The sequence below is a fragment of the Balaenoptera borealis genome (genome assembly GCF_965194805.1).
Source record: "Balaenoptera borealis genome assembly, chromosome: X".
Classification (NCBI taxonomy): domain Eukaryota; kingdom Metazoa; phylum Chordata; class Mammalia; order Artiodactyla; family Balaenopteridae; genus Balaenoptera; species Balaenoptera borealis.
Window position 1 is genome coordinate 60,137,333 of NC_138881.1, and position 143,091 is coordinate 60,280,423.

General features: G+C 43.2%; 3 protein-coding genes across 9 annotated transcripts in view; 2 read left to right on the forward strand and 1 right to left on the reverse strand.

The window, feature by feature from the left end:
- The window catches only part of NHSL2 (NHS like 2), a 283,564-nt gene extending 268,678 nt beyond the window's left edge, over positions 1 to 14,886 (forward strand). For all 6 annotated transcript variants that reach the window (XM_082377038.1, XM_082377039.1, XM_082377040.1 and 3 more), the window contains 4 exons: positions 294 to 2,621; positions 4,458 to 4,590; positions 5,432 to 6,701; positions 14,352 to 14,886. In XM_082377038.1, coding sequence (XP_082233164.1) covers positions 294 to 2,621; positions 4,458 to 4,590; positions 5,432 to 5,756 — 2,786 coding nt within the window. In that variant the 3' untranslated portion in view covers positions 5,757 to 6,701; positions 14,352 to 14,886. The remainder of the gene's footprint in view (positions 1 to 293; positions 2,622 to 4,457; positions 4,591 to 5,431; positions 6,702 to 14,351) is intronic.
- A 43,964-nt stretch (positions 14,887 to 58,850) lies between these two features.
- Positions 58,851 to 117,270, forward strand: PIN4 (peptidylprolyl cis/trans isomerase, NIMA-interacting 4). 2 transcript variants are annotated; one of them, XM_082377621.1, is made up of 4 exons: positions 58,851 to 58,998; positions 61,581 to 61,654; positions 112,676 to 112,760; positions 116,295 to 117,270. In XM_082377621.1, exons 1-4 carry the CDS (start codon positions 58,956 to 58,958, stop codon positions 116,465 to 116,467), a joined length of 375 nt encoding a protein of 124 aa, XP_082233747.1. In that variant the 5' UTR covers positions 58,851 to 58,955; the 3' UTR covers positions 116,468 to 117,270. The 2 variants fall into 2 exon arrangements, with proteins under 2 accessions (XP_082233747.1, XP_082233746.1); XM_082377620.1 differs by lacking the exons at positions 112,676 to 112,760; positions 116,295 to 117,270 and adding exons at positions 67,606 to 67,725; positions 68,117 to 68,292 and having other exon boundaries at positions 58,852 to 58,998.
- On the reverse strand, positions 68,388 to 121,685 carry ERCC6L (ERCC excision repair 6 like, spindle assembly checkpoint helicase). Its single transcript, XM_082377037.1, has 2 exons — positions 121,515 to 121,685; positions 68,388 to 75,163 (listed from the first exon to the last, which is right to left on the reverse strand). Exons 1-2 carry the CDS (start codon positions 121,580 to 121,582, stop codon positions 71,482 to 71,484), a joined length of 3,750 nt encoding a protein of 1,249 aa, XP_082233163.1. The 5' UTR covers positions 121,583 to 121,685; the 3' UTR covers positions 68,388 to 71,481.
- Between the last annotated feature and the right edge of the window lie 21,406 nt (positions 121,686 to 143,091).

Below are 143,091 nucleotides of genomic sequence, written 5' to 3' on the forward strand. Positions count from 1 at the left end.
AACCCATGGTAGTCCCACGTGCCACTTCAGCTCTGAAAGGCATATTCAAAGCTGGAAAGTCTTTGGCAGCCATCTGGACAATTCAAGGGCACCCTGTGACTCACTGTGTGGTGATGGGCAAGGACCCAACGCCCCCAGTATCCTCATCTATGGAAAGGAAGAACCAAGGAATTCTGACCAAGCTGTTGGCAAATGCTTCTTGGCAAAAATTTGGTGCTCCCGTCTCTTTAGTGACAGCTGCTGCTGGGGAATCCCTGGCTGCACCACTAACATTCTGTGTTTACCTCCCCCAGGTCACAGCAACAGCCCCACAGGCAGTGTGGCCCGCTCTACCACCTCAGACATCAAGCCCAGCCATTCAGTTCCAGGAGGTGTTCATGGAAGAGTTGCCATTGGTCAGGAAGCTCAGTTATCAAATCTCACCTCGCCAGTACTGAGAAATCCTTCTAGTGATCCGGAAGAACCTCTCCAGGCACGTGGTGGCACAAAAGTCCCTGGCATGGAGAGCATGGGGATGGTGTACAGCGTCCCCAGTTCTTGCAATGGACCAACAGAATCAACGTTCTCCCCTTCCTGGAAGGGAGATGCTTTTACCTATGTGACTCCAAGTGCCACTGCTCAGAGCAGTCAAGACAATGAAAATGGAAAAAGTCCTTCCTCTGGGAATTCTTGGATCTCTCTGCACACATTGCCACCTCTGGTTCCTAAGGAGGCTGCCACCTTCTTTGTCACTCGTGATACCCCAGCAGGATGCAGTGGGTCCGCTGGCTACTCTGAGCATTCTACTCAACGAAGGCACGTATCAGAACGACCCTCCAAGATTGGCCTCCTGACTGGTGATACCTCAAGGCTGGAGACAGGCCCAGGTGGGGCCAGCAGGTTCCGGGAGCGGTCACTGTCTGTACCCACAGACACAGGCACCACGGATGTGGACTACGACGAGGAGCAGAAGGCCAGTGAAGCCTGTGCCCTGCCTTATGCCAGTACAAGTTCTGAGGGCAGTAATAGTGCCGACAACATTGCCTCCCTTAGCGCCCAACAGGAGGCCCAGCAAAGAAGGCAGAGGTCCAAGAGCATCTCACTCAAGAAGGCCAAGAAGAAGCCTTCCCCTCCGACTCGCAGTGTCTCGCTGGTCAAAGATGAACCAGTCCTCTTGCCAGAAGGTGGGTCAGCGCTACCCAAGGACCAGAGGCCCAGGAGCCTTTGCCTCTCCTTGGAACACCAAGGACATCACTCATCCCACCCAGATACTCAGGGTCACCCAGCTGTGCCAACCTTCAAAGACCCAGAAGGTACACAATTCGCCCACCACTGGTATCTTACTGACTGGAAGTCTGGTGACACCTACCAGTCCTTGTCCAGCTCCAGCACTGCCACTGGCACCACAGTCATCGAGTGCACCCAAGTTCAGGGCAGCTCAGAGTCTCTCGCCTCCCCTTCCACCTCCAGAGCCACAACGCCTTCCCAGCTTTCCATCGAGGTGGAGGCCAGGGAGGTATCCTCCCCAGGAAGGCCCACTGGGCTGATGTCACCCTCCAGTGGATACTCCAGCCAGTCAGAGACACCAACACCCACTGTCTCCATGTCCTTGACCCTGGGCCACTTGCCCCCTCCAAGCAGCAGTGTCCGGGTGCGTCCAGTGGTACCTGAGAGGAAGTCATCACTACCCCCAACATCACCAGTGGAGAAAATGTCCAAGTCACGGCTATCGTTTGACCTACCGTTGACCTCTTCAACCAACCTGGATCTGTCTGGGATGAGTATCTCCATCCGAAGCAAAACCAAGGTGAGCCGGCATCACTCGGATACAAATTTTGGGGCCAAGCTGGCCCAGAAAACTAGCCCCAACCAGCCAATCATGCCCATGGTTACTCAGTCTGACTTACGTTCTGTTCGCCTGAGGTCAGTCAGCAAGTCTGAACCGGAAGATGACATTGAGAGCCCTGACTATGCTGAGGAGTCAGGAGCCGAAGTCTTCACCTTGCCAGAGAGAAAGGCAAAACCTCCCATAGCCGAGAAGCCCCCACTGGCCCGAAGGCCTCCAAGCTTGGTCCACAAGCCACCGTCTGTCCCCGAGGAGTACCCACTAACTTCGCCTACCTTGGCTATGACCCCCAAGACCTCAATTCAACATATGAGGCCACTCCCTCAAGATATATACACGGTGGTGCGGAAACCAAAGTCCTCCAGCTTCCCTGAGGGCAGAACCCTGGGGGAGTCAACAGCACCCTCATCTCTTGTTTTCACGCCTTTTTCCAGTTCCTCTGGTGCTTTCTTCTCAGGAACACAGCAACCTCCCCAGGGAAGTACGGAGGATGAGGGCCCCAAGGGGAGAGCCCTACCTGAAAGAATTAGCCTCCAGAGCCAAGAAGAAGCTGAGAAAAAGAAAGGCAAGATTCCACCTCCTGTACCAAAAAAGCCCAGCGTGCTGTACCTGCCTCTCACCTCACCTACAACTCAAATGGAGGCCTACACGGCTGAACCAAGGCTGCCTCTCAGCCCCATCATCACCCTGGAGGAAGATGCCAAGTGTCTCCCAACCAGCGACCACCTGCCATTGACTGGTACAAGGACAACCTCCACGCCACAGGCTGACAGTGAAAGGGAGGCAAGCCCTCTGGGTTAGTAAAGTGTCTGCTGGCTTTTCCTTTCAATCCCAGGAGAGGTGAGGGTGAGGACAGAGTGACAGAGGCAGAAGCAAATGCCCCCAGATAATGATCCTGATCCCAGGGCGACCAAATCAGTAGGGTACACCTCTTGAGGGTTTGAGTTACTCTAAATCCGTCTCACTGCCCTTGGGATCGGGACCGACCCGGGGCGGATCTCCAAGGCCCAGTTTGGGTCAGACTACTCTGAAACCGCCAGTGCTGAGCTAATGAAATCAAACTAGGTCTTAGCACCCTAGGACCTTAGGAGCTTATCTTCCTCCTCAGGCAGGCATCTCCTGCCCTAGGCACTGTCTCTCCACATCACCGTATAGCACTTTTCACCAGCCACACTGAATTTAGTTTCATGCGCGGGACTCAGTACCCTCCCAGCCTGAGTTCAAGCGCCATGGCAGGCTGGAAGGCTTCAAGCAGTGGAATATGTTACCAGCAGCAGCTTCTCTTAGTGTTTTCTAGAGGAAAGGGGGCTAATTTTCTTGGATGGTTTGAGCCTTGCTCTTCCTGGAACCGTAAGACCAGGCTAGAAAATGTTTCTCATCCTTTTGGGGGTTTTTCTTGTCTCTCTTTGTTTTAATTGTGGTAAAATACATATAACGTAAAATTTACCATCTTAACCATTTTTTTAAAAAATCTATTTATTTATTTATTTATTTTGGCTGTGTTGGGTCTTTGTTGCTGCTCGTGGGCTTTCTCTAGTTGTGGTGAGCGGGGGCTACTCTTCTTTGCGGTGCACGGGCTTATTGTGGTGGCTTCTCTTGTTGCGGAGCATGGGCTCTAGGCGCGCGGGCTCAGTATTTGTAGCACACGGGCTTCAGTAGTTGTGGCTCGCAGGCTCTACAGCGCAGGCTCAGTAGTTGTGGCACACGGGCTTAGTTGCTCCGCGGCATGTGGGATCTTCCCGGCCCAGGGCTTGAACCCGTGTCCCCTGCACTGGCAGGCGGATTCTTAACCACTGCGCCACCAGGCAAGCCCTTAACCATTTTTAAGTGTACAGTTCAGTAGGTGTTAAGCACATTCACAATGTTGTGCAACTATCACCACCATCCATCTCCAGAACTCTCTTCATCTTGCAAAACTGAAGTCTGTACCCAGTCAACAATAACTCCCCGTCACCCTCTCCCCCCAGCCCCTGGCAACCACTCTTCTACTTTCTGTCTCTATGAATTTGACTCCTCTAGGGACCTCATATAAGTGGAATCATACAGTATTTGTCTTTTGGTGACTGGCTTATTTCACTTAGCATAATGTCCTCTAGGTTCATCCATGTTTCTCATCCTTTTTGAAACCCTTAACACCAAACATCAAAATCTTATGGCCTTCCTTAAGCTGATTTGGACTTTCAACGCAAGTTAAATCATTGTGACTAAAACAAGCAAACAAATCAAAGCCACAGGTAATTTTAGAATCTGCTTCCTCAAACTCCACAGGCTGCCTCTGAGATTCAGATAGGTCCCACTCCCACCCACTGGTTGAGTCATTGCTTTAGATTGCTCTCAGCTCCTTGAGCTTTAAAAATGATGCATTTAAAACGAGAGAATGCTCAGGCAACCTGTTGTAATGGAAAAGGCACGAGAGAACAGGGACCCAGGCTGATCTTCATCACTCTCTCCACGTTTTGTTGGCCAAATCACTAACCTTAGGAACATTTTGTTCCTCTGCAAAATGGAGACAGCAAGTCTCTGCCCTGCTGCCCTCCCAGAGTTGCTTTGAACATCACATGAAATACATATGAGAATGTGCTTTGTCCTAACAATTGTGGTCAAAGTCATTCCTTCTGGTTCTTATGCCCAGGGAGCTCGATGGAACCAAGCACCGAAGAAAAAAGTGTAATCAGTGATAAAACAGCCGAATGGATTGCGGAAGATGATGATGATGTGTTTGTGGCTTCACGAACAACTGAAGATTTATTTACTGTGATCCACAGGTCTGGACCAATTTCCTAAATTCCTATTATAATTGCCTTTCCTTCTTATACCAGAAGAAAAACTGCTACCTCTAAGCAGAATGCTTAGAATGGAAACTGGAGACTAAGTTCAGATACCCACGTAGTGAACCCAGTCCAGGGCCTTACCACCTCCAATTCACTGACATCTTTGGGTGAAGTGGAAGAGAGGCGGGCGGGGAAGGGAGGACCAGGTGCAGAGTGAGAGGCCCCTCGTCTCCTAGCAACCCCACGGCCTATTGTGGCTCCATCTGCTTTCTCACAGCTCTGCCTAGAGTCAGAGACATTTAACCCTTCACAGAATTCCTTGTACCAAAAAATCTCATCAAGAAGTGAAGTGGGGCACCAGGCCGAGCATCACAGCAGGAGCTTAGGCAAAGGGGGACCAGACGGGGACTCAGTTATTGGACAGAAGCACAAAGCACGGGCTCCATGATGAGGAAACGGGAAAGAGTCCAGTTATCGGAGTTGGAGCACCAGTTCAGAACAGGATCAGCTCGTGGGCTGTCTTGATTCAGAGTCATTGAGCTACTAGCTTTGACTCCTTAAATTCTTCCTTGGTACCAGAACCTGGGCAGGACTGAGCCTGCAGGCACAGGCCAAGTGACTCTAGCTGTGGGCATTGAAAGGAATGTAGGGACAGGGGGCCAGACAAGGGACTCTGAGGACTTAGTGGAGAGAGAGAAAGCTGGTAAGTACGACTGCTCACAAGGCTGTTGCATAGAAGTTCCCAGATTGTATCACTGGCATTCGTGAAGTTATATGAAGCATTAGGAAATGTCTGCCGCACGAATTCACTCAAAGCAAACTTTCTCTCATTTAGGTCCAAAAGAAAGCTGCTTGGCTGGAAGGAGCCTGGTGAGGCCTTTGCTGGTGGCAGCAGACCAACCTCCCACTCACCAATAAGGAACACGGCTGAGTCTCCCATCAGTGAGTTGGCTGCCTCTGCAGGGTCAAGTGGCAGTGCCAGCCTAGATGCTGGCAGAAATGATGATTTCAAGGCCTTGCTACAGAAGAAGGGAAGCAAGGCAACTCCAAGGTCCCGCCCCTCAGCAGCAGAACTGCTGAAGACCACTAACCCACTGGCTCGGCGAATTATTGCACAATTTTCAAAAGACTACGAAACCCCTGATAACCCCAGTACCTAAGCCCTGGGTTCAGCAAGCAAGGTTGAGTTACTAAGCTTGAGTAGAAAAGGGGGAAGAGAAAAAGGGTTTTAAAAAGGAACCATGGAAATAACAAAAGAGCCTGCATTTCTTTTACATTAACTCACACTCTGGACAGCAGGAGAGAGGCCACATCCAGAACTAAAATCATCAGGCACTTTAATCATCTTCAGACATTTTATGTTCTCATACTTACAATCTTGCCATTACTAACTACCGATTTTCTCCTTATTTCCCCCAAGTGGTATGCACTCAGAAGAAATTCTCAGATGCAAGGGCACATATGCCATCTTCTAAATCAATGACCAGGCTGCTCCATCCCTGGCTCCTATCACTGAGGGGCACAGTGAGAGAGCAGATTGGGGGCTGCCAAACCCAGGGGACATAGAGTGCCATTGCTGATTATTCACTTTCCCAGCAAGGCCCTGATGGCCCTGCATGGAGAAGCAGAAGGACCCTGATGCCTCTTCAGCCACAGTATAATTCTCCGCCGCGAGAGGTTTGCAGGTGTGCACTTGTTTCAGCATGAGGTTGATTGGAAGGCTTTTGTCATGCAAAATATGAATGTGACTCTGTCCTGAACTTCACACCTTTTTCAGTTTGATTGTCTACACGGAGATCAGGGTGATGAGTTTCAGTAAACATATAGACCCACCCCCCTTTGCTAGAAAACGTCAGGACTGGGTTGCTTTGGATGAACCAAGCTCGGCCAACAAACAAGGCAGCCGTTTGTTCACTCAAATCTATCCAAGGTAACTCACATGTGCACCTTGAGATCCTTCAAATGTCTGCCAACAACGGTAGCTAGTGTATGTGCCCAGCTCATGCTGCATTCGAAGAACTCTCGCTTCATTTGCATATAGTATTCATTACAGGAAGTCTTTAGCTGAAGGAACAGCATCCTCAAAGTCTCAAGGAGGAGAGAAAGTAAGTGTAACTTGCCCACCACCATTCACTTCAGATTGTGGTTTGTGGTTGGTTTGATTTTGTTTAAAGGAAATCTTCCTCTGTTTCCAAACCAAGAACGTATAGACTAAAAGGATAGATCCAAAATCTAAAAGGCAGCCTTGCAACTTGCTATGGCCCATAACCCAAAAAAAGGGCTACTTTTTGCCATTTACTTTCTGCTGTTTGACCAATATTCAATTAACCTGCTGGGGGAGAATGTAAGGACTGGGGTAAATGGGATACTGGATGCTGACAGAGTCCCAGGACAGTCATTGTGACCCCTTCTCCCCACCCCCTGCCAAAGCTTATAGACATTAACTTTTCTTGTCAGTTCAATTTTCTAAGCAAAGCAAGAGCCGTGATTCATTTGATTTTCATATGTCTGGTTTCTGGGAGGTTGGAGGGAGAAATAGACAGCACTGAACAAAGAAAACTGGCTGACCGATAATGGAGGATTAATTGTCCACCATTCCCAAGAGGGAAAAAGGAAAGTCAAATGAAATTGTAGCCTGCTTCACAAAGAGAGTCCCCTGACCTCTTCCTCCTTCACCACCCACCCAACAGATTCATTGGTCAACCTCTTGGAGGATGTGGAAACTGCTCCCAGAGACAATCAGATCTTGATTTTGACAGGTCTCAATAAGAAGCAAGCTCTTTAGCCCAACTGCCCACACAGCGGAAGAGCAGCTGGAAAACCACACTGAGTGCTGAGGGGACTTGGGCCTCTCACATAGAAGCCCTAGGCCTGGGCCCTTGGTTGGTACAGTTCTGAATTCTAGACTTCTGAGTACAGGCCAGGCCCAGCACCTCCCCCTGATTTAGACAGAAGCCACCTCAAATAATAGACAGTTCTTGAAAGCCCAGTTGCTTTTGAAAGCGTTCCAACTATTTAGTTCAAGGGTCCTGACCAAATTTCAGAGGTTTTGCCTGAAATAAAATAAGATTCATTCCTGGCCTTAATTTATATACGAATGCCACACACTTGTCTGCCCCGGACTCAGAATCCCAAAGGATGGAAACATTTTCCTCTGTGGGGAAATGAGGGAGTGTTTGTGCTTTTGCCTAACAAAAGTGAAAGGCTGCCGGGGCCCTCTACTCCAGAACCATTATGAGCTCTAAAGCAGAGTATGAGACTCACACAGTATAGGACTTGTTACTTCCGCTAACTTTTCTGGAAGCTTCTTGTTTGGTACTTCTAGTGGGTTTTGCCTCTCCCCTCACCTTGCCACCTCTGGTGGTTTTCCCGAAAGATTCTAAAGCTGACTATCCAGACACCTTGACGTTTTTCAATTACCTTGAGTCTTGCTTTCCCCTGCAATACTCCGTATGCCTGGAATTTTTTAGAAGGTCTTCTACATCTTCACTATGGCCCTCCAATGCCCAGTGGTGTTGCCATTAGCATAAGAGGATTCGGGGCAGAGATGGTGTGGTCAGAGGTAACATTGAGGACTGGTAATATTCATTTAATATTTTGCAACAGGTGGACCTAGTCCCAAACAAATAACCAAATTGTAGAATTTCTACCAATCTCTGATGAACATAATACCGGACAGCTCTCCTAGTCCTCACACTCAACGTCTCACCTCCCCTTGGGTATCATAGCACCAACTCTGTCTTCCACCCAGGCACAAGCCACAGTGTCTGCTGCCTCATGCACCTACTCTGCCAAGGCTGGAGAAGAGAGGCTGAAAGCCCCCTTCCAGGAAGCCTTTCAGAGAAGCGACTGTTGCCACTATTACTAGTGTGAAGAGTGATAACAATTTTTGAAGGTGGAATACAGAAGGGATACAGGTGAAATGAAGTTGGCCCCAGGAAGTCAGGTTCCAATTCAAGTTGTTTCTGTCCCTTTGTTTCCTCTGATTCCAACCAATAGCAGCAGGTGGCTCTACTGGACTGACTTCTGCCTAGGCAGGAGTAGATGCAGTCGTCCCCAGGGGAGGAGGTTAATCGGTAGCTAAGAGCACTTTGCCCTTGGTGGGTATTCATTATGTATTTGTGGTTCAAACATTGAGGGTAGGGAGCAAGTCGTTCTCAGCACAACAGGAAGCTTCGCTGCTGTCTCCTGTCCTTTGTCTGTCTCAGTCTCTCACCTGGGCCTCCCACATGGCCCCAACTTGCCCCTCAGTCCCTATTTCTGTGAACTGCATCCCTAGCCGACAGCTCACCCTTTAAGGACGCAAGACCGCAGGCAGCAAAATAGCTTGCGTTAGCTTACTGACCACAGATCGACCAGTTGATCTGGAATCATTACCTTGAATGTGCAAAGACAGAGGAGAGTCTGAAAGGCTCTCACAACAAGCACGTCACCGGACACCCATTTTAACTCTCCGACGACGTGGGTCGGATTGTGATCCCGCTGGACCCATCAGTCTGAGCAGATATGTCCACGCCACCCGCTCTCTTCCTCATCAACAAACTACTTATTAAAAAAACAAGTTCACAGTCAGTGCTCTGTTCCTCCAGAGAACCTTCCATTATCATCAAGTCTGTAACACAATGGCCAGGCTTCACTTTAATATGATTTGCCAGGGCCAGGACTAGAGTGGGGTGAGTGAGGTGCCTGGGGTGCAAAATTTAAGGAGGCACCCACTCTCAGGGCCATGTTAGTGCCTTACCCTCGTCCCGGCCTTGCGATTTGCACTCTATAAAGTAATATTGGTTTATCTTCTTTCTATGGACATGTATGGTTCTTCCGATTTGGGGGGGTAACTCCCTATCTGTTGTCACACCAAATGTTTTATTGCCATCTATTTTTCCATTGCTCTAAACCTTTGTATGCCTACACATCAAAGACTCTTCAATATTATCAGAAAACATGGCCGATTTCTAAGTAACCTGCTCCAAGTGGCAAGTTAGCACCCATTTCAATAGGGATGCGGACAGGGACAGCCCTTCAGCAAAATAGTGAATGAGTTGGAGGTCTGTCATTGGGATCCTCCGTCTCGTCTCTCTGCTCCATTCCCCCCAGACCTTGCTTCTTGGCACCAACTCTCCTGAGTGCGTCCTCGTTTGTCCTCCTCCTTGCTAAGGAAAGCATGCTCTCAGGAAAGGGATAAATTCCTTTACTTTGAGATTATAAGGCTTAATGATACCTCTTTGGAGGGTCACTTGCATTTTAACAGGGAAAAAGCCTTAAGCCAAAGGAATGACGTTCTACTTGTAGAATTTTAGGCCTCAGTCAGTTGCAGAAGTGTATTTTTCACCATGGAAAGGTCATATTCCCTGTTGACTAACTCCCGAATATAGAAAAAACCTTAATCTCCTGGAACTAAGTAAATTGCTGATGGTCGATTAAATTCTCCTGATTCCCAGTGCTGTTCAGTATGGTTACTACCAAGGGATTCTCAGAAGTGGCTACTAAAGCCACTGAGAAGGCCCAGATAATTCTTATTGTACCTTAACATTTTTACACAAATGGAATTAATACTACTTATTATTTGAGTAAAGAACACAAGGATTTAAAGAGTTTGTGAAAATGTGTCCTGTTTATGAAAGGTGAAACTGTCCAATCAGTGTCAGATCAATGTCAGCCGTCTGGTATCTCTGGTACCAGATTATTAAACTTCCTCGAGGCGCAAATTTACTGCACGCAGCCTCGGCTGCCCCCCAACGCTTATCTGTGTTTTGTGCTACTACTTCCCCTTGGTGTGAGAATGAGACCAGATCTATTCCAGAGCACCCAGTCCCTCCAAAGCCTTTGCGTGTATTTCAGCTGTACTTGACTAAACTATTTGGGATTTAAAAGGATGAGTGGGAAAGAGGTACAAAGAGCTACATTTGTCAAAGGGCAGCAAAAATGATAAGGATTTTAACAAGGATATGAAATAAACAAATTTTTGAATACTCTGAAATATTTGTAGAGGAATACAGTAGGAAATGGTTATAGGCACACATTTAAGGCACTTTTAATAAGTTTAACAAAACAAGAAATTTGCATAAGTAATGGGTTATGTGAAATAGGTATCTACTTTTGCTCAGTAATGCCCAAAATCTAGGCCAGTGGTTCTCAAAACGTGGTCCCAGGACCAGCAGCAGCATCCCTATAGTGTGTGTATGTGTGTGTGTGTGTGTGTGTGTGTGTGTGTGTGTGTGTGTGTGTGTGTGTGTGTGTGTGTGTTCCAGTGACGTTACTTCTTCAAGCCCCTGAGTCACTGTAGCCATGACTCTCCAAACGATTCCAGCCTTTCCCATCTTTTCTGCTGTCGTTACATTATGTGATCAGTCTCTGGCCATGTGATTTATATTGTCATGTTGCTCGGATACATTTTTATTTGCTGTTAAGAAATTATCAGATTGAATCAACTACTTGCTCAACCTGCAAAACCTTTGGTTTGACTTAGCCAGCACATCTGGCCAGTTTTTGGTTTAAAATCAATTTTGTAATTCACAAATAGGAAAGAGGAAAATGTGTTCCATTCATTTGGTACTGCCAACCCTTAAATGTCTGTCTTTCCTGTGGTGGCTGTGCTCTAGGAGGGCTCTGGCAGAAATAGATTTGATTTTAAGATTTTGCATATTTGTGGAATTTGATATCAACAAATCTGTAAACAAATTCTGAACTGGAACAACCAGTTAACTCCTCTCTCTTTAATTCCAAGCTTTATGGAAATGTATTCCTTATGTGGTGTTGAGCTCTTTTTAATGTTCAATTTTATAAAATGTTCTGCATGCAAACGCAGCATCGTGCTCATTGTACAAGTCACCTGACACTCATCTCCTCCTCCATATGTGTGATGGTGAAGAAACAGCAACATGTATGTTCTTACCTCTCCTGAATCAATTGTAAATTACAAATCTTTTCATTAATTTTTAAATGAGATATATTTACTCTGGCTAGTAGTTAAAATTTTATTCTTTTTATTATATTTCATTGCTACTTTTTTCTACTGACTCCAGAGCTTACTTTGGGGACTATTTCTTATTTCTAGATTGCTGTATTGATCTTATTTCTATATTTATCTGTAGTCATGGAATGTTAGAGCTGAAAGGGACCAACCTCTCCTTTTACAGAGGAGGAAACTGAGGCCCAGAAAGTCAAATAACTTACACAAGGTCACGCAGTGGCAGGGCCCAGCCTCAATCCCAGTTCTCCTGCCTCTGGGCCCAGTGTTTTTTCATCCAAAGCACTGCATTTATGGAAGAGCCACAGCTGGCTTCTACTTTTATGACACATGAATTTCCCAGGTATTTCAGCGAGCAATATATATGCTTTAAGGAAAATGTTCGAGTTCTTTAGCTCGTGAATCCAAAGACAAATCTGATTTTCAGTTTAGAAATTTTCATTTCCCCCCAATTTCAATGTATGTGCCCTACTCTACACAGTGGATGCTTTCCCTAAAAGTTATTTGAAAAATGAATTTTTATAGATTAAATTTCATTTTTTAGTAGAGAAGCTTCCTATGGAAGGGAGTCTTCTGGTGACTTCTTCTGAAAAATGAAAAATCCTCTTGTCAATGTCCCCTAATGCCTCTACTTTTTGTTTTTTTCAGTGTGAACTTTTGTAAGTGGCATTTATTTAAAGTAGGGCAAACCAATGTAGGCTTTCCTAGAATTTACTTTATCCTCCCCTTCTTAAACTTTACAAGATAGTTTCAGACTGTTAGGTGTTCGTGAGATACTTAGTTGTATTCTAGAAACTTCTTGATATTTTATCAATCCCTGGGCTCAAACTCTATCTCAATCTTATCAAACGATAACCAAATTTCCTAATCAGTACTGAGCTCTGCATGCAGTTTCGTTTCCAGAACATTCTTTGCCTAATGCTCCTTAGTATGACTCTCTCTTTAGCTATTCTCAGGCTTCCTTCCATAGCTCCTGTGTACCTCATTAGTCTGGTTTAGTAGAGTTGCAGGCAGTGCTCGTTAGATGGAGTGGTGTTTCCAGTTATCCCATTGTTCCAGTCCTTCTCCTGGACCTCCTCTGGTTTCCCTTTTCAGGAACACTCAGAGATTGGTGGGATTTTCCTCATCATCTAGACCAAGGTTTGACAAACTTTTTCTATAAAGGACCAGATAGTAACTCTTTTAGGCTTTGTGGGCCACAGATGGTCTCTGTATCATGGTCTTCTTCTTTGTTACTGTTTGTTTGCTTGTTTGCTTGCTTGACAACACTTCAAAAATGTAAATACTATTCTTAGCTCTTGGGCCATATGAAGCTGCAGATTGGATTTGGCCTGCTTATCATAGTTTGCTGACCCCTGGGACAGGCATTTCTGTGACCCACGTGATGACTGGGTTGTGTGCTGGGTGATGTGGCTCACTGCCCTCCCATCTCCTGAGCTATCAGGCTGGCCTGTGCAGAGGGGAGTGGAAAGGGGCTGCATTTGCCAACTAGTACTCTCCGACAGATGGACTCTCTCATCTGTCTCTGTCTCTGTCTCTCTGTCTCACTCTCTAACTACCTCGGTGTAGAAACCCTCATTCTTTTCTCTAGATCTCCTGTACTGGTTATCCAATGTGCCTCTGCTTCCTCGAGTGTGGAGTGAGCTGGCAGGAAAGAATGGATTTCTGAGGTTTCTTATTTCGTTTGTCCCAAACTGTGGTCGGGGACCCCTGCCCTGGATCATCTGTCCCACTCTGCCCTATACTGCCATCACGTGTTCAGGGCCATCTCTGGAAAGTCTGGTGGCCCAGGCCATGAAATTCCAGTTCAGTCTACTGTTTCCTAGGGGAATCACTAGCTCTCTTGGTTCCACTGGCTGGTTTTAAAACCCAAAATGTCCATGTGCCCATTTTAATGTGGTTTGGACCTGTTCTAGACTCAGCCCCAGCAATGAAACCAATGAGGTATGGAAGGTGTTTTGTGCCCACAGTTTCTCCCCGCCTTAACCCCCTGCCTCCTAGACCCCCAGCCTTGGGGATGGGCTCCTTGGGATGCCCCATGCAGCACCACAGCCAGCGGTCATTCAGCACACCATCATCTCCTGTTTTCTGAACCCCTAAGAGGGTTCCTTAAAGCTTCTTCACATCTCTCTCATCTCACTCCCATCTCCACCTTTCATGCTACTTGGGGGTGTAAAGCTCAGTTTCACATTTTCACATTTGCTCGTATAAATATTGGGGGATACGGGTGAATGACAAGGTGTGTGCCTGTGTGTGTATGCGTGGTTTCTCCACCTGGACTATGAAGGTCCCATTTACTGGTGTATCTCACACACACACACACACACACACACACACACACACACACACACCATCCAGTTCTGTCATCAGTTCTCTGGTCCAGTTCCAGGTCTGATGGGGCTGGTCAATGAGGAGGGATGGTGGGGCTCCTGAGGCATTTCCCTTTTCTTGTCTCTTGAAACCTTCTTTCCACTGGCTTGTGCTGGCTTCTCCCAGGAAGCCATTTGAAGAAACTCCTCTGGGGCAATTCTGGACAGGCCAACATACAAAGAGCTAGGACTTTAATTCCATATGAACTCTGTCACTTAGACATACCTCTCAGGCTGCAGGATTTTTTTAAATCTAAGAACATTGCTTCTTGTGACCTTTAGTTTGCTTTCTGTCATTTGAGCCCAGGGATTTACCCACTTACTGAAATCTAGATTTTAAAAACTCAAGACATGAGTAACTTTAGGATTTCCTTATTTGAAAGCATCCATGAAACAGTTTCTTTCTGCCTTTTGTTTAGGATTTCCAGCCTTAAGAAGGAAACCAGGCTTGTACCTTGGACTCTAAAGCAGCAAAAGTACCACACTTGCCAAAAACAAAATGAGGAAGGAGGATTGGCTAGTCCTACTCTGCATAGTCAGGAGAAGGACTTTTGTTATGTTAGCGCTCACCATTCAATGCTTACTGAATGCCAACGGTGCACTCAAGAAAAATAAGTGAGACAGGAATTTGCAGACCGAGATCCTAAACTGGAAGGAAGAGATAAGGCGATTCCCCCAAGTGATAACAATGTGTCCCTGGATAAAAATATCAAGAAGCAGCATAAACTGAGAGAGATTGTCATCGCGGTCTTTTTAGAATTCCAACACAAAATGGAAGGGAGCCCTCTGTGGGGTGATATTACAAAGGGTTTTTCTTGTCTTTCTTTCTTTTTCTTTTTTTTCTTTAAAAGAAAAAGCATTCCTTACTGGCTTGCTACCAGCAATTGAACTGTATTCTTTATATAGCTAGAGCTGTTTGTGTCTTCTTAAAATAAACTTTTTCTGTTAAAATCATTTTCTGTTTCACCCTCTGATTATCATTGTAGCAATGATGACTTTATCCAGACACTAAGCCCAGTTTGTGAGTGTGTTTTCCAGACCACACAAGTGTGGGACCCACAAACATGAGCTTTGATTCTCACAAACCCCTGAGAGCCCAAAACAGATACGCGGGACACAGTGTCTTGCAGAAACCTGGCCCACCGAGCTGTGAACCTAAGTTATAGGGGCAGGGAATATGTCTTTGAGGACTTTGTCTCAGGAATTCTAGTTCAACTGCTCCTAGAAGCAACAAGGGGCCTCAGACAGGCGCAACTCTGGTGAAGTAGGCACTGGTCACCAGGCTCCTAAGGGGAGGAGGTTGCCATAGCAACTGTGCTCAGGGCATGCACTCCCTCTTTGTTCTCTGGCTCAATGAAGCCACCCAGCAGGGAAGACCAGAGTGAGTCAGGGCTGGAAGCAAAAAACACAGACCAGATGTGGCCCAGATCACTTCCATCCCTCAAGAAGGGTATGGTCCCCACCATGCAGGTGGTGACAGCTATATTCAAGGGTCAAGTCCCATCCAAAAGGAGCTTTGTTCTCTGGTGCCAATTGGCTCAGGCCTCTAAGGCTGAGGCCCTTGCAGCCAGTATCCTTGTCTCCCCAGGCCCCATGCTAGCTCACGTCCCCTGACACCACTGGGCTGATCTTTCAAAAAGACACCACAGAGCTTGAAACAACCTAGAAAGCTTACAAGGGAAGGGAGAGGGGCCAGGGCTACTCTCAGACGATAGCAGGTGTCAAGACTTAAGACCAAGATCAGAGAAGGAGACTGGCTCGAGGTGAGCCTCACAGCAAGAAGTACCTCGGTGAGACCCTGTGGTTCAGGGGCTGGTGTTGACCCCGGCAGGGTCTGGGCCTGCTTGCGCCCCCCCACCATGAGCTGGGGGAGCTTTGAGGGATTGACCCACACTGACCAAACTCACAAAAGACATGTCAAAGCCAGGGGCCGGTATATTAACCAAAGAGAGAGTACACCTTTAAAGCACAGGTCCTAAACAGGAGGCCTGCAAACTGAATTGAGTTCTTATACATTGCCAGGAGTACACAATGTTGGTTTTTAATTTTTCAAAATGTAGATGGGGCACAAACTCTCCACTTCACCTAGTTCCCCACCAGTCCCTGTTATATGAAGTCCAACAAGCTTCATTCATTTATATCACATGCCAGGCTCCTGAAGGCATTTGAGCCTTGTTGCGGGTTGGGTTCCTTGGGAAGCAGACTCGGGGATGGAGTTTGGTGCACGAGATGTTTATTAGGAAATGTCTGAGGGATTGACATCTGTGGGAGAGAAGGGAAGGAAATAAGCTTAGGCTGAAGGAGGAAAAGGCAGCAACGCAGGTGCCACAAAGCCTCAGCTGACTCAACAGAGAGCTCAGGCACTAACGTGACCCATCAGAGTTGTCCCACATGGGCCAAAGGCAGGCTTTCACACTCCTGCTTCAGTCAGTCCCTGGCTGTGGGCCACCCCACCAAGGGCCTGACCTTGGGTGAGGTGGCTCTCTCCAGCAGAGGCAATCTCCAAAGGAGTTGACAGCTAAAGACGGTTCTCGGCTGACAGCACTCCCAGCAGCTGGGGCAATATCTGCCCTTGAAGGGGCATCTGGGCAACACAATTTTGTGTCCATTACAGGTGTCTTTCTCCCAAGCACAGCGCAGGTTAAACACTTACAAATTCTTATTTTCTGGTTCCTATTTCTTACCTCAGAAAGATAACAGTTTGTTTGATGAGGTTCATACCTTCCTCAAATTGTAGTCACCATGTCGGGATATATGCCAGTAGCCTTAATTGGCCTTTGGTGTTTCACAAGTCTCATTCATGCCCATTAACAAACCTTCTCCAAGGGCATGTCACAGATGCAAATGGATAAGTAGAGCCATCATAAGATACCAAGAATAAAATGGTGCCAGCATCTATCAAGCACCTGCAGTGGGCCAGGCATTTCGTGCTCCTCCAGCCACTTCTTTTATTCATCCAGTCAGCAAAAATGTAACAAGCTCCTTCTACCTGCCTGGCAGGGTGCTAGATGCTGAGGGTAGAGTAGTGACGGACACAGACACCATGCCCATCCCTCATGGAGCTTACAGGCGAGTGGGGCCACTGCTGAGACTAGTTCAGTCTGCAGCCCTGGGGACCAGGACCAATGGGCCACACGTTCCTGTTATCTGGGAGTCACCACCCTGGATATGAACTCCCCTGGTCATCCCTTTTCTCTCAGTACTGATTTCACTGTACTCTAAGCTTCCACTCTCCTACCCAACCTTCCATTGCCCCCCTCCCTCCCATCATTTTCAACTGTGCCCACTGGAACCTCAATTCTAGGGATTAATAATTACCCCTACAGCCCCAACATAAAGCATCCCTATGCATTCCTTAACTGCTATCTCACTCTCCCCTGAGAACTCCACTTCTCCTATAGGCCTCTCCCCAGAGATTCTTTTCCTCCCCAAATACTTCTGCATTAGGAGGTGGAGTGGGTCCCTTCCTTACTCCCCACTGTACCTTCTAGACCATGATTGCTGAACCTCTCAGTCGCTCCCCTTCATTCAGTCTTCCTCTCCACCCCTAGACTTGCCAAAATCTGGGGTCACTTCAACCTTCCTGTGGAAGACCCATTGCAAATCCCTGGCTTCTTCTTCCTTTCCTGCTCTCCTCTTATGGCCTCCTCTCCTGCTCCAGTCACCCACTCTCAAGGTCACAAATGAACCTTGTCATCCTCCAGAATTGCTATATCACTGAAATCTTAACTTTAGTCTTCCACAACCTCCTAGCTTTCCAACTCTCTCATTCAATTGCTCCATGACACTGTTCAAGTTCATTGAGACCTTCAATAACTTAACACATTCATTCATCCAATATTTAGTAGGCATCTAACACACCAGACACTGTATTAAGTACTGGAGATACAGCTTTGAATATGACAAACATCATCCCTGCTCTCATGGAGCTCAGTGTACTTTTCCTTTATATTACAGCCCTTCCCTCTCTTTTAACTTCTTCCCCAGTTAGTTCAGGTCTATCATTTTGACCACCCTCTTGCAAATATCCTCGACTACCTTAGTTCCATTGTCCTTCCTCCCACCCACCAGGTACAATCCCACCTGGATCAATCCAACTGTCCACATTCTCTGTTCTCACACCCAGGCTGCTGGAGAAGACCACGCACAGTCATGCAAACTGGTGTTCTCTTACTGAAAAGGGGCCTTTGGCTCTACTCAAAAAAAAAAATCTATCTCTCTCATTCCATAATCAGCTCTCCTATTCATCACAACTTCAAACATCCACTTTCCTCAGAGTCAAAACCCTCCACTAGTCTCCCCTCCCTTCTACCTCTCCAGCAGATGATGTTGCCACCTGCTTCTCAGAGGAATTAGAAGCCATCAGAGAGGAAGTCCTCTACCTTCCTAACATCAAGTCCACAATCCCACCTGTGTGCACCCACTTCCTTGTCCCCTCTCTATCCTGTATCTCCAACATCTCCTTTTCAATGAACATTTTATCAACAAATATTAACTGAGCACCTACTATATGAGAGGCACTCGTCTAGCAGCTGGGACTATAATGGTAAGCAAAACAGTCAAGGTTCCTGTCTTTAAGGAGCTTACATTCTAGTGTGAGGGAACAGACAACACACTGGTAAACAAACAAGCAAGATGATTTTAGATTATTAAGGTAATACAATAGGATGTTATGATAGAAAGTAATAGGGAAGAACTATTTTGGATAAGGTGGTCAGGGAAGGCATTTGTCAGGAGGTGATGTTTGAGCTGAAGGGAACAATTTGTGTTTTAAACACATGAAGTTTGAGATCCTTTTTAGTTATACAAGTGGAAATACCAAGTAGAGAGCAGGTTATGTGAAGCTGGAGCTTAGGAGAGAAGTCAGGGCAAGAGATATAAATTTGGAGTCATGAACATATAGGTGTATTTGGTGCCATGGTACTGAATGAGCTGACATAGGGAGAGAATGTAGATAGAGGAGAGAATCAAGACAGAGCTGTGGGAAGCCTCGAATACTTAGAAACTGATTGGAAGAAGAAGATCAGCAAAGAAAATTGAGACAGAGCAGCAGAAGGAGAAAACCCAGAGAATGTGGTGTCATGAAAGCCATAAAGGAAGGTTTTACAAGAAGTAAGGAATGACCAACTGCGTCTAGTGCTGCTGAGAGATCAAGTAATATGATACAAAACAGAAATAGACTCATAGACATAGAAAACAAACTTATGGTTACCAAAGGGGAAAGGGGGGAGGGATAAATTAAGAGTTTGGGATTAACAGATACATACTACTATATATAAAATAGATGTCAACAAGGACCTACTGTATAGCACAGGGAACTATATTCACTATCTTGTAATAGGGAAAAACCAAGACGGTGGAGGAGTAGGAGGACGTGGAGTGCATCTCTCTCCACAAATGCATCAAGAATACATCTACAGGGCTGCCCTGGTGGCGCAGTGGTTGAGAGTCTGCCTGCCAATGCAGGGGACGCGGGTTCGAGCCCTGGTCTGGGAAGATCCCACGTGCCGCGGAGCAACTGGGTCCGTGAGCCACAACTACTGAGCCTGCGCGTCTGGAGCCCGTGCTCCGCAACAAGAGAGGCCGCGATAGTGAGAGGCCCGCGCATCGCGATGAAGAGTGGCCCCCGCTCGCCGCAACTAGAGAAAGCCCTCGCACAGAAACGAAGACCCAACACAGCCAAAAATAAATAAATAAATTAATTAATTAATTAAAAAAAAAAAAAGAATACATCTACAGGAGGAGCTTCAAGATGGCGGAGGAGTAAGACGTGGAGATCACCTTCCTCCCCACAAATACATCAGAAATACATCTACATGTGGAACAACCCCTACAGAACACCTACTGAATGCTGGCAGAAGAACTCAGACTTCCCAAAAGTCAAGAAACTCCCCCACGTACCTGGGTAGGGCAAAAGAAAAAAGAAAAAAACAGAGACAAAAGAATAGGGACGGGACCTGCACCAGTGGGAGGGAGCTGTGAAGGAGGAAAAGTTTCCACACACTAGGAAGCCCCTTCACTGGCGGAGACTGCGGGTGGCGGAGGGGGGAAGCTTCGAGGCCATGGAGAAGAGCGCAGCAACAGGGGTGCGGAGGGCAAAGCGGAGAGATTCCCGCACAGAGGATCGGTGCCGACAAGCACTCACCAGCCCGAGAGGCTTGTCTGCTCACCCACCGGGGCGGGTGGGGGCTGGGAGCTGAGGCTCCGGCTTTGGAGGTCAGATCCCAGGGAGAGGACTGGGGTTGGCTGCGTGAACACAGCTTGAAGAGGCTAGTGTGCCACAGCTAGCCAGGAGGGAGAATGGGAAAAGATCTGGAGCTGCCGAAGAGACAAGAGACTTTTTCTTAGCCAGGTGTGAGTCGTGGCTATCAGCGCGGACCCCAGAGACGGGCATGAGACGCTAAGGCTGCTGCTGCAGCCACCAAAAACCCTGTGTGCAAGCACAGGTCACTCTCCACACCTCCCCTCCCGGGAGCCTGTGCAGCCCGCCACTGCCAGGGTCCCGTGATCCAGGGACAACTTCCCCAGGAGAACACACGGCGCGCCTCAGGCTGGTGCAACGTCACCCTGGCCTCTGCCGCCGCAGGCTCACCCCGCATTCCGTACCACTCCCTCTCCCTGGCCTGAGTGAGCCAGAGCCCCCGAATCAGCTACTCCTTTAACCCTGCCCTGTCTGAGCGAAGAACAGAAGCCCTCAGGCGACCTACACACAGAGGCAGGGCCAAATCCAAAGGTGAACCCCAGGAGCTGTGCGTACAAACAAGAGAAAGGGAAATCTCTCCCAGCAGCCTCAGGAGCAGGGGATTAAATCTCCACAAACAACTTGATGTACCTGCATCTGTGGAATACCTGAATAGACAATGAATCATCCCAAATTGAGGAGGTGGACTTTGGGAGCAACGATATATATAGTTTTTTCCCTTTTTCTTTTTTTGTGAGTGTGTATGTGTATGCTTCTGTGTGTGATTTTGTCTGTATAGCTTTGCTTTTACCATTTGTCCTACGGTTCTGTCTCTCCATTTTTGTTTGTGTGGTTGGTTTTTTTAGTACAGTTTTTAGCTCTTGTTATCATTGGTGGATTTGTTTTTTGGTTTGGATGCTCTCTTCTTTCTTTCTTTTTTTATTACTTAAAATTTTTTTTTAATAATTATTTTTTATTTTAAAAACTTTTTAATTTAATTTAATTTTATCTTCTTCTTTCTTTCTTTCTTTCTTTTTTTTTCCTCACTTTTATTCTGAGCCGTGTGGATGACAGGCTCTTGGTACTCCATCCAGGCGTCAGGGCAGTGCCTCTGAGGTGGGAGAGCCAAGTTCAGGACATTGGTCCACAAGAGACTTCCCAGCTCCATGTAATATCAAATGGTGAAAATCTCCCAGAGATCTCCATCTCAATGCCAAGATGCAGCTCCACTCAACGACCAGCAAGCTCCAGTGCTGGACACCCTATGCCAAACAACTAGCAAGACAGGATCACAACCCCACCCAAGAGCAGAGAGGCAGCCTAAAATCATAATAAGGCCACAGACACCCCAAAACACACCACCAGACGTGGACCTGCCCAACAGAAAGACAAGATCCAGCCTCATCCAGCAGAACACAGGCACTAGTCCCCTCCATCAGGAAGCCTACACAACCCACTGAACCAACCTTAGCCACTGGGGGCAGACACCAAAAACAACAGGAACTATGAACCTGCAGCATGAGAAAAGGAGACCCCAAATACAGTAAGTTAAGCAAAATGAGAAGACAGAGAAACACACAGCAGATGAGGAGCAAGGTAAAATCCCACCAGACCTAACAAATGAAGAGGAAATAGGCAGTCTACCTGAAAAAGAATTCAGAATAATGATAGTAAAGATGATCCAAAATCTTGGAAATAGAATGGAGAAAATACAAGAAACGTTTAACAAAGACCTAGAATAACTAAAGAGCAAACAAACAGAGATGAACAACACAATAAATGAAATTAAAAATTCTCTAGCAGGGATCAATAGCAGAATAACTGAGGCAGAAGAACATATAAGTGACCTGGAAGATAAAATAGTGGAAATAACTACTGCAGAGCAGAATAAAAAAAAATGAAAAGAATTGAGACCTCTGGGACAACATTAAATGCACCAACATTAGAATTATAGGAGTCCCAGAAGAAGAAGAGAAAAAGACAGGGATAGAGAAAATATTTGAAGAGATTATAGTTGAAAACTTCCCTAATATGGGAAAGGAAATAGTCAAGTCCAGAAAGTGCAGAGAGTCCCATACAGGATAAATCCAAGGAGAAACATTCCAAGACACATATTAATCAAACTATCAAAAATTAAATACAAAGAAAACATATTAAAAGCAGCAAGGGAAAAACAACAAATAACACACAAGGGAATCCCCATAAGGTTAACAGCTGATCTTTCAGCAGAAACTCTCCAAGCCAGAAGGGAGTGGCAGGACATATTTAAAGTGATGAAAGAGAAAAACCTACAACCAAGATTACTCTACCCAGCAAGGATCTCATTCAGATTTGACGAAGAAATTAAAATCTTTACAGACAAGAAAAGCTAAGAGAATTCAGCACCACCAAACCATCTTTACAACAAATGCTAAAGGAACTTCTCTAGATAGGAAACAGAAGAGAAGGAAAAGACCTACAATAACAAACCCAAAACAATTAAGAAAATGGTAATAGGAACATACATATCGATAATTACCTTAAATGTAAATGGATTAAATGCTCCAACCAAAAGACACAGACTGGCTGAATGGATACAAAAACAAGACCCATCTATATGCTGTCCACAAGAGACCCACTTCAGATGTAGAGACACATACAGACTGAAAGTGAGGGGATGGAAAAAGATATTCCATGCAAATGGAAATCAAAAGAAAGCTGGAGAAGCAATTCTCATAACAGACAAAATAGACTTTAAAACAAACACTATTACAAGAGACAAAGAAGGACACTACATAATGATCAAGGGATCAATCCAAGAGGAAGATATAATAATTGTAAATATTTATGCACCCAACATAGGAGCACCTCAATACATAAGGCAAATACTAACAGCCATGAAAGGGAAAATTCAGAGTAACACAATCATAGTAGGGGACTTTAACACCCCACTTTCACCAATGGACAGATCATCCAAAATGAAAATAAATAAGGAAACACAAGCTTTAAATGATACATTAAACAAGATGGACTTAATCGATATTTATAGGACATTCCATCCAAAAACAACAGAATACACTTTCTTTTCAAGTGCACGTGGAACATTTTTCAGGACAGATCATATCTTGGGTCACAAATCAAGCCTTGGTAAATTTAAGAAAACTGAAATCGTATCAAGTATCTTTCCCGACCACAACGCTATGAGACTACATATCAATTGCAGGAAAAACTCTGTAAAAAATACAAACACATGGAGGCTAAACAATACACTACGTAATAACCAAGAGATCACTGAAGAAATCATAGAGGATATCAAAAAATACCTAGAAACAAATGACAATGAAAATACGACGACCCAAAACCTATGGGATGCAGCAAAAGCAGTTCTAAGAGGGAAGTTTATAGCAATACAATCCTACCTTAAGAAACAAGAAACATCTCAAATGAACAACCGAACCTTACACCTAAAGCAATTAGAGAAAGAAGAACAAAAAAACCCCAAAGTTAGCAGAAGGAAAGAAATCATAAAGATCAGATCAGAAATAAATGACAAAGAAATGAAGGAAACTATAGCAAAGATCAATAAAACTAAAAGCTGGTTCTTTGAGAAGATAAACAAAATTGATAAACCATTAGCCAGACTCATCAAGAAAAAAAGGGAGAAGACTCAAATCAATAGAATTACAAATGAAAAAGGAGAAGCAACAACTGACACTGCAGAAATAAAAAGGATCATGAGAGATTACTACAAGCAACTATATGCCAATAAAATGGATAACCTGGAAGAAATGGACAAATTCTTAGAAATGCACAACCTTCCGAGACTGAACCGGGAAGAAATAGAAAATATGAACAGACCAATCACAAGCACTGAAATGGAAACTGTGATTAAAAATCTTCCAACAAACAAAAGCCGAGGACCAGATGGCTTCACAGGCGAATCCTATCAAACGTTTAGAGAAGAGCTAACACCTATCCTTCTCAAACTCTTCCAAAATATTGCAGAGGGAGGAACACTCCCAAACCCATTCTACGAGGCCACCATCACCCCGATACAAAAACCAGACAAAGATGTCACAAAGAAAGAAAACTACAGGCCAATATCACTGATGAAAAAGATGCAAAAATCCTCAACAAAATACTAGCAAACAGAATCCAACAGCACATTAAAAGGATCATACACCATGATCAAGTGGGGTTTATCCCAGGAATGCAAGGATTCTTCAATATACGCAAATCAATCAATGTGATACACCATATTAACAAATTGAAGGAGAAAAACCATATGATCAACTCAATAGATGCAGAGAATGCTTTTGACAAAATTTAACACCCATTTATGTTAAAAAACCCTCCAGAAAGTAGGCCTAGAAGGAACTTACCTCAACATAATAAAGGCCATATATGACAAACCCACAGCCCACATCGTCCTCAATGGTGAAAAACTGAAACCATTTCCACTAAGATCAGCAACAAGACAAGGTTGCCCACTCTCACCACTATTATTCAACATAGTTTCGGAAGTTTTAGCCATAGCAATCAGAGAAGAAAATGAAATAAAAGGAATCCAATTCGGAAAAGAAGAAGCAAAGCTGTCACTGTTTGCAGATGACATGATACTATACATAGAGAATCCTAAAGATGCTACCAGAAAACTACTAGAGCTAATCAATGAATTTGGTAAAGTAGCAGGATACAAAATTAATGCACAGAAATCTGTGCATTCCTATACACTAATGATAAAAAATCTGAAAGTGAAATTAAGAAAACACTCCCGTTTACCATTGCAACAAAAAGAATAAAATATCGAGGAATAAACCTACCTAAGGAGACAAAAGACCTGTATGCAGAAAATTATAAGACACTGATGAAAGAAATTAAAGATGATACAAATAGATGGAGAGATATACCATGTTCTTGGATTGGAAGAATCAGCATTGTGAAAATGACTCTACTGCCCAAAGCAATCTACAGATTCAATGCAATCCCTATCAAACTACCAGTGGCATTTTTCACAGAACCAGAACAAAAAAAATCTCACAATTTGTATGGAAACACAAAAGACCCTGAATAGCCAAAGCAATCTTGAGAAAGAAAAACAGAGCTGGAGGAATCAGGCTCCCTGACTTCAGACTATACTACAAAGCTACAGTAATCAAGACAGTATGGTACTGGCACAAAAAGAGAAATACAGATCAATGGAACAGGATAGAAAGCCCAGAGATAAACCCACGCACATATGGTCACCTTATCTTTGATAAAGGAGGCAAGAATATACAGTGGAGAAAAGACAGTCTCTTCAATAAGTGGTGCTGGGAAAACTGGACAGGTACATGTAAAAGTATGAAATTAGAACACTCCCTGACACCATACACAAAAATAAACTCAAAATGGATTAAAGACCTAAATGTAAGGCCAGACACTATCAAACTCTTAGAGGAAAACATAGGCAGAACTCTCTATGACATAAATCACAGCAAGATCCTTTTTGACCCAGCCCCTAGAGAAATGGAAATAAAAACAAAAATAAACAAATGAGACCTAATGAAACTTAAAAGCTTTTGCACATCAAAGGAAACCATAAACAAGACCAAAAGATAACCCTCAGAATGGGAGAAAATATTTGCAAATGAAGCAACTGACAAACGATTAATCTCCAAAATTTACAAGCAGCTCATGTAGCTCAATATCAAAAAAACAAACAACCCAATTCAAAAATGGGCAGAAGACCTAAATAGACATTTCTCCAAAGATGATATACAGATTGCCAACAAACACATGAAAGAATGCTCAACATCATTAATCATTAGAGAAATGCAAATCAAAACTACAATGAGATATCATCTCACACAGGTCAGAATGGCCATCATCAAAAAATCTAGAAACAATAAATGCTGGAGAGGGTGTGGTGAAAAGGGAACCCTCTTGCACTGTTGGTGGGAATGTAAATTGATACAGCCACTATGGAGAACAGTATGGAGGTTCCTTAAAAAACTAAAAATAGAACTACCATATGACCCAGCAATCCCACTACTGGGCATATACCCTGAGAAAACCATAATTCAGAAAGTGTCATGTACCACAATGTTCATTGCAGCTCTATTTACAATAGCCAGGACATGGAAGCAACCTAAGTGTCCATCAACAGATGAATGGATAAAGAAGATGTGGCACATATATACAATGGAATATTACTCAGCCATAAAAAGAAACGAAATTGAGTTATTTGTAGTGAGGTGGATGGACTTAGAGTCTGTCATAGAGAGTGAAGTAAGTCAGAAAGAGAAAAACAAATACCGTATGCTAACACATATATATGGAATCTAAGGAAAAAAATGGTCATGAAGAACCTAGGGGCAAGACGGGAATAAAGACGCAGACCTACTAGAGAATGGACTTGAGGACATAGGGAGGGGAAAGGTAAGCTGGGACAATGTGAGAGAGTGGCATGGACTTATATATACTACCAAATGTAAAATAGATAGCTAGTGGGAAGCAGCCGCATAGCACAGGGAGATTAGCTCGTGCTTTGTGACCACCTAGAGGGGTGGGATAGGGAGGGTGGGAGGGAGGGAGACACAAGAGGGAAGAGATATGGGAACATATGTATATGTATAACTGATTCATTTTGTTATAAAGCAGAAATGAACACACCACTGTAAAACAATTATACTCCAATAAAGATGTTAAAAAAAAAATACATCTACAGATGGAACAATTCTCACAGAACACTGCCTGAACACTAGCAGAAGACCTTGGACACCGGAAAGGACAAGAATGATCCCCGCATAACCGGGTAGGCTGAAAGAAAGAAGGGAAAAAGAAGAGGAGAGGAAGTGGGATGGGATCTGCACCCCTGGGGGAGAGCTGAAGCAAAGGAGAGGCTCCCACATCTGGGGTAGCCCCCTCACTGATGGGGAAATCCGTTGGGACAGAAGGGGAGCATCTGAGGCTGTCAGAGGAGGGTGAAACGGCCAGTCTGTGGCAGACAGGAGAGAGTGAGACCTACACAGACGGTCTGTGCCACAGCCCTGCGCACCCCAGACCGGGACATGTGCCCGCCGGTGCACATGGAGGCTGAGAGCTGGAACGTGGGGATTTGAGAGCAAACCCAGTGGGAGGACTGCTGTTGGCTGTGAGGAGACAGCCTGAGGGGATGGGAGGGAGGAAATCCGCATACAGGAATGCTTGTGGAGGAAACCCAGACTGCCATAGAAGCAAGGCTCCACTGCTGAGTCACGCATGGGGGGGGAGCCACCATTGCAGCCTCTCTCTCCCCACACGCCGGCCCCCTGCCCTGCCAGGTGCTAGGAAAAGCCCCCACCAGGGCTGGCCTTTTTGCAACTGCCACCAGGTACTAGGAAAAGCCCCCACCAGGGCTGACCTTTGCACGTCAGCCACCAAGTGCTAAGAAAGGCACCTACTAGGGCTGAACCTCTTGCACTGGTGGCCTCTGTCTTTCCCGCACACCTGTCATCGCCGGGGCCCTCACGACCCAGGCAGTCGTGCCGCCTCCATGCCCTGTCTTCACAGGGACAGACCTGAGTGCTCTAGGGCAGCCTCCTGTGGGTGGCCCACACCAGAGATGGGGCTAAAACCACAGCTGAGCCCCAAGGGTGGGGCAACTAAGGAAGAGGTAAAAAATCTTTCCATGCAGCTGCACAAACCACAGATTAAATCCCCGCAATCTGCTTGGTAAACCCTGCATCTATGGAGTATCTGAATGGACGAGTGTTCCCAAAACTGAAATCGGTCTAGCTCTAGGAGCTGTGGACTTTGAATGGACAAGTGTTCCCAAAACTGAAAGCCGTCTAGCTCTAGGAGCTGTGGACTTTGGGGACTACTACACACAGGAGTTGGGCCAGGTCAGAGTCTAAGCTGCTCGCACAGTGCCAACAGCGGGACCAGAGACCTACCTAGAGGTTTCAGAGGGCCTCCTGGGGAGGCGGAGGTTGGCTGTGACTCACAGTAGGGGCAAGGACACTGACAGCTGAGACTCCAGAAAATATAATTATTACTATTTTTTAATGTTTTGTTTTGTTCTGTTATTTTTTATTATTATGTTTTTATTTAGTTTTTAAATTTTTTAATGTATTTAAATTTTTTTATATTTCTATTTCTACGTTACTTTTTTCTTCTGTGATTTTCCTTTTTTTCTTTCCTTTGTTCTATTTTGTTTTTATCTTTTTTCCTCTGTTCTATTTGTTCTTATCTTTTTTTTAATCATTTTTGTGTGTTTGTTTTCCTTGCTTTTTCCTTCAGTTTGAATTCTGCTTTTGTTTTGTTTTTTATTTTTTGTTTTTGTTAGTTTTGTTTTTAATTCTTTGATTTCATTTTGGGATTCTTTTCTTTGGTTGTTCTCTTGTTTTTTTGTTTTCTCTGTTTTATGTTTTTGTTTCTTATTTTGTATGTGTGTGTTTCTTTGGGTTTTGTTTTATTTTTGTTTGTTTGGTTTTACCTTTACCATTTGTCTGGGGTTTTGTCTGTCCATTTGTTTGCTTGTTTCTTTTTAATTGTTGCTGTTGCTGTTTGCTTGTTTTTGCCTTTGCTATTTGTCTTGGGTTTTGTATGTCTGTTTGTTTTCATTTGTTTTCTTCCTGCCCTTTTTTCTTCGTTCTTTCTTTTTCCTTTTCTTTTTTTCCCCTTTTTTCCCGAGCCATGTGGCTTGCAGGGTCTTGGTTTCCAGGCCGGGAGTTGGGCCTGAGCCTCTGGGGTGGGAGCTCTGAGTCCAGGATGCTGGAACGCCAGAGAATTCCTGAGCTCTCCTGGAGGTCTCCATCTCAATTCCAAGACCCAGCTCCACCCAACTGCGTGCAGGCTCCAGTGCTGAATGCCCCATGCCAAAAAACAAGCAAGACAGGAACACAAACCCACCCATCAGTAGACAGGATGCCTAAAGTCATACTAAGCCCACAGACACCCCAAAACACACCACCTGATGCAGCCCTGCCCATCAGAGGGAAAAGATCCAGCTCCACCCACCAGAATGCAGGCACCAGTCTCTCCCACCAGGAAGCCTACACAAGCCACTGAACCAACCTCACCCACTGGGGGCAGACACCAGAAGCAAGAGGAACTATGACCCTGCAGCCTGCAGAAAGGAGACCTCAAACACAGTAAGTCAGACAAAATGAAAATACAGAGAAACATGTTGCAGACCAAGGAGCAAGGTAAAAACCCACAAGACCAAATAAATAAAGAGGAAATAGGCAATCTACCTGAAAAAGAATTCAGAGTAATGATAGTAAAGATTATCCCAAATATCGGAAATAGAATGGAGAAAATACAAGAAACGTTCAACAAGGACCTAGAAGAACAAAAGAACAAACAAACAATGATGAACAACACAATAACTGAAATTAAAAATACACTAGAAGGGGGACTTCCCTGGTGGTCCAGTGGGTAACACTCTGCACTCCCAATGCAGGGGGCCTGGGTTCAATCCCTGGTCGGGGAACTAGATCCTGCATGCATGCCTCAACTAAGAGCCCACATGCCACAACTAAGAAGCCCACATGCCACAACCAAAAGATCTCACATGCTGCAATGAAGATCCTGCATGCAGCAACTAAGAACAGGCAGAGCCAAAATAAATAAATAAATATTTTTTAAAAATACACCTGAAGGAATCAATAGCAGAATAACTGAAGCAGAAGAACAAATAAATGAGCTGGAAGATAGAATGGTGGAAATAACTGCCGAGGAGAAGAATAAATAAAAAAGAATGAAAAGAAATGAGGATTAAAAAAAAAAAAAGAAATGAGGATAGTCTCAGAGACCCTGGGACAACATTAAATGCCCCAACATTTAAATTATAGGGGTCCCAGAAGAAGAAGAGAAAGAGAAAGGGCCTGAGAAAATATTTGAAGAGATTATAGTCAAAAACTTCCCAACATGGGAAAGGAAAAAGTCAATCAAGTCCAGGAAGCATAGAGAGTCCCATACAGGATAAACCCAAGGAAAAACATGCTGAAACACGTATTAATCAAACCATAAAAAGTTAAGTATAAAGAAAAAATATTAAAAGTAGCAAGGGAAAACAACAAATAACATAAAAGGGAATCCCCATAAGGTTATCAGCTGATCTTTCAGCAAAAACTCTACAGGCCAGAAGGGAGTGGCAGGATATATTTAAAGTGATGAAAGGGAAGAACCTACAACCAATATTACTCTACCCAGCAAGGCTCTCATTCACATTTGATGGAGAAATCAAAAGCCTTACAGACAAGCCAAAGCTAAGAGAATTCAGCACCACCAGACCAGCTTTGCAACAAATGCTAAAAGAACTTCTCTAGGCAAGAAACACAAGAGAAGAAAAAGACCTACAAAAACAAACCCAAAACAATTAAGAAAATGGTAATAGGAACGTACATATCGATAATTACCTTAAATGTAAAAAGATTAAGTGCTCCAACCAAAAGACACAGACTGGCTAAATGGATACAAAAACAAGACCCATATATATGTTGTCTACAAGACACCCACTTCAGACCTAGGGGCACATACAGACTGAAAGTGAGGGGATGGAAAAAGATAGTCCATGCAAATGGAAATCAAAAGAAAGTTGGAGTAGCAATACTCATATCAGACAAAACAGACTTTAAAATAAAGACTGTCATAAGAGACAAGGAAGGACACTACAAAATGATCAAGAGGGCTTCCCTGGTGGCACAGGGGTTGAGAATCTGCCTGCTAATGCAGGGGACACGGGTTCGAGCCCTGGTCTGGGAAGATCCCACATGCCGCGGAGCAACTAGGCCCGTGAGCCACAACTACTGAGCCTGCGTGTCTAGAGCCTGTGCTCTGCAACAAGAGAGGCTGTGATAGTGAGAGGCCCACGCACCACGATGAAGAGTGGCCCCCACTTGCCGCAACTAGAGAAAGCCCTCGCACAGAAACGAAGACCCAACACAGCCAAAAATAAATAAATAAATAAATAAAATTTTAAAAAATGATCAAGAGATCAAGCCAAGGGACTTCCCTGGTGGCACAGTGGTTAAGAATCTGCCTGCCAATGCAGGGTACACAGGTTCGAGCCCTGATCCGGGAAGATCCCACGTGCCACGGAGCAACTAAGCCCATGCGCCACAACTACTGAGCCTGTACTCCAGAGCCTGTGCTCCGCAACAAGAGAAGCCACCTCAATGAGAAGCCTGCACACTGCAACGAAGAGTAGCCCCGTTCGCCGCAACTAGAGAAAGCCCACACACAGCAACGCAGCAAAAAATAAATAAGCCCCCACTTGACGTAACTAGAGAAAGCGCTCGCACAGCAACACAGCCAAAAATAAATAAATTTATATCTATAAAAAAAGACATCAAACCAAGAAGAAGATATAACAATTGTAAATATTTATGCACCCAACAAAGGAGCACCACAATACATAAGGCAAATTCAAACAGCCATGAAAGGGGAAGATAACAGTAACACAATAATAGTGGGGGACTTTAATACTCCACTTACACCAATGGACAGATCATCCAGAAAGAAAATTAATAAGGAAACAGAAGCCTTAAATGACACATCAGACCAGATTGACTTAATCAATACTTATAGGACATTCCATCTGAAAGCAGCAGAATGCACTTTCTTCTCAAATGCACACGGAACATTCTCCAGGATAGATCATATCTTGGGTCACAAATCAAGCCTTGGTAAATTTAAGAAAATTAAAACCATATCCAGCATCTTTTCTGACCACAATGCTATGAGAATAGAAATCAATTACAGGAAAAAAAAAACTGTAAAAAACACAAACACATGGAGGCTAAACAATATGCTACCAAGAGATCACTGAAGAAATCAAAGAGGAAATCAAACAATACCTAGAAACAAATGACAATGAAAACACGACGACCCAAAACCTATGGGTTGCAGCAAAAGCAGTTCTGAGAGGGAAGTTTATAGTAATACAATCCTACCTCAAGAAACAAGAAAAACCTCAGATAAACAACCTAACCTTACACCTAAAGCAACTAGAGAAAGAAGAACAAAGAAAACCCAAAGTCAGTAGAAGGAAAGAAATCATAAAGATCACAGCAGAAATAATGAAGTAGAAATTAAAAAAACAATAGCAAAGATCAATAAAACTAAAAGCTGGTTCTTTGAGAAGATAAACAAAATTGATAAACTTTTAGCCAGATTCATCAAGAAAAAAAGGGAGAGGACTCAAATCAATAAAATTAGAAACAAAAAAGGAGAAGTTACAACTGATATTGCAGAGATACAAAGGATCATAAGAGATTACTACAAGCAACTATATGCCAATAAAATGGACAACCTGGAAGAAATGGACAAATTCTTAGAAAGGTACAACCTTCTAAGACTGAACCAGGAAGAAACAGAAAATATGAACAGGCCAATCACAAGCACTGAAACTGAAACTGTGATTAAAAATCTTCCAACAAACAAAAGTCCAGGACCAAATGGCTTCACAGGCGAATTCTATCGAACATTTAGAGAAGAGCTAACACCTGTCCTTCTCAAACTCTTCTAAAAAATTGCAGAGGGAGGAACACCCCCAAACTCATTTTATGAGGCCACCATTACCCTGATACCAAAACCAGACCAAGATATCACAAAAAAAGAAAATTACAGGTCAATATCACTGATGAACATAGATGCAAAAATTCTCAACAAAATACTAGCAAACAGAATCCAACAACACATTAAAAGGATCATACACCACGATCAAGTGGGGTTTATCCCAGGGATGCAAGGATTCTTCAGTATACACAAATCAGTCAATGTGATACACCACATTAACAAGCTGAAGAATAAAAACCATATGATCATCTCAATAGATGCAGAAAAAGCTTTTGACAAAATTCAACACCCATTTATGATAAAAACTCTCCAAAAAGTGGGCATAGAGGGTACCTACCTCAACATAATAAAGGCCATATATGACAAACCCATAGCAAACATTATTCTCAATGGTGAAAAACTGAAAACATTTCCTCTAAAATCAGGAACAAGACAAGGGTGCCTACTCTCACCACTATTATTCAATATAGTTTTGGAAGTCCTAGCCATGGCAATCAGAGAAGAAAAATAAATAAAAGAATCCAAATTGGCAAAGAAGAAGTAAAACTGTCACTGTTTGCAGATGACATACTATACATAGAAAATCCTAAAGATGCCACCAGAAAGCTACTAGAGCTAATCAATGAATTTAGTAAAGTCGCAGGATGCAAAATTAATACACAGAAATCTCTTGCATTCCTATACACTAACAACAAAAGATCAGAAAGAGATTTCTGATCTTTCAGTGGTAAATGGGAAACAATCCCATTTACCATTGCAACAAAAAGAATAAAATACCTAGGAATAAACCTACCTAAGAAGGCAAAAGACCTGTACACAGAAAACTATAAGACACTGATGAAAGAAATAAAAGATGACACAAACAGATGGAGAGATATACCATGTTCTTGGATTGGAAGAATCAACACTGTGAAAATGACTATACCACCCAAAGCAATATACAGATTCAATGCAATCCCGATCAAATTACCAATGGCCTTTTTCACAGAACTAGTACAAAAAATTTTACAATTTGTATGGAAACACAAAAGACCTCGAATAGTAAAAGCAATCCTGTGGGAAAAAAAAAAGGGAGCTGGACGAATCAGGCTCCCTGACTTCAGACTATACTACAGGGCTACAGTAATCAAGACAGTATGTAAAAAGATAACCAACAAGAACCTACTGTATAGCACAGGGAACTCTGCTCAATGTTATGTGGCAGCCTGGATGGGAGGGGAGTCTGGGGGAGAATGGATACATGTATATGTATGGCTGAGTCGCTTTGCTGTGCACCTGAAACTATTACAACATTGTTAATTGGCTATTCTCCAATATAAAATAAAAAGGTTTAAAAAAAAGACAGTAAGGTACTGGCACAAAAACAGAAATATAGATTAGTGGAATAGGATAGAGATCCCAGAGATAAACTCACACAGCTATGGTCACCTAATCTATGACAAAGGAGGCCAGAATATACAGTGGTGCAAAGACAGCCTCTTCAATAAGTGGTGCTGGGAAAACTGGACAGCTACATGTAAAAGAATGAAATTAGAACACTCCCTAACACCATACACAAAGATAAACTCAAAATGGATTAAAGACCTAAATGTAAGGCCTGACACTATAAAACTCTTAGAGGAAAACATAGGCAGAACACTCTTTGACATAAATCACAGCAAGATCTTTTTTGACCCACCTCCTAGTGTAATGAGAATAAAAATAAACAAATGGGACCTAATTAAATTTAAAAGCTTTTGCATAGCAAAGGAAACCATAAACAACACAAAAAGACAACACTCAGAATGGGAGAAAATATTTGCAAACGAAGCAACAGACAAAGGATTAATCTCCAAAATACACAAATGGCTCATGCAGCTCAATATCAAAAAAAAAGGACAACTGAATCCAAAAATGGGCAGAAGACCTAAACAGACATTTCTCCAAAGAAGACATACAGATGGCCAACAAACACAGGAAAAAATGCTCAACATCACTAATTATTAGAGAAATGCAAATGAAAACTACAATGAGATATCACCTCACACCTGTCAGAGTAGCCATCATCAGAAAATCTATAAACAATAAATGCTGGAGAAGGTGTGGAGAAAAGGGAACCTCTTACACTGTTGGCTGGAATGTAAAGTGATACAGCCACTATGGAGAATAGTACGGAGGTTCCTTAAAAAACTAAAAATAGAACTACCATGTGACCCAGCAATCCCACTACTGGGCATATACCCTGAGAAAACCATAATTCAGAAAGTGTCATGTACCACAATGTTCACTGCAGCTCTATTTACAATAGCCAAGACATGGAAGCAACCTAAATGTCCATCAACAGAGAAATGGATAAAGAAGATGTGGTACATATATACAATGGAATATTACTCAGGCTTATTTATTTATTTACTTACTTATTTATTTTTGGCTGCATTGGGTCCTCGTTGCTGCACATGGGCTTTCTTTAGCTGTGGTAAGCAGGGGCTACTCTTCATTGCAGTGTGCAGGCTTCTCGTTGCAGTGGCTTCTGTTGTTGCAGAGTACAGGCTCTAGGTGCGTGGGCTTCAGTTGTTGCGGTTCACGGGCTCAGTAGTTGTGGCGCACGGGCTTAGTTGCTCTGAGGCATGTGGGATCTTCCTGGACCAGGGTTCGAACCCGTGTCCCCTGCATTGGCAGGCGGATTCTTAAGCATTGTGCCACCAGGGAAGCCCTACTCGGCCTTAAAGTGGAATGAAATTGGGTCATTTGTAAAGACGTGGATGGACCTAGAGACTGTCCTACAGAGTGAAGTAAGTCAGAAAGAGAAAAACCAATATCGTATATTAATGCATATATGGTATAGACGATCTCATTTACAAAGCAGAAATAGAGACACAGACGTAGAGAACAAATGTATGGATACCAAGGGAGAAAAGGGGGGGTGGGATGAATTGGGAGATTGGGATTGACATATATACACTATTGATACTATGTATAAAATAGATAACTAATGAGAACCTACTGTAGAGCACAGGGAACTCTACTCAGTGCTCTGTGGTGACCTAAAAGGGAAGGAAATCCAAAAAAGAGGGGATATATGTATACGTATAGCTGATTCACTTTGCTGTGCAGTATAAACTAACACAATATTGAAAAGCAACTATACTCCAATAAAAAATTTTTTAAATCTTGTAATAATCTATAATGGAAAAGAATCTAAAAAAGAACGTATGTATAAGTATAACTGAATCACTTTGCTGTACAGCTGAAACTAACACTACATTGTAAATCAACTATATGCCAATTAAATTTTTAAAAAAGAAAGAAAAGGTGAGAGTGAATAATACCCTGAACACAGGAGGAAGGGTTGGTTGACTTTTTATAGGAGTGAGGACAGTTCTTCCATAGTAACAGGATAGAAGGCAGAGTATTTGGGCACAGCCACGGGTTGCATGGACTGGTGTGGATATAGGAGCCTGAGGAAGTTCATTTCTGGCTGCTTCAAATTTCTCAGTGAAATAGGTAGCACAGCCATCAGCTGAGATGGTGTGGCCTTTTGAGGGGAGGGGTTACTCTCTCTGGAAATAACAAGGCAATGTGGAGGTCATACGGTGACCTGGGATTCCTTTCTCCTAACTCTTTCTGTTTGGAACAGAAACAGCCACATCTCTCTATCCTAAAAATAACTCTTCCTGGACATCACATCACTTTCCAGCTACCATCCTGTGCCTCATCTCCTTTCATTAAAATTAACATCATGATACAAATGAACTTATTTATAAAACAGAAGCAGACTCAGACATACAAATTTATGGCTACCAAAGGGGAAAGGGGGAGAGGGGATAAATTAGGAGTTTGGGATTAGCAGATACACACTACTATATGTAAAATAGATAAAACAACAAGGTCCTACTGTATAGTACAGGGAACTGCATTCAATACCTTGTAATAACCTATAATGGAAACAAATCTGAAAAAGAATCTATATATGTATGTATGCATAACTGAATCACTGTGCTGTACACCTGAAACTAACACAACATTGTAAATCAACTATACTTTGATTTTTTAAAAAATCAGTTAGGATAGGAAAATCTTTAATATTAACTACATTTATGACTAATTTATTTCTTTCAAGGGTTGATAATGAAAACAAATTTGGATTTTTGATCCCTCATGAGCGAAAGTCTCAACTGTGCACTGCTGTGTAAAATAATATTTTGTGAATATTTGCAACTTATGAGAAGTCACTTTTTTTACATATTTTAAAATTATAATACCTCAGTCAAATTCTCGTAAGGAAAGTTATCTATTCTCTGGTTGTGCTCAATATCAAAATAACAAATATAAAACCAGTAGGTATTGAACAAGAAAAAAAAATTAACATCATGAAAGAATTGTCAGCACTGTCCAGCTCTGTCCTTCATGTGCCACCCGCTCACAACTCTCTCTGATCTGAGTTCCCTCCACCACGTACACACGCCATCCTGAGGACCACTAAGGACCTCCATGTCAAAATAATAATAATAATAATAATAATAATCGGGACTTCCCTGGTGGCACAGTGGTTGAGCGTCCGCCTGCCAGTGCAGAGGACACAGGTTCAAGCCCTGGTCCGGGAAGATCCCACATGCTGCGGAGCAACTAAGCCTGTGTGCCACAACTACTGAGCCTGTGCTCTAGAGCCCGCGAGCCACAACTGCTGAGCCCACGTGCCACAACTACTGAAGCCCACGCACCTAGAGGCCGTGCTCCGCAACAAGAGAAGCCATCACAATGAGAAGCCCGTGCACCGCAACAAAGAGTAGCCCCCGCTTGCCGCAACTAGAGAAAAGCCCGCACGCAGCAACGAAGACCCAATGCAGCCAAAAAAAATTTTTAAATCCAGCGATGCTTTCAGTCCTGTCTTATACCTCTGAAGCACTTGGTACTGTTGAGCTTTTTTTCTTCTCAAAAAGCTTCTTCTTTTGGCCCCCTTGACATTGCACTCTCCTGGTTTCCCCACTCACTTATCTGACCGCTCCTTCGCAATTTCCTTCGCTTCTCCCTCTGCTCTTTTTTTTAAAAATATTTATTTATTTATTTGGCTGTGCCGGGTCTTCATTGTGGCATGTGGGATCTTCGTTGTGGCATGCAGGATCCTCTTTTTTTTTTGGTTGCAGCATGTGTGATCTAGTTCCCTGACCAGGGATCGAACCTGGGCCCCCTGCATTGGGAGCATGGAGTCTTAGCCACTGGACCACCAGGGAAGTCCCTCTCCCTCCACTCTTATTTTAAGTTGGAGTCCTCAGGCTTGTATCCCAGGCTTTCTCCTCCTTCTCCTTTACAAGCTTTCCCTGGGCTGTCTCAGTCACACCTACTGCCCCTCTCCTTGTGGTTCTTCCCTCAGTGAATTGTGTCACCATCCACTCATTTGCATGAGCCAGGGGCCTGGGTACCTTCCTAGATGTCTCTTCTTATCTCCTACATCCAATAAGCTTTGCAGATTCTACCACCTAAATATCTCTCATATGTCTTTATTCTTCATTTTATTTGTTGCCATAGGGGCTCAATAAATATTGAGAAGCCTATCATTCTATTTCATTTATTTCACATGATAAAAAATAAGCCTCATACCATACTAAGAAATCGGTTCCAAGTAGGCAAAAACCTAAATATGAACAGCAAGAATATAAAGCTTTTGGAAGATAATGAATGAAAATATCTTCATGACCTCAGAGTCGAGAAAGATTTCTTAAATAAGATATAAAACCACTAACCATAAAGGAAAATTGATAAAATTCAACTACTTTAAAACTAGGAAACTATTTAAAGAGTGAAAAGGTGAGCCACAGTAGAAGAGATATTTGCAACACATATAACCAACAAAAGGCTGGTATTCAGAATACACAAAGAACTACAAATTAGTAATAAAAACAAAACTCAGTAGAAAAATGGGCAAGGGACTTGTATGGGCTCATGATAAAAGAAGAACTCCAAATATCCAATAAGCATGAAAAGGTGCTTAACCTCATCTATCAGAGAAATGAAGAACGAGGGAAGAGGGAGGATGAATTACCAAGGGGCAGGGGAACTTTTGGAGGTGATGGGTATGATCATTATATTGATTGTGGTTCTGTTCACAGATGTTTACTCATCAAATTGTCACTTTAAATACGTGCAGTTTGGTGTACATCAATTATACCTCAGTATAGCTGTAAAATACACACACACACACACACACACACACACACACACACACACACACACAATGACATACCATTTCACATCCACCAGACTGGAAAAATATTTTTTTAAATTTTATTGAAGTATAGTTGATTTACAATGTTGTGTTCATTTCTCCTGTACAGCAAAGTGACTCAGTTATACATATATATTCTTTTTCATTATGGTTTATCACAGGATATTGAATATAGTTTCCTGTGCTATACAGCAGGACCTTGTTGTTTATCCATTCTATATATAATAGTTTTTTTTTAATTTTATGGCAAAATATTTTTAAGTCTGATAATAACTAGTGTTGAGGAAGATGTGTAGGAATAGAAACTCTGATACACTGCTGGTGGGGATCTGAATTGGTTCAACCACTTCGGTTAAAACAGTTTATCTATTCAAGTTGAAGGTACACATCCCCCAAGACCCAGCAATTCCACTCCTAGCTATATATCCTAGAGAAATGTGCACCTATCTTTCCCAAAAGATATACAGAAGATACATAGCAGCATTGCACATAACAGCCCAAACTGGAAACCACCCAACAGTCCATCAAGAGGAGAATAAATAAACTGTGGAATATTATACAGCAATGACAATTAAACTACAGCCACATGCAACAACGTGTATGAAGCATACAGATATAAAGTTGAGCAAAAGAAGCAAGGCACAAAGGAACACATACAGTATGATTCCATTTATATAAAGTGCAAAAATAAACAAAACTACATTCTTGTTTAGGAATGCACAGATAGATGATAAAACTATTTGTGAAAAAGCAAGGAAATTGCTATCATAAAAGTTAAGAGTGGCTCCTTGTAAGACGAAGAGTAAATTGTAATTGGTGAGGACACAGGGGAGGCTTCTAGGGTGCTGACAAAGTTCTAGTTTTGGACCTGGGTAGTGGTCATACTGGTGTTCACTTGTAACAATTTTTACAAGTGTACAAACTGTACATTTGTTTTACTTTTCTGTATGCATACTTTTCTGTATGCATGTCTGTGTATTATATTTTACAACAAGAACATTTTTTAAAGACCTGGGATACAATTCTGAGTTGCACCAAATTTAAGGGAAGGGCTGCAGGAAAAGGAGTCTAGGAAAGAGACGGGGCAGGCAGCAACCCAGGAGAGAAGAAGCTGACAAATTTCCAAAGGAAGTGGACGACAGCACCAACCCTTATTTACCCCTGCTCCACAGGATGCATCAGAGCAGGTCTGAGAGCCACCAGCCTGGGTCTTTGCAACCATGATAGGAATACGCTTGCACGAGAGGAAAATGAGCGAAGGCACAAACAGACGGGAATACTATTAGGAGGCAAACATATGGGGAAATGTCTACTCTTCCTTAATGAGAGAAGACATACAAAATTTTGAAAACTGAATGGCAATTTTTTTGCCTATTATAGTAGCAAAAATTGAGGGGAGGCGGAAGAAATCACAATATGTCAGGCTGGAAAGAGTACCAAATTGATGTCTGGAGTTACTGGCTGCTGATGCTATGAATAAACATGATCCCTTTAAAATAAAATCTGGCAATTGCATCAGGAAATTGTAAATGCTCATACCTTCTTATTCAGTAATCCTACTTCTGGGAATCTATGCTAGGAAAATTATGCAAAGGAAGGAAAATGTTATATGAACGAGTCTGGAAGTGACTCAAGTATCCCTCAACAGGGAAACCATTGAATAAACTTTGCTAAGCACCACTAAGTAAAAATCATAATTATGATAATGGGAAGGAAGGAAACTAAGATTTATTTAGTGATACTTCTTAACACATATACTATACTAAGTATATTACTTTATCTAGTTTAATGCGGCCACCTCCAAAGTCTTTTACTGTTACTTTCATTTAAATATAGAGAAACTGGGACTTCCCTGGTGGTCCAGCGGTTAGGACTCCACGCTCCCAATGCAGGGGGCCCGGGTTTGATCCCTGGTCAGGGAACTAGATCCCGCATGCCACAACTAAAGATCCCGCTGCCGCAACTAAGACCCAGCACAGGCAAATAAATAAATAAATAAATATTTTTTAAAAAATAAATAAATATGGAGAAACTGAAGCTCAGAGAAGCAAATTAACTTGCCAAAGATTACACAGCTAGTGAGAGGTAGAACCAAGATTTGAGTACTATGTCTGAATATGAAACCTCTGTTATTTTCACTCTATTACACTGCAACATGAAAACAAATACTTCTGCTAGCATTTCTTGAAGTATTTTTTTCCCAAAACACATAAGACATTACTAATAGGTCTTTTTAATACAGATTTAAAAGGTTTCTTTAGTAGTAACTGGACTTCTCAGAGCCTTTATTATACATTTATTCATTTGACAAATATTTATTGGGTATATCAGACACTTAGGTGTTGGGGATACAGCAGTGAACAGTGACACAAGATCCCTGACCTCATGAAGCTTATATTCCAATCAGAAGAGGCAAAATACAAATAAATATGCCAAATTACTTCAGATTGCAGCAAGTGCTGTGCAGGGAATTGACAGGGTGATATGGGAGATGGGAATTGAGAGGGAAGGGCTACTCTAGATGGGTTGATCACAGAAGGTTCCTCTGGGTGACATCAAGGAGCCTGAAGGGAGAGTCTTCTGGGCAGGGGAACAGCAAACGCAAAGACCCGGATGAGGGAGAGAGTTTGTTGTTTTACAGGAATAGAAAGAAGCCGACATGACTGGGAGAGAGTGAGTGAAGCAGAGTGACCAAGCTAAGGAGTTGGGATTCTATTCCAAGAACAAAGGAAAGCCCTTGGAGGATTTTAGGAGGGTTGCTGACATGATTTTTTTTTTTTTTCAAAACTATTCTGGCTGCTCTGTGGAGAACAGAGTGGAGTGAAGCAAGAATGAAGGCAGAAGACCAGTAAGGAGACTACTGCTTCAAGCCAGGCAGAGAGGACAGCGGCTTGGGCCAGGGCGGCAACCACGGAGATGGAGAGAAGTGGAAGGATTTTGGTTATGTTTTGAATACTGGACCAACCAGACTGTCTGGTGACTTGGAAGTGGATGACAAGTGAAAGGGAGGAATCAAGAATGACTCCTAGCTTGGAATTAACATATACACACTATTATGTATAAAATAGATAAACTACAAGGTCCTACTGTAGCACAGGGAACTATATTCAATGTGTTGTAACAACCTATAATGGAAAAGAATCTGGAAGAGAATATATATATATTATATATATAATATATATATAATTTATATATATAATATACATTATATATAAATTATATATATATATAAAATATATAATTTATATATATATAACTGAATCACTTTGCTGTACACCTGAAGCTAACACAACATTATAAATTAACTATACTTCATTTTTTTAAAATTTTTATTTATTTATTTATTTTTATTTATGGCTGTGTTGGGTCTTCGTTTCTGTGCGAGGGCTTTCTCTAGCTGCGGCAAGCGGGGGCCACTCTTCATCGCGGTGCGCGGGCCTCTCACTATCGCGGCCTCTCTTGTTGCGGAGCACAGGCTCCAGACGCGCAGGCTCAGTAATTGTGGCTCATGGGCCTAGTTGCTCCGCAGCATGTGGGATCTTCCCAGACCAGGGCTCGAACCCGTGTCCCCTGCATTGGCAGGCAGATTCTCAACCACTGCGCCACCAGGGAAGCCCTATACTTCAATTTTTTAAAAAATGATTATTAGAAAAAAGAATGACTCCTAGGTTTGGGGTTTCAGCAGCTGCATGGATGGTGGTGCCATTTATTAGGATGGTGAAGATTTGAGAAAGAGCAGATTTGGGAAGGTCAGAGGAATGAATGGTTATGTTTTATATATACTGAATCTGAGTTGCCTATTAGACATTCAAAGGGCAATGCCAGTGGACAGCTGGATATACAGATGAGCAGTTCAGGGCAGTGGTCAGGGCTGGAGAGAAATTTGGGAGTCCTTAGAACATCGATGGTTTAAAGCCTTGAGACTGGATGAGTTCACCTAGGGAGCAAAAGTAAATAAAGAAGAGGACCCAGGATGAGCCCTGGGGCTGTCCAGTGTTTAGGTACCTGGTAGAGAAGCAACAAGCAAGAAAGGAAACTGAGCTGTGAACCGTCAAGAGAAGAGCTCTAGATTGCAGTGTGCCCAAGCCTCCTTGATCATGGAAGCTTTTTGTCATGGGGCGGCTTGTGCTCAGCAAAACACATGAGGGAAATGCTGGCTTATGCTACTGTAAGTGGAGAGGCGGGCTACAAAATGATGTGCAAATTATGATCACACCCATGTACAACCATGTACAGAACACACCTGCGCGTGTGCTCAGTAAACATTTGTTGACTGAATTAAGAATGAAAAGTAATATACATATGGTATCACAACCACTACAAGGGGATAAACAAAAATGACAGTAGTTGTTAGTAGTGAGATATGATTAGAAATAGTTTTTTCAAATTTTCTGCAATGATTTATTGCCTATTTTTTTCTAACAGTGCTTTGCCAATTCCATGCATCCATCTGTCTCTGCTGCATTCAGGGCCACTGTTCCCAGACACTCTAGGAATCTGCCTGTTCTCTCCTGCTCACTTCGGAATCCTTGACACCTGTTTAATTTTAATTCCATTCAGTGCCGTCAATAAATATTTACTGAATCATCTTCAGCCTAGAGAGATGATTAATACATGGGGCCCCTGCCCTCACCTTGCTCACAGTCTAAAGGGAGATAGATGTGTAAACCTTACTCAAAATCTACTTCCCGGGTTTCCCTGGTGGCACCATGGTTAAGAATCCTCCTGCCAAGGCAGGGGACACGGGTTCGAGCCCTGGTCCGGGAAGATCCCACATGCCGCGGAACAACTAAGCCCGTGCGCCACGACTACTGAGCCTGCGCTCTAGAGCCCACAAGCCACAACTACTGAAGCCTGGGTGCCTAGAGCTCGTGCTCCGCAACAAGAGAAGCCGCTGCAATGAGAAGCCCACGCACCGCAACGAAGAGTAGCCCCCACTCGCTGCAACTAGAGAAAGCCCGTGCACAGCAACAAAGACCCAATACAGCCAAAAATAAAATAAATACATAAAATTTAAAAATAATCTACTTCCCCTCTAGCCCCTCTTATTCAGTCTATCCCTGAATTTTGACCCCTGTTTATTTACACTTTCCTGCTTCAAGTCAATTCCCTCCAGCTTCCAGCTGTGGCCCTAGCCCTGCCCCTCCAAATAGCCCATTCATATATCTAATGAGGGTAAATAAACTCCACTGGCAAATATCTGGAACAAAAGGTTACAGTGGAGTTTCTACCACAGAGGTGATTTTCTGAGTCCCTGCATGAAATCTCTTTTACGGACAATTGTTCATTGCTGTTAAATGTGTCTCTGTATGCGTGACTTGCTTCTCTTTGGTTTTGGAATAGCTCCTAAGGGTATTGATTGGTTTTGCTAGGAGAAGGCACCTTACACTGTAAAACACCCTACCATCTACCAGGACATCATCTCACGGAGCTTTGATTATGTTAATTAATACATTTTGCCAAAACAGAAAAAATACTGGCTCATGCAAACATAGTAATTGTTTATGTTTGTTGAGAGCGTACCATGTGTTAAGCATCACTCTAAATGCTTTATTCAAATTAATTCTTGTAATCCTCTTAATGTCCTATGAGGAAGATACTAGTATTACTCCGCTTTGCAGACGAGGCCAGAAATATTAAGTAACTTACCTGTGCTGTTACAGCTGGTAGGTGACAAAATTAGGATTCATACCCAGACAGGTGCCACCCTCACTATACTCACTGTAAACCTACTCCCATATACAGATAAAACAATACAAAAAGTGTTGTAGGATGTAAGTCAATTAACATTGACTACCACCTGATTCATACTAAGCTCTTATAGCAGACCTAGCATACTTTCATATCATGGAGTTAGAAGTGGCAAAACTTTGAGACACCAAAATGTCCCATTAGAACATGTGAACTTCATATTCTTTTTAAACAAAAGCATTTTGTTGAGGTTACAAAAGAGTAACGTGCCTAACTTCGCTAAAAAACAATTACTATCTTGAAATGTTTTAGATGTAATCCTAGTCCCAAAGGAGCTAAACCCCGCAAAGGCCTGTAATTAATTTACTTTGCTTAAGAAATATTTCAGCAGAGCAAAGACTAGCACGTTGGAACCTTGCCATGGCACTGTTCCCTATAAAACCAATTTAGTATTAGGCCAGAGGCCTTGGATGGGATCCAAAGGGGGTTTATTTCTGAAGTAATCAGAGACCCTTGCTAGATGGTGACTTCCCTTCCTGAGGCAGTACTATGGCCTGAATACAGAGGAAAATGTTTTCTAGGATGATCTTGTTAAACTGTTAGCTAATTAAGTAATCAAGGCAGCTCTTTTAAGAATAAAAGGTTAGTAGAGAAATAGGTGCCCTTACACATGGTCAGTGGGAATGTTGGCTGGTCTTCTCTCTTTGGAGGGAAATTTGACAATTACTACCTAAGTTCAAAATGCACACATCCTTTGCCCCATATGCGGGAATCTATCCTAAAGACATCTCACATCTGTGCAAAATCTACATTCAAGATGTTCATTGCAAATAATGCCATTTGCAGGAACATGGATGGACCTAGAGATTATCATACTAAGCGAAGTAAGTCAGAAAGAGAAAGACAAATACCATATGATATCACTTATATGTGGAATCTAAAATATGACACAAATGAACATATCTACAAAACAGAAACAGACTCACAGATATAGACAACAGACTTGTGGTTGCCAAGCGGGGAGGTGGTGGAGGAGGGAAGGATTGGGAGTTTGGGATTAGCAGATGCAAACTATTATATATAGGATGGATACAACAAGGTCCTAATGCATAGCACAGGGAACTATATTCAATATCCTATGATAAACCATAATGGAAAAGAATATGAAAAGGAACATATATACATATATATATGTATAAATGAATCACTTTGACACAACATTGTAAATTAACTATACTTCAATAAAATTTTTAAAAGAAGATGTTCATTGCAGCACTGTTTGTCATAACAAGAGACCAGAAATAATCTCTAAATGCAAATCAATAGGAAACCAGTTAGATAAATTATGATACATCCATACAATGGAACTCTATGCAGCCATTAAAAAAAGAGAAAATGTCCATACAATGGAATATTACCAGTAATTTTAAAAAGAACACAATCAAAAAAATGGGCAGAAGATCTAAATAGACATTTCTCCAAAGAAGACATACAGTTGGCCAAAAAGCACATGAAAAGATGCTCAACATCACTAATTATTAGAGAAATGCAAATCAAAACTACAATGAGGTATCACTTCACACCAGTCAGAATGGCCATCAGCAAAAAAATCTGCAAACAGTAAGTGCTGGAGAGGGTGTGGAGAAAAGGGAACCCTCGTACACTGTTGGTGGGAATGTAAATTGGTACAGCCACTAGGGAGAACAGTACTGAGGTTCCTTAAAAAACTAAAAATAGAGCTACCATATGATCCAGCAATCCCACTACTGGGCATATATCTGGAGAAAACCATAATTCAAAAATATACATGCACCCTGACGTTCATTTCAGCACTATTTACAAGAGCCAAGACACAGAAGCAACCTAAATATCCATTGACAGAGGAATGGATAAAGAAGCCATGGTACATATATACAATGGAATATTACTCAGCCATAAAAAAAGAATGAAATAATGCCACTTGCAGCACCATGGATAGACTGAGAGATTATCATACTAAGTGAAGTAAGTCAGACAGAGAAAGACAAATATATGATATCACTTCTATGTGGAATCTAAAAAATGATACAAATGAACTTCTTTGAAAAACAGAAACAGACTCAACAAACTTAGAAAACAAATTTATGGTTACCAAAGGGGAAAGGTTGTGGGGGGGACAAATTAGGAGGTTGGTATTAACATAAACACAGTACATATAAAATAGATAATCAACACGGACCTACTGTATAGCACAGGGAATTCTACTCAGTACTCTTTAATAACCTATATGGGAAAAGAATCTGTAAAAGAATAGATATATGTATACGTATAACTAAATCACTTTGCTGTACATCTGAAACTAACACAACATTGTAAATCAACTAGACTCCAATATAAAATAAATTTTAAAATAAATAAAAAGAACGAACTGCTGCTACTCACCCAAAAAAGCCAGATACAGAGGAATACCTACTATATGGTTCCATTTATATGAAGTTCAGAACTTCCCTTTCTGGACAAGATGGAGTAACAGGGACCAGATTTATCCTCCTGTCCAAAATAAAAAAAAAAATAGAATATATGAAACTATGAATTATGGTTTTTAAGACACTGAACATCAGAAAATGAAGGACAGTGATCCCTGAGAGACAGAGAACAAAGTAGGTAAGCCCTACAGTTGCCCCAGCTACTACTTTGTGAGAGTTTCCAGGCTCTGGTGCAGGGAGGGGGAACCCAGTTAGAATCCAGTGGACTTTCTGAGTTGGGTAAATGGAGCTGAGAGTCCAAGAAGACCAAGGCAGCTAGAGTTCACAGGACAGTAGTCCAGAGAAGAGGACACCACATAGAAAGAAAGAACCTCAGAGATCTGCAGAGGGTATTCCTCAAGTATTCAGATGAGTACTGATCAGTTTGGAGGAAACTGCCTGAAAGGAGTAGGAGCAGAAATTGCTGGCGCTCACATAGGACTATAAATAGTTCATGTTCCCACCAAGAAGAGCTGCAAAACTCCTGACTCATGGGGAATTGATTAGAGTCCTCAGAAGGCTATTGCCTCAGTAGTGGGGTCAAATTAGATCTAGACTGAAGCCTATTCTGGGCTCCGTTTAACAAAACTTAAAAATAAGCCTCAAAGGAATCAAACTGTTTCCAAGTAACTTAACTGCATCCCAGAACCTAGCTCAAGAATCTTTAAAGGAATACAGAAATCTAGCACACACAACATAAAATTCAATGTCTGGCATCCAATCAAATATTAACATCGTGTAAAGCAGAATTCTAAAATGGCTCCCCAAGACTTCCTGCCCTAATCCCAAGAACTATAAATATGATAATACACCCATGATTATGCTAAGCTTCATGGACAAAGTGATTTGGGGGACGTAATTAAGGTCCCTAATTAACTGACTTTGAGTTAATCAAAAGGGAGATTATCCTGGTTGGCCCAGTCTAATCACATTGAGATCTTAAAAGCAGAGTGTTTTCTCTGGCTGGTAGTAGAGGAGGACCTGAGAGAGATTCTAAATGTGAGAAGGATTCAACACACCATCATTAACTTGAAGATGGAGAGGGCCAAGTGTCAGGGAATACAAGTAGCTCAAGAAACAGAGAGTGGCCCAAGGCTGTCAGCCAGCAAGAAAACAGAGACCATAGCCCTACAGGTGCAAGGAAATGACCTTCAGTCACCTGAAAAAGTTTGGAAGCAGATTCTTAGCCAGAGGCTCCAGATAAGAGCCCAGATCAGCTGACATCTTGATTTTCAGTTTGTGAAACCCTAATTAGAGAATCCAGCCAAGCCCACCCAACTTCTGACCTACATAACTGTCAGATAATAAATAGGTATTGTTGTTTTAAAGCACTAAGTTTGGGATTTCCCTGGTGGTCCAGTGGGTAAGACTCTGTGCTTCCACTGCAGTGGGCACAAGTTCAATCCCTGGTCAGGGAACTAATTTCCTGCATGCCGCGTGGTGCAGCTAAAGAATAAAAATTAAAAAAAAAAATTTAAAGCACTAAGTTTGTAGTAATTTGTGATTTTTAAAAAAAGACTAATATACGGGCTTTCCTGGTGGTGCGGTGGTTAAGAATCTGCCTGCCAATGCAGGGGACACGGGTTCGATCCCTGGTGCGGGAAGGTCCCACGTGCCACGGAGCAACTAAGCCTGTGCACTAAAACTACTGAGCCCACGTGCCACAACTACTGAAGCCCGTGTGCCCTAGAGCCCGTGCGCCACAACTACTGAGCCCACGTGCCGCAACTACTGAAGCCTGTGTGCTCTAGGGTCCATGTGCCGCAACTACTGAAGGCCGTGTGCCTAGAGCCCGTGCTCTGCAACAAGAGAAGCCACTGCAATGAGAAGCCCACGCACCGCAACAAAGAGTACCCCCCGCTCACCACAACTAGAGATAGCCCACACGCAGCAACGAAGACACAACGCAGCCAGAAAAAAAAAGACTAATATAAACAATATGTAAAGATGCAAGAAAATACAACCCATAAAAAAGAAAAATCAATCAACAGAAACAGAATCAGATGATCTATTTAGTAGACAAGGATGTTAAAACTGTGATAACTATCTTCCATATATTCAAGAAGACAGAGGAAAGAATAAGCACAATAAGAAGAGAAAGAAATGATATTTTTAAAGACCCAGATTAAAATCCTTATAAATAACTGAGAGGAAAAATGTTCTAGATGAAATTAATAGAAAATTAAACACTGCAGAAGAAAAGATTAATGAACTTGAGAGCAGATAAGTAAACTTTAGAGCAAAGAAAATTACCGAGGACAAAGAGGGAAATTACATAATGATAAAAGGGTTGGAGGAGTGATGGGAGCAAAATGGCAGAGTAGGCAAATCCAAATGCCTATCCCTCCACAGAAACCTTGAAAAACAAGCAGAAACGATCAGAACCAACTTTGTCAGAACCCTGGAAAATAGTCAAAGGTTTATAGCAACCAAGCAAATGCTGAATCAAGAAAAAGGTAACTTTAAAATGGTAAGTAGAAAAGCTTCATGGCTTTGCCCTCGCCTCATTTCTTCCCTGACTGGGTAGTGGTCTTGAAGATGACAACCTATGTTCCCACCATGCAGACATCATCCCTGTTTCCAGAGGGAATAGAGAAGACCTTGCTTGCAAATTATTTTGTTTGTCTCTTCTAAACTGTCTGGGGGCTACCTGAAGGACTGAACTTGGAACTTGCTCAGAGTGAAAAGGTAGCAGGCATTGCTTGAAAACCTGCATCTTTCCAGGGCAAAAGGTTATCATTGAGACATACAATAGACCACCTAAGGCCTAGGATAGAGTTTCTTTGGGAAATTAGGGCATTTGAAAGCACCTGTGTATACTGGAGAGCTTAGAAAGCCAGATGCATGCCCAGGACAGAATGCATGCTCAGAAAAGATCTGAAAAGATCCTAAGCTTTCACCTCTGGCTGATCTCTAAGCTCATAGTAAGCTGTAAGTGAAGGCTAAGGCAGAGCTGTAAATGAGCAGGCTAAGTGTTGAAAGGGTGACCCAGCACAGAGCCAAACCACAAATACTGGGAGAGAAGCTGTTTGCTTGTTTTAGTTCCTGATGTTCAAGGAAACTTATGTCCAATACTAGCTGAACACAAGCTAAAGGAGCAAAGACTTCAGGGACCCCACAAAAAGGTAAGCAAGCAGGCTAACAGACATATTATGGGAGTTCCAGAAGGAGAGCAAACAAAAAGAAGGAAATAATAAAAATAGGAACAAAAATCAGTGAAATTGAAAACAGACAATAGAGAAAATCAATGAAACAAAAATCTTGTTCTTTGAAAAGATGAATAAAATTGGCACACTTCTAACAAGACTAGAAAAAAGAGAGAAGATACAAATTATCAATAATAGAAAAGAAACAGGGACAAACCCTATGGATATCTCTACACAGATAAATTTCGACATTTTGATGAAATGGACCAATTCCTCTGAAGGAAATTGCGTATGTAATTTAAAAACTTGTCCAAAAGAAATATTCAGGTCTGCGGACTTCCCTGGTGGTCCAGTAGTTAAGAATCCGCCTTCCAATGCAGGGGACATGAGTTCAATCCCTGGTCAGGGAACTAAGATCCCACATGCCGTGGGGCAACTAAGCCCGTGTGCAGCAACTACTGAGCCTGTGTGCCACACTAGAGAGCACACTGCAACAAAGAGCCCACTCACCACAATGAAAGATCCCGCATGCTGCAACAAAGATCCCGCGTGCTGCAACTAAGACCCCACGCAGCCAAATAAATAAATAAATATTTTAAGAAAGAGAAATATTCAGGTCTGGTGGTTTCACTGGACAGATCTACCAAATATCTAAAGAAGAATTAATACCAAGTCTATATAATTTCTTCCAGAAAATAGGAGGGAACACTTCCCAACTCATTTTGTCAGGCCAGGCCCTGATACAATAACCAAAGACAGTACAAAAATTAAACTACAGATCAATATCCTCCATGAATATAGATGTAAAAATCCACAACAAAATATTAGCAAATAGAATTCAGCAATATATAAAAATAATTATACAGCATAATCAAGTAGGGTTTATTCCAAGGATGCAAGGCTGGTTCAATATTTGAAAATCAATATTTGAAAATCAATCAGTGTAATCCACCATGTTAACAGGCTAAAGAAGAAAAAAATCACATGATTATATCAACTTACGCAAAAAAGGCATTTGACAAAATTAAACACACATTCATTTTTAAAACCCTTAGAAAACTAGGAAGAGAGGGGAACTTCCTCAAGTTGGTAAAGAACATCTATAAAAACCCTACAACTGGGGACTTCCCTGGTGGTCCAGTGGTTAAGACTCAGCACTCCCAGTGCAGGGGGCCTGGGTCCAATCCCTGGTCAGGGAACTAAGATCCCACACACCACAACTAAGCCGGTGCACTGCAACTACTGAGCCTGCACGCTCTAGAGCCTGTGCACCGCAACTAGAGAAGCACGTGCACCGCAACGAAGACCCCACATGCCACGATGAAGACCCAGTGCAGCCAAAATAAATAAAAAATAAATAAATAAATATAAAAACCCTGCAACTAACATTATACATATTTAATGGTGAAATATCAAATCTTTTCTCCCCTAAGATTGGGAGCAAGGCAAGGATGTCTACTCTTACCACTCTTATTCAACATTAGTACTGGAAGTCCTAGCCAGACAAGAAAATGAAACAAAAGGCGTACAGATTGGAAAGGAAGAAAAAAACTATCCCTATTTGGAGATGACATGATGGTCTCTATAGAAAATCACAAGAAATCTACAAAAACAAACATAATACCCAACCTTCTAGAATGAATAAATGAGTTTAGCAAGTTCACAGGGTACAAGATCAACATACAAAACTCAATTGTACTGCTAAATATCAGCAATGAACATGTGAAAGCCAAAATTAAAATTACAATATCATGCACAAATCACTCAAAGGAAATGCAAAGGTATAAATCTAAGAAAACATGTACAGAACTTGTGTGCTGAAACTACAAAACATTGATGAAAGAACTCAAAGAAGATCTAACTACATGGAGAATTATACTGTGTTCATGAATTACAGGACTCAACAGAGTAAGGATGTCAATTCTCCCCAAAATGTTTTACAGGTTTAACACCATTCCTATCAAAATCTCAGCAACATTTTTTGTAGATACAGACAAGATTATTCTAAAATGTACATGGAAAGGTAAAAAGAACTAGAATAGCTAAAACAACTTTGAAAAAGAAGAATAAAGTGGGAGAAATTGCTCTACCCAATTTTAAGACTTAGTATGTAGCAACACTAATGAAGGCTGCATGACATTGTGTGATACTGATGGAGGGATAGACACATAGATCAATGGAACAGAATAGAGAATCCAGAACAGATTCACACAAGTACAGTCAACTGATTTTTAACAAAAGTACAAAAGCAATTTAATGAAGAACAGCTTTTTCAACAAATGTTGCTGGAGTAATTGGACATCTATATGCCAAAAGAAAAAAAAGGACTTCAATCTAAACCTCACACCTTCCACAAAAATTAACTCAAATGTATCACTGATTTAAGTGTAAAACATAAAGCTATAAAACTTTTAGAAGAAAATATAGGAGAAAATCTTTGAGACCTACAGCTTGATAAACAGTTCTTAGACATGACACTATAAAAGCAAAATCCGGGGCTTCCCTGGTGGCACAGTGGTTGAGAATCTGCCTGCCAATGCAGGGGACAGAGGTTTGAGCCCTGGTCTGGGAAGATCCCACATGCCGCGGAGCAACTGGGCCCGTGAGCTACAACTACTGAGCCTGCGCGTCTGGAGCCTGTGCTCTGCAACAAGAGAGGCCGCAACAGTGAGAGGCCCGCGCACCGCAATGAAGAGTGGCCCCCGCTCGCCGCAACCAGAGAAAGCCCTCGCACAGAAACAAAGACCCAACACAGCCAAAAATAAATAAATAAATAAATTTATTTTAAAAAAAAGAAAAATTCATAAAAGAAAAAAAATTAAGGACTTTTGCCCTGCTAAAAACCCTCTTAAGAGGATGAAAAGACAAGCTTAGAGACTGGGAGAAAATATTTGCAAACCACATATCTGACAAAGTACTCATATTTAGGATATATAAAGAGCTCTTGACACTCAATAACAAAAAAAATCCAATCAGAAACTGGGTAAAAGACATGACATTTACTTCACTGAAGAGGAATTACAGACATCAAATTAACACATGAAAAGATGTTCAACATCATTAGCCATTAGAGAAATGCACATTAAAACCACAATGAGGGACTTCCCTGGTGGCGCAGTGGTTGGGAGTCTGCCTGCTGATGCAGGGGACATGGGTTCGAGCCCTCGTCCGGGAGGATCCCACATGCTGTGGAGCAACTAAGCCCATGCGCCACAACTACTGAGCCTGCGTGCCACAACTACTGAAGCCCACGCACCTAGAGCCTGTGCTCCACAACGAGAGAGGCCACCGCAGTAAGAGGCCCACACACTGCAGCAAAAAGTGGCCCCTGCTTGCCGTGGCTGGAGGGATCCCGCGCGCAGTGGTGAGGACCCAACACAGCCCAAAATAAAAAAAAATTTAAAAAATAACCACAATGAGATATCAGTACACATCTATCCAAATGACTAAAATAAAAAATTGTAATGATACAAAATGCTGGCAAGTAGGTAGAGAAGCTGGATCACCCATTCATGGCTGGTAGGAATGTGAAATGGTACAGACACTCTGGCAGTTTCTTACAAAACTAAAATGCAATTACCATACAACTCAGTAATTATACTCTTGGAAATCATCCTAGAGAAATGAAAACTTGTATTCACACAAAAACTTATACACAAATGTTTATAGCCACTTGATTTGTAATAGCCTCAAACTGAAAACAACCCAGATGTTTTTCAATGAGTGAATAAATGAACTATGGTCCATCTATGTCACGGACTGCTACTCCAAATCATACAAATGGCAGACATAAGCACAGGGTGCTTTGGAAGCACAGAGGAGTGCCTAGCCCAGCCTGGAAGAAGGTGGAGAAGAGGGTCAGGGCAGGCTTCCAGGAAGAAGTAACACCTGATCTTGCTCTTAAAAGGTGAATAAGGGTTAGCTAGATCAAAAATGGGGAAGGAGTATTCCAGGTAGAGAGAACAGCATGTGCAAAGGCATGGAGTCTTAAGAGAGCACTGTATACTTGAGGGCCTGTAGATGGTAACTCGACATGGTTGGAGCCCAGTGGGGACCAGCACGAGATGAGACTGCAGATGTCAGCAGAAAGGCCCTTGGCCCTCCAGGCTAAGGAGCCTCTCAAATAGTGGGGAGCCACTGAAGGGTCTTCATTGGGGGAGGGTCAGATCTGTGTTTCTGAGAGCTCTCTATCAGTTGCTGGGGAGGGTAGTTTGGAGGAGGTGGTGAGACTGGTGGCTGAGACACCAATGTGGAGGCTGTTCCAATGGTCAAGAGAACATGCAAAAGGCTGCAGCAGCAGGGAAGAGGGCAGGAGCCAGTACAAGAGATGACTGCTGAATCCTAGCGAAGTGTGCATTGTTCACTATAAAATGATGAAGGGTGTGGAGAAAGAGCTGTTTAGGAGGCAGAATCCACTGGACATGGAGACCAGTTCCCAAGGACACAGACCTCTTTCTAACCATCCCGCCTCTGCCTTGGCTACCTCGCTCTGCCCACTGGCCCCCACCCACACCGTGTTCCTTCTCCTCGCCTCTGTGCTTCTGGGCTTCGGAGGTACAGCACTATAGGCAGAGGCAATCACCTTCTAGATTACTCTGAACCAATACACTGACACATAAACCAGAGGTGAGTTTATTTCTGTCTCATGGTGGGGCCATAACTTGGCCCTGGCACCTCTTGGGCAGAGAGGTCCCTGGGAAGCTGACTTGGAGAACAGGCACTCAGAACAAAGGGAACTGGATGTTCTTGAATTTCATTTACAGGATGGCAAAGCCTGGAGTAGTGTCATCATGCAGAGGGTACCAGCTTGGAAGTCACACAGCCCTAAGTTCTGAGCCCAACAGTGCCACAGTCCTTAGCTGTGAAAACTTGAACACATTACTTAACTTCTCTGAGCCTGTGTCTTCAGCTCTGAAATGGCAGTGATGACTCTCGGCCAATAAGACTGTTGTGGAAACTAAGAGAGATCATGAAGATCTCTCATGCCACATATGCCATTTGTGTCACCATTGCCTCAAATGAACACTGCCTCCAAAAAAAATCCTCCTCACTAGATACTGGAATATTAATGTTCTCCAGAAACTGCAGCTCTTTTGCTTAGACAATGCTGGACAAACCTAGATGGAATATTCTTCTCTGACACCCTTTTTAAAAAAACAGTTGTTGGACTTCCCTGGTGGCGCACTGGTTAAGAATCCACTTGCCAATGCAGGGGACACGGGTTCGAGCCCTGGTCTGGGAAGATCCCACGTGCCGCGGACCAACTAAGCCTGTGTGCCACAACTACTGAGCCTGTGCTCTAGAGCCCGTGAGCCACAACTACTGAGCTCGCGTGCCACAACTATTGAAGCCCACGCGCCTAGAGCCCGTGCTCCGCAACAAGAGAAGCCACCGCAATGAGAAGCCCGTGCACCGCAATGAAGAGTAGCCCCCACTCGCCGCAACCAGAGAAAGCCTGCGTCCAGCAACGAAGACCAAACGCAGCCAAAAATAAATAAATTAAAACAGAACAAAACAAAAGTTGTTGGGACTTCCCTGGTGGCACAGTGGTTAAGACTCTGCGCTCCTAATGCAGGGGGCCTGGGTTCAATCCCTGGTCAGGGAACTAGATCCCACATGCATGCTGCAACTAAGAGTTCGCATGCCACAACTAAGAAGCCCTCGAGCTGCAACTAAGGAGCCTGCGAGCTGCATCTAAGGAGCCCACAACTAAGACATGGCACAACCAAATAAATAATAAGTAAAAATTTTTAAAAAACAGTTGTTCAAAGCTTATCTCATGTCAGACATGTTACAACAGCATGAAGAGGGACAGAAAGTTTTCCGCCCACTGACTGTGCTCAGGAGACACATCCATCCCATCAGCAATATCCCTCCATCCATTTGCCTTGATGGGTGGCTACTTTTGCAGGTGGCTATTCTCATCTACCATGTACTGAATTTTCCTGGTTTCAGTTTCCAAAGGTGACCTTTTTCTACCTTTGTCCCTAGAGTCTGGGGCCCAGAGCTCCCCATACACTGACCTCCTCTGAATGGGATCAACTAGAGCTCTGTGTTTTGTTGCATCAAGGCCCCCTTTCAGAATAAGCTCTGCTGGCATCTCAAATGGGGAAGAAACTGCAGCCCTTTGGTTGTGGAGCAGGTGGGGCAGGACAGTGAGTTTGGGTCAAGGTTTGTGAAACTGTGTCCTGGGAAGAGGGCTGCCAGCTTCCCTTCCTGATTTTCCTCATTTAAGAAATGTGTGGAAGAATCAGTCTGAGGAGATAATTAATAGAAAATACGACTGGCAGCCATCCCTGGCTCTGACTCACTGTGCACACTCCTGCAGTCGTTACCATGGTTTCGAGGCTGAAGTTTTCTCCTCTCTGCCTCCCTGCCCGCCCTGCTGTTCATTCGTCACTCTGCTCCCACAGGCTCCTCCACAGCTGGCCTCCACAGACTGGTGCAGACTTAACCCTGTATAGAGGCTAGCTTTTTTTGTTGTTTTTTTACAAATAGCATTATCTTTTTTCTTGAATAATAAAATATATATATATGCCAATTCATATAAACAGAATATAATTTAAACAGAAAAAAAATGAAAGTTAGCCATAAACTCACATCCCAAAGCTAACACTTGTTTGTGATGCATACTGCATAGTTGAGATCGTACATGATTTTATCAGTCTTAAAGTGCTTTTGACCTCAAAACCCCTGGACCTATGCCCATCGTTTTCTCCTTTGAACTACTGGCCTTTAGGCACTGCTTTGGGCACATTCAGCCACTTACACAGGCTTGTTTATTACTGTTGTTGTTGTTATCTGCTGGAACGCACAGAACTCTCACAACGTTCCAGGCACCAAGCATTTGCCAGGTACATCAGCCATTTAATGCTGGCTCTTCATTGGGGTCTGAACTTTGCTTCATTCCCACTGCAAGACTGCCATAGCCAGTGGTTGCAGGAAAGGCTGTCCCCTAAGAAAAACCAGAAGTAAAGGTGCCCCCTCAGCCTCCTGGCTGTGGATGAACTGATGAACATGAGGCCATACTGTCATTGTCAACCCGCCCCATCTCCCAGCTGAACTTTTAAAGTCAATACACAGATGGGATCCACCTCAGAAGTGGGGGAGCAATGATCTCCTCAGCGCTGGATGTGCTCCCCACAGTTGATCACTCCCAATCCAACACAAGGAGTGCCGAAGCTGTAACGTGTTCAGAAATGACAGCAGTACAACATGAGGGGGCTGCTTGTAATGTATGAGTTGGAGGTGGCACAGTCTCAGAAATACTTGATCCCCCAGTCTGGGCATGAAGCATCCCAAGTCCCACAAGACTGTATCCAAAAACTACTCTGAGCTGGAGGACCTATACATTCTGGCTGGCAGGGGCAAGCTAGGACAGCTATCTCATGGAGTAGAGGAAAAGCCCCGACCTTATTTTGGGAGGAGAGGGGTTGTGGATAAGGGTAAAAAGTTTAAGGGCATAAGTTCAAAACTCATTCACCTTAAGCTAACACTCCACAAGCTAGTCGTTGTTTTTTGTGCTTTACAAATACGAACTTGTTTAATTCTCTTCACACCCTATTAGCAGGTATTATTATCATCAATTCCATTTTACAGATGATGAAACTGAGCCAAAGAGAGGTGCGGTAACTTCCTCAAGGTCACAGAGCTAGTAACCAAATGGTGGAGCAGCGATTTGAAGCCAGGCGGTCCAGAATCCATGCTTTTAACTATATTACGCTGCACCATTACAGAAATTTTGAAAACTGTGCAGAAACATACACTGCACTGGCACCACTGGTCACGTTTTGCTGGATAGTCTTCCTGTCCTCTATAAGCAAATATTATATAGTACACGAGATGCCTTTTAAAAAAAAAAATCATATTCTATAGCTTGGTCTGTAACCTTCCTTAAAGCCATTTCTCGTGTCTCTACCGAGAGCTTTACACTAGTTATTTTAAGTGGAGCATATCTTATTGTGTGGTTGAAACATCATTTATTTAAACAATACCCTATTAAGGGGAATTTAGACTGCTTCCAATTTTTCTTCATGACAGAGCTCTGCAAGAGGCAGACGGGTGATAGTCTTCTTTTAAAAGAGGGAGGGTGGGAGGGAGATGCAAGAGGGAGTGGATTTGGGGATATATGTATACGTATGGCTGATTCACTTTGTTATACAACAGAAACTAACACACCATTGTAAAGCAATTATACGCCAATAAAGATGTTTTTAAAAAAAAAAGTACCTTTTGAACCCAGTCAACTACAGGCTGCAAAATAAACTTTAAAAAACGAAAACCCGCGAGGGAGTGTAGGCCCGTGTGTAGGAAGGCGCAGGAGGGAAAGGCGGCCGCCACTGTTCTTCCTGCTTTGCCTTTGTCTGGCGGCCCCGCGGGATTGGCTAGAGCCAGCGCGGAGAGACTGCAGAGGTCCGCGGCTTTCACTACGCGCGCATGGAGGAGGTGGGTAGGGAAGCGGGGGAGCTGGGGGCAAATAAGGGCATGTGAAAGAAGTTCAAAAAGCGCAGAGGCTGGGTTTACCGCCCCGGCCCAACCTTTGGCTCCGCCCCTCTACCCGGCCCGACCTCTTTATTGGTCAGACTCTTCAGCCCCCATTCGCCCTAGAGCCAAAGGACCGGGCCTGCCCCAAGATATGCCTGCTTCCGGAGCCACAGTAAGGATGGCCAATTGCGATGTCACTTTCAGGCATATGTTTAGGACATACCGGTGGGGCCTGAAGGGGCTTTGTTCGGTAATCGAAGCAGTTGAGAGGTCGACAGAGAATTTCGGAGATGCCGCCGAAAGGAAAAAGCGGTTCTGGGAAAGGGGGGAAAGGTACAGCAGCCAGAGCAACCAAGGAGAATGGGGTTGGGTGAGGAGCGGGTGGGAGGGAGCAGACCGGTGGTCCCCGGGGTCCGGGGCGGAGGCAGCGGGTGGCCAGTTACTAGAAGACTGACAAGGAAGTGATAAGTTGGAGACAGTCGGTGTGGACTTCTCTGGAAAGTTTTGATTAAAAAGCATGGGGATGAGATGGTGGATAGACGAGGCCAAAGGATTACGAGAAAACTTGATTTTGTTAGTTTTTTCCGAATGAGCAAAACTTGGGAGGCTGAAATGAAGGATCCAGTAGAGCTAGAGAGGTAAAGGTACAGACGAGTGTGATTTGGGAGAAAAGAAGTGGAGCAGTTGACCTTTGAATAGAAGAAGGGACACCTTATGTTTGACGTCACCAAGAGACGAGGATGGATGTGGTGGTAAAAATTGGGGCCAGAGGGGGGCAGTTTTTAGGAGATCTGGCTTAGTGGCCTGAATTTTTTAATAAAGTGGAAGGCAAGGGTAGTTTTTAAGACTGCGGGGCAGGGACTGGGTAGGGGTCTTGAGAGTGGTAAAGGTTTGGAATAGTCGTTGGGGTGATGGGAAAGGGGATAAAACACTTATAAAAGGATTTCTCTCAGGGCTGAGAGCCTAAGATTGAAGGCCATGAATTTGTAGAGGACACGATCTGCTTAGTCATGATTTACCTAGTACCATATAAGTGGCACAATACAGAACTGAAAAGAGCTAGGTGTAGCCTTGAGCCAAGGTTGAGGTTTTGTTGGACAATGATAATAGAAGGAAAGCAACACAAGGGAATTAAGGGTGCCAGTGGGGACGCAGTTCAGATGATCAAGCATGGGATCCAGACTGGGAAGGGAATGAGAAGTCTGATAATTAGAGGGACATAGCAGGATAAAGGGACTGAATGGGGGGGGGGGCGGCTCTGTGAAATTAAAGAGCCCGTGTTGTGGGAATGAGGCATGAGAAAGCTGGAAGAACAGAGAGTTGTAGCCAGAGACTGAACTACTAGTTCTGAGTGGCACAGTTCCATCGTGTGCCCCTGGCAACAGGTGGCCTGGAGTAAAAGGCATGGGCATTTGGGAAGGAGGTCCAGAAGTGTGAGATTAGACTGTTGGATGATTCCTCTGCATAGATGGTGAGGTCATCCAAGATGATGGCAGTGGTGAGGGTGGAAAGGAAGCCTGAAGTTGCTGCCAGAGTCGTCAGTCAATCAGGGAGTGAGGTGGCAGTCAGAAGATGACAGCATCCAGTGGGGGAGAGGATGGAATAATTGGAAGGTATCATTGTTCTAGAGTGAATATACAGCAAACCCCTTGAAGAGTTTGGTGTAATAAAACTCCTTTGGCAGTAACATTTTCTTAGGCATTTGGTGGTCAGCATTTTGGATTTTCAGTTTGGTTGAGCATTTATTGAACAACTGTTGTGTGCTAGGCTTTGGAGATCCTAAGACAAGTAAGATGGAGTCTCCTGAATAAAATTTTTCAATGGCTCCCTATTACTTCTAGGATAAATTCCAAGTTCCTTAATGGGGCCCACAGGCCCTCATGCCCTAATCCTCAACCACCTCCCCTGGGCTCATCTCACAGCACTCCCACCTCAGATTTGGCTTCACCCATAGTTTCCTGCACATACTACACTGTTCCCTCACCCTGGAATGTCTCCTCACCTATGTCCTTTCTTTGCCTGGTCAGCTCCTACTCATCCAGGAAAGCTTCCCTGACTGGCTAAAATGTCCCTTTGTGCTTCCACAGCCCCCTGTCTGTAGAGCATAGCTCATTCTCCTGAAAAGATCTATCTTACATAACTTTACATAACCATCTTCCCCAGTAGTATATGAGCTCCCTGAAGGAAGGTACCATGGCTTGTTCATCTTTGTATCCCCAGTGCCTGGAACTTAGTTATTTAGGAAATGTTTATTGAACTGAACACTTAATCCAACAATAGTTCTTAGGAATATCAGCCTCTGACAGTAAGTATGCTGCTATCAACACAGAAGTTGGCATAGTAGCAAAATGACACAATAGTAAAATGTAGAATGCTGCCAGTGGTTTTTAATCAGAATATCGATAACTTTTCTTAGGAAGGTATCTATAGGCAATGTAGTCGACTCCAGGAGTTTGGACATCAATGTGTTCTTTAGCCAGATATGGGTGGTGGGAAATTTGATCTTTATTTAAAATATATTCTTGGAGATTTTACTTACTGGAATTGTGAGTATTCAGATACATAGTTGCAGTGCTTATTAGAAATCTCACAAGAGCTCAGGGGTTTGCCCTTAGAAGGCAGGATTTCAAATTGGGTCCAGAGAATCTGGGCCAGGCTTTTGGCTCTCCCATTCAACTATTAGCACACTCACTTGTGTATCCATTTTCCTTGAAGGGTTTACGTAGGGCACAAATTTCCTGTTTTAAGAGGTGAGTCACGGGTTAATTTAGCTTGATGTAGTAAAGTGTCTACAGAGTTCCCTTTTGAAGCTTGGTGCTATGATGGAAGTATCAACTCCTATTGTGTTGAACTTTTCTGTAAATAACAAGGTGAAGGTGCAGTTTAAATGAATACCTGTCATCTCTTCTCTAAAGGAAAAGCAGCCTCTGGGAGTGAGAGTTCTGACAAGAAGGCTCAGGGTCCCAAAGGTGGTGGCAGTGCAGTAAAGGTGAGTTACTTGTTCCTTTTTTTCATGTTAAATATAAATAACATACATCTGTTATTTTGGTTCACATAAAAGGAAAAGACAGTATGCTTAACTCATTCTAAGGCTAGCCTAATACTGATGTAAGATAACACAAAAGTGGAAAATAATAGATCACTCTCGCTTATGAAAAGTAATTCATTTAAAATATTTTCTCAAATGTTTTCTCAGACATCCAGAATTTCTTCATACTCTAGTATTTTTCCTTAAAATGTATTAAGTTAGGTCTTCCCAAGTAAGTGAATGAATTATTTCTCAGGACGAAATAATATTTGACAAAACGAAGAACTGAGATGAACAGGCAAAGGCACGGGTCTCATTAGATAGCTCCCCCGCTCGTGAGCTACAAGCCAGAGCCCTGACCATGAAAATGAGGGGACACAGTTGCAAATAATTACTTGAAGTACTTGACCTAGTGCCAGAGGGGGTGTCTGCCCTGGGAAAATATAATCTGCAAACAGAATTATACTGCTTAGTGCTACGTAACAAGGCAGTTTCCACGTTTCAGTCAGGATATGGGGTTCCATACTTTGATTCATTCATTCATTAAAGATTTAGTGACATCTGCCCTGTGCCAAGCAGTGTATTAAATTCTGGGTATTTCAAAAAACAAAAAGACAGATAAGAGATGGTCCCTGTTATCACAGTCTAGTTGGGAGCAGTTAGGTAAAGAAAGAAATTTCATTGCTATATGAGAAGAGCTGTAGTGGAGTTGTATCATATAAATGCACCCATACACATGCAGCCAAAAAAAAGGAGAGCGAATGTAAATAGTGTGGGCCATTCTGCCCACTTTTCTACTCAGTGAACCCAGAGAGAGAGAGAGAGATGGGAGACATGAATTTGCTTTTCCATAGTCGACCTCCATTCGCGTATGAACATCCAACCATGTAAAGTGGGATTCTGGTATCCAAAGATAATTTTCATAAAACATGGTGCCTGAATGCAAGCCAGCTACTTCGTCCTGGAGTCCAGCTGAAGAAGCGGTCATTGTTACAACACAGGTGGGGGAGACAGGCTGTGTTGGGCTTACTGAGGGCTGACATGTTGGTTTCAAGTACACCATATTCGTAAGGGTTGTTGTAGGGTAATTTTGACTGTTATGTGCTGACTTTCACAAGCACCTAACCTAAGAGACTGCTCCACTGCATATGGCTTTAAAGAGGCATCTTGTCCTTTCTGGAAAAAAATAAGTTCAGTGTGGCTATACCTGAGGTATATGGAAAGGAGTGGCATGTAATTAGCTAGGAAAGTCAATTAGGATTAAACTCTTTTGTTAAGCTTTTCCTTTTGAGATAATTTTAGACTCACATTCAATTGTAAGGTAGATGTACCTTTTATACATGTACATGTACTTTTTACCCTGTTTCCCCAATGGTAACATCTTACAAAACCCTAGTACATTAGCACAACCAGGAGATTGTCATTGCTACAGTCAAGATCCAGAATATTTCCATCACCCCAGGGATTCCTCCTGTTGCCCTTTTATAGTGATACCCACTTCCCTCCCACCCCTACCCCTGCCTCCTCCTTGACCCCATAGCAGCGACTAATCTCTTCTCCATTTCTGTAATTTTATGATTTCCATATGAGTGAAATGATACAGTGTGTAACCTTTCGGGATTGGCTTTTTTTCTGCTCAGCATAATTCTCTGGAGATTTCATTCTAGTTGTGTGTATCCATAGTCTGTTCCTTTGTATTACTGAGTAGTGTTCCGTGGAATGGAAGTGCCGTAGTGTGTTGAACTGTTCACCTGCTAGAGTACAGCTGGGTTGTCTCCAGTGTTTGTGAAGGCCCCAGCAGGGGAGGGACCCCAAACCCTCCAGCCTTTTAGGGTCTAGGCTCCTTCCACATCCTGCTATTCTGCTTCAGACCCCACTCCGGAACCCACCCCTGCCCTGTGTCACTAGAGCTGCCCAGATTCTGAAGCCCACCTGCCGACCACAACTTCCTTGCTTCCCCTCACTTCCCACCTCCCCCAATCCTGTTCTGTTCCTCTCCACGCACAGACTTCCAGGCAGGCCCTCAGGCCTGCCCTGTTCGCCTCACCGTCTCTCAGGCCTCATGTCTGTTCTCCAAATCCTGTATGTCTTGTAGGCTGGAAATTAGATGGAAGGGTTTGACCACTGGATCAAGGAGCCCCACCTTCTTTTCCTTTTGGTCATCCACTGCATCCACCTGCCAGACTACAACTCAGGATCAATCCAATTATCTACTTTCTTTACACTCAGACCCAGAACTGCTGGGCCCCACTGGAGAGTTACACAGCCTCAGGGGTTGGGGCCACTGATTCCTGGTCTCTAACCTGAGCTGGGCCCTCACTACTGCACAGCGATCCTTTGCCACTTGCCTCAAGCCATCCACCACCCTCCTCCAGTCAGTCAGCAGACAACTTCATCCAGGGTTCTCAACCCCTGTGTACATCAGATTCACCTGAAGAGCTTCTAAAAGTCTCAATGCCTAGGGGCCCACCCCAGACCAGCTGCCTCAGAATCTCTGGCGGGTGGGGACTGGACCTTGATATATTTTTTTGAAGCTCTTGGTGTGATTCTGACATTTGCCAGGGTTGAGAAACACTGATCCAGTCTCATGGGGTTGGTGTGAGGACTTCATGAGATCACACATGTAAAGCGCTTAGCACAGTGCCTAGCGAGTATTAAGTACTCGATAACTGAAATATTGTTATAACTGTCACAAGAAAATGGAAACTAGAACTTTAGTCACGAACTCATGGCTTCCCAGCCCCCTACCAACAAAGTTATCTTCACCCACACCTCCCTCATCTCTCTTCTCACCTCTCCTCCTTTAAGGCTAACTGATTTTTCCAGCAGTGCTCTGAATGCCCAGCCTTGCTCCTTCATTTATCTCCACCCTCTTTCTTTGCTCTGTCTTCAACCTTTCCCTCTTTACTGCATCTTTCCCTTCATTCTGAAAATACAGCCAGGGATCTTTAAAATATATCCGTGACTGTGACCCTTTCCCTTTGACTAGAGCCCTTTCTCCTTCTTTTCTAACTCGGTTAGTTGGGGAAAACCCACCTGCATTACTGTCCTGCTTCCTGTTACTTCCTCAGTCAGTTGCTGCAGCCTGGCTTGTGCACTTACTACTCTTCTGAAACAGCTTTTGCTAAGGTCCTCAGTCAATCATTGCTAAATTGATTGTACTCCTAACCTGATCACTCTGAAGCATTTAACCCTGTTGACCATTTCCTCCTTGAAACTTTCTCTTGCCTTGGTTTCTTTTAACACACCTTTCTCTCTACCTGTCTGGCCCTTCGTTTTTATCATGCTTGTTGAGCTTCTTTCTTTGCTTATTGCTTACACATTGATATTCTCCACGGATGTCTTGAGTCTGCTTTCCTCCTCTTCTCAGTCTGTGTAGCCTCCCTGGGTGATCCGTTACCTCCCATAGCGTCAGCTACTACCTCCATGCTCATCACTCCCACATTCTCTCTGGAGCTTGGTCTCTCCTAAGACACCAGTCTCATACAGTTGCCAGTTGGTCGGTCACACTTGCAAACTCCACAGGTACTACAGACTCATTATGTCTAACCCATCAAACTGTCTAAAGCAGAATACTTGTTTATTCATTTATAAATGTATGTATGTATTTTTGGCTGCGTTGGGTCTTCGTTGCTGCACGCGGGCGTTCTCTAGTGGCAGCGAGTGGGGGCTACTCTTCGTTGCGGTGCGCGGGCTTCTCATTGCGGTGGCTTCTCTTATTGCGGAGCACGGGCTCTAGGCACGCGAGCTTCAGTAGTTGTGGCTCACGGGCTCTAAAGCACAGGCTCAGTAATTCTGGTGCATGGGATGCTCCACAGCATGTGGGATCTTCCCCGGCCAGGGATCGACCCCGTGTCCCCAGCATTGGCAGGCAGATTCTTAACCACTGCGCCACCAGGGAAGTTATTCATTTATAAAGTGGTGGATGGGATCCCCTTTCTGTGATCATGAATGCTTTGTGCACTTTCCCAATCGTTGAACCAGAAGGTTGCTTTGTGAGTGTGGAATCAGAAAGACGGAGGCAGTCGAGAAGGTGTTTTAGCCAGGCCAAGATGAGGTCTGAGAAACCATCCTCGTCCCCCAACATGTCTCTCTCTAGTGTCCAGGTTGTTTGTCCCTGTCTCCCCTGGACAGTGCTGGACACATTCTATAGAAGTTTGCCTCCCTGAGCCCTACTTTTCGATACATTCTTTCCTTTGCTGTGTCTGTATCTCCTGTGTCGCTCCTCCAGTCAGGGATCCTCTCACCCCCCGTTTCAGTAATTGAATCCTGAGGACAGCCATGGTTTGTCTGTCTCTATAGGGAGACACCTTTAGCCCCCACCCTAGTACACGACAGTAAGAAATGAATAACGGGTTCTATTTGAACGAGAAATGGGAAATCCTACAAAACAGATATCTTGACAAAATCATTTTTAAGGATACAGTGATTTTTTTTAAAACATGGCTTTATGTAAACATAGGTTACATTTGAATACTTCTCTAGGGTTGAGTATTCTTTCTTTTTTTAAAAGATTTATTATTTATTTATTTATTTTATTTTTGGCTGTGTGGGGGCTTAGTTGCGACACGCGGGATCTTTCCTTGCGGCTCGTGGGCTTCTCTCTAGTTGTGGCGTGTGGGTTTTCTCTTCTCTAGTTGTGGCGAGCAAGCTCCAGGGTGCGTGGGCTCTGTAGTTGTGGTGCATGGGTTCCAGAGCGCGTGCGCTCTGTAGTTTTTGCAGCACACGGGCTCTACTTGAGGCAGGCAATCTCAGTAGTTGTGGCATGCAGGCTTAGTTACCCTGCGGCATGTGGGATCTTAGTTCCCTGACTAGGGGTCAAACCAGTGTCCCCTGCATTGGCAGGCGGATTCTTTTTTTTTTTTTTAATTTATTTATTTATTTTTGGCTGTGTTGGGTCTTCGTTTTTCTATACGAGGGCTTTCCCCAGTTGCAGCAAGTGGGGGCCACTCTTCATCGCGGTGCGCAGGCCTCTCACTATCGCTGCCTCTTTTGTTGCGGAGCACAGGCTCCAGATGCGCAGGCTCAGTAGTTGTGGCTCATGGGCCCAGTCGCTCTGTGGCATGTGGGATCTTCCCAGACCAGGGCTCGAGCCCATGTCCCCTGCATTGGCAGGCAGATTCTCAACCACTGCGCCACCAGGGAAGCCCGGCAGGTGGATTCTTAACCATTGCACCACCAGGGAAGTCCCCGGGTTGAGTATTCTTAATCTTCAACATATGATTCATTTTCAAAGTGTTAATTGTGGGGAGGCTTTATACATTGGGCCTCTTTTGGTGAAAAGTATTTCCTGGTGGGTTTTTTTCATATCATCCCCACTTTTTGATGAAATAATAGCTAACCTTTATTGAGTGCTAGCTGCATCATCTCAATCTTCACAACCCTATGAGAACATATAGGTACTGTTATCTCAGTGCACAAATGGGGAAACATTCAGAGGTTTAAAAACATGCCTAAGGGACTTCCCTGGTGGTTCAGCAGTTAATCCCTGGCGGTTCAGCAGTTAATCCCTGGCTGGGGAACTAAGATCCTGCATGCTGCGAGGTACAGCCTAAAAAAATAAAAATGCTTAAGATCATACAGGAGAGTGGGGATTTGACTCCAGGACCTAAGCTCTCAACCATTATCATGTTTCCTCCTCCTGTTACCATTGAGGTACATGGTAAAGGCTGGGAGCTTCCCACAGCCAAGTGCCCATTTTCCATCTAAATCCGGGTTCTGAGATATTGTCTTGATATGGGAAATGGGTTTGTGGCCATCGCCCAACTGGGCAGACTTCCAGGATTTTCCATTGCCATGAGCGAATGTGTTTTTTTCATTAGTGGGGGGTAGTCCTGACATGACTGCTGTACTGTGAGGAAAGGAATCATTTGGGTCTCCATGTATTACGTGAACATACTTTTTCCTTGTAGGTCAGACACATTCTGTGTGAAAAACATGGAAAAATCTTGGAAGCCATGGAAAAGTTAAAGTCTGGAATGAAATTCAATGAAGTGGCCACACAATACAGTGAAGATAAAGCCAGGCAAGGGGTATGGTGCACTCATCATTTAAAATGTCCCCCATGGAGGACACACAGCAGTAGGGATTATTTCTGTTTCGCCATTAATTTTAGCCATATCTTAGTTTAAAGATCTTAAAAAAGCAGAAATGTCCAACTTGTGAACAGTTGAATACGGGTCACCTTTGTCTAAACCTAGGCATAACCAAACTTGCACAACTAACAGACACCTAGCAACATTGTGAGTGTTTGTATGTTCAGCCTAGGGTTCAGCCCTGTTTGTCCTTGTCGAGCCTACTTCTCTCCAGCCCAGATGAATAAACCTAGGAACCTTAGCATTCGTGTTGGGAAATTCTCAAGCTACAGCAGACCTGTGCCCTCTTCAGGGCCACTTGACATCACAAATCTTTTGGGTTTTTCAGGGCGACTTGGGTTGGATGACCAGAGGGTCCATGGTGGGACCATTTCAAGAAGCAGCATTCGCCTTGCCTATAAGTGTGCTGGATAAGCCTGTGTTTACAGACCCTCCAGTTAAGACAAAATTCGGGTATCATATTATAATGGTTGAAGGGAGAAAATAAAATTGTATGAAAGACTACATGTGTTTTATACATTGTTTATTTCTTTAAAAGGTGTTGAATAATCCTTGTATTTTATGAACTCTGTCATCATGGGTTTGTGGGTGCAGAATCAGGTGGGTAAATGTTGGTGTGCATGGTAGTAGGTATTCAGTCAGTGGTTCTTTAAGATAAGTCAAGCAGACTCCTTTTAACCTGTTAGTCCCTTCCCTCCGAGAACTGCTTTATCTGATTCTCAGTATATCCCATAAGTTAATTTAGAAACCATCTCTAGGGGCTTCCATGGTGGTGCAGTGGTTAAGAATCCACCTGCCAATGCAGGGGACACGGGTTCGAGCCCTGGCCCGGGAAGATCCCACATGACGTGGAGCAACTAAGCCTGTGTGCCACAGCCATTCAGTCCATGTAGGGAAACGGTGAGCTGGAGTTAGATGCAGACTATGAATTGCTGAATCACACAGTGTTATCACTGGGACTTTTTTCAATAATGACATATATTCAATCATATCACCCTCCCTAAAATATTAGTCGGTCGTCTGTATCCACGGTTCTGCATTCACAGATTCAACCAACTGCAGATCAGAAATATTTTTTAAAAAATTACAGGGCTGGGGGCTTCCCTGGTGGCGCAGTGGTTGAGAATCTGCCTGCCAATGCAGGGGACGCGGGTTCGAGCCCTGGTCTGGGAAGATCCCACATGCCGCGGAGCAACTCGGCCCGTGAGTCACAATCACTGAGCCTGTGCGTCTGGAGCCTGTGCTCGGCAACGAGGCCGCGATAGTGAGAGGCCCGCACACCGCGATGAAGAGTGGCCCCTGCACCACGATGAAGAGTGGCCCCCGCTTGCCACAACTAGAGAAAGCCCTCGCACAGAAACGAAGACCCAACACAGCCATACATACATACATACATACATACATACATAAAAAGAATGTAAGCAGACAAGAATATCATTAAAAAAAGAAAAAATTACAGGGCTGGGGCTTCCCTGGTGGCGCAGTGTTTGAGAATCCGCCTGCCAATGCAGGGGACACGGGTTCGAGCCCTAGTCTGGGAAGATCCCACATGCCGCGGAGCAACTAGGCCCGTGAGCCACAACTACTGAGCCTGCGCGTCTGAAGCCTGTGCCCCGCAACAAGAGAGGCCGCGACGGTGAGAGGCCCACGCACCGCGATGAAGAGTGGCCCGCTTGCCGCAACTAGAGAAAGCCCTCGCACAGAAACGAAGACCCAACACAGCCAAAAATAAAAATAAATAAATAAATAAAAATTTAAAAAAAAATACAGGGCTGGACTTCCCTGGTGGCGCAGTGGTTAAGAATCCGCCTGCCAATGCAGGGGACACGGGTTCCAGCCCTGGTCCAGGAGGATCCCACATGCCGCGGAGCAACTAAGCCCGTGCACCACAACTACTGAGCCTGCGCTGTACAGCCCATGAACCACAACTACTGAAGCCCATGCGCCTAGAGCCCATGCTCCGCAACGAGAAGCCACCACAATGAGAAGCCCACGCACCGCAACGAAGAGTAGCCCCCACTTGCTGCAACTAGAGAAAGCCCACGGGCAGCAACGAAGACCCAACGCAGCCAAAAATTAATTAATTAATAAAAAAATTCCAGAAACTTCCAAAAAGCAAAACTTGAGTTTGCCATGCACAGGCCTAACTATTCACATAACACTTATATTGTATCTACAAACTATTCGCAATTTATATTTATGTTGTATTATAAGTAATATTATAAGTATTATATGTATTATAAGTATTATAAGTAATTATAAGTAATCTAGAGATGATTTTAAAGTACATGTGAGAATGTGTGTAGGTTATATGTAAATACTACACCATTTTATATGAGGGACTTGAGCATCTGCGGAGTTTGGTATCCGCAGGGAGTCCTGGAAGCAATCCCCCTTTGATACTGAGGGGCAACTGTAATTATGTCTTTCGGTAAGAGCAAAATTTTGTACTATCAATAAATAACCTAGGGGCTTCCCTGGTGGCGCAGTGGTTAAGAATCCGCCTGCCAATGCAGGGGACACAGGTTCCAGCCCTGGTCCGGGAAGATGCCACATGCTTCGGAGCAACTAAGCCCATGCACACAACTACTGAAGCCCGCATGCCTAGAGCCCATGCTCCGCAACAAGAGAAGCCACTGCTCGCCACAACGAGAGAAAGCCTGCACACAGCAACAAAGATCCAGTGCAGCCAAAATAAATAAATAAATAAATAAATAATGAAAAACTAAAGCACTAAAAAAAAAAAAAAAAAAAGGTCAGTTATTATAGTGGCTTTTCACTAGGTAACACATGGTTAACAATCCATTTCACCCCTTACTGCGTGATCTTGGGCAGGTCACAGCTTCACTGAGCCATTTCCTCAACTAAAAAATGGAAATGCTACCCTCGACCTCAAAGGATTAAACAAGAAACCTATGTAGAGTACCTAATACCTAGTCAGTACTTGATAAATTCTCCAGTGACAGAGCACAGAGTGCTGTGCTGCACTTTATGTTTCTGGGAGGGAACCAAACTCCTTTTCAGTCTACAGCCTGAAGATATAATGTGCTAGCATGTGTCAGAATGCAGCTGGTGGTGAGTGAAGGATGGCCAAATGGTCGGCAAAGGGACTCCAGGGTAGGGTGCCGGTGATAAAGAAGCCCAGCACCAGGTAGCTTATCCCAGTCTTCGGCTATAGTGAACCGAGAGCCTACAATAGCAATGTTAAGTGGGTCTTAGATCTGGAATACTAATGACAGACTTCTGCCAAAATGAATTTTTATATGCATTTGCCAATATCAATCATCTCACTGAAAGTAAATGAAAAGTAACTTTAATATTATCTGAACTGTGATATACAAAATTGATCATTTTCAGAATAAAATTTAAAATGGCCAGAGTAATGTTACAAAAATTTCTCTAGAAATAACACAGTTCTATTACGTTTACAGAGTATGCCTAAAAGGAAAATATAAGAATATTTGAGTAAAGAAATATTAACCTAGTGCTCAGAATACCAGAATATATGTATAGAAGAAAGCAGAAGCAGGTGGTAAAGGCAAAATTTACAAAAAAAAAGTTGGAAACAAAAACTCCCTTTTTGACTTCTCTCACCTTAAGCCTGAATGCTTCATGCTCCCAAAGAATCCAATTATGGGAACAAATTACCTTATACTCAGTTTCGTTTTAAAATACAATAAACAGGTTATATTCTCAAGTTTTATTAAGTTGCTTATACAAACTTAAAGTCATGAGCATGACTTCAGAATCTGAGCTTTTTATGTCAAGTGCTTTAACTAAGCAGTCTAAGGCTTCCTGTATTTTTCCACACTCTTTCAGTTCTTTTCCACGCAAGACAAGAGTCTCATAGTCGTCTGCAGCCTCCAGTGCCTCATCCTGGGGAGAGTCAACCAACTGTCCACCAGACAAAGGCTCAGGGTCACCAGGAAAGGTCTCCTGAGCCAGAGCATCAGGCTTAGGTGTACTTAACCGGCTAGACTTATTTTCTGAAGACAGTGTTTCTCTGGAAGGATCTTCTTCTGTATGCTCTGGGGCTTCACCACTGCTTTCCTCTGCTCCTTCCTCCAGGTAATCTTCAGCAACTTTTGCTTCACTGCTATTGTCAAGTCTTTCCTCCATATCCTCCACATGGTCTAAAACCACATTAATAAGAGACCTCCTAGAAGCCAGGGATATTCTAGAGTTTATAGACTTATTTAAACTATCAGATATTTTAGGTGAAAAGAACCTTCCAGGTGGACTGACGTCATTTTTGGGAGTTGAGGCATCAAATTGTTTTACAGATAAAAACGGGAAGGGAGATGTGTTGAATGGGTTTGTGCCTGAAGTATCTGTAATAAAAGTATCATGTTCAACTTCATCGTCTGAATCGATACGTCTAGCTTTTCTTCTGACTTTCACATTAACTACTACTTCTTCTGGCTCATCATCTTTCTCAGAAAGATCCACACTGAGACATGCTTTGCTATGCACGGACTCTGCTCTGGAATTAGCTGCAGAGCCACACAAGCTATTTTCTTTCTCCACATGCTCCAAAGACTGACTGGAAAATTTTTTTCCATTGTCTGCAGAGTCTTCCAAGAAAAGATTGAAGTCACATGCATACTGTGCTGAAGATGCTAAAGGTTCCTCTTCCAACTTGGCCTCATTCACTTGAGCATCCTGTAGTGCACTGTGGGCTGCTGCTAAGTCATCATCAGCTATTTTAATAACAGATACATTCGATTCTGGCCTTTGATATTCCTTTGTTTCGGGATTAGCAGGCCAGGGATTGCAGTGATGTAAAATCTCATCCTCCTCTAGTTGATCTAGATTTGGCCCAAGATCAGCTCTGACTGACTTGCTAGGTAAAAAATTGAAACTTCCCTGAGGGCTCTCTTGCTGTGCCTCCTGCATAGGCCCCTCTTGCGATGCCTCTTTTTGGAGAGCCATTCCTGATAAAGAGTCAGTCCAAATTTCTTCTACATCTTCACACCCCTTGTGTAAAGTAGCTACAAAATCAGCATCAAATGTACTTGCACACAGGTGCCTACCATCTTGTGGGGTGGTAACGTTCATCTTTCTCCTGGCAAGATCTTGTTTTTCACCCTCTTGGGGCAGATCCTCAATGATTACACTTGCCATTTGGGGACTGATTTCTTCTTCCTGGGTGTGGTGAGTTGGTAGAAGAGGTGAAGGCCGAGGCTGTGGTTTATTTAATTCATGGCATTTCTTCTTTGTTTGAGAAGGAAATACAGGTTCTCTCAGCCATATCCCCTCATTTCCAGCTTTTTGTCTTTCCATTAAGAACTCTGTATTTTGAGACTCGAATTCAACAAGGAATTGAGCTTTCTGAACCCTTTGTTGAATATAGTGAGAGTCTTCGATCACATCAAGCTCTTCTTTAACAGATAGGTCATGCGTGTACATCAAATCATGGTCTGAGATTCCAGCTATCCTCAAAGAGTGCAGGAAGGCAATATGTTCATCTAGTTTCTTATCAGATCTCCTCTGAGCAGCATGCAAAGACTGAAGCTGCATCTGGGTTGCAGAGTTCTGAAAATCCTCAATTGTAAAGAGCTCTCTCAATTCTTGTTTACTAAAATATCGGAAAGGGTTCTTTTTATCACCAGTAGTTTGTCTTATTAATGAGTCCTTGAAAACCTGTCTTCTGTATATTTTTTCCTCTACAGTTCCACAAGTGATTAGCCTATAAACTACAACATTTTCTTTTTGTCCAATTCGGTAAACTCTATCCACAGCTTGAGCATCAGTTGCAGGATTCCAGCTAGGGTCAAAGATGACCACTCTACTTGCTGCGGTTAGTGTTAAGCCAACACCACCTACTTGAGTGGTAAGCAGAAAAACAGAGTAATCTTTATTTTGCTGGAATAAGCTAATTCTTTTTTCTCGTTCCACAAGATGAGTAACTGTTCCATCGATTCTCAATATCTTAAAGTGCCTATTCTTTAACAGGCGTTCGATGATGTTTAGAATTCGTCTTGACTGGCAAAACACCAGAGTTTGATGCCCTTCATCTCGCAGTCTCTTAAGCAGGCCCATTAGAAATATCATTTTTCCAGATTCTTCCATCAGTGCATCATCACTTATTTGATCAATATGGTCCACATCTGAGGAATCTTCCCCTTCAATTTCATCTTGAACAGAGAATTTGATAGCTCCTAGATTCAGCAAACCACAAGCCCGTGCAGATAGCAGCCTAGGATGATCACAGAGCTTCTTTAAGACACCTAGCTCAGCCAAAGGTGAGCGTGTCTCCATTAACAACTCCTTGATATGATCTAGAGACACGAATTTCCTGTATATTTCTTCCTGTAAAGGTACAAGACGTATCCAAATAATTAAATCATTTTTTCTGGAAAGGGAAGGCATTTCACATATGGCACCAACATCTGGACTCTTTTCACTAAGCTGGACCTCTGGGTTGCTTGACTTTTTCTTCTGTACCTCTTCTTTAGTCCTCCTAAGAAAATAGGGCTTTATGATTGCCATTAAGTTTTCAGATATTTTAAATCCTAAGGCTTTTTCCCCTGGGGTAGCATCCTTCTCTCTTGCTCTAGTAATAGGATTTTCGTACTCCATTTTAAAAGTTTTTAATGTTCCTAGCAGGGACCCTTGACAAGCAAAATCAAACAGGGACCACAGTTCTTGTAAATTATTCTGGATCGGGGTTCCTGTGAGGAGGATGCGATTACTGGCAGGGATTGCACGAGCACATATTGCTGACTTGGTAGATGAGGTTTTTATTTTATGTGCTTCATCAAGGATGACATAGTCCCACACAAACTCTTGGCCATTCAAGCTGGAAAGTTGCTGCCAATTATTGATTAACATTTGGTATGTGGTGATAATGACACCATTCCTTTGCTGAATCCGACTGAGGTTTCTGGTACGTTCATCCTTGCTAGGACCGTGAAAGGTTTTGACTCTCATTCCTGGGGTCCACTTGACAAATTCTTTTAGCCACGTGCTGATGAGACTGGTTGGCATGATCAGTAGCACATGGTTCACAAGTGAAGCATCAAACATACCAGAAAGGAAAGCAATGATTTGAACAGTCTTTCCTAATCCCATATCATCTGCCAGAATACCACCTCTCCTTCCATCCCTATACAGGCTATAGAGGAAAGCTACACCTTCCTTCTGGTACTCAAATAGTTGGTTGTGCAGTTCTCGATAGAGCAGCAGGCCAGAGTTGCACACATCCGTGAATTCATCATCTCCATGTTCTGCCAACTCCTCCAAGGCTTCCTGTATTTTTTGGATTCTGCTCATCACCTTTTCATTGGGAAAAATGTCCTTTGCCAAATTGAAAAGTTTAAGTGCTTCTTCCAGATCTCCATTCTTAGTTGCTTCTTTGGCCTCTTTCACGTATCTGTAAAAAACAAAAGTTTAAAAAAAGATATATATACATAGAGATTGACAGGTAGAAGATTAGAAAGAAAGGAAACAGATTGAACATTCAGTCTAAGAACACTTTAGAGTCCATTTTGGAATCCAAACCACAGTTGAGCTTTCAATATCCTCAATTCAGGATGGGAAAGATTAGCACAGAAGATGCCAATGAAAGCTGGCACCACTTAAGAAGACACAAATATCCACCAGGCACTGCCAGCAACAACTTCAGGCACTAGTTGTAGGAAATGTATGTGCAAAGGTTATTGCACATACAGTAACAAACCAACCAACCTATATTGTGGGAGCATGGAAACAGGAAGATACATGGGCACTTCTCGGACCTTATTTTTCTGGACCTCTGTTCACACTATTGATTACTCTCTCCTTACAATTCCCTCCTTCCACCGGATTCCTATAGATTCCTCCTGGTTTCCTCCCCCATCGCTGGCCCTTTCTTCTCTGTGTCCTTCTTAGGCTCCTATTCTTCCTCCGCAAGGGCTCAGTCCTGGGCCCTCTTCTCACTCCTTTTACTCTCTCCTCATCATCTCCCAGAGCTTCCACTCCAACCTATGTGCTCATAACTCCCAAAGCACTTTCTCCAACTCAGGGCTTGCCCTCAAGCTCTAGTCTAGACCCATATTCCAACTACCTTCTGGACATCTCCACTTGAAAGTTTCACATGCACCTCCAATTCAATTAATCCCAAATTAAACTTATTATTTCCCCTCTTAAAACGTGCTTCTCGGCACTTCCCTGGTGGTCCAGTGGCTAAGACTCTGTGCTCCCAATGCAGGGGGTCCAGGTTCGATCCCTGGTCAGGGAACTAGATCCCACATGCATGCCACAACTAAGAGTCCGCATGCTGCAACCAAGAAGCCCGCATGCCACAACTAAGATCCCGTGTGCCACAACTGGGACCTGGTGCAGCATGCATGAATGCATAAATAAATAAACGTGCTTCCCCATTTGTGTGGTAATAAATGACACTACCATCCACTTAGCCATACAAGCTAGAAATCTGAAGATAATCCTTGACCTCCAAACCAAATATGAGTCATCCTTGACTTCTCCCTCTTTTTAACCACCTCACCCCTTAGCCAACAGTCCCCCAAGCCCTACTAACTTTATTTTCCAAATATAACCTGTGTCAAAACAGAAATATAGATCAATGGAACAGTATAGAAAGCCCAGAGATAAACCCACACACATATGGTCACCTTATCTTTGATAAAGGAGGCAAGAATACACAATGGAGAAAAGACAGCCTCTTCAATAAGTGGTACTGGGAAAACTGGACAGCTACATGTAAAAGAATGAAATTAGAACACTCCCTAACACCATACACAAAAATAAACTCAAAATGGATTAAAGACCTAAATGTAAGGCCAGACACTATCAAACTCTTAGAGGAAAGCATAGGCAGAACACTCTATGACATAAATCACAGCAATATCCTTTTTGACCCACCTCCTACAGCAATGGAAATAAAAACAAAAATAAACAAATGGGACCTAATGAAACTTAAAAGCTTTTGCACAGCAAAGGAAACCATAAACAAGATGAAAAGACAACCCTCAGAATGGGAGAAAATATTTGCAAACGAAGCAACTGACAGAGGATTAATCTCCAAAATATACAAGCAGCTCATGCAGCTCAATATCAAAAAAAACAGGGCTTCCCCAGTGGCGCAGTGGTTGAGAATCTGCCTGCCAATGCAGGGGACACGGGTTCGAGCCCTGGTCTGGGAGGATCCCACATGCCACGGAGCAACTAGGCCCGTGAGCCACAACTACTGAGCCTACGCATCTGGAGCCTGTGCTCCCAACAAGAGAGGCCGCGATAGTGAGAGGCCCGTGCACCGCGATGAAGAGTGGCCCCCGCTTGCCACAACTAGAGAAAGCCCTCGCACAGAAACGAAGACCCAACACAGCCAAAGATAAATAAATTTAATTAAAACAAAAAACAAACAAACAAAAAAAAACAAATAGAAACATATTTTTAAAAAAAACAAACAAGCAACCCAATCCAAAAATGGGCAGAAGACCTAAATAGACATTTCTCCAAAGAAGATATACAGATTGCCAACAAACACATGAAAGGATGCTCAACATCACTAATCATTAGAGAAATGCAAATCAAAACTACAGTGAGGTATTACCTCACACCAGTCAGAATGGCCATCATCAAAAAATCTACAAACAATAAATGCTGGAGAGGGTACGGAGAAAAGGGAACGCTCTTGCACTGTTGGTGGGAATGTAAATTGATACAGCCACTATGGAGAACATTATGGAGGTTCCTTAAAAAACTAAAAATAGAACTACCATATGACCCAGCAATCCTGCTACTGGGCATATACCCTGAAAAAACCATAATTCAAAAAGAGTCATTCAGCCATTAATCTGGTGGAAACTCAGCTGAGTGTACTGCGATTTAGTCTTGACTCTAAACACCTGGGGTTAGTGTCAGACTCCAAGGCTGCCCCCACTTCAGACGCCAGCTGCAAGTCTCAGGGGGTCCGCAAGCCACCACACTTCTGATTGACTGGCTATAAATTCAGGCGTTCCTGTGACACCTTCAGCTTCGATAATTCACTAGAATGACTCACAGAACCCAGGAAAGTGTGAAAGAGGATGATCATGTCTTGAAGCTTTATATTTCTAAACTAATACAGATAAAACTTGTAGAAGGTGCATGGAAAAGGAACCTTGGAAAAGAGAGTTTTGTGTGTGATCAGGATTGGCTAAGAGTAGAGTGAATTTAATTAAGTGAACTTTATGGTTAAAAGTAAGCTGGTGCAAGACTGAAGTTTGATTTGCCCTCTGTTAAGAGAACAAAGTTTCCTGCAATACTGAGCTGCTCTTGACCACAGATTGTAAGTTTCTTTCTCTAGCTAGCTTGGAGTTTTCCAAAGGGCCCCTGAGCCATCTCAGAAAGAGCTATGAAACTAATTAGGATTGCTTGGTATGTTAAATTACATTGTCAGATGAATGGTGATAAACATTCTTAGGTTATACTGTATGGGTAAGTGTCATTAATGTAAATATTCCAGAAAAAAATTATATAAAGGTCCTAAAAATTGAAAAAAAAGAGTCATGTACCACAGTGTTCATTGCAGCTCTATTTATAATAGCCAGGACATGGAAACAACCTAAATGTTCATCAACAGATGAATGGATAAAGAAGATGTGGCACATACATACAATGGAATATTACTCAGCCATAAAAGAAACGAAATTGAGTTATTTGTAGCAAGGTGGATGGACCTAGAGACTGTCATACAGAGTGAAGTAAGTCAGAAAGAGAAAAATAAATACCGTATGCTAACACATATATATGGAATCTAAAAAAGAAAAAAAATGGTTCTGAAGAACCTAGAGGCAGGACAGGAATAAAGACGCAGACATAGAGAATGGACTTGAGGACATGGGGAGGGGGAAGGGTAAGCTGGGACGAAGTGAGAGAGTGGCATGAACATATATACACTACCAAATGTAAAATAGATAGCTAGTGGGAAGCAGCCGCATCGCAAAGGGAGATCAGCTCGGTGCTCTGTGTCCACCTAGAGGGGTGGGATAGGGAGGGAGAGAGATGCAAGAGGGAGGAGATATGGGGATGTATGTATATGTATAGCTGATTTACTTTGTTATACAGCAGAAACTAACACACCAGTGCAAAGCAATTATACTCCAATAAGGATGTTAAAAAACAAACAAACAAACAAAAACAAATATAACCTGTGTCTTTCTCTCCCATCTCTACTACTACTGTGGTCCAAGTCACCATCATCTCTGGATTGGATAACTGCAACTTCCTACTCACTGGTCTCCCTACATCCACTCTTGGCCCCTCTAATACATTCTCTACATAGCAGCCAGTGATATTGTCTTAAAACATAAAAGAAATAGTCACTCTTCTGCTTAAAATTCTTCAGTGGTTTACAGTTGGTAAGATTTTGAAAGGATGCCATAACAATTCACTGAGGAAAGGATAGTCTTTTCAACTAAATATCCATGTGCAAAAGAATGAAAGTGGTCCCCGACCTCACACCATACACAAAAATTAATTCAAAATGAATCAAAGACCTAAATATAAGTGCTAAAACTACAAAACTCTTAGAAGAAAATATAAGTATAAATCTCCATGACCTTGGATTTGGCAATGGTTTCTTAGATATGATGCCAAACACAGCAGCAACCAAAGGGAAAAATAAATTGGGCTTCATAAAAGCTAAAAACTTGGGGACTTCCCTGGTGGTCCAGAGGATAGGACTCCACACTCCCAATGCAGGGGACCCGGGTTGATCCCTGGTCAGGGAACTAGATCCCACATGCATGCCACAACTGAAGAGCCTGCATGCCACAACTAAGACCTGGTACAGCCAAATAAATAAATAAATAAAATATTTTTTAAAAAAACAGCTAAAAGCTTTTGTGCTTCAAAGGATACCATGAAGAAAGTGAAAAGACAACCAAAGGAATGAGAGAAAATACTTGCAAATCTTGTACCTGGATAAAGGATTTTTACCTAGAATATATAAAGAACTCTAACAACTCAATAATTAAAAGACAAATAGGGACTTCCCTGGCTGTCCAGTGGTCAGGACTCAGCGCTTTCAGTGCGGTGGCCCCGTGTTTGATCCCTGGTCAGGGAACTAGGATCCCACAAGCCGCGCAGCGCAGCCAAAAAAAAAAAAAAAAAAGACAACCCAATTAAGGTGGTCAAAGGATCTAACTAGACATTTCTCCAAAGAAGATATACAAATAGCCAATAACCACATGAAAAGATGCTCAACATCATTAGTCATCAGGGGAAATGCAAACCAAAACCACAATGATACCACTTCATGCCCATTAGGATGGCTAGAATCAAAAAGAGAGAAAATACCAAGTGTTGGCAGCAACGTGGAAAAACTGGAACTCTATAACACTGTTGGTAGGAATGTAAAATGGTGCAGCTGCTTTGGAAATTAGTCTGTCAGTTCCTCAAAAAGTTACACATAGAGTTACCATGTGATTTAGGAATTCTACTCCCAGGTACATACTCAAGAGAAATGAAAACATTTGATCACAGAAAATCTTGTACATAAATGTTCATAGCAGTATTATATTATTCACAAAGCCAAAAGGGGAAGTAACACAAATGTCCATCAACTGATGAATAGATAAAAATGTGGTATATCCACACAATGGAATATTATGCAGCCATAAAAAGGAATGAAATACTGATTCATGCTACAGCATGAATGAGTCGTGGAAACATTTTGCTGCATGAAATAATAAGCCAGTCACTCACAGATGCAGAGAACAAACTAGTGGTTACCAGTGGGGAGAGGGATGGGGGAGGGACAATATAGGGGTAGGGGATTAAGAGGTACAAACTATTAGGTATAAAATAAGCTACAATGATATATTGTACAACACAGGGAATATAGCCAATATTTTATAATAACTATAAATGGAGTATAACCTTTGAAAATTGTGAATCACTATATTGTACATCTGTAATTTACATAATACTGTATATCAACTATACATACAAAAAAAAAAGGCAGTCACAAAAGGCCACGCATTTTATGATTCCATTTATATGAAATGTCCAGAACAGGCAAATTCACAGAAAAAGTAGATTAGTGGTTGCCAGGGGCTGGGGGGCTGGGGGATTCATGGACTTGGGGGTGGTACGTATGATGGCTAAAGGGTAAGGAATTTCTTTTGGGGTGATGAAAATGTTCTAAAACTAATTGTGGTGATGGGTGCACAACTCTGTGAACATACTAAAAATTATTAAATTGTACATTTTAAATCGGTGAAATGTATGGTATGAGAATGATACCTCAACGAAGCTGTTAACAAAACAAAACAAAACAAAAATCTTGGGACTTCCCTGGTGGTGCAGTGGTTAAGAATCCGCCTGCCAATGCAGGGGACACGGGTTCGATACCTGGTCCAGGAAGATCCCACATGCCGCGGAGCAACTAACCCCATGTGCCACAACTACTGAGCCTATGCACCACAACTGCTGAAGCCTGTGTGCTCTAGGGCCTGTGCTCCGCAACAAGAGAAGCCACCGCTATGAGAAGCCCGAGCACCGCAACGAAAAGTAGCCACCGCTCGCCGCAACTAGAGAAAGCCCATGTGCAGCAAGACCCAAAGCAGCCAAAAAAAAAAAATCTTCAGTGGCTTCCTATGGCCTACAGAATGAAGTTTAAGCTCCTTAGCTTGGCATTCCAAGCCCTGACTGATACAGCCAGGAACTGCTGACCTCTCTGCCTTAACTTCTGCCACCTCCTGCCTCAAACATTTTATTTTAACCCCTTATGCCCATCATACTGTGTTATGGCCTGTAAAGCTTAAGCTCACACCACCTTCCTTTTCTGGAGTACACTCCTCTCCTTTCACCAAGCTTACCTCAATGAACTCATTCTTTTTTTTTTAAATTAATTAATTAATTTATTTATTTATTTATTTATTTATTTGTGGCTGCATTGGGTCTTCATTGCTGAGCGCAGGCTTTCTCTAGTTGCGGCAAGCCAGGGGTTCCTCTTCGTTGCGGTGCACGGGCTCAGTAGTTGTGGCACACAGGCTTAGTTGCTCTGCGGCATGTGGGATCTTCCCGGACCAGGGCTCAAACCCGTGTCTCCTGCATTGGCAGGCAGATTCTTAACCACTGCACCACCAGGGAAGTCCTGAACTCATTCTTTAAGACAGTGATTCTCAATGTTCTGTAGAATCTCCTGAAGGGCTTGTTAAAACACAGGTTGCTGGACCCCAACACCAGATTTTCTGATTCTGTAGTGAGGCCCAAGAATTTGTAGTTCTATACAGTTCCCATGTAATGCTAATGCTTCTGGTCCAGAGACCACACTTTAAGAGCTGCTTTAAGATCAGGCCTCACCTGCAGTTCCTCTAGGATGCCTTTCATCCCTACCCTATCCCCCATCTGGATCAGTTGTTTCACCTCAGTACTCCTCTATGTGTTCATCTCTATCAGTACATTTAACATATTGTATTAAAACCATTACAAAACAATCTAGCTGTATTACAAATGTATGAAAAAACCTCATTGAAGGGGGTGGAGGGAAAAGGTGCTGACCTAAGTAACCTAGGAAATGAATGAAGTCTGTAAGACTAAAACCAAAAGAAACAACATAAGCATGTACTCTAGTGGATAAAGTTGTTTCCCATGGGGGTTATAAGCTAACAATTCTGATACTGCAATGCATGTATACTAGAGTTGAAGAATTAAGTAAATGGATGGCAGAGAGTGGGAGCCAGGTTTCTGACTGTTGGAGTGGGATTTTACAGATTGGCAAGAGGAGGTTAGAATGATCCATGTGGTAATGGATCAGAGTTGGAGACATCAGTACAAACCCACGTTCAACATAAATACAGATAGTTACACCTAGAAATATTTACAGACCTGTGTATACACATGGGTTAGTATATACACATATTTCCTTGCTCTGTCAGCTAAGAGGGCCTAGAAGCAAAGAAACCCCAGCAGCAACAAGTACACTTAGCACCCATATCTTTTTTTAAACATCTTTATTGGAGTATAATTGATTTACAGTGGTTTCTGCTGTATAACAAAGTGAGTCAGCTATACACATACATATATCCCCATATCCCCTCCCTCTTGCATCTCCCTCCCACCCTCCCTATCCCACCCCTCCAGGTAGCACCCATATCTTGGTTTCTAATACCATTTGCCAATAAAAAGAACCGGGCCTCCTTGGAAAAATGGCTAATTCTAGGGCTGTGGCAAGAAATCTATAAGATGCACAGAAATATCTCGCATTCCTATACACTAACAATGAACGATCAGAAGGAAAAATTAAGGAAACAATCCCATTCACCATTGCAACAAAAAGAATAAAATACCAAGGAATAAACCTACCTAGGGAGACAAAAGACCTGTACTCAGAAAACTATAAGACACTGATGAAAGAAATTAAAGATGATAGCAACAGATGGAGAGATATACCATGTTCTTGGATTGGAAGAATCAATATTGTGAAAATGACTATACTACCCAAAGCAATCTACGGATTCAATGCAATCCCTATCAAAATACCAGTGGCATTTTTTACAGAACTAGAACAAAAAAATCTTAAAATTTGTATGGAGACACAAAAGACCCCAAATAGCCAAAGCAGTCTTGAGGGAAAAAAAACAGAGCTGGAGAAATCAGACTCCCTGACTTCAGACTATACTACAAAGCTAAAGTAATCAAGACAATATGGTACTGGCACAAAAACAGAAATATAGGTCAATGGAACAGGAGAGAAAGCCCAGAGATAAACCCACACACATATGGTCACCTTATCTTCGATAAAGGAGGCGAGAATATACAATAGAGAAAAGGCAGCCTCTTCAATAAGCGGTGCTGGGAAAACTGGACAGCTACATGTAAAAGAATGAAATTAGAAGACTCCCTAACACCATACACAAAAATAAACTCAAAATGGATTCGAGACCTAAATGTAAGACCGGACACTATAAAACTCTTAGAGAAAAACATAGGAAGAACACTCTTTGACATAAATCACAGCAAAATCTTTTTTTATTCACCTCCTAGAGTAATGGAAATAAAAACAAAAATAAACACATGGGACCTAATGAAACTTAAAAGCTTTTGCAAAGCAAAGGAAACTACATACAAAAAAGATGAAAAGACAACCCTCAGAATGGGAGAAAATATTTGCAAACGAGTCAACGGACTAAGGATTAATCTCCAAAATATATAAACAGCTCATGCAGCTCAATATTAAAAAAACAAACAACCCAATCAAAAAATGGGCAGAAGACCTAAATAGACATTTCTCCAAAGAAGACATACAGATGGCCAAGAAGCACATGAAAAGCTGCTCAACATCACTAATTATTAGAGAAATGCAAATCAAAATTACAATGAGGTATCACCTCACACCAGTTAGAATGGGCATCATCAGAAAACCTACAAACAACAAATGCTGGAGAGGGCGTGGAGAAAAGGGAACCCTCTTGTGCTATTGGTGGGAATGTAAATTGATACAGCCACTATGGAGAACAGTATGGAGGTTCCTTAAAAAACTAAAAATAGAATTACCATATGACCCAGCAATCCCACTACTGGGCATATACCCAGAGAAAACCATAATTCAAAAAGATACATGCACCCCAATTCTCATTGCAGCACTATTTACAATAGCCAGGTCATGGAAGCAACCTAAATGCCCATTGACAGATGAATGGATAAAGAAGATGAGGTACATATATACAATGGAATCTTACTCAGCCATAAAAAAGAATGAAACTGGGTCATTTGTAGAGACGTGGATGGATCTAGAGACTGTCATACAGAGTTAAGTAAGTCAGAAAGAGAAAAACAAATATTGTATATTAATGCATATATGTGGAACCTAGAAAAATGGTACAGATGAACTGGTTTGCAGGGCAGAAAGAGAGACACAGATGTAGAGAACAAACATATGGACACCAAGGTGGGGGGAAGTGGCGGGGGTGGGGTGTGGTGGTGGTGGGATGAATTGGGAGATTAGGATTGACATATATACACTAATATGTATAAAATAGATAACTAATAAGAACCTGCTGTATAAAAAGTAAAATAAAATTCAAAAAAAAATCTATAAGATGAGTCTGGAGCATCTTGTACTGTCAGAAAGTAAGGAAGTACTCAAAACAAGCAAACAAAAAACAAACAACACACCACAATGATGGGAGTATGTCAAAGAGACACAGGAGCCAAATGAAAGAGCTCCCAATGGTCATAGCTGGAACAATTTGAGCAAAAAAATAAAGTAGTACTGGATTATAACCCAAAGTATAAAATAAATATCTATGAGTCCATACTAATATAAATGAGTGAATAAATACATATAGGAGATAAGACAAACCTCCCATACAGAAGAATTTCAAATAATTTATGTAGATAGTCCACCCTCAAGAAGACGGAGCATAATTCCTGCTCCTTAGCTGTGGAGTGCATGTAGTAACATCCTTCCAAAGAGTACAGTATGGAAAGGTGCAGTGGGGGAAAGAGTAACTTTAAAGTGAAGAAACTGGGAATTCCCTGGTGGTCCAGTGGTTAGGATTCCAGCTTCCACTGCAGGGGGCACGGTTTGATCCCACAAGCCGTGCAGTGCAGCCAAAAAAAAAAAACACCAAAAACCAAAACAAAACAAAAAAAATAAAGTGAAGAAACCTGGCAAACAGTACCTCAGCCAGGTGATTACAGTCAACATCAACAGTGATATGTCATGTGGGTAGTACGTACCCTTGATACGATTTAATGAGAAGGGTACTTTACCTCTGTAGTCTTCCCCCCAACCCCGCCCCAAACCAAAAACCCCAGTCTAATCATGAGAAAATACATTGACAAATCCCAGCCGGGGGAACAGTCTACAAACTGCCTGATCAGTACTCTTCAAAATGGTCAAGGTCATCAAAAACACGGCAAGTCTAAGAAACTGTCACAGGCAAGAAGAACCTAAAGAGACAGATGACTAAACGTAATGTGGTGTCTTAGATAGGATGCTGGAACAGAAAAAGGACATTAGGTAAAAACTAAGGAAATCCAAATAAAGTATAGATTTAGTTAATAATAATGTATCAGTATTGGTTTATTAACTGTAATTAATGTACCAAATGAATGTAAGATGTTAACAATAGGGGAAACTAGGTGTGGGGTATATGGGAACTCTCTGTACTATTTTTGTGATATTCCTGTAAATCTAAAACTACTCTAAAATTAAAAGTTTGTTTAAAAAAATTATCCATTTGTGTGTCTGCCTGCTTGTGTATCTGCCTGTGAACTCCTTGATAACAGGGATAGGGATCAGGTCTTAGAGCAGACACTCATTAAAGTCAGGTGAATGAAAAGATGAAGAAACGAAGAAAAGAGCCCACTGGCTACAAAACTCTGCCATTCCTACCCTGGCAGGTTAGCTGCCCACCGCCCCTACTCTGGTGGGCTTTAGAATTAAGTTACATTCCCTGTTACTCTGATCTCGAACATTTTGCCATAGTGGTGACCACTAGGCTCCTCTACCTGAGAGCCAGACCCTGAACCCATTCAGTGTTCTCCCTTTCGTCCTGGCCCTTCTCACCCCCAGGTTGTCTTCATCTGGATAACTGGTCTTCTGCCTTGGTCTATGTCATTTTTTATTACTATTAGATTGTCTCCAAGTTCCTGAACCGGTCATCTACCCAGTATCCTGAACCCCTATGAACCCTGGGCTTCTAACTCCAGCCAGGCCTCCTCCCCAGAGAGAAAAGTGCTGCCCCTGAACCCTAGCTTTTGGCCAGAGTCCCCATAATCATGCACCAACCTCTAAAATGGCGACTGCCTGCCTAGACTTCTTACCACCAGCCCAAGACTCATACTGCTGGGTTCTTTCTACCCATCCTCTGGAACTCCCACATTTGTCAACCTGCCTGAACCACAACTGGAATTTTCAGTATTCGTTGGACACAACCACTTTCTGGCTGGGTCAAACCCCCCTGCTGTCAGCCAAACTACCTTCCCAGTCCCTGGAACACTCTAGTTAGCAGATCTAATACTGCATCTCAGCTCTTCCCCTCCACCCTGTCTGCTCCAACAACAAAGTTGGACCTAGGATGGTATTCTTTCCCTATAATGGAATCGGAAGAAAAAAATGAAATCTGTTTTTTTAGCACTGCTCTGGATATCTTGTTATTTACAAGACTACAATGCTTTCTGTAATACAGTTTGATTTAGCCACTTAACCTTTAATCTTGGGCTTGGAAGGAAAACATGTCATTTTTACTACCACTGCAATCATGTGTCCATCTATAATGCACAGGATCCCTAATGATATGGAGAACTCAGCTAATACTTCATGGACTCAAATATTTTTTCCAAAATTTAATAGTTTTTAAAAGATGCTTACATGTTAAAGAACTATTAAGATGCAAAACTGTCAACCCAAGGGGCTTCCCTGGTGGCGCAGTGGTTGGGAGTCTGCCTGCCAATGCAGGGGACACGGGTTCGAGCCCTGGTCTGGGAGGATCCCGCATGCCACGGAGCAGCTGGGCCCGTGAGCCACAATTGCTGAGCCTGCGCGTCTGGAGCCTGTGCTCCGCAACAAGAGAGGCCATGATGGTGAGAGGCCCGCGCACCGCGATGAAGAGTGGCCCCCGCTTGCCGCAACTAGAGAAGGCCCTCGCACAGAAACAAAGACCCAACACAGCCATAAATAAATAAATAAATAAATAAATAAATAAATAAATAAATAAAAAACTGTCAACCCAAAAGAGAGTTTTAATTACATAGCAAGGGACAACAAAACAAAAATTTTTACATTTTAATGATTGTACCCTAAATTACATGCCTAGAATATGGTTCCCTTTAAGGAACGCTTTAAAGGACATATGGAAAGACTGTATACAAACAACTCCTGGAGGAAAAAGACACAACCATTAAACATGGGCTACAAGTCCTGTACCTGCAAAGCTACCCTTTCACTGGCAGAACTGCCCAGCTGCTAATTCCCTGAGTCCTAACCCATCCTAAAGACCTTTGCCTTAAGAAATCCTGCCCAAGTGGCCACTTAAAACCATCTCTGCCCAAAAGCACTTTCTGTTTCCCTGGATGCAAAAATCTTCCTCAACCACAGCCAACTAACATCTCAACAATCCCATCCCATCTTCCACCTTTCCATTCCTTGCCTGATACCTTGCGAACCATTTCCTCTCCACGGAGGGAATGCCAGGCTTAGATGCTGCAAAGTTTTCCTACCAGGAGAAACCAATTAGCCATGCTATACCTATATGCCAAAAAGCTAAGCCCTGCTAAACACAGCAGTGTTTGCAAATCAGCAGCTGAAAAGACACAAGCTTAAACTGCAGAGCCAAGCACTAGGTTTTCCTTAATCTGGAGGGCCCTTTGGAACATTCCCTATGATGTTCTTCTGGAATGTGACAAGACAGGGAACTAAATGCAAAGACCCCAACCCAATAAAACTTTATCAGCTTCACGTGCAAAGCAACCAGAAGTTGCTCTTTTCTAACCTGACCACCAGCCACAGGGCCTCTGGTAGTGGTATAGGAGCCTGGTCTTGCTAATCTCAGTCCATGTGAGTAGAGTTATCGCTGTCCTTCCCACAAGAACTCAGTTCCCCATAACCTATAATGGAAAAGAATCTAAAAAAGAATCTAAAAGAATCTAATTCACATATATATCTGAATCACTTTGCTGTACACCTGAAACTAACACAACATTGTAAATCAACTATATTTCAACAAAAATTTTTTAAAAAGAACTCAGTTCCCCTATCCTGATCCAGCCCCCTCATAAGGAGCTCCCTGACACATCTCTATGTATCCAGTCCCCTTCTCAAGATGCATGTGGATACATCATACACAATTGTTAAGTCTTTTGATTCTCAATCAGAATCAATAAAACATGTGAGGCTGACATAAAAACTACAGATGGGGACTTCCCTGGTGGCGCAGTGGTTAAGACTCTGCACTTCCAATGCAGGGGGCTCGGGTTCGTTCCCTGGTCAGGGAACTACATCCCACATGCATGCCATAACTAAGAGTTCACATGCCACAACTAAGGAGCCTGCATTCCGTGACTAAGGAGCCAGTGAGTCGCAGCTAAGGAGCCTGCGAGCCACAACTAAGGAACCCACCTACCTCAACTAAGGAGCCCACATGCTGCAACTAAGGAGCCGGCGAGCCACAACTAAGGAGCCCGTGAGCCACAACTAAGGAGCCCGCCTGCCACAACTAAGACCTGGCACAAACAAATAAATAAATAAATATTTTTTAAAAAAAAACTGCAGATGACCTGAATGCCAGTATTGGAAACTGGTCCATCAAAACCTGGATCACTGGGACTTCCCTGGTGGTAGAGTGGTTAAGAATCTGCCTGCCAATGCAGGGGACACCGGTTTGAGCCCTGGTCCGGGAAGATCCCACATGCCACAGAGCAACCTAAGCCTGTGCACTACAACTACTGAGCCTACGTGCTGCAACTACTGAAGCCCACGCGCCTAGAACCCATGCTCTGCAACAAGAGAAGCCACCGCAATGAGAAGCCAGTGCACCACAACGAAGAGTAGCCCCCACTCGCCACAACTAGAGAAAGCCCACGTGCAACAATGAAGACCCAATGCAACCAAAACACACACACACACACACACACACACACACACACACACACGGATCATAGAACTAGCCTGGGAAGATGGCCGCCTTTTGGCCTTACTTCCAGGGGTGATCATTTTAACCAAAGTGGAAAATAATTTATAATAATAACTTATAAATACAAACTTATTATTAAATAGCAACCTCTGGGATAAATTAGAAGAGAATATGGTCCACATTTCAGTCAAATAGCAAGTATTACTAATTATTTAATAGTTAGCTTCCCCTGCTTAGCCCCATTTGTGAGATGGACATCTAAGAATAAAAAACAAACAAACAAAACCCCCCTATACTGCTTTATTCTTTTAAAAAAAAAAACCTTTTTAAAAATTTATTTATTTATTTACTTTTGGCTGCATTGGGTCTTCGTTGCCGCCAACTCTTCGTTGCAGTACATGGGCTTCTCATTGTGGTGGCTTCTCTTCTTGCGGCACATGGGCTCTAGGACCACGGGCTTCAGTAGTTGTGGCACGTGGGCCCAGTAGTTGTGGCTCATGGGCTCTAGAACACAGGCTCAGTAGTTGTGGCCCACGGGCTTAGTTGCTCCACAGCATGTGGGATCTTCCCGGACCAGAGATCGAACCCATGTCCCCTGCATTGGCAGGCAGATTCTTAACCACTGCGCCACCAGGGAAGCCCTCTTTTTTTTTAAATTTTTTTTGATTGTGGACCATTTTTAAAGTCTTTATTGAATTTGTTAAAATATTGCTTCTGCTTCATGTTTTGGTTTTTTTGGCCCCAAGGCATGTGGGATCTTAGCTCCCTGACCAGGGACTGAACCCACACCCCCTACATTGGAAGGCGAAGTCTTAACCACTGGACTGCCAGGAAGTCCCCTTGCTTTACTCTTTCTTTTTTTTTTAAATTAATTTATTTATTTATTTTTGGCTGTGTTGGGTCTTCATTTCTGTGCGAGGGCTTTCTCTAGTTGTGGCAAGTGGGGGCCACTCTTCATCGCGGTGCGCGGGCCTCTCACTGTCGCGGCCTCTCTTGTTGTGGAGCACAGGCTCCAGACGCGCAGGCTCAGTAGTTGTGGCTCACGGGCCTAGTTGCTCCATGGCATGTGGGATCCTCCCAGACCAGGGCTCGAACCCGTGTCCCCTGCATTGGCAGGCAGATTCTCAACCACTGCGCCACCAGGGAAGCCCTGCTTTACTCTTAATAGCCAAAAAATGGAAACAACCCAACTGTCCATCAGCTTGAATTATCGATCTGTGGTATATTCAAATAATAGAATACTACTCGATAACAGAAAAGAATGAACTACCATATGTATGAAAGCATGCATGAATTCATACATGTATGAATCTCAAAAACATGCTGAGCAAAAGAAGCCAGGTATAAAAGTAGAAGCAGTGTGATTTTTTTACTTATGTGAAGTTCTGTAATAGGCAAAACTAATCTGTGGTAGAAAACATCAGAGCAGTGGTTGCCTCTGGAGGTAGAAGGTGGGAGTGGGGATTGCCTGGGAAGGGGCATAAGGGAACTTTCTGGGGTGATGATAATGTTCTATACCTTGACAAGGGTTTGGGTTACACAGGTGTATGCATTTGTCAAAACTCAATAAATGTACACTTAAGGTGTGTCCATTTCTTGGTATGTAAATTTTACTTCAAAAGAAAAAAAAACCTAAAATATTGAAATCTAGTTAATGGTAAGTATGCTGAAGCGGGAGGAAATATCCTGATGTCTGCAACTTACTTTGAAATGCATCCAAAAAATAAGATGGATTGGTACAGTAGATATGTGATAAAAACAAATATAGTGAAATGTTAATAATAGAATCTGAGTGGTGGGTCAAAAAAAAACGGGGGCCTGCTTTGCCCATAGACTGCTGCCTCTCAGTTTAAAGGCACACATAACTGGGAGTCATAACTCAACACACTGCAATTTGGCTTCTTACCCAAGCACCCTAATGCAACTGTTTTCACCAAAGGCACCAATGACCTCCATATTGCCAAACTCAATGGCCACTTCTTGGTCTTTCTTGACCTTTCTGCTGCATTTAAAAGCACTGAGGGACTTCCCTGGTGGTCCAGTGGCTAAGGCTCCGTGCTCCGAATACAGGGGGCCCGGGTTCAATCCCTGGTCAGGGAACTAGATCCCACATGCTGCAACTAAAGATCCCGCACGCCGCAACGAAGATCCCAAGTGCCACAACTAAGACCTGGCACAGCCAAATAAATAAATATGTTTTTAAATAAAAAATAAATAAATAAAACCAAACCACCATGGGACTTCCCTGGTGGTCCAGTGGTTAAGACTCCACGCTTCCACTGCAGGGGGTGCGGGTTTGATCCCTGGTCGGGGAAGTAACATCCTGCATGCCAGTAATGCGTGGCCAAAAAAACCCACTAACCATCATCCCCCTCGTTAACTTTTCCCTCCTCCTTGGGTACAGTGGCACACAACACTCTCTCCTAGATTTCTTCCTACCTCTCTAACCATTCCTTCTCAGTCTGCACCTTGAATTCCTCCCCCTCTGACTGTCCCCATATAAACATCGATATTTCCAAGGATCTTTTTGTTGTCATTGCCCTTCTGTCCTTCTGACTCTATGTACTTTCCCCCAGAAGATTTTATCCACAGCAGTGGCTTCCTACTGGGTTGAATAGTATCCCCCCAAATTTCATGTTGACCTGGAACATGTGAATGTGACCTTATTTGGGAAAATAGAGTATTTTGCAGATGTAATCAAGTTAAGATGAAGTCATACTGGATGAGGGTGGGCCCTAATCCAACACCAGGGAAGCCCCCCGCTCATCCTTTAAAAGTCAGTATTTTTTTCTAACAAGCCTTCTCTGACAACTCTCCCCTTCTCTCTCTCTCTCTCTCTCTCTCTCTCACACACACACACACACACGAAGTCTGGATTAGGGACACATCCTCTGTATTTATATCTATCATGAAATTTTCCATTTGCGGGCTTCCCTGGTGGCGCAGTGGTTGAGAATCTGCCTGCCAATACAGGGGACACGGGTTCGAGCCCTGGTCTGGGAAGATCCCACATGCCGCAGAGCGACTAGGCCCGTGAGCCACAACTGCTGAGCCTGCGCGTCTGGAGCCTGTGCTCCGCAACAAGAGAGGCCGCGATAGTGAGAGGCCCGCGCACCGCAATGAAGAGTGGCCCCCACTTGCCGCAACTAGAGGAAGCCCTCGCACAGAAACGAAGACCCAACACAGCCATAAATAAATAAATAAATAAATAAATAAAATTAAATAATAAATAAATAAAATTTAAAAAAAAATTTTTCCGTTTGCTTTCTTCCACACTAGACTATAAGGACATGTGTCTTCTTCATCATTGCATCCTCAGCAACCAGCAGTGTGGTCCACAGGAGGCATTTGGTAAATGTTCGCTGAAGGCATGGAATGGTGAGATCAGGATAGATACTCAGAAAGTTAAGAGAAAGCAAGCATCTTTCAGATACAATGGGCAGTCTTTTGTCTTTCCAGGAGTTTGCAACTCTCCGAAACCTTCTTCCACTAACCATACATTAGCAGGCTATAATCTGCCTAACCATCTAAGACCTGGAGTGTGGTTTGAAAATCACTGCCTTCGAAACAACATATGAAGCAGAATTCAGAGAAAGTCACTTCAACATTAATATAATTTAAGTGCTTTTATAAGCAGCCTTATTTAAAAACAGCCTTGTTCTGGTAGCCGAAACCTCAGGCTACTAGAGATCTTAATGGAGGAACTTGAGCTTAGCCATAAGGCCCAGCAGAAGCTTAGATCCTGAGACATAACTGCTCCTCAATTAGCTCTAATCACAGGTAGCATGAAGGCACCAATCCCCAGTAATGCTCCAGTAAGCTCTCGCTCAGAATATTCTCCTGTGATAATCACCCAATGTTTATAGGTTCTCCACTGGTGAAATTGTAACCACTGTGGTTGGAGGACATTTGACCAACCAAAATAAGCTAAGAAACATTCAGTTGTTCATCAGATATGTATTAAGCATTTACCACATGTCAAGCATTGTGCTAAATGCTGGTGATATACCTAAGAGCAAAACAGGTCTCTGCCTTTGTGCAGCTCATAGTACAGGAGACTGACATTTACCAAAGAATCACATAAATAACTAGCTACAAACTGTAGTAATGGCTATGAAGGAAAAGTATAGAGGGCTATTAGAGCATACAAGAGGGGAACTCAGAGATGAAGAGCAGTGGGCCTCAAATCTTACAGAATTCTATTTTAACTCTTCAGGTTTGGTCCTTGCCAAATACACCCAAAGTATAGAGGTCATAAAGCAAAGACTTACAGGGACAAGGCAAGTAACAGAAACAAGTGAAGCTGCTGTATGAAAAGCAACACTGGGGCATGTGCCCCATGTAAAGGGGGCACGCTGCTATTCATCTCCAGATGGTAATTGCAGCACAGAAATAAGAACCCAGAATTGCCAATATCTTCTGATGGTTGAAATACAGTTGGAAATTCTGATTTTTACGTGAATTCTCCTGATTTTTAAATGGTAACTAGTGCATACATTTTTAAAACACTGGGCAGGACAAATAAAACTTATCTGTGAACATGGCTCATGGGCTGCCAGTTCGTGACTTCTGGTTTTTCTCAGAAAGAAAAAGTACCATCAACTTTGGTTGTATCCCTTCTCCAAATGCTTTCGCCTGCCCCCACCCCAAAAATGGTAAGCCTAGGGCTCTCAGGATAGAACCCTACCATAAGGTTTGATTTGGGTCTTAACACTGTCCATATATGTACTCTGTTTCCCCTATCACTTAAAACAGTGTAAGGCTTTCTGTAGCATTTATTATCTGTGTCACTGGCTTGGGATTCCAGACAAGAACTATCTGGACCAAACCATATGGCCCAAAAGAGATCCAAGGTTCCTAGTGCTTTCAGGTCCTTTGTATCCTGTCACAAAGAGAATAGAAACAGGCAGGAAGAGCAAGGCCTATTTTAAAGTGAGTAAAGGCAGACAGGGATCTAGTCTACCTCCTTTGTAATTTAAGACCTGAAAATTTTGGTTGAATTGGGCAAATACTCTCCTACCAGAATAAATAGGAAGATAGCATCATCTTACATGTTAACATGCCCTTAGAAAGCAGCTGAACCTGCTCCTAATTACTCCAGAAAAAGCAGCTAATTAATAATTATGCCAAAACCAAAATTATCTTTTATTCTGGCACAGAGGATGTGCTTTGGCATCCAGATGGATCATACCAGCTAATGCTCCTCATCAGGAAAAATATTTTCATTATTTGGGGGAGCATTTGGTGGCTAACATCCTGACTGGCCCTTTGAGATAAAGTCTAACTAAAAATGAAAAATTCTCCAGGAACAATATTAAGTTCTTTTATGGGGACTTCCCTGGTGGCTCAGTGGATAAGACGCCACACTCCCAATGCAGGGGGCCCGGGTTTGATCCCTGGTCAGGGAACTAGATCCTACATGCAGGCTACAACTAAGAGTTTGCATGCCACACTAAGGAGCCTGCCTGCTGCAACTAAGGAGACCACGTGCTGCAACTAAGGAGCCAGCAAGCTGCAACTAAGACCTGGTGCAGCCAAATAAAAAAATAAATAAATAGATAGATTTTTTTTTTAAAGTTCTTTTATGGTAGAAAAGAACTTTGGTGCCTCCAGCCCCCAATCTTCCAGCCCAGGGTTATCTGGTTAACCACTGCATTGGAGTGAAAAACTATGGGGCTTCAAGCAAGCAATTAATCCAGAATCTGAATAAACCTAGAGTTGTCTGGAAAAAAGTCCTGAACCCTCAAGTTTGCCTTCAGTTCACCTTCAGGCCACCTCAGTGGGGAAGTAGATAAGACTTTCCATTAAGACAAGAACATAATCTAAAAACAAACCATGACCTAGGTAGTGGTTACAATAATAATTCATTAAATTGAATATTTACATTTTATACATTTTCCTATATATGTCTTATTTTCAGAACAAAATGTTAAAGAATGTTACTTGCCCACCCTAGTGGCCAAAGGATAAGCTCTACCACTAGAAGAAGGTGGATGTGAAAGCTTGCTGAGCAGACAAAAAACCAAGACAACAAAACACAATAGCAACCATAATCACCTACACCTAGCAAATGCCTGAAGTATGGGTGCTTTATGTTGTTACAAGAAAGAAGAATCTGGACTCTCAGTTCAATTCCATTGATCTCTATGCCTATACTTATATATTTATATAAGTACCACAGTGTCCTGACTACTATAGTTGTAGTAAGCTTTGATATCAGGTACAGTGAGTCCTCCAACTTTGTTATTTTTCAAGATTGTTTTGGATATTCTGGGTCCTCTGCATTTACACATGGCTTTTATAATAGCTTGTCAGTTTCTGGGGGAAAAAAACAGCTAGGATTTTGCTTGATATTGCATTGGAATTTGTCTATCACTTTGAGGAGTACTGCCATCATAACAATATTAAGTCTTCCAACCCATGAACACTGGCTATCGTTCCATTTAATTAGGCTTTCTTGAACCTCTGGCAACAATGTAGTTTTCAGTATACAACTCTTGCACTTCCTTGATTAAATTTATTCCTAAACATTTTATTCTTTGTGGTGCTATTGTAAATGGATTGTTTTCTTAATTTCTTTCATTGCTGTGTAGATAAATACAACTGAATTTTGAATACTGATCTTTGCATACTGCAACTTTACTGAACTCATTTATTAGCTCTACAGTTTTTTTTGTAGATTCATTAGGGTTTTCTATATAAAAGATCATGTCATCTGCAAATACAGATCGTTTGACTTCATTCTTTCCAATCTGCATGCCTTTTATTTCTTCTTCTTGCCTAATTGCCCTGGCTTGAACCTCTATTATAGTGTTGAATCATAACAAATTATAATGTTGAATAGAAGTGGTGAGAGCACCCAATCAAAAAATGGGCAGAAGACCTGAATAGATATTTTTCCAAAGAAGACAAAGAGATGGCTAACAGGCATATGAAAAGATGCTCAACATCGCTAATTATTAGAGAAATGCAAAACCACAATAAGGTATCACATCACACCTGTTAGAATGGCTATCTTCAAAAAGTCTACAAATAACAAATGTTGGAGAGAATGTGGAGAAAAGGGAACCCTTGTACACTGTTGGTGGGGATGTAAATTGGTGCAGCCACTGTGAGAAACAGTATGGAGGTTCCTTACAAAACTAAAAATAGAAATACCATATGATCCAGCAATTCCACTCCTGGGTATCTGGAAAAAACGGAAACACTAATTCAAAAAAATACACGCAAGGGCCCTGAACCAAGATGGCGGAGTAGAAGGACGTGCTCTCACTCCCTCTTGTGAGAACACCAGAATCACAAATAGCTGCTGGACAATCATTGCCGGGAAGACACTGGAACTCACCAAAAAAGATACCCCACATCCAAAGACAAAGGCGATGCCACAATGAGATGGTAGGAGGGGCGCAATCACAGGAAAATCAAATCCCATAACTGCGGGGTGGGTGACTCAAAGACTGGAGAACACTTATACCACAGAAGTCCACCCACTGGAGTGAAGGTTCTGAGCCCCATGTCAGTCTTCCCAACCTGGGGGTCCGGAAATGGGAGGAGGAATTCCTAGACAATCAGATTTTGAAGGCTAGTGGGATTTGATTGCAGTACTTTGACAGGACTGGGGGAAACAGAGACTCTGTTTGTGCCCTCTTGGAAGGCACACACCAAGTAGTGTGCGCATCGGGACCCAGGGGAAGGAGCAGTGACCCCAGGGGAGATTGAACCAGACCTACCTGCTAGTGTTGGAGGGTCTCATGCAGAGGCAGGGGGTGGCTGAGGCTAAACGTGTGGACAAGGACACTGGCAGCAAAAGTTCTGGGAAGTACTCCTTGGCGTGAGCCCTCCCAGAGTCTGCCATTAGCCCCACCAAAGAGCCCAGGTAGGCTCCAGTGTTGGGTGGCCTCAGGCCAACCAACCAACAGGGAGGGAACCCAGCCCCACCCAACAACAGTCAAGCAGATTAAAGTTTTACTGAGCTCTGCCCACCAGAGCAACAGTCAGCTCTACCCACCACCAGTCCCTCCCATCAGGAAACTTGCAAAAGCCTCTTAGATAGCCTCATCCACCAGAGGGCAGACAGCAGAAGCAAGAAAAACTACAATCCTGCAGCCTGTGGAACGAAAACCACGTACACAGAAAGACAGACAAAATGAAAAGGCAGAGGACTTTGTACCAGGTGAAGGAACAAGATAAAACCCCAGAAACACAACTAAATGAAGTGGAGATAGACAGCCTTCCAGAAAAAGAATTCAGAATAATGATAGTGAAGATGATCCAGGACCTCGGAAAAAGAATGGAGGCAAAGATCGAGAAGATGCAAGAAATGTTTAACAAAAACCTAGAGAAATTAAAGAACAAACAAACAGAGATGAACAATACAATTACTGAAATAAAAACTACACTAGAAGGAATCAATAGCAGAATAACTGAGCCAGAAGAATGGATAAGTGACCTGGAAGACAGAAAGATGGAATTCACTGCTGCGGAACAAAATAAAGAAAAAAGAATGAAAAGAAATGAAGACAGCCTAAGAGACCTCTGGGACAACATTAAACACAACAACATTCGCATTATAGGGGTCCCAGAAGGAGAAGAGAGAGAGAAAGGACCCGAGAAAACATTTGAAGAGACTATAGTCAAAAACTTCCCTAATATGGGAAAGGAAATAGCCACCCAAGTCCAGGAAGCGCAGCGAGTCCCATACAGGATAAACCCAAGGAGAAACACGTGAAGACACATAGTAATCAAATTGGCAAAAATTAAAGACAAAGAAAAATTATTGAAAGCAACAAGGGAAAAACGACAAATAACATACAAGGGAACTCCCATAAGGTTAACAGCTGATTTCTCAGCAGAAACTCTACAAGCCAGAAGGGAGTGGCATGATATACTTAAAGTGATGAAAGGGAAGAACCTACAACCAAGATTACTCTACCCGGCAAAGATCTCATTCAGATTTGATGGAGAAATCAAAAGCTTTACAGACAAGCAAAAGCTAAGAGAATTCAGCACCACCAAAACAGCTCTACAACAAATGCTAAAGGAACTTCTCTAAGTGGGAAACACAAGAGAAGAAAAGAACCTACAAAAACAAACCCAAAACAATTAAGAAAATGGTCATAGGAACATACATATCAATAATTACCTTAAACGTAATGGATTAAATGCTCCAACCAAAAGACACAGGCTTGCTGAATGGATACAAAAACAAGACCCATATATATGCTGTCTACAAGAGACCCACTTCAGACCTAGGGACACATACAGACTGAAAGGGAGGGGATGGAAAAAGATATTCCATACAAATGGAAATCAAAAGAAAGCTGGAGTAGCAATACTAATATCAGATAAAATAGACTTTAAAATAAAGAATGTTACAAGAGACAAGGAAGGACACTACATAATGATCAGGGGATCAATCCAAGAAGAAGATATAACAATTATAAATATATATGCACCCAACATAGGAGCACCTCAATACATAAGGCAACTGCTAACAGCTATAAAAGAGGAAATCGACAGTAACACAATAGTAGTGGGGAACTTTAACACCTCAATTACACCAATGCACAGATCATCCAAAATGAAAATAAATAAGGAAACAGAAGCTTTAAATGACACAATAGACCAGATAGATTTAACTGATATTTATAGGACATATCATCCAAAAACAGCAGATTACACATTCTTCTCAACTGCGCACGGAACATTCTCCAGGATAGATCACATCTTGGGTCACAAATCAAGCCTCAGTAAATTTAAGAAAATTGAAATCATATCCAGCATCTTCTGTGACCACAACGCTATGAGATTAGAAATGAATTACAGGGAATAAAACGTAAAAAACACAAACACATGGAGGCTAAACAATACGTTACTAAGTAACCAAGAGATCACTGAAGAAATCAAAGAGGAAATCAAAAAATACCTAGAGACAAATGACAATGAAAACACGACGATCCAAAACCTATGGGATGCAGCTAAAGCAGTTGTAAGAGGGAACTTTACAGCTATAAAAGCCTACCTCAAGAAACAAGAAAAATCTGAAATAAATAATCTAACCTTACACCTAAAGGAACTAGAGAAAGAAGAACAAACAGAACCCAAAGTTAGCAGAAGGAAGGAAATCATAAAGAACAGAGCAGAAATAAATGAAATAGAAACAAAGAAATCAATAGCAAAGATCAATAAAACTAAAAGCTGGTTCTTTGAGAAGATAAACAAAATTGATAAAGCATTAGCCAGACTCATCAAGAAAAAGAGGGAGAGGACTCAAATCAATAACATTAGAAATGAAAAAGGAGAAGTTACAACAGACACTGCAGAAATACAAAGCATCCTAACAGACTACTATGCCAAAAACTACTATGCCAAAAACTCTATGCCAAAAAAAAGGACAACCTGGAAGAAATGGACAAATTCTTAGAAAGGTACAACCTTCCAAGACTGAACCAGGAAGAAATAGAAAATATGAACAGACCAATCACAAGTAGTAAGATTGAAACTGTGATTAAAAATCTTCCAACAAACAAAAGTCCAGGACCAGATGGCTTCACAGGTGAATTCTATCAAACATTTAGAGAAGAGCTAACACCCATCCTTCTCAAACTCTTCCAAAAAATTGCGTAGGAAGGAACACTCCCAAACTCATTCTATGAGGCCACCATCACCCTGATACCAAAACCAGACAAAGATACTACAAAAAAAGAAAATTACAGACCAAAATCACTCATGAATATAGATGCAAAAATCCTCAACAAAATACTAGCAAACAGAATCCAACAACACATTAAAAGGATCATACACCATGATCAAGTGGGATTTATCCCAGGTATGCAAGGATTCTTCAATATATGCAAATCAATCAGTGTGATACACCATATTAACAAATTGAAGAATAAAAACCATATGATCATCTCAATAGATGCAGAAAAAGCTTTTGACAAAATTCAACACCCATTTATGATAAAAACTCTCCAGAAAGTGGGCATAGAGGGAACCAACCTCAACATAATAAAGGCCATATATGACAAACCCACAGCAAACATCATTCTCAATGGTGAAAAACTGAAAGCATTTCCTCTAAGATCAGGAACGAGACAAGGATGTCCACTCTCACCACTATTATTCAACATAGTTCTGGAAGTCCTAGCCACGGCAATCAGAGAAGAAAAATAAATAAAAGGAATACAAATTGGAAAAGAAGTAAAACTGTCACTGTTTGCAGATGGCATGATACTATACATAGAGAATCCTAAAGATGCCACCAGAAAACTACTAGAGCTAATCAATGAATTTGGTAAAGCTGCAGGATACAAAATGAATGCACAGAAATCTCTTGCATTCCTATACACTAATGATGAAAAATCTGAAAGATAAATTAAGGAAACACTCCCATTTACCACTGCAACAAAAAGAATAAAATACCTAGGAATAAACCTACCTTGGGAGACAAAAGACCTGTATGCAGAAAACTATAAGACACTGATGAAAGAAATTAAAGATGATACCAACAGATGGAGAGATATACCATGTTCTTGGATTGGAAGAATCAATACTGTGAATATGACTATACTAACCAAAGCAATCTACAGATTCAATGAAATCCTTATCAAATTACCAATGGCATTTTTTACAGAACTAGAACAAAAAATCTTAAAATCTGTATGGAGATACAAAAGACCCCGAATACCCAAAGCAATCTTGAGAAAGAAAAATGGAGCTGGAGGAATCAGATTCCCTGACTTCAGACTATACTACAAAGCTACAGTAATCAAGACAATATGGCAGTGACACAAAAACAGAAACACAGACCAATGGAACAAGATAGAAAGCCCAGAGATAAACCCACGCACCTATGGTCAACTAATGTATGACAAAGGAGGCAAGGATATACAGTGGAGAAAAGACAGTCTCTTCAATAAGTGGTGCTGGGAAAATTGGACAGCTACATGTAAAAGAATGAAATTAGAACACTCTCTAACACCATACACAAAAATAAATTCAAAATGAATTAGAGAGCTAAATGTAAGACTGGACACTATAAAACTCTTAGAGGAAAACATAGGAAGAACACTCTTTGACATAAATCACAGCAAGATCTTTTTTGATCCACCTCCTAGAGTAATGGAAATAAAAACAAAAATAAACAAATGGGACCTAATAAAACTTAAAAGCTTTTTCACAGCAAAGGAAACCATAAACAAGACGAAAAGACAACCCTCAGAATGGGAGAAAATATTTGCAAACGAATCAACGGACAAAGGATTAATCTCCAAAATATATAAACAGCTCATGCAGCTCAATATTAAAAAAACAAACAACCCAATCCAAAAATGGGCAGAAGACCTAAATAGACATATCTCCAAAGAAGACATACAGATGGCCAAGAAGCACATGAAAAGCTGCTCAGCATCACTAATTATTAGAGAAATGCAAATCAAAACTACAATGAGGTATCACCTCACACCAGTTAGAATGGGCATCATCGGAAAATCTACAAACAACAAATGCTGGAGAGGGTGTAGAGAAATGGGAACCCTCTTGCACTGTTGGTGGGAATGTAAATTGTTACAGCCACTACGGAGAACAGTATGGAGGTTCCTTAAAAAACTAAAAATAGAATTACCATATGACCCAGCAATCCCACTACTGGGCATATATCCAGAGAAAACCATAATTCAAAAAGACACATGCACCCCAATGTTCACTGCAGCACTATTTATAATAGCCAGGTCATGGAAGCAACGTAAATGCCCATCGACAGACGAATGGATAAAGAAGATGTGGTACATATATACAATGCAATATTACTCAGCCATAAAAAGGAACGAAATTGGGTCCTTTGTTGAGACATGGATGGATCTAGAGAGTGTCATACAGAGTTAAGTAAGTCAGAAAGAGAAAAACAAATTTCGTATATTAATGCATATATGTGGAACCTAGAAAAATGGTACAGATGAACCGGTTTGCAGGGCAGAAATTGAGACAGATGTAGAGAACAAACGTATGGACACCAAGGGGGGAAACCCGCGGGGGTTGGGGGTGGGGTTTTAATGAATTGGGCGACTGGGATTGACATGTATACAGTGATGTGTATAAAATTGATGACTAATGAGAACCTGCTGTATAAAAAAATAAATAAAATAAAATTTAAAAATTCAAAAAAAGAGACACACAACCCAATGCTCATAGCAGCACTATTTACAATAGCCAAGACACAGAAGTAACCCAACTGCCCATCAACAGACTATTGGATTAAGAAGATATGGTATGTGTGTATGTATGTGTATATACATATATATGTATATACACACATATATACGTGTGTATACACACACACAGGACTATTAACCATAAAAAAGAATGAAATGCTGCCATTTGCAGCAACGTGGATGGACATAGAGAATATTATGCTTAGTGAAATAAGACAGAGAAAGACAAATACTGTATGATATCACTTATATGTGGAATCTAAAAAAATAATACAAATCAATGTATATACAAAACAGAAACAGACTCAGATACAGAAAACAAATTTGTGTTTACCAAAGGGGATAGGGAACTGGGGAGGGAAAAATTAGGGGTATGGGATTAACAGATACAAACTACTATATATAAAATAGATAAGCAACAAGGATATAAACTGTATAGCAAAGGGAATTATACCCATTATCTTGTGATAACCTATAATGGAGTATAATCTGCAAAAATATTGAATCACTATGCTATACACCTGAAACTAACACAATATTGTAATTTAACTATACTTCAATTTAAAAAAAAAAAAAGAACTGGCGAGAGCAGACATCCTTATCTTGTTCCTGATATAAGGGGGGAAAGCTTTCAGTCTTTCACCATTAAGCATAATGTTAGCTGTAGGTTTCTGTAGATACCCTTGATCAGGTTGTGGAAGTTATGTTGTATTCCTAGCTTGTTGAGTGTTTTTATTATTACAGGATGCTAGATTTAGTCAAATGCTTTTTCTGTACCTATTGAGAACACATGGTTTTTGCCCTCTGCTTTTGGATGAGTTAAGTTTGATATGTCTATTATCAAGTAGAGATGTCAAGTAAGCAACTAGATACAGGAGTCTGGAGTTCAGAAGAGGTCAGGACAAAAGACAAAAATGTGAACATTCTCAACATAAAGACGGGATTTAAAACCAAGAACCTGAATAAGATCAGCAAAGGAAGGAGTATAATTAAAAAAAAAAAAATGACATGGCATTCCAACACTCCAACATTAACAGATGAATTCCAGCTAATGAATACAGAAAGAATGGTGAAATTAGAAAACCATCACTTGTAATCCCTAATGAAATAACTGATTTGTGCAATGATTTTCAATGGATGAAAGGTTGCTGGGGAACTGGGTATCCACAGGATGCTAAAGTATCCCCGACATATTATTTATTCATCACAAGGGGGGAAATGCAACTTTGCAAAGGAGTGATCAGCCTATGAGTACCTGAACCCATTGATCAATCATAAAATTACTAAAAGTAGGAAAATCAGACATTATATGCTTCCTGATATGATGCAATAGGCAGTACATGACCTCACCTATGAAGTATTCATGTCAAAAATATTGAACCTTAAATCTTTTTGTTTTGGCTCTAGAATAGTTTTTAAAAAAAAATTTTATTAAGGTATAATCGACATACAGCATTATATTAGTTTCAGGTATACAACATAATGACTCGATATTTGTATATACTGTAAAATGATCACCACAATAAGTCTAGTTACCATCTGTCACCATACATAATTACAGATTTTTTTCTTGTGATGAGAATTTTTAAGATTTACTCTCTTAGCAACTTTCAAATATGCAATACAGTATTATTAACTATAGTCACCACACTGTACATTATATCCCAGGATTTATTTATTTTATAACTGGAAGTTTGTACCTTTTGACCCCCTGCATCCATTTCGCCCACCCCTCAACTCCAGGAACCATCAATCTGTTCTCTGTTATCTATGAACTTGGTTTTGTTTTTGTTTTAGATCCCACATATAAGTGAGATCATACAGTATTCGTCTTTCTCTGTCTGACTTATTTCACTTAGCATAATGCCCCCAAGGTCCATCTATATTGTCGCAAATGGCAAGAATTCACTCTTTTTTATGGCTGAATAATATTCCTGTGTGTGTGTGTGTCTGTGTGTATGTGTGTGTGTCACATTTTCTTTATCCATTCATTTATCAGGCCTTTAAATTTAAATTACAGGAGATAGAAGAACAAACTAATGACACTACAGACTAATCCAAATCATTGGCATAGAAATAAATGTGGGGAGGGACTTTTCTAGATTAAAAGATGCTTAAGAAAAGAATCTAAAAAAGACTGGAGGGACTTCCCTGATGGTCCAGTGGTTAAGACTCCGTGCTCCTGGGACTTCCCTGGTGGTCGAGTGGTTAAGAATCCGCCTTCCAATGCAGGGGACGTGGGTTCAATCCCTGGTCGGGGAAGTAAGATCCCACATGCCGCAGGGCAACTAAGCCTGCATGATGCAACTACTGAGCCCACGTGCTCTAGAGCTCATGTGCCACAACTAGTGAGCCCGCACGCTGCAACGAAAGATCCCACATGCCGCAATGAAGATCCCGCGTGCCACAACTAAGACCTGATGCAGCCAAATAAATTAATTAATTAAAAAAAAAGACTGCACACTCCCAGTGCAGGGGGCCCGGTTCGATCCTTGGTCAGGGAACTAGATCCTGCGTGCTGCAACTAAAGATCCTGCATGCCACAATGAAGATCCCGAGTGCCACAACTAAGACCTGGAGCAGCCAAATAAATGAATAAATAATTTGTAAAAAACAAAAGAGAGTGGATATATGTATAACTGATTCACTTTGCTGTACACCTGAAACTAACACAACATTGTAAATCAACTATACGCCAATAAAAATTTTTTTTAAAAATATAGTGTTATCTTGGGCTTCCCTGGTGGCGCAGTGGTTGAGAGTCTGCCTGCCGATGCAGGGGACACGGGTTTGAGCCCTGGTCTGGGAAGATCCCACATGCCGCGGAGCAACTAGGCCCGTGAGCCACAACTGCTGAGCCTGTGCGTCTGGAGCCTGTGCTCCGCAACAAGAGAGGCCACGATAGTGAGAGGCCCGCGCACCGCGATGAAGAGTGGCCCCCACTTGCCGCAACTAGAGAAAGCCCTAGCACAGAAGCGAAGACCCAACATAACAATCAATCAATCAATCAGTCAATAAATCTTTAAAAAAAAATATATAGTGTTATCTTAAAAAAAAAAAAAAAAGAGGCTTACGAAATATAACCAAATGCAGCTTGTGGAACTTCTTTGGATACTGATTCAAACAAACCAATTATTAAAAGACTTAAGACCATTTGAAAAATGCAAATATGAACTGTGTATTAGCTGATATCAAAGAATTAATTTATTTTGTTAAGCATGATATGGTACAGTGGTTTTGTAAGAATATGTTCTTTTTTAGAGACACATACTGAAATATTTAAGGATGAAATACTATGATGCCTGAGAATTTACTTTAAAGTACAGTAGGGACTTCCCTGCTGGTCGAGTGGTTAAGAATCCGCCTTCCAATGCAGGGGACACGGGTTCGATCCCTGGTCGGGGAACTAAGATCCCACATGCCACGGGGCAACTAAGCCCGCACACCACAACTAGAGAGCCCATGTGCTGCAACTAAGACCCAATGCAGCCAAAAATAAATAAATATTTTTTAAAAAATTAAAATATAGGACTTCACTGGTGGCGCAATGGTTGGGAATCCACCTGCCAATGCAGGGGACACAGGTTCGATCCCTGGTCCAGGAGGATCCCACATGCCACAGAGCAACTGGGCCCATGCACCACAGCTGCTGAGCCTGCACTCTGGAGACTGTGAGCCACAGCTACTGAGCCCGCATGCCGCAACTACTGAAGCCCACACACCTGGGGCCCGTGCTCCGCAACGAGAGGCCACCACAAGGAGAGGTCCGTGCACCTCAATGAGGAGTGGCCCCCACTCGCCGCAACTGGGGAGAGCCCGTGCGCAGCAGCAAAGACCCAACGCAGCCAAAAAAAACCCAAAAACCAAAAAAAACAAAAACAAAAAAATAAATTTAATTAAATCTAAAAAATAAATAAGTAAAAATAAAGTACATTAGGGACTTCCCTGGTGGTCCAGTGGTTAAGACTCCGAGCTCCCAATGCAGGGGGCCTGGGTTTGATCTCTGGTCAGGGAACTAGATCCCACATGCCGCAACTAAGACCTGCATGCCGCAACTAAAGATCCCACACGCCGCAACAAAGTTCCCGCGATCCCACACACTGCAACTAAGACCTGGTTAAATAAATAAAATAAATAAAATATTTTCTAAAAAATAAAAAGGGACTTCCCTGGTGGCGCAGTGGTTAAGAATCACCCTGGGGCTTCCCTGGTGGCACCGTGGTTAAGAATCCACCTGCCAATGCAGGGGACACAGGTTCAAGCCCTGGTGCGGGAAGATCCCACATGCTGCAGAGCAACTAAGCCCGTGCACCACAACTACTGAGCCTGCGCTCTAGAGCCTACAAGCCACAACTACTGAGCCCATGAGCCACAACTACTGAAACCCGCACACCTAGAGCCCGTGCTCCGCAACAAGAGAAGCCACCACAATGAGAAACCCATGCACCGCAACAAAGAGTAGCCTCCGCTCGCCACAACTAGAGAAAGCCCATGCGCAGCAGCAAAGACCCAACATAGCCAAAAATAAATAAATAAAATAAATTTTAAAAAAAATGTTGGGCTTCCCTGGTGGCGCAGTGGTTGAGAGTCTGCCTGCCAATGCAGGGGATGCGGGTTCTAGCCCTGGTCTGGGAAGATCCCGCATGCTGCAGAGCGGCTGGGCCCGTGAGCCACAATTACTGAGTCTGCGCATCTGGAGCCTGTGCTCCACAACAAGAGAGGCCGCGATAATGAGAGGCCCGCGCACTGCGATGAAGAGTGGCCCCCACTTGCCGCAACTAGAGAAAGCCCTCGCACAGAAACGAAGACCCAACACAGCCATAAATAAAAATAAATAAATAAGTAAAATTTTTTAAAAAGTGAGCAAAGGGAAATCAAGCAAGACTAAATTATAAAAAAAAAATGTTTAAGCAGTGCCTTTAAAAAAAAAAAAAAGAATCAGCCTGCCAGTGCGGGGGACACAGGTTCGAGCCCTGGTCCAGGAAGATCCCACATGCCGCAGAGCAACTAAGCCCGTGTGCCCCAACTACTGAGCCCACGCACCACAACTACTGAAGCCCGTGCACCTAGAGCCCGTGCTCCACAAGAGAAGCCACCGCAATGAGAAACCCGCGCAACACAACAAAAAGTAGCCCCCACTCGCCGCAACTAAAGAAAGCCCACACACAGCAACGAAGACCCAATGCAGCCAAAAATAAATAAATAAATAAACTTTAAAATAAATAAATAAATAAAACTAGACTTTCAAAAAAAATTTTTTTAAATAAAGTACATTAGAAGAAAAAGCAAAAGCAACTGGGGATATGAGAAGAAATCAGCAGAATCTAAGAAGCAGCAACCAGTGAGGTAGGAAGAAAGTCAGGAGAGTGAGGGGTCCTGGTGGCCAAATGAATCTAGCATTTTGTGGAGAAGTGATCAATTCTGTCAAGTACTACTGGTGGGTCAAGGAAGAGGAAGATTATGAACTCACCATTAGATTTATGAAAGTCGACCTTGACAAAAGCAGTTGGAGTAGAATGATAGAAGAAAGTGGGTGACATAGAGAATAGAAAGCAGATGGGTGACAGCAAGAGAGAGCTGACAACACAGAGTAAAAGCAAGTGAGTAACAGAGAGGGTGACACAGTGAGTGACATGGGAGAGAGGTTGGATGACAGATAAATAGAGGTCAGATAACTCTGCCAGTCATCATTTATTGCCTCTCAGTTCCAAATTCACCCCTCAATACCTGCTCTGTGATAATGACAGAATTCCTTTAAGCATCTCTCCTCTACAGCCAGCATGATGTTAAGCCTTCTCAGTAGAGGACGCCTGAGGGACACTACAGGAGGAGGGGGCTCTCCTGAAGTTGCCAGCTGCCGCTGCACAGGGGGTCAACCAAGTGACACACAGTCACCCACCCAGAACACACAGTCTTTCAACGACCTTGAAGTCTCCACCTGGCCTGGCGATAACCTTCTTGCAGCCCTCTCTACATGGGAACCAGCCACCCCAGCAGCTGCCTGTGCCCCAGGTCCCACCCCTTCTGCACTCCTACACCATGGGTTGCTGATAGGCTGCTCCCCACCTGCACTCCAGAAGGTTGCTTCCTATGAGCCCAGGGAGTGCAGACCAGCTCCAGCCTGGGCAAGCCAGCACACTTCTCTGCTATCCAGTGGGCTGAACTATACCTTCTCCAAGGAGGTCTGAACTTCAGCCTTGGGGAGAGGGCCTCCTTCCAAGTTTGTCCTTCCTTGGGTACTCTCCCTTAGTCCTAGGGCGCCATATGGAGTTTCCCTATTTCTTATAGCTACTCATTTATCAGTTTAATAACTCTTACTTTAAAATTCCTGTTTTAATATGCTGTATGGTTTCTACCTCCTGATTGGACCCAGAATGATACAGTGACAGAGAAAAAAAGAGGATGGGTGACTGAATAAGGGAGTGGGTAACAGAGAAAGAAAGTGGGTAACAGGGAAAGAGTGGGTAACAGAAAGAGAATGGGTAATAGAGGTAGAGAGTAGATGACAGAGATGGTGGGTGACAGAGAAAGGGGGTACAGAGGTACAGAGTGGGGAGGCTGACAGAGAGACAAAGAGTAAGTGGGTGAGAACGAATGGATGACAGTGTGAGCAGGTAGTTGAGAGTGTGAACAGGTGGGTGACAGAGAGGAGGGGGTGGTAGGTGACAGAGAGATAATGGGAGAGAGGGAGAGAACGAGAGAGAGAGAGAGAGAGAATTATGAGTGCCAGAGAGGTAAAGCAGGTGACAGAGGTGGGTGACACAGAGAAAGAGATAATGGACAACAGAAAGAGACAGAGGCAGGGGAGGGAGAGAGGGAGGGAGGGAATGCCAGAAAAAGAGAAAGAGGGGGCAACAGGGGGAGAGGGACAACACAGAGTGGAAGCAAGCAGGGGGTACAGAGAGCACAAGGGGGCGGTAGGCAAGAGAGGAGCTCGTGGGCGGGCATCACCAAGGGAGAGCATGACTGACACAGAGAGTGTGTGACAGAGTCATTGTATGCGACAGAAGATGAAGGTATGGCAAAAGGAAAACGTGCAGAGAGTGTATGACAGCAAGTCTCAGTTCACTTTCATCTCTTGGACAGGAGAGGCAAAGAAACAGGGAGGGAGAGGGACAAAAAAGTGAGAGGAGAGAGGGAGGAAGAAAGAGAGACAGAGAAACTGTGAGAGAAGGATTGTGCCAAGGAGTAGAATTATGAGCAAGAGAGAAGGGAGAGAATGTAGAGAAGGCGATGCTTTGTGTGAGGGGGTTTTGGTTTGGGGGGATTTGGAAGAGGATGAGAGAGATTGAGACAGATTAGGAGAAGTAAAAGAGGGAGTGGGGGAGTTGAGGGCTCATGAGAGATGGAATGTCAGGAGAGACAGAGAAATGTGAGAAAGGTGGGGATTGTGAAAGTATAAGATGATTGCGAGAGAAGGGGGTGCTTGTTGAGGGGGGTGGGAAAGAGACCATTTGAGCATGCTCACAAGAGAGCATGTGGAGTGAGTGAGACAGGTGCCAGCGTGACAGGCAGTGTTGTTGAAACCAAGCGGGGCCCTGTGGGGCTCCTGGACACGGAGGCCTTTTTGTCCCCTGTTTCTTGTAGGCAAGACTCCAGCCGCCATGACCTTCCCTGAGTTCCAAATGGCAGATTCAAACAGTTGCTAATCAATGGGGGGAAACAGCCAAGAAACCACCTGAGGCAAGATTAAAAGGACCAGAGAAGCTCATCAAGATTAGGAGACAGACCACCTGAGACCCTACACACACCCTAATCTTCTCAGCAACCCCACCTCGGGAAGTATTGTTATAAAACTCCTCATCAAATCCTCCGGGTGGGGGGGGGGGTGGACACATAGTTTTTTGAGGCAGGAGCCCGCTGCCCGCTGTGTCCCCCTTTGCCTGACAAGGTAATAAAGCTACTCCCTTTCTACTCCTCCAAAGCTCTATCTCCACATTTCTATTCGGCACTGGTGAACAGAGGCCGGCTTTTCGGCAACAAAATTTGGGGGGCTCGCCTGGTATCTGACTCGTGGGCCGGCAGCCCCGTGGGGCCCCTCGGCTTGATCAGACGCTCGGAGGTTTCTCTGCACGCCAGCCACCTTCAGGAGAGCAGAGGTTTGGAGGACTTCTCTGAGGCCAGATCACTAGGGATACCCTGCCATAGGGCTGTACCCCGATAATACCCGGATTGCCATCTCAGTAGTCGGAACTCCGAGATGGAGGTGGAGAACGGGAGAGAGGCTGCCCTAGCAACTGCCAAGGCCACCTTTGCCTTGAGAACACCCCCTCTTCTATCCACATCAGCCCGGACTTCCTGTTCTGAGAAAGCATTTCGGAGAAGGAGAAAAGTAGGATTAGGTACGTCACAACACCTCTGCCAGCATTTTTGGTAAGTCCCCCGGCATGCACACCGAGGCCGCTTGACCTGGTCCGTTTGGGGGAACTCTGGTTCCCGTTTGGGGATTTTCCATTAGGAAGATCCCATTTGTAAGGCGCAACTTGGACCAAGGCCACCAGCTTAGTGGGACTTAGAACCCAGTTTGAACCTTGGGCTGTTTGTTTTGTGTGTGTGTGTGGCTTCCGTTTGGCTGGCGAGAATTCTGGTTTTGCTTTCAGTTTTGTGCACATAGCTGTTTAATTCGACTCAATATGGGAAGCGCTTCCTCTTCCTCTCCATCTGACAGTCCCCTAGGGAAGATTTTGGCAGATTGGTCGACCTATAGCTATGAATCATTTTAATTCTGTTTAGCCAATGTATATTCTTTTTTTTTTTTTAAAGACTTTTTTTTTTAATTTTTATTTATTTATTTATTTATTTATAGCTGTATTGGGTCTTCGTTTCTGTGCGAGGGCTCTCTCTAGTTGTGGCAAGCGGGGCCACTCTTCATCGCGGTGCGCAGGCCTCTCACTATCGCGGCCTCTTTTGTTGTGGAGCACAGGCTCCAGATGCGCAAGCTCAGTAATTGTGGCTCACGGGCCCAGCCGCTCCGTGGAATGTGGGATCTTCCGAGACCAGGGCTTGAACCCGTATCCCCTGCATTGGCAGGCAGATTCTCAACCACTGCGCCACCAGGGAAGCCCCCAATGTATATTCTTAAAAGTGAGGAGAGGTGGCCTTTGTATGGTGGCCTAAATTATTATACTATTCTTCAGCTAGAATTGTTTTGTCACAGGAATGGAAAGGCTGGGAATTCTCTCCACTCCATCTGGGCTAGCCACTTTGGCCTCACTCCCTTGCAGCAATTGAGCCACTCTGGGCCCCCTGAGAGCCAAATCTGGGTTTGTTCTCTTTCAAAAACTGAGCCAATCTGTTTGGAAGCCTTTGTCCGGGAGTGGAAGTGGAATTTTTAAACTATACCTCCTCTGAGTTTCTGTCTGTGTGGCCATAGCCTATCTGTCGTTTGTGTTTTTGTGTGTATTGTTTTGGGGTGAGCCACTCTCGCTTGTGTAGGGTGGGAAAATTCTACCGGATCATTGCGAGCCATTTTGAGTTCTCTGTTTGGGAGTGGAAATGGGCTACATCTTGTCTGATCTTTTGTTTGTGGGACTATGTTTGTTGTCTGTATGTATGTTTCTCAGTACTTGCATTGACTGGTTGAGACGAATAACAGGGCTCACATGTGACAACACCAGGGTACACTATCGCGTCGGGCTTTGCCTGTGGCAGAATGTTGGTTGGGATTTTCCCTTTTGGACTAGCCTTGTTGAAACCGTGCACCTCAGATTGGGACTTGAACCCACGTGCCGGGACTCAAACCCAGACAAAACCCAGACTGGGATTTGAAACCACGCAGCCAGGACTCAAACCTGGCCAAAACTCAGATTGGGACTCGAACCCACACGGCTGGGACTTGAACCTGGGCAAAACCCACGGTCTTCCAACTGAGATCACATACCTGGCTTCAGGACTTAATGAAGCTCAGGTCTTTTTTTTTTTTTTTTAGAAGTAATGGATTTACTTTATTTTATTTTTTTAACATCTTTATTGGCGTATGATTGCTTTAAAATGGTGTGTTAGTTTCTGCTTTATAACAAAGTGAATCAGCTGTACATATACATATATCCCCATATCTCCTCCCTCTTGTGTCTCCCTCCCACCCTCCCTATCCCACTCCTCTAGGTGGACACAAAGCACCGAGCTGATCAGAAGCTCAGGTTCTTGATGTCCCATCGCAGAAAGAATTCAGTGAGAGACAAAATGATAGGTAAGAAGTGGATTTATTTAGAGAGAAACACACTCCACAGACAGAGTGTGGGCCATGTCAGAAGGTGAGAAAGGCACCAGGGTATGGGGTTGTCAGTTTTTATAGGGGTGGGTAATTTCATAGGCTAATGAGTGGGAGGAGTATTCCAGCTTTTTGGGGAAAGGGTGGGGATTTCCAGGAATTGGGCCACAGCCCACTTTTTGATCTTTATGGTTGGCCTTGGAACTGTCATGGCGCCTGTGGGTGTGTCATTTAACTTGCTGATGTGTTACAATGTGCGTATACTGAGGCTTAAGGTCTAGTGGAAGTCCACTTGTCTTGCCATCTTGGACCCATTTGGTTCTAATCAGTTTATGTCATGTCCTTGGACTATGTCATTCTTTCAAAGGTTGTTCCCTGCCCACTTCCCTCCTGTTTCATTGTTATGGATGACCAGAGTTCTATTCAATCTTGTAACGGCCCCCCCAGGGTATTTTTACAAAACTAGGAGATCTTCAGCTATGCCCCCATGAAAAGGAATTGTTATTTCTCTCCCCCTGTGCCCGGGCCCTCCGGAACACTTATCTAGACCATCTCTAGTTCCTGAGACTGAAGAAAAAGGCAGGGAAAGAAGGCCTTTTTTGTGGAAGGGGGAAAACTGAGGTCTCTGGTTCGGTCTTTATGTAAAAGTTAACTTGTAAATGAGCTCTGTTTAATTGACTTGAAAGTCAGCTCTTACAAACTAAATCTAAATGTCTAGAAAATTGGCCAAGATAAATTTTAGGACCACATGATCTAGGAAATATTCAGTACTGAATTGATATCTGCTACTGAAGGTGGCTTAAGCTTGTTGGTTTGATTAATATAGACATGTCTTTAGAGTCATCAAGGTAAAATAATTCAAGTGAGATAACAGCTTTGGGGTAAACTCTTTAGAAACAATTGTTTTAGGAATGTGTACTTAAGAATAATCTCTTCAGCTACTTTGTAGCTTAAAAATTTAGAGTTAAGTTAAATGATGGAAGTTTATTGAATAAGTAGGCCATTTACAAATAAAATAAGATACTGAAACATTAGTTAGTGAATATTGGCTTACCTTGGCAGAGAGAGAAACTAAAGGTATTTTGTGCCACCCTGAGATACTCTCCATAAGAAAGCACATGTTTTTAGAGTTGTGCATGATCAGGATTTTCTAAGATTGGATTAAATCTAGTTGGATAGGGCTTCCCTGGTGGCGCAGTGGTTGAGAATCTGCCTGCCAATGCAGGGGACACGGGTTCGAGCCCTGGTCTGGGAAGATCCCGCATGCCGCGGAGCAATTGGGCCCGTGAGCCACAATTACTGAGCCTGCGCGTCTGGAGCCTGTGCTCCGCAACAAGAGAGGCCGCGATAATGAGAGGCCTGCACACCGCGATGAAGAGTGGCCCCCACTTGCCACAACTAGAGAAAGCCCTCGCACAGAAACGAAGACCCAACACAGCCATAAATAAATTAATTAATTAATTAATTAATTTTAAAAAAAAATCTAGTTGGATAAATGGATTTTGTTGGGAGTGGGCTAAGGCAAGACCAGATTTGGTTTCTCCCTTCAACATTTTCTTGGAATACTGCTTTTGATAACAGCTTGTGAGTTCCTTTGCCTTTAAGTGATCTGTATTTGCCGTTGAAATCTTTTCACTTTGGTTAAGTAAATAAGTATTGTTTGACAGTTTCTAAAAGTTCTTTTGACCTCCAGCTAACTTTGAGATGCTTCAGAGGGCCCCCTGAGTCATCTCAGAGAGAAAGATTTAACTAGAATTATTTGGTATGTTAAATCAGATGTAATCAGTTAAATTAAATGTAATCCCGGTTATTGTAACCAAGTTTCTTTACCGATTACATTGCAATCAGATGTTTAACTATGCCCTTTTTTTAAAAGTCTTTCTGTCATTTATAGACAGTTATTATTGTACTCTGCTTTTGCAAAGTGCTTCATCTTCAAGAAGATTTATGTGAAGGACCCCTTTTGACAAATACAGGTCTCTGATAAATTTCACATCATACTGCTGAGCTAGATAAGAAAAAGAAAATCTTAATGGAGAATCTGATGGCTTCATAAAAAGTTAACAAAAGGATTGGTTACTGAGTGAACTGGTGAATATGGTTATAATGTTTTTTGTTTTTTCTTTTTTTTGGTCTGGAATATCACTGGTTACTTAACATTACAGACTTACTTTGAAAGCAAATGTCTTGGTTTGGCTGTGTTCAATGGAGATGAGGGTGATTTTAGGGAAAAAGATTATGTTTCAATAGATATAAAACTCTAGATCTGTTAATTAAAGTCTGTATTTATGGAAGTTATTGTGTTAGTCACACTTTTGCCCTGATGTTTAGGAGAAAAGGAAAATTACCTAGTAAAGTTATCAGACTGTAATTATTCATGATGTATCACTGTTTGCTTTAGGTCTACTGCTAAAAGCACATGTACAATGCTTATGTGACAATTGGGCATAAATGATAAAATGTATGGCCTATAAAGCCTTTCCTCAACATACCTCTGAGCTTCTTCAGTTTTGCTCTGATCAGCTTTCCCCCAATGAGGATTAACTAGGCAAATATAAAGGAGGCCTAGCACCTAGGGACATGATCTATACCTGGGGTGAAGAGCTGAATCACTCTGGCACCGAGGGATAGATATTTTGATCATCAATGTCTTCTATTGAAAAACTTGCAATCAAAAGGAGAAATGAAAGAAAAAAAAATCTGCACTTATTGAAGTATGAGGAAGTCACTCTGGCCTATACATGGTTTAACTTTAAAAAGCGACCTGTTTTGTGGCCTTTCAGACATGCATTGTACATCTCCTTTAACATTGAAGAGGGGAATGCATTTGAAAGTCAAAATAGAGTAACTATGGTAAAACTAGGTGACCACTGTGGATGTGATTCCAGATGCATTTATTCCTGTATTGTTTCGAACTTGAATTTTCTGAGCTATATCAGACTCTGGGATGCCACAAGGATTTAAAAATTCCCCCACCTTCTTCAACGAGATTTTGGTTAAAGATTTAAGAGGATTACACCTGTATCAAGGTGGAGTAGAGGCCTTTCCAGCCAGAATAAGAAAAGCATCTGGAAGTGACAAAAACACTTCTTAAAAAGCATCTGGAAGTGACAAAAACACTTCTTAAGGACATTATTCCTACGTACTGCCTTTCCTCTACTATTCAGAGTAGCAATGGATCTGCTTTTGTCGCAGAAATAACACAAACAGCAAATAAAGCTTTAGGTATAAAATGGAAACTTCACTCAGCATGGACACCCCAATCTACAGGAAAAGCTAAGAAGATGAATCACAGGAAACTCATCTAAAATGGGACAAGGTCTTGCCAATTGCTCTCCTCTGTATACTGGTGGCCCCAAGAAGCTGGCTAGGATTGAGCCCTTATGAAATTATATACAGGAAACCATTCTTAGCTCCTAAGAGTAAAAAGAAGAGAAACATTTCTAATGTAGGAAGAAAAAAATTAAACAGTATGTACAACAGGTTGGTCAATTGTTAACTGCTATGCATAAGTTTATGTTCCACAGGTCTCCCCCTTGCCTGGCAGTTCCCTTACATCCCTTCAAAGCATCCCTGGGAGACCAGGTGCTGCTGAAGGTTTGGAAAAACAAGGACCCGAGTGGCAGCAGGAGGAAAAATGGAAGGGGCCATACAAGATGTCCTCCTTACTATTCACACCTCCTTAAAACTGGATGGAATTAAACCATGAATATATCACACTAGAGTAAAAAGATTATCTGAAACCGATGAACCCAGCCTGCCCCCAGCCTGCCACAGCAGAGGAACAGATCTGCAGGAAGTCGATGTCTCACCCTTTGGGAAATCTTAAGTATTTGTTCCAACAACCAGATGAAAGTTCTGTTTTCTTATCCTTTCTCATACCTTTTACCTACAAAACTACAGATTCATATGCTGACTCTTTCGATAATTCTAACTGCTAGATATGTGGTCAGTTTCCTATTTCCAGGTCTTCGGAATTGCCTTGGTGGGTTTCCTCCCTTACAGGGAATGGTTTGGAAACAACTGGCTTCAGACATACTCTCCTGAATTCCTAAGGAAATGAGATGTATTCTGTCTACTAAAGTTCTAGTTATCACTCCTCTTACCTCTAACCTGGTCTGTTGTATCAAAATGGCAGAACAAGGGATTGAGATCTTAATCATATAAGACTCAGATCCAGGACTTGGAACTCAAATATTTCTAATTTGGTATCTATTCCTCAAAATTTAGGCAGGACTATGCCCCATCTCAGCAGAAGTAGTCAGAGTGGTTGTTGACCCATTCCCTAAAAGATCTGGGGAAACATAAAACCGAAATGGGGATTAAAACTGAGTCCCCTGCCGAGTTCATGATTAACATCTTTATCCAAAACGATTGTTCCCTTTTCTCATCCAACATCTGTTCTCCTCAAGACTGAGGAGTATCAAAGAAAAGGGGGACGTGAAACCAAGCAGGGCCCGTGAGGCTCCTGGACACGGAGGCCTTTTTGTCCCCTGTTTCTTGTAGGCAAGACTCCAGCCGCCATGACCTTCCCTGAGTTCCAAAGGGCAGATTCAAACATTTGCTAATCAATGGGGGGAAACAGCCAAGAAACCACCTGAGGCAAGATTAAAAGGACCAGAGAAGCTCATCAAGATTAGGAGACCCTACACACACCCTAATCTTGTCAGCAACCCCACCTTGGGAAGTATTGTTATAACACTCATCAAATCCTCCTGGGGGGGGGGGGGCGGTGGGGACACATAGTTTTTCGAGGCAGGAGCCTGCTGTGTCCCCCTTTGCCTGGCAAAGTAATAAAGCTACTCCTCCAAAGCTCTGTCTCCCACGTTTCTATTAGGCAGCAGTGAACAGAGGCCAGGTTTTCGGCAACACTGGGGAATCAGCACAAGCTGCTTGCTCAGGGAAAGGACGGGGTGGGGGACTAAAGGTCTTAAGCCTTATCCCCATTTTCCAGATGAGAAAATTGAGGCTCAGAAGTCAGGGGACTTACTTGAGGCCTCCCAGCTAACAAGTGCCAGAGTCATAATTTGAACCCCAAATGGCCCAACTCTGAAGCCAGCACTCTACCCCCCACACACTGCCTCCCTCTGTTTTCCCCAAGTCTTCTTTAAGGAAGTCATGTAACTCAGTCCAAAGATGTGTTTCACTCCTCTGTAAGGAGACCTTTTGTCTTCTAACAGCCTTAAAACATTCTTTTTTTGGAAAGGGAGAGGGACCTATTCCACTGCTCCAATTGATTTCTTTGTACTACAACAAAATTTAAAACTTCTGTGCATCAAAGGACACAATCAACAGAGTGAAACGGCAACTTACAGAATGGGAGAAAATATTTGCAAATCATACATCTGGTAAGAAGTTAATATACAGAGTATATAAGGAATTACAACTCAACAACAACAAAACAAACAACCCAGTTAAAAAATGGGCAAAGGACTTGAATAGATACTTCTCCAAAGAAAATATACAAATGGTCAATAAGCACATGAAAAGATGCTCAACATCACTAACCATTAGGGAAGTGCAAATCAAAACCCCAATGAAATACCACTTCAATATCGTTAGGATGGCTAGTAACAACAACAACAAAATAAGTGTTGGAGAGAATGTGAAGACACTGGAACCCTTGGGCACTGTTGGTGGGAGTGTAAAAGGGTGCTGCTGCTATAGAAGACAGTATGGCAGTTCCTCAAAAAATTAAAAGTAGAATTACCATAAGATCCAGCAATCCCACTTCTGGATATATACCCAAAAGAATTGAAAGCAGGATCTCAAAGAGATATCTGTACACCCACATTCACAGCAGCACTATTCATAATAGTCAAGAGAGGGAAGCAACCCAAATATCCATCAACGGATAAATGAATAAACAAAATGTGACATTATGCATACAATGGAACATTATTCAGTCTTAAAAAGGAAGGAAATCCTGTCACATGACACAACATGGATGAGTCTTGAGGACATTATGCTACATAAAATAAACCAGTCATGGGCTTCCCTGGTGGCGCAGTGGTTAAGAATCCACCTGCCAATGCAGGGGACATGGGTTCGATCCCTGGCCCGGGAAGATCCCCCATGCCTTGGAGAAACTAAGCCCATGCGCCACAACTACTGAGCCTGCGCTCTACAGCCCATGAGCCACAACTACTGGACCCACATGCCACAACTACTGAAGCCCACGCACCTAGAGCCAGTGCTCCGCAACAAGAGAAGGCACAACAATGAGAAGCCTGATCACCGCAACAAAGAGTAGCCCCTGCTCGCCACAACTAGAGAAAGCCTGTGCACAGCAACAAAGACCCAACACAGCCAAAAATAAAAATAAATTTATTTTAAAAATTAAAAAAATAAACCAGTCACAAAAAGACAAATACTGTATGATTGTACTTATATATAAGATCCCTAGAGAAGTCAAATTCACAGAGAAGTAGAATGGTGGTTGCCAGGGGCTGGGGGAGAGAGGAATGAGGAATTGTTGTCTAATAGGTATAGAGTTTTAGTTTTGCAAGATGAAAAGAGTTCTGGAGATGGATGATGGTAATGGTTGAACAACAATGTTAATGTATTTAATACCACTGAACTGTACACTTAAGAATAGTTAAAATGGGTGCTCACTTTGGCAGCACATATACTAAAATTGGAACAATACAGAGAAGATTAGCATGGCCTCTGTGCAAGGATGACACGCAAATTCGTGAAGCATTCCGTATTTTTGGAGTTTGGGATTAGCAGATGCGAACTATTATATATAGAATGGATAAACAACAAGGTCCTACTGTATAGCACAGGGAACTATATTCAATATCCTGTAATAAACCATAATGAAAAAGAATATGAAAAAGTATACCTGAAACTAACACGATACTGTAAATCAACTATACTTCAATTTAAAAAGATTTTTTTAATTTTAAAGAATATATATAAGTATAAATGAATCACTTTGCTATATACCAGAAACTAACACAACATTGTAAATAAAAACACTTCAATAAAAAATAAATTTTAAAAAAATAATGATTAAGATGGTAAATTTTACGTTGTATTTTATAATAATTTAAAGAAAAATTTAAATGCTCATTCCCACATCACCATGTCCTCCACCCTTAGCCATCTGGTGAATGTTTATTCGTTTCTCAACACCAGTGTCTCCTCTTGTGAGCCCTTCCCTTAGCTCACTGATCCTTGTAGTTGGCCATTCCCTCCTGTAGTATGCCTTGCACATTGTACCTCTTACAGCACTTATCAAACAATATAGCACTTATGGTCTACCTATCCCTTTCCACGACTAGATTATAAGCAATTTGGGGGCAGGGACAGTGTTTCACTCCTCTCTGTATCCCCTAGGCCTGGGGCTTGGTAGACTGGAAAAACCCAAGAAAGGCTTTTGTAGGGGGGTATCTTAAAATTAATGCTTATTTTTGTATATTAAAGCACAGCATACACAAAAATCATTGAAAAACTACAAAAGGAAAATATTTTACCATATATAACAAGAATTTTAAATCTTTAATATATTAATATATATTTAAATAATTTTAAAAAGCTAGTTCCAAAGAGAAAGATGAGTGTTGAACCTTGACTGAAAATGTATACATTAAATTATAAACGTAAAATAGAATAGAAAATATTTAAATTTAGTAAGAATAATATCATAAGGCATTACCAATCTTTATTTATTAAAAGAAAATGGATTTCAAAATGGTGATTTTGTGATACAGCCACTATGGAGAACAGTATGGAGGTTCCTTAAAAAACTAAAAATAGAACTACCATATGACCCAGCAATCCCACTACTGGGCATATACCCTGAGAAAACCATAATTCAAAAAGAGTCATGTACCACAATGTTCATTGCAGCACTATTTACAATAGCCAGGACATGGAAGCAACCTAAGTGTCCATCGACAGATGAATGGATAAAGAAGATGTGGCACATATATACAATGGAATATTACTCAGCCATAAAAAGAAACGAAATTGAGTTATTTGTAGTGAGGTGGATGGTCCTAGAGTCTGTCATACAGAATGAAGTAAGTCAGAAAAAGAAAAACAAATTCCGTATGCTAACACATATATATGGAATCTTAAAAAAAAAAAGATTCTGAAGAACCTAGGGGCAGGGCAGGAATAAAGACCCAGATGTAGAGAATGGACTTGAGGACATGGGGAGGGGGAAGGATAAGCTGGGACAAAGTGAGAGAGTGGCATGGACATATATACACTACCAAATGTAAAATAGATAGCTAGTGGGAAGCAGCCGCATAGCACAGGGAGATCAGCTAGGTGCTTTGTGTCCACCTAGAGGGGTGGGATAGGGAGGGTGGGAGGCAGACGCAAGAGGGAGGAGATATGGGGATATATGTATATGTATAGCTGATTCACTTTGTTATAAAGCAGAAACTAACACTCCATTGTAAAGCAATTATACTCCAATAAAGATGTTTAAAACAAAATGGTGATTTTGAAAGCTGTAGACCCGAGAAAGCCTGGATCGATTGAAGTTCTGGCTCTTAAGGAGTTCATACCGGAGAGTTATTTGACCCGGGGCATCGGGGGCTCCCCAGGCTTTAGAAATCTGGGGAGATTCCCACGCCTCCTCCGAGAACACGGGCGCGCATCTCATACGGCTCCACCTCAACCGTTGGGCCCCTGGGAGGGTCCAAGGGACCCCACCCCCACACCCACTCCCGGCCAGGGCCTGTGAACTAGACCCGCCCAGCGACCCAAATGTACCTCAGGTAACGGGCAGCCTGCTCTGGGCTTAAGGCCCCAGCTTCCGCAAACCCTCGGGACGCCTCCATGACCCTCAGATTGGGCTCCGTGTATCTCGACCGCGGATTGAACTTCCCTCGCTCCCGCCCTGCGCATGAGCCTTGCGCGTGGAGGCGGGGCAGGGCCAACGGACAGTGTTAGTGGCCGGCCAATCCCCTGCACCGCGCTCCGGCGCCGCCGCCTGAGCCCCGCCCACGAAGGTCGCGCGCATGCGCCTACGCGCGCTAGCGGGGGGGGGGGGGGTGTAGAGGCGGTAGCTGACCCCGTGGCGGGGGGTGGGTTCTGTCCTCTTGTCGTCTGTTGCATTTTCACTCTAGTCCAAACCACGCTGCGGCGAATTTTTATGTGCGTGTGATATCCTTGTGAGTGGAGTAGACTGCCTGATATGATCTCAGTCGTTTTAGTGGCCCTTAGAAACCTCCTCCACAGCCTGAATCCCCAAATATCCTCCCTTCCCTGCTCGCCAACGTCTGGTACCGAGCGTGCTTTGAATTCATACACCCTAGGAGGCATAGTCCTCGTGATTTAAACTCACAGTAAAGAAGAGTCTTCATTGTGACCACCTAGAGGGGTGGGATAGGGAAGGAGGGAGATGCAAGAGGGAAGAGATATGGGAACATATGTATATGTATAACTGATTCACTTTGTTATAAAGCAGAAACTAACACACCATTGTAAAGCAATTCTACTCCAATAAAGATGTTAAAAAAAAATCAAGCCAAAAGTCTCATTTGCGAAATAAATAGTGCTGTTGTGTATGGTCACCACCATTTCTTCAGAAGCTCCAAATGAGATGCAGTCATATTTTCAAAGGCAGAGCTCAAGGCTTCAGGTAATGTGGTGATTGAGTTTAAGTGGCTTCCTTGGGCAATGCTAAATAGGTTTGTGAGCCAACAAAAATTGTCCTTTTTCACATACTGGCAAGAACATGGACATTATGATTTCTCGAGGCACTAATTAACATTCAGTATTTGAAAACTCACCTATTGACCCAGTCATATGCCTACCACATATCCAGAAGATTTTAAGCTTTTTGTAAATTTCGTAGAACGTTAGTGTTAAGGGAAACACCGACTGAAACCACCCGCCCTGGCCAGGCACCATAGTAACCACTTGTGTGAGTTATCTTAAAACAGGAGGTCCTGGTAAGGAATATGGAGCTGACAAGCTACCAGCAACCAGAGTTAAAAAGGGAACTTAGGGCTTCCCTGGTGGCGCAGTGGTTGAGAATCTGCCTGCCAATGCAGGGGACACGGGTTCGAGCCCTGGTCTGGGAAGATCCCACATGCCGCGGAGCAACTGGGCCCGTGAGCCACAACGACTGAGCCTGAGCGTCTGGAGCCTGTGCTCTGCAACAAGAGAGGCCACGATAGTGAGAGGCCCGCGCACCGCGATGAAGAGTGGCCCCTGCTTGCCACAACTAGAGAAAGCCCTCTCACAGAAACGAAGACCCAACACAGCCATAAATAAATAAATAACCAAATACTTTAAAAAAAAAAAGGGAACTTAAAGAAGGTGGTCTACTTTCCTGGTTTATATGACTTTAAGTCATATGTTCATGTGACTTTAGGCCCTCTGTTAAGAGGGTTTTTAGTATACCACTACTATCCCCATTTTTCAGATGTGAAAATTGAGGCTCAGAGAAATAAAGTGACTTGGCCTAAGCTTCCAAAGCTGGGAAATGGTAGGGCCAGAATTCCATACCAAGTCTATGTGAACACAAATCTGTGCTCATTCACAGTGTCACACTGCCTATTGCTGCAAAGAAGAGGGGAGTGGTGGGAAATGAGGTTTCAGGGGTAGTTGGAAGCCAGTTTGTGAAGGAGCTTGTTTACCCTGCTGAAGTGTTTGAATCACTTCTTCTCCTGGAGGCAAGTTTGAATTGGGGATGGGGGGTAGGGAGTCAAGTGTATAGGTGCCCTGGGTACCCAAAGGATGAGTGTGGTGAGAAAAAGGGCTGGTGGAGAGAATTCCATTGAAAAGAAAAGAGAGGAGCACAAAAATCTTTATCTTGAGTCTGAGGAAGGCCATCTCTAGTTGTGCTTTGGCCCAGTGTCTGCCATCATCACTCATACCCTTGGAATTGTTGAGAACCCAGGATGAAGCAAAGCAGAACCCTGATTGCTGCCTTAGGCGGCTGCCGCTATCTTGGCTTTGGAGAAAAGCTAAAAGGAATGCCCTCAGGAGCCATGCTACTCCCGGTCTGTTACCCTGGGACAGTGATCTCCAAAGGCCCTGATCATTAGATAAAAGGACCAACTCTCCTGCTTGCCTGCCCTTAGGCTACTGGATTTTTCTCAGTGCCATTTTCACACAGCCACAGGACTCCCCCTCTTTAAACACAAAGTCCTCCAGCTCTCCTTCCCTCCCCCTCAGTCCTGCAGTAGCTGCTTCCTTTGGGCCCTTCTCAGTGCCTTCTGGAGTGCCAGCTCCCACCACAGGGTGCCAATGACCTAGGAAACTTGCCACGCAGGACTCCTAGTCCTCCTCTGTAAATGGTCACACACATTCACAGGCTGAAAATAAGAGAGAGGTTGGGGAGGATTTAGAGTGGATAAATGGAGAGAATGAAAAGAAGATCAAAATAAGAGTTACCACTCATACTGAAGAATAAAAACCATATGATCATCTCAATAGATGCAGAAAAAGCTTTTGATAAAATTCAACACCCATTTATGATAAAAAACTCTCCAGAAAGTGGGCATAGAGGGAACCTACCTCAACATAATAAAGGCCATATACAACAAACCCACAGCAAACATCATTCTCAATGGTGAAAAACTGAAAGCATTTCCTCTAAGATCAGGAACGAGACAAGGATGTCCACTCTCGCCACTATTATTCAACATAGTTTTGGAAGTCCTAGCCACGGCAATCAGAGAAGAAAAAGAAATAAAAGGAATACAAATTGGAAAAGAAGAAGTAAAACTGTCACTGTTTGCAGATGACATGATCCTATACATAGAGAATCCTAAAGATGCCACCAGAAAACTACTAGAGCTGAACAATGAATTTGGTAAAGTTGCAGGATTCAAAATTAATGCACAGAAATCTCTGGCATTCCTATACACTAACAATGAAAGATCAGAAAGAGAAATTAAGGAAACAATCCCATTCACCATTGCAACAAAAAGAATAAAGTACCTAGGAATAAACCTACCTAAGGAGGTAAAAGACCTGTACTCAGAAAACTATAAGACACTGATGAAAGAAATCAAAGATAACACAAACAGATGGAGAGATATACCATGTTCTTGCATTGGAAGAATCAATATTGTGAAAATGACTCTACTACCCAAAGCAATCTACAGATTCAGTGCAATCCCTATCAAATTACCAGTGGCATTTTTTACAGAACTAGAACAAAAAAAAATCTTAAAATTTATATGGAGACACAAAAGACCCCGAATAGCCAAAGCAGCCTTGAGGGAACAAAACGGAGCTGGAGGAATCAGACTCCCTGACTTCAGACTATACTACAAAGGTACAGTAATCAAGACAATATGGTAGGGCTTCCTTGGTGGCGCAGTGGTTAAGAATCCACCTGCCAATGCAGGGGACACGGGTTTGAGCCCTGGTCCGGGAATATCCCGCATGCTGTGGAGCAAGTAAACGCATGCACCGCAACTACTGAGCCTGTGCTCTAGAGCCTGCGAGCCACAACTACTGATCCCGTGAGCCACAACTACAGAAGCCCGTGCACCTAGAGCCCATGCTCTGCAACAAGAGAAGCCACCACAATGAGAAGCCTGCACACCACAACGAAGAGTAGCCCCAACTCGCCACAACTAGAGAAAGCCCATGCGCAGCAATGAAGAAGACCCAACACAGCCAAAAATAAATAAATAAAATAAAATAATTAATTAAAGAAAAAAAAGACAATATGGTACTGGCACAAAAACAGAGATATAGATCAATGGAACAGGATAGAAAGCCCAGAGATAAACCCACACACCTATGGTCAACTAATCTATGACAAACGAGGCAAGGATATACAGTGGAGAAAAGACAGTCTCTTCAATAAGTGGTGCTGGGAAAACTGGACAGGTACATGTAAAAGAATGAAATTAGAACACTCCCTAACAGCATACACAAAAATAAACTCAAAATGGATTAGAGAGCTAAATGTAAGACTGGACACTATAAAACTCTTAGAGAAAAACATAAGAAGAACACTCTTTGACATAAATCACAGCAAAATCTTTTTTGATCCACCTCCTAGAGTAATGGAAATAAAAACAAAAATAAACAAATGGGACCTAATGAAACTTAAAAGCTTTTGCAAAGCAAAGGAAACTACAAAAAAGATGAAAAGACAACCCTCAGAATGGAAGAAAATTTTGCAAATGAATCAACGGACAAAGGATTAATCTCCAAAATATATAAACAGCTCATGCAGCTCAATATTAAAAAAACAAACAACCCAATCAAAAAATGGGCAGAAGACCTAAATAGACATTTCTCCAAAGAAGACATACAGATGGCCAAGAAGCACATGAAAAGCTGCTCAACATCACTAATTATTAGAGAAATACAAATCAAAACTACAGTGAGGTATCACCTCACACCAGTTAGAATGGGCATCATCAGAAAATCTACAAACAACAAATGCTAGAGAGGACATGGAGAAAAGGGAACCCTCTTGCACTGTTGGTGGGAATGTAAATTGATGCAGCCACTATGGAGAACAGTATGGCAGTTCCTTAAAAAACTAAAAATAGGGGCTTCCCTGGTGGCGCAGTGGTTGAGAATCTGCCTGCCAATGCAGGGCACACAGGTTCGAGCCCTGGTCTGGGAAGATCCCACATGCTGCAGAGCAGCTGGGCCCATGAGCCACGATTACTGAGCCTGCGCGTCTGGAGCCTGTGCTCTGCAACAAGAGAGGCCACGATAGTGAGAGGCCCGCGCACCGCGATGAAGAGTGGCCCCCGCTTGCCACAGCTAGAGAAAGCCCTCGTGCAGAAACGAAGACCCAACACAGCCATAAATAAAGAAATAAAATAAATAAATAAAGCATGACACAAATTAAGCAATGTGAATACCATCAAGCTTTAAAAAAAAATGAAATAACGAATAACTACTCTTAAAATTTCTTAATTTAAAAAAAAAAAAACTAAAAATAGAATTACCATATGATCCAGCAATCCCACTACTGGGCATATACCCAGAGAAAACCATAATTCAAAAAGACACCCCAATAATTCAAACGCACCCCAATGTTCATTGCAGCACTATTTACAATAGCCAGGTCATGGAAGCAACTTAAATGCCCATCGACAGATGAATGGATAAAGAAGATGTGGTAGGGACTTCCCTGGTGGCGCAGTGGTTAAGAATCGGCCTGCCAATGAAGGGGACATGGGTTCGAACCTTGGTCCGGGAAGATCCCACATGCCACGGAACAACTAAGCCTGTGTGCCACAACTACTGAGCCTGTGTGCCACAACTACTGAAGCCCGTGTGCCTAGAGCCCGTGGTCCGCAACAAGAGAAGCCACCGCAATGAGAAGCCCTCACACCGCAACGAAGAGTAGCCCCCACTAGCCACAACTACAGAAAGCCCATGTGCAGCAACCAAGACCCAACACAACCAAAAATAATAAATAAATAAATAAAATTAATTCTTTAAAAAAAAAAGATGTGGTACATATATACAATGGAATATTACTCAGCCATAAAAAGGAACGAAATTGAGTCATTTGTAGAGATGTGGATGGATCTAGAGACTGTCATACAGAGTGAATTAAGTCAGAAAGAGACAAACAAATATCGTATATTAACGCATATATGTGGAACCTAGAAATATGGTACAGATGAACCGGTTTGCAGGTCAGAAATAGAGACACAGATGTAGAGAACAAACATATGGACACCAAGGGGAGAAAGTGGCGTGGGGGCTGGTGGTGGGATGAATTGGGAGATTGGGATTGACATATATACAGTAATATGTATAAAATAGATAACTAATAAGAACCTGCTGTATAAGAAAATAAATTAAATAAAATCCAAAAATTAAAAAAAAAACAAACCCAGTGCCAAGGGCCCCATCTCAAATCTCCTGGAGCTATCTTTTTCAGAGATATGCTTGTGTAGCCAATAGCCCCAGTTACTGCAGTTACAAATCAGTATAGTGTGTTCAGACCGCCATCCTCCTATGATTCATCCGGGAAGTGATGAAATAAATTAAGTGTACTGAATTGCTTTAGAGACCAGGGAATAAAAAATATATGCTTGTTTCCTTTCTTTCTTTTGTATTCCTTTTCAAACAAATAAGTACTCCATAAACATTAATTTAAAAAAATGAGTTACTGCTATATTCCATTTATGTGTCAGGCCCTGTTCAAAGCACTTTACTTTTATTAACTCTCTTGGCTGTTCCTCATTTCACATCTACCCCCAAAGCAAGGGCTTGAATTCTCACTGCTTCTCTCAAGGCAATGGAGTTTTTTAAACCTTCCCTAATTATTGTTAATTTTTAAAGTGTGATGGTGGTATTGTTGTATGTTTTAAAGCCCTTATCTGCTAGAAATACATAATGGAGTATTCTCAGATGAAATGATATGACACCTGGGATTTACATTAAAATACTCCAGTAGAGAGAAAAATGAGAGACAGATGAACATAGATTGGCAAAATGCTGATAATTGTTGAAGCTTGTTACAGAGGTTCATTATCCTCTTCTCTCTACTTCTCTGCATGTTTGAAATTTTCCATAATAAAAATAAAAAATAAAAAAACCTTTGCTTTCTAATCTGCAAATTACACTGAGTCATCTGCACTCACAGACCGGAAATAAGATAATGAGGCCTTGTGGGAGAGTTCAGAATAGGTAAATGGAGAGATGGATGAGGCAGAATACGAACAATAGCTACTACTGGGACTTCCTTTTTTTTTTTAATTTATTTATTTATTTCTTTTTGGCTGTGTTGGGTCTCCGTTTCTGTGCGAGTGCTTTCTCTAGTTGTGGTGAGCGGGGGCCACTCTTCATCGCCGTGCGCGGGCCTCTCACTGTCGCGGCCTCTCTTGTTGCGGAGCACAAGCTCCAGACACGTAGGCTCAGTAGTTGTGGCGCACGGGCCTAGTTGCTCCGCGGCATGTGGGATCTTCCCGGACCAGGGCTCGAACCCGTGTCCCCTGTATTGGCAGGCGGATTCTCAACCACTGAGCCACCAGGGAAGCCCTGGGACTTCCTTGGTGGCACAGTGGTTAAGAATCCGCCTGCCAATGCAGGGGACACGGGTTCGAGCCCTGGTCCGGGAAGATCCCACATGCCGCGGAGCAACTAGGCCCGTGCGCCACAACTACTGGACCCACGTGCCACAACTACTGAAGCCTGTGCTCCGCAACGAGAAGCCACCGCAATGAGAAGCCCACGCCCCACAACAAAGAGTAGCCCCCACTCGCTGCAACTAGAGAAAGCCTGCACACAGCAACAAAGACCCAACGCAGCCAAAAAATAAATAAATTAAATAAATAAATTTAAAAAAATAAAAAAGAACAATAACTATTACTAATAGAGCACTTGAGTGCCAGGCCTTGTTGTATGCGCTTTACATATATTAACTCTTTTAATCCTCACAACAACCTTGTTAGGTAGTGTATACCATTATTAAAATCCCTTTATAGATAAGGAACCTGAGGCACAAGAAAGACTGAATAAGTTTTACAAGTTTACACAGCTTGTGAGTGGTAAAGCTGAGTTTCAAACACAAGGAGCCTGGCTTTTGACTTTTTGCTCTTAAATACAATGCTAGTTAGATATAGAAAGCAGCTGATAGGTGAAAAGAAGGATTCATTCTTCTATTATTCATTTATTTAATAAATATATGTTAAGCCTTTACAAGATGGCCAGGCAAGGATATGGGTGCTGGGGAACAGTGGTGAGCAAAACAGACAGACAGATTCTTGCTATCAAGGAGTTTAAATTTTGATTGGGGGCTGGGGGTTGGGTACACTTGAAACAATGATCACGCAAGCATGTGGAAAATTACAGACCATGGTGAGGTTTGTAAGCAGGAAAACTCCAGGGAGTTCTGAGAGCATCTGAGGAGGTACCTGACCCAGTCTGGAAGGACTGGGAAAGGTTTCTCTGAGAAAGTAGTATTTGAGCTGAGAGCTGAAGGATAAAGAGGAGTTAATTAAACAAAAAATAAATAAAAAGGGAAGGGAAGAGCATTTCAGGAAGAGGGAAGAGCATTACTAAAAACCCTGTGACAGGAGAAAGCTTGATGCATGGGAAGAATTGAAAAGGATACGGTGACTGGAGCAAAGCCTAGAATGCTAAAGTTGGAACCGTTTTCTGGAGTCCAGTGCAATGTCACAGGTGAGGGAACTGCCACTGGGAAAGAAGGATGTGGCTTGTCTGAGGTTACACCCTGAATCAGTGGCAGAAATGGGATTCAGACCTAAGTTCCTTGACTCCCAGCCAAGTGCTCTTTCCAGTACAGACCTCGGCTTCCCTGCATATGAGGAGGAGGGAAGCCAACTTGGTGTCAGCAAAATGCTGCTCTTGGGGACTGAGAATGGGAGAGAGTATTTTTAGAGATAGATAGGTAAAAATAACCAGATGAAGTCTTCATGGGCAAGGAGACCAAGAGTGGGTTGGGGGCCTAAAAAAGAAGAAAGTGATTTGGAAACAGAAAGAATTTAATTTGTGATTCCCAGATACCTAATTAGGCTTTCCTCCCCTATTTCTAGCTAAGGTTCTAAAGTGGATGGAGGTTTTGTTGGCAGGTGGAGAAGGGGACTGAGACTGAGGTCTTAATTCCCTCTTTTGGGGGTGAGAGGCGTCTGTTCCAGGGGAAGCAGGAGGGAAGGTGCTCGGAGGAGGTGAGTCATCTCCAGCTCCGCCAGCAGGGGGAGCCGGAAACCAAATTTCCTAAGAATGGCAGCTGGCCTGGCCCCAGGGCTGGATAAATTCTTTTCTTTTTTTAAATTAAATTTATATATTTGGGGGGCTTCCCTGGTGGCGCAGTGGTTGAGAATCTGCCTGCCGATGGAGGGTACACGGGTTCGAGCCCTGGTCTGGGAAGATCCCACATGCCGCGGAGCAACTAGGCCCGTGAGCCCCAACTACTGAGCCTGTGCGTCTGGAGCCTGTGCTCCGCAACAAGAGAGGCCACGATAGTGAGAGGCCCGCGCACCGCGATGAAGAGTGGCCCCCGCTTGCCGCAACTGGAGAAAGCCCCCGCACAGAAACGAAGACTCAACACAGCCAAAAATAAATAAATAAATAACTAAAAATGAATATCTGCTTAAAAAAAAAAGAAATTCACTGGGTTAACAAGCTCCTCTATAAAAAAAAAATTTATATATTTTATTTATTTTATTTTTGGCTGCATTGGGTCTTCACTGCTGCACGCGGGCATTCTCTAGCTGTGGCGAGTGGGGTCTACTCTTCTTTGCGGTGCGCGGGCTTCTCATTGCAGTGGCTTCTCTTGTTGCGGAGCACGGGCTCTAGGCGCGCAGGCTTCAGTAGTTGTGGCACACGGGCTCAGTAGTTGTGGCACACAGGCTTAGTTGCTCCACGGCATGTGGGATCTTCCTGGACCAGGGCTTGAACCCGTGCCCCCTGCATTGGCAGGTGGATTCTTAACCACTGTGCCACCAGGGAAGCCTCGGGGCTGGATAAATTCTTATTGGAAACAAGTCAGCCTGAGATGCTGTGGAAATGACAGGAACTGAGAGGAAAGAGGGAGCCAGGAGTTAGGATTATCCACAGGGTCTTTGCACTAAATTGCAAAGTCTGATGAGTGCCTTCTAAACTGTCTCCTAGGGTTTGGGTTGAAGCAGGCACCAAAGGGGAGGGAATCCTTTGACAGGAAGGACAGTGCTGCTGTAGAAAACATGGCATCCTCCACTCTCCTTGGGCTACCTCATCCACTCCCAACACATAACAATTCTGTCGGACTTCCCTGGTGGCGCAGTGGTTAAGAATCCGCCTGTCAATGCAGGGGACACGGGTTCGAGCCCTGGTCCGGGAAGATCCCACATGCCATTGAGCAACTAAGCCCGCGTGCCACAACTACGGAGCCTGTGCTCTAGAGCCCATGAGACACAACTACTGAGCCTGCGTGCTGCAACTACTGAAGCCCATGTGCCTAGAGCCTGTGCTCCGCAACAAGAGAAGCCACCGCAATGAGAAGCCCACGCACCGCAACGAAGACCCAACACAGCCAAAAATAAATAAATAAATATATTAAAAAAAAAACAAACAAACAATTCTGTCTGTAACCTCATCCTCTCTCCTGAGTTTCAGACCTATATGGCCAGATGGCTACAGGCCATGTCTTCCTGGAAGGTCGAACTCAACATGACACTGACTTCATTTCCTACCTTCCCCTACACCTGTTCCCTCAATATTCCCTGTCTCCATGAACAGCACTACCAATCCCCCAATTGTTCAAGTCAGAAACTGGGAGGCATCTTTCCAATCTACCAACAAGTCCTGTTGCCTCTACCTCCAAAATATATCTCAAATCCAACTGCCACTGCCAATCTCCACTGCCACCATTCTGGTCTATGCCACCATTATCTCTAGCCTGGCTCACTGCAATAGCCTCCTGACTTTCTTCCAGCTTTTATATTTGTGCCTGTGCCTCATTGTCTCCGCACCCAGAAACCAGAGTGATCTTGCAAAAACACCAATCTGATCATGTCATGGGCCAGTCTAAACCCTTCAAAGCCACCTCTTTGCCCTCAAAATCAAATCCTGCCTTCTCACCATGGCTTACAAAGCCTCCCTGATCTGGCGCCTGACTGCTTCTCCCACCTTATGTCTCACTTCTTTACGGCCCCTACACACACACACACACACACACACACACACACACACACACACCCCATGATCGTCTCAAACTGAACCACCTCCACTTACTCAAATCTTGCCTCTAGGCCCTCTCACGTGCTGTTTCCTCTGTCTGGACTTTCCTTTTTGTCTCACTATCCCCTAATCCACTCCTTGGCTCTCAGGTCTCCCTCCTTCCAGAGACCTTCCATGATCCTTCTCAGCAGTGGTCCTCTGTGATGCAATGTGACACACCTTGCCTTTATCTTTAGATTTAGTCCATGGAATGTGGCTGCCTGATTACCTCTCTGGCTCCCCCATGTTCATGTGAGCTGTGTGAAGGACAGATCTGTCTTTTGCACAGTTACAGCTTCACAGAGCTTAGCAAGTACCTACACGTAGTAGCTGATAAGTAAATATTTGTTGGAGGGATGGATGGATGAATTGTCAATTCACTAATCCTAAAGGAGAGCAATGGGCACCATGTTGAGCTTGAATGAGGCTGTGGGTGGGATTGATATATCCAAAACAATAATAGGGACCAGGAACCAGGGAAGAGGGGAGGTCCAAGCATGCCCATCCCAACCACTCCTCTTGCCGGCATTGCCCTGTTTCCCTCTTGAACCTGCTTCAAGAGGGGCCTGGAAATAGCGTAAAGGAATCTGAGTTACACCCAGGAACAAGACTTTTCTTTTCTATTCCTTTCCCAAATCTTGGGCAGGGACAAAGTCATGCATGCTTGGCTGTGAGATGGATGGGCTCTAGCCAGGTCCAAGAGTTGTAGATTCTCTGGATGTCCTGTACCCACTTGTTCCCCAGGTCAAGGGCATTTCTGGGAGCTCCCTGTGAGTTCCTTTTCAGCTTCCTCAACCCCCTGAAGCAGCAGAGAAACCCTCCCTACACGGATGGGTGCCTCTCCCAAAAGCTGGAATCAAGGCTCCACCCTGGAAGCCCAAGAAGGGATTCCTGGAGGTGTCGGGTTGGGGGGACTTAATCTTAACCTCTGTGGTCCTTTTTCTTTCTTCTTTGGCACTAAAAGAGACAGACAGTAAAAACTACAAGCTCTCGTGTGGGGGATGAGGGTTACGTTTTTCTCCAGCCCTTCGAAGGCCTTGGCCCCCTGCCCAGATCTGAGTCAGGAACTGTATGTCCCAAAGAACTGGCTTCCCAGCCATCTGCTCTGAGCTTAAAGAGCCTAGGGGCCCTCGTGGGATGCTTTGTTCAAATTAGCCAAGAAGGGCAGGGCGAGGACAACACAGCAGGAGGGACCTTGGCCAGTCTAGGCCTCTGAAGGTGTGGAGGGAAGGGGCAGATACATGACACCAGGGCATGTTGAGGGCATGGCAAATCCCCAAGCAGAGAGCTCCTCTCACAGCCCAGCTGCACTGCTCCTAGAGCCAAGCTTTCCCAGCTCCCCTTCTGAGGGAACTAATGGCTTTGTGAGCACCTACTTTATGCCAGCCATTTCCCCTACAACAAGCAAGAAATGACAGTTCTCCTTTACCAGCCACGGATATCAAAACTCAGGGAGGTTAACTGCATTACGCAAGGTCATGAAGCAAGTACACAGCAGATTCAAAGAGACCAGGACCAGGCTATCAACTCTCAGCCCCTTGGTGAATGGTTGCCGAGGCTACTAGAAAGTGAGTCTCCCTATCAGTGAGCAGGTAGGCAGACTGAGGATGATGGCTGAGAGGAGATACAGAAATTCACACTCCTTCTGTGCCTGGGATATAGCTTGCTCCATTCAGGAGAAAACTTATCTTTGTCCCTTTGACACACACCATCTCAACGTGGTAAGAATGGGTCAAGCAATAAGGTCAAGTTTCACATGAGGAAAATTTTAGGGTGGAGACAAGAAAACACTTACCCAAGGTCTCATATCAGAGGATAAGAGAACAATTCAGATGAATAGACCTGTCCAAGAAGCCAGACAGATCCACAGGAGGAAGATTGACAAGGCACCCCTCACTCCTAAAATCCTCACAGACCTGGATGTTCACATAGATTGAAGAACCAGTCCTCAGGCATAGTTGTCAGGGGGCAGATTTGGAGACCCATAAAAGTAGGGAGCCTCTGGGGCTGATCTTTAGTGTACCAGGAGTTCTCAACCCTAGATTCATGTTAGAATCACTGGGGATCTTTTAAACAGTGATTATATTTGCAATACATGTATCTGACAAAGGACTAGTATCCAGAATATATACAGAGTTCCTACAAATCAACAAGAAAATGATTGGGGACTTCCCTGGTGGCGCAGTGGTTAAGAATCCGCCTGCCAATGCAGGGGACACGGGTTCGATCCCTGGTCCAGGAAGATCCCACATGCCACGGAGCAACTAAGCCCATGTGCCACAACTACTGAGCCTGCACTCTAGAGCCTGCGAGCCACAACTACTGAGCCCACACGTCACAACTACTGAAGCCCACGTGCCCTAGAGCCCGTGTGCCTCAACTACTGAGCCTGCATGCTGCAACTACTGAAGCCCTTGCGCCTAGAGTCCGTGCTCCACATCAAGAGAAGCCACCGCAATGAGAAGCCGGCACACCACAACGAAGAGTAGCCCCCGCTCGCCGCAACTAGAGAAAGCCTGCACGCAGCAAAGAAGACCCAACACAGCCAAAAATAAATAAATTAAAATAAATTTTTAAAAAAGACCTATGCAGTTTACCATGTGTTAATTACACCTCAATTTAAAAAATCATGCCCAGGCCCCACTCCTGACTAATTAAATCAAAAATCTCTAGAGGTGGAGCCTGGGCAAGGGCATTTTAAAAATCTCCCCAGGTGACACTAATGTGCAGCAGTCTGAGAACCACTGATTAATATATTACCGCCACCTTTCCCTAGCAACAAACCCTCTCAGCGTCCTGGGTCATGGAGGCTTTTCAAAGATACCCATTGGAAAAAGTCCCTCCCACTATCACCAGCAGAAGTGGGAACCGAAGGTGAGTGAGGGTAGGCACTTACCAATATATCTTGGACAGTGTTTCACATAAAAACATAAAGACACCCTGAGAAAACCACAATTCAAAAAGAGTCATGTACCACAATGTTCACTGCAGCACTATTTACAATAGCCAGGATATGGAAGCAACCTGAGTGTCCATCGACAGATGAATGGATAAAGAAGATGTGGCACATATATACAATGGAATATTAGCCATAAAAAGAAACGAAATTGAGTTATTTGTAGTGAGGTGGATGGACCTAGAGTCTGTCATACGGAGTGAAGTAAGTCAGAAAGAGAAAAACAAATACCGTATGCTAACACATATATATGGAATCTAAAAAAAAAAAAAAAGGTTCTGATGAACCTAGGGGCAGGACAGGAATAAAGACGCAGACATAGAGAATGGACTTGAGGACACGGGGAGGGAGAAGGGTAAGCTGGAACGAAGTGAGAGAGTAGCATTGACACATATACACTACCAAATGTAAAATAGATAGCTAGTGGAAAGCAGCTGCATCGCATGGGGAGATCAGCTCGGTGCTTTGTGACCACCTAGAGGGGTGGGATAGGGAGGGTGGGAGGGAGGGAGAGGCAAGAGGGAAGAGATATGGGGACATATGTGTATGTATAACTGATTCACTTTGTTATAAATCAGAAACTAAGACACCATTGTAAAGCAATTATACTCCAATAAAAATGTTAAAAAAAAGAAACATAAAGACACTGCATTTTACACTTTAAAATGGTTAAAATAGTGAAGTTAATGTTATGTGAATTTCATCTCAATTAAAAAATAGTAAATAAAAACATCAAGAGCTTCCTTTGTTTTAATGGCTGCATATATGCCATTGTAAGAGTGCATTTTAATTTATTTGAACAGTCTCGTTGATGGATATTTTTTCCAATCTTTTGCTATCACAAACATTGCGGCAATAAGTATCCTGGTACATGCATTTCTGTGAATATGTGTGAGTATATCTGTAGGATAATTTCCTAAAAGTGGAATTGTTGGGTCAAAGTGTTTGTGTCTTTCTCATTTTGATAGAACCTGCTAAATTGCCCTCCATAAGGGATGGGCAAACTTACATTCGCATGAACAATATATGAGGGTGCTGTTTCCCCACATCTTTGCTAACAGTGTTTTCCAACCTTTTGATCTTCACCTTTCTAACTATTAAAAAGGCATACCTGATAGTTTTATTTTGCATCTCCCCTGAGAGTAAGTCTTCACTGAGACAGGTCAAGGGCATTCAAGTGGAGGGCAAGGGTATAGTTTTGGAGGCAGGGAGGGAGGCATTTATCCCCACCCCCATCCCCCGTTTCTGTTCTAGCCTATTGTTAGCTTTGAACAAGTCACCAAGAATTCTCAGAACTCTTAGCTAAATATTAAGGACTCCCAAATGTCTTTCTTGGGTCCAAACCTCTCACTTGAGCCCCAGACTCCTGTACCAAGGCGTCCCTGAGATCTCACACTGAAAACATCCAAAAGAGAAGTATCGATTCCCAACCCTCAAACCTGATCTGCTCCAGTCTTCCCCATCTCTATATATGACACCACCATCCACTCAGTTGCTCAAGTCCCAAACCCAGAAACTAGAAACGCTGTCTCTTCTCTGTCCCTCATCCAATCCACCACCAAGCCCAGTGGGCTCTGTCTTCAAAATACATCCTGAAGCTCTCCACCTCTCCCCACCCAACTGCAAGCACCCAAGCCTAAGCCACCTGGCATTTACCAATGGCTTCCTAACCAGCCCCTGTACTCCTATTCCTGTCTCCCAGTCCATTTTTCTTATTAGGAAAATCTAATCCGTTCTTCAAACAGCAGCCAATAATCTTTTTTAAAAATATAAACCAGATCACATCACGCCTTTGCTTAAGACCTTTCAGTGAGTTCACAATGCACTGAAAATACCATCCAAACTCCTTACTGTGGCCTGCAAATCCCTAGTGACCTGGCCTGTCCGAATCTCATCTTGTTTGTTCATTTCACCTCAACCACATTGGCTTTCTCTTCTTGGAACTACCAAGCCCATTTCCACAGAGGGTCTTTACATTTGCTATTCCCTCTGCCAGGAACACCTTCCCCTAAAATCTTAGTATGGCTGGCTCCTTATCATTTAAATCTCAGCCACCTCTCCCTCGAGACCTTCCTGTTTATATCCTTTAGAGCCCTTACTACTATTTAAACTTATCTCCTTTCTGTTTACTTCCATACTGTCTGTTCCTCCTCTAGAACATTAGCTCCATATCTGGATGTCCAATACCCGCAATAGTTCTGGCACATAGTAGGTGCTTAAAAAATGTTTGGAATGAATGAATAGTTCAACAGTGCTTTCTTGTTTTCAAAGCCTTCTCTTGGTCAGGATCTCAGATTTAGATACAGAGGAGGCGATTGGAGAAGGAAGGGTTGTTTTTCATCTCCTTGGAAGGAACAAAACTGATTTTAAGGACTTTAAGGTCTGCGTCTATCCAAATAATTAGCAAAAGTCTTATCTATTCCCTGACTAAATCTCTCTTTGGAAACACTCAGGGAGCCTCCTTTGAATTATCGCGTGTCATTGCAGGCAATAAAACGTCCTTTCTTTGTCAATATTCTCTGCTTCAAATTTGTCACTAATTCCAGCTGGCCTCGTCCCAGCCCATCTGAATGACCGAAAGGCAGAGTGAATACAATTTAATCAGTGGCTTGGCCCCCGCGGGATGAGCTGGCAGTATCTCTGTGGGCCTCATCGCCAAAAGGTGTTCAGGGGCCGTGATTTTTGCACTGAACAAAGGCGGGCCAGCAGGGCCCTCGCTCCTGCGGCGGCGGGGGAATCTGGCAGGCGCTGGCTCCGGGCGGGGGCGAGGCGGCAGGGGGAGCCGCAGAAAGGCGGGGAGAAATAAATGGGAAAGGAGACAATCCCACAGAGAAGAATAATCATTGTTCTCATAACCGGCCCTCGATTTACAGTTGTACAAACTGTTCCAGCCATTATCTTGTTTCTGCCCCACGACAGCCCGCGTGCGGGTTAGTATAACATCCGGTGGTAGCAACGGGGAAAACGAGGCTCCGGGAGGCCGGCCTGGGAGTGCGGCTGTGCCCCCGGCCCTGCCGGCCGCCCGGAGCCCGGTGGCGCCGGGGCCGTTGCTATGGCATTTCTGGATTGTCACAAGTGCCCAGGAAGCATACAAATCGACCTGCGTGAGACACAGCCCTGGGCAAAACAACTTCCAATTTACTCGCAATAATTACCACCCCCAGATAATCGCCTGTACCCGGGCGGGCGCGGAGGGCTTGGCTGGGGGAAGGGAGGGAAGAGGCAAGGGAGGGAGGGAGGGAGGCCGGGCGGAAGTGGCTGAGCCGAGGTTGGGGTTTGGGGCGGGGTGGGGGAAACAGAGAGGGAGTCTTCCTGCACTCGGTACTGAGGAGGGTACTGAGGAGGGCTCTGTCCTGCGCCCATTGAAGAAAAACACACAACCTAACAGTTTCAAGTTAAGTTTGGGGGGATGGGGGTGGGGGTGGGGGGGGAGGGGGACCTTACTGAGGACTGTAGCCCGGGAGTCAGCCTCTCACATGGCTCTCAGGAGCTGCTCCTAAAGAGGTAGGGGAGGGGCCAGGATACACAGGAATTTTTTTTTTTTTTTTGGCCTGGGAAATACATAATGTCAAGCATACATCTTGGGAAAAGTTACTGCTAGTCATGAGGATCAGCTATCTCAGTTAATTATTTTAGTGCTTTTTCTACGTATGAGTAGATGCAAGAGTCTGGGGTCATTGAAATTCTTCCTTAGATATGCATCTTAACTATCTAAGGCCAGTCAGTATCCAAAGCAAAGGAATGTTTTCTGGTTTTCTCCATCTGAATTCCCCTCAGGGTGCACCTTGAAGGGATGCATGTGGGGGGAGGCTGCAGTGGCTTATGGCTTGATGGCGGCAACATTTGATGTTTACTGGAATGGCAGGCAACATTCTTTGTCCGCACCTGTTTGGTTCTGGAAGCTCAACATTCTGGATGGATCATATCAAGGCATTTCATTCAATATGTACTGGGCACTTTTGGTGGTGGGCACTTTGCCTGGCATTAGGGCTGCAAAGGCCATTCTGTGGTGCAGTATGTCACAGACTCCTGGGAGACACACCCACACACCCACACACATACACAAGACACACAAACAAGGTACAATTATAAGGGCCATTATTCATTCAACATATATTTATTAAGTACCAAGCATTGTGCTGAGGATACAGCAGTGAACAAAACGGACAAAAATCCCTGCCTTCATGAAGTTTACGTTGGCATGGAGGGAGACCAACAATTTTTTTCTTAAATAATGAAAGTATACTGTTGGTTGGTGTATTTGTCTGGGTTCTCCAGAGAAACAGAACCAATAGGATGTGTATACATACATAAAGAGATTTACTATAAGGAATTGGCTCACGCAATTTTGGAGGCTTGAGAAGTCCAAGACGTGCAGTGGGCAAGCTGGAGCCCCAGGAGAGCCAATGGTATAGATAGTTCCAGTCCAAGTCCAAGTCCAAAGGCAAGAGGGAACTGATATCCCTCACACAGAGAGAAAGGATTTCTTTCTTCCTCAACCTTTTATCATATTCAGGCTTTCAATGGATTGGGTGAGGCCCATTCACATTGGAGAGGGCAATCTGCTTTTCTCAGGTCTACCGGTTTCAAATGTTAATCTCATACAGAAACACCCTCACAGGCACACCCAGAGATAATGTTTAGTTAAATATCTGGGCACCCCATGGCCCAGTCAAGTTGACACATAAAATGAGCCATCACAATTGGTGATAAGTGCAAACAAGGGAGAAAAATAAAACAGGCAAGTAGGAACAGGAAGCGTTGGTAGGGCAGGGGTGGAAAATTTTAAACAGGGTGATGGTGAAAGTCTCACTGAGAAGGTATCATTTGAATGAAGACTTGAAAGAAGTGAGGCAGCAAGCTGTGCAGATTTCCAAGAATGTTCCAGGCAGAAGAAACAGTATGTACAAAGGCCCTGAAACAAGACCATGTCTGGTGTATCCAGAGGAGCAGCAGTGAGTCCAGAATAGCCAGAGCAGAGTGAGCAAGGGAGAGAGGGTTAGGAGAGAGGCAGAAACAGAGCACACAGGCCATGTAGGTCAACATAAGGACGGACACTGTAAGTGAAACAAGAGCCAGGGCAGGATTTTGAGTTGAAGACACATGATTTGACTTGTGTTTTAATGGGCTCCCTCTAGCTTCTGTGTGATAAATAGACTGTGTGTGTGTTGAGGCGGAGGGTGGTGAGGGGCAAGGGTGAAGCAGTTAGGAGCACGGTGGGAGGGGGGGGCAAAGGAGCAGTTAGGGTACCACTGTAGTAATCCAGGTGAAAGATGATGGGAGCTTAGACCAGGGTGGTGCCTGTGGAGATGGTGAAGTGGTAGATTCTGGATATACTTTGAAGGTAGAGCCAATGGGATTTGCTGATGGATTGGACATGTGGTAGGATAAAAAGAAAGGAGTTGAAGGTGATCAAGGAGGAACGTGTCCTGGGACAGGCAGTGCGGTATAATCCGGAGAGAGTTCAAGTTCATAGGGACTTGGGAGTTAAATTGTGCTAGATCCCTGCCCTTCTCGGCTGTGAGACCTTGCGCAGGTTGCTTTCCATCACCGAACCTGGGTTCCTTTACCTGTAGAACCTCACAGGGCTGCTGTGAAGATTGAATGAGGTGAGGTATGTAAAACTCCCAGGGCTACAGCTGGCACAGAGTATGTGCTCCCTGAGCACTTGCCCCTCTGCCTTTCCCTTTCTGGGGAAGCTGAAGAAGCTTCATAGGAGGGCCAACCAACATTGGAGGGGACTGTAAGGATGAGTGGGGCTTTGTTAGGAGGAAAAGAGGGGCAAAGGGATTCATCCTTCACAACAGGCAGGGTGACATGGAGCCAATGGCCAGGCAGGCCTTAGTGGGCGTCCTACGGTGGGGAAAGCTGCAGGAGGACAGGGAGCATGTGGGCATAGAAAGAGTGTGAGGGAAAGAAAGTCATGTGCGAGGAAACGGGCCCCAACAGGGAGTTGTGAGAGGATGGGAGGCCAACCTTCTTCCTCCCTGGCTCTGCCTTGGGCCAGCCTTGGCCCAGAGGATCTTTGAAACCTTCTGAATTAAGGGATGAAGCTGGTTGGAGCTATGGCACACAAATTCCCATATGGTGAGTGGTAGCAAGCTCTGCGCTGTGGGGAGTCACATGACAAACATCTGGCTTGGCCACTGACCAGGACAGCCCGCCCCTCCCACCCCAGTGGTACACATACTGATTGTGAACATATGGCCCCCAAGGAGGGGGCTTTCCAAAAGAGCCATCTTTGCCTTCTGCCTGAATCACCCTGGCCTGGGGCCTACCACCAGGGCCTCCTTACTCCCTTACTCCTTGCATGAAAACATGAATTCCCCTTACATGGGACCAATAGGCCCATGCCGAGGAACTCCCCTCCAGAACCACAAACACCAACCCTCCACTTCATGGGAGGCTCAGGCAACAGACTGCCTGGGTTTCCATCCAGCCCCATCCCTATTCATTGTGTGAACTTGGGCCAAGATTCTTGACCTCTCTGAGCCTTATTTTCTACCTCTACAAAGAAAGATATAAATGACACCTCCCTCGCAGGCTTGAGGAGAGGCTCAAATGGGATTATATGAGACTATGATCCAGAGGCTCTAACTACTGAAAAGATGTAGATTCTACCTGTAAACCCCCCCCCCCACCAAATCTACACTCAATACTAGTGCTATCAGTAGGTGATTCAGAGTAGAACTTACCACAGAATGTAAAAAGGGAAAGTCCAACCAAGTTCGGTTTTTTCCTGTGATGACTCCTTTGATGGAGTCTTTTGAAATATCAGCTATCATATTCTTTCCTCAAACACTTTTGTTGTTGTTCCTGCTATACGAATGCCCTAAGCATTTTTTTAAACATTTTAAAAATTTATTTTTGGCTGCGTTGGGTCTTCGTTGCCGCGCGCCGGCTTTCTCTAGTTGCGAGGAGCGGGGGGCTACCCTCTTCACTGCGGTGCGCGGGCTTCTCATTGCGGTGGCTTCTCTTGTTGCAGAGCATGGGATCTAGGCACGCGGGCTTCAGTAATTGTGGCTTGCAGGCTCTAGAGCGCAGGCTCAGTAGTTGTGGCGCACGGGCTTAGTTGCTCCGCGGCATGTGGGATCTTCCTGGACCAGGGTTCGAACCCGTGTCCCTTGCATTGGCAGGCGGATTCTTAACCACTGCACCACCAGGGAAGTCCTGCCCTAAGCATTTTTATTGAGCAATTGGGCCCTGGAGAATTTGGATTTGGAAACTGTAATGGGTCAGATACATTCTTGTTGGCCAGGATCAGCTAACATTCAATAGAGTTTACTACCTGCCAGGGAATGTTCTAGTTCATTTTTTTAAAAATAAATTTATTTATTTATTTATTTTTGGTTGTGTTGGGTCTTCGTTGCTGCGCATGGGCTTTCTCTAGTTGTGGTGAGTGGGCGCTACTCTTTGTTGTGGTGCGCAGGCTTCTCATTGCGGTGGCTTCTCTTGTTGTGGAGCACGGGCCATAGGCACATGGGCTTCAGTAGTTGTGGCGCACAGACTCAGTAGTTGTGGCTCATGGGCTTAGTTGCTCCATGGCATGTGAGATCTTCCTGGACCAGGGCTCGAACCAATGTCCCCTGCATTGGCAGGCAGATTCTTAACCACTGTGCCACCAAGGAAGTCCCTGTTCTAGTTCATTTTATCCTCACAACAAACGCTATGAGGTTGGTACAATTATTATCCCTTTTTACAGATGGGAAGTCTGAGAATCGC

Coding starts and splice junctions, on each gene's coding strand:
- PIN4 (XM_082377620.1), top strand. CDS start 58,956: ATGCCGCCGAAAGGAAAAAGCGGTTCTGGGAAAGGGGGGAAAG. Junction 58,999..61,580: donor TTCTGGGAAAGGGGGGAAAG/GTACAGCAGCCA, acceptor TCTTCTCTAAAG/GAAAAGCAGCCTCTGGGAGT. Junction 67,726..68,116: donor AAGATAAAGCCAGGCAAGGG/GTATGGTGCACT, acceptor TGGGTTTTTCAG/GGCGACTTGGGTTGGATGAC.
- ERCC6L (XM_082377037.1), bottom strand. CDS start 121,582: ATGGAGGCGTCCCGAGGGTTTGCGGAAGCTGGGGCCTTAAGCCCAGAG. Junction 75,164..121,514: donor CAGGCTGCCCGTTACCTGAG/GTACATTTGGGT, acceptor TGTTTTTTACAG/ATACGTGAAAGAGGCCAAAG.